Source organism: Triturus cristatus, chromosome 10, assembly GCF_964204655.1.
Source record: "Triturus cristatus chromosome 10, aTriCri1.1, whole genome shotgun sequence".
Classification (NCBI taxonomy): Eukaryota; Metazoa; Chordata; class Amphibia; order Caudata; family Salamandridae; genus Triturus; species Triturus cristatus.
This window is the reverse complement of record NC_140593.1, coordinates 1,183,171,936-1,183,316,114: the sequence shown is the minus strand read 5'-3', so window position 1 is coordinate 1,183,316,114 and position 144,179 is coordinate 1,183,171,936.

Here is a 144,179-nt window from a genome sequence, read left to right as displayed (position 1 = left end):
CCATGAAGGTGTACATTATACAAGACAAGCTTGGGTCTTGACTCATAGGCAGCAGGGCCAAGTCAAAAGTAATAAATAGAACAAAAGGGGATGCCGATGCTGCACTCAATTTGAGGAGAAATTTTGTCAAATGAATAGATTAAATCAAATCCATTTAAACCATTTAATGGCTATTTTTAATCAGAAAATATATTTATGCACATTTTTAATTTTTTGCACGGTAGTATTTAGAACATTTAAACAATATCAATGAAAATTAAGACAAACATTAAGGCACATTTCAAATATTTACATAACATTACATAGACACATCCAAAACATCACACCACTAACATACCTCAAACATTCAGACAATGAAACAACAAAAATTTGAATTTATATATACACAATAAGTCCATAAGTGAAAGTCATTTGCAATCTTTCTAAAGCATATATTTGAGATCTGTTTTGGCAGTTTTTTTACAGGCTGAAGGCGAAGACAAGTCAACGTGGGTCAACGCGTTTCGAATCCCTTCACCGGGGATTCTCATCAGGACCAATATAATCAAAAATGACGAAGAAAAAGCTCTAATTGGATGGTGGAAGGACTTTGCAACCAGGATTATCAGATGTGTGTATATTCTTCTAAACATGTCTTGGGCCCCTTAGATTAATCAGGGTAATGTAGAGACGCTTGAGTGCGAGGTAAAGGGTCGAGGACAAACTCGGCGGCCAAAATCTGGTAATTCGTTTTAGACCCGCGTCCTTGGAGCCGACGTGAACCGTGCACCTGGGTGGGTCACCCAGGTGCACGGTTAAGGGGCCCAAGACGTGTTTAGAAGAATATACACACATCTGATAATCCTGGTTGCAAAGACCCACGTTGACTTGTCTTCGCCTTCAGCCTGTAAAAAAACTGCCAAAACAGATCTAAAATATATGCTTTAGAAAGATTGCAAATGACTTTCACTTATGGACTTATTGTGTATATATAAATTCAAATTTTTGTTGTTTCATTGTCTGAATGTTTGAGGTATGTTAGTGGTGTGATGTTTTGGATGTGTCTATGTAATGTTATGTAAATATTTGAAATGTGCCTTAATGTTTGTCTTAATTTTCATTGATATTGTTTAAATGTTCTAAATACTACCGTGCAAAAAATTAAAAATGTGCATAAATATATTTTCTGATTAAAAATAGCCATTAAATGGTTTAAATGGATTTGATTTAATCTATTCATTTGACAAAATTTCTCCTCAAATTGAGTGCAGCATCGGCATCCCCTTTTGTTCTATTTATGAAGGTGTACATGTCATGACTCACCACACATTCATAGAGAGGATGCAGACATGTCCTTGTTACGCTACTCCGTGTCCCATGCATACATACGCAACTCACATCCGATACCACATGTGGCCTGGTGTGCGTAACAGTGTGCCATGTCCATCTACGCACAGACACATGTTGGTTGCTGCAACAGCTGATGCTTTTGAGGGAGCTCCAACATCAAGCTAATGGGAACCCCCGACACATACATGACATAGTCACATCGTGCACCGTGGGTAGTGACATGTCTGGTGTGGTAACCCCTGTAGCGGGCATCAGGGGACACTTGCGTGTGTTGTTGACCGTGCCATGCCAGTGACGCTCATCCCAAGTGTGCAGTACGACATGCACACATGTCAAAGCAGTCAAGGGCATGCCTGGCACACATTGCACCGTCACACATAACATCTGTACACATCTCATCATACATCTGGTGCCTTCCCGACTCAGGAGTAATGTGCCACATCACAGCCTTTCACACCTGTGCCCCACACATGTAGTACTGCCCAGACAATGCCTTGATGTCCATCCATGGACAAGTATGTCAACCCTATTCCTTCCTGTGTGCTGCCTGTCACCACTGTGATGTGTGAAAGGCACCGTACTTTAGCTAAGTGGGCCTGTGTACGTTCCCTATCACTATGGGAGTGCTGCCGTATGTGTACCCATAGTGATAGTGAGCGTACGCACGCGTGTACGGTCCGTACCACTATGGGAACGCATACGCGAGTACACCCATAGTGATAGTGAGCGTACACGCGTGTGTACGGTCCGTACGACTATGGGAACGCATACGCGAGTACACCCATAGTGATATTGAGCGTACGCGCGTGTGTACGGTCCGTACCACTATGTGAACGCATACGCGAGTACACCCATAGTGATATTGAGCGTACGCACGTGTGTACGGTCCATACCACTATGGGAACGCATACGCGAGTACACCCATAGTGATAGTGAGCGTACACGCGTGTGTACGGTCCGTACCACTATGGGAACGCATACGCGAGTACACCCATAGTGATATTGAGCGTACACGCGTGTGTACGGTCCGTACCACTATGGGTGTTCTCGCGTATGCGTACCCATAGTGATATTGAGCGTACGCGCGTGTGTACGGTCCGTATCACTATGGGTGTTATCGCGTATGCGTACTCATAGTGGTACGGACCGTACACACGCCTGTACGGGCCGTTGATATGCATTTGGGGTGCCCTAGGGCCCCGGGACGCACCGTACCTGTGTGTGAAGCTCCAAATTACATAGGGGACACATGAGGGACAAGTATAAAGGCCTACATGCATGCTGGTTGTCATGGAGACCAAGTTTAAAGTTTGAATTTTTTTAAGCAGGTGCACAGCAGAAGTCAGTTTGAATGAATCTACTTTGTTGCAATGTGGTTCTGGAGTTGACATCATGCTCAAGAAAAAAACACATTAAGAACCCACTGACTGTGCTAGGTTTGAAGGGATTGGAGGAAACATAGGATGCAAATGTGAGTGACCAATCACTCTGTACTCCTGTGCATGAAACAGGCCAGCAAGGCAGCCAGGTCCCATGAGGGAGCACTTGCCTGCACATCTTTCTATTCGACGACCCAGCTGCTGCTACTGATTCCCTGGAACCATGTCAAGGTCTGTGGAGAGGTCACAGCCATTCACCCTGGAGGAGAACCTGGCATTGCTGGATGTGATCCTCCCACAGTACCCCATGCTGTATGGGCGACCAGGGTATCAGGTGAGTGCAGAGGCTACTAGCACAGACTGTGTCCCTTTTTTGTGACTGTGACTTCTGCCATTGTGTCCAGGTGTGACACACATGCTATGTACTGTAGGGGGGGTCCCAGGGGGGGGAATGCCTGATGTCTCCAAGCTAGAGCATGCTGTGGTGCATGTCTGCTCTCCTCACTTGCATTGTGTGCACTGTGACAATCACTGCATGTGGCATTACATATTCTGCCTGTCTAATCCTCCTGGGAATGTTGCTTCTACAGCCCTCCTGTGTTTCTGTGGTCACCCCAGTGTGACAGGTGACTGTACCCACAGATGTGTGTTTGTTCAGTGTACCTGTGCTGAGAGTGTCCACATGATGTGTTCGTACCCTGGACATCGGTGTGTGTGTAAGTCCCCTGTCATGTGGGTGGGTGCATATGTGGAGTGTAGCACCCCAGCTGCATGAGGGATGGATATACCCTGCCCATCTGATGTGAGCAGGGAGCACTGCTGTGTGTCTGACGTGCAGAGCCAGCCCCACACCTGTGAGCCCCCCCAGTCTAGTTGCACATGTGCAGAGAGAGGTTTGTAGCTGCATTTGGCAATGGCAGGTGAATGTCCTGTGCCTGTGTACTCTGCTGAGGTGGCGTCAGTGGCCTGTGGCATGTGACTGCTTTGAGGTGCTGCCCAGACGCAGGAGGGGTGGGTGCAGAGTCCTCCCAGCAGTGCCCAGACATGAGAGGGGTGGGTGCAGAGTCCTCCCAGCAGTGCACAGACGCAGGAGGGGTGGGTGTGATGTCCTCCCAGCAGTGCCCAGACATGAGAGGGGTGTGTGCAGAGTCCTCCCAGCAGTTCCCAGACGCAGGAGGGGTGTGTGCAGAGTCCTCCCAGCAGTGCCCAGACATGAGAGGGGTGGGTGCAGAGTCCTCCCAGCAGTGCCCAGACGCAGGAGGGGTGGGTGCAGAGTCCTCCCAGCAGTGCCCAGACATGAGAGGGGTGGGTGCAGAGTCCTCCCAGCAGTGCCCAGACGCAGGAGGGGTGGGTGTGATGCACAGTGTGAGCCTTGATCATGGATTGTGTTGTTGCCCTCATTCCACCTGTGTACTTTCAATGGCACGTACTGCTTTTTCCCTTCCCCAGAGGATCATGTCCCTATGACAAAGGTGCAATACGTTGGATGCATACTATGCCTTGTTGTGAACAGCAAATGTGTTCTAATATGTCTCTCTGTGACATGTGCCTGGTGTATTGATGTAGTGTCACTTGTTCATCCTCACAGGTTGGCGCCTCTGCCAAGGAGCAGATATGGCTGACCGCCGTCAGTGCCGTGAGGAGTGTGGATGGTCGCAAGCGGCACCTGTCCCAGGTGAGGAAACGCTGGCAGGATATCCGGTGCTGGACGCGGAGGATCGCACGGGTCCTGCTGGGGGACTCACCTGAGAGCCATAAGAACCGCGGGCGCCGCCGTCTGACCCACATCCACAAGCGTGTGCTGGCAGTGGTATTTCCAGACTTGGAGAGGTGCTTACAGGAGAAGCAGCAGCAGGAAGGGGGTAGGTACATGTGTGTTTGTTGTGTGTCACCAGCATTTGTAAGTGCACAGTTGCATGGATACACTGCCAGGGTTTAAAGGTGCTGTGCAGATCCAGTTACCCACAGTATAGCGGTGCTCTCCTGCCTCCCTTCCCCTCCTTGCAATGTGTTCCCTGGTCTGTGTGTAGTCACTCCTTCACAAGGTAATGTAGGCTGGCACTTTCTCCACGTGAACTATGCCTGTAGCATCATGTGTGGGGGTGGTGTGTAACAGGTTTTGGGACCTTGCCTGTGCCCTGTCCAGTTCAGTGCATGTGGGTTCCATGTCAGTTGGCACTGATGCTGAGTCCAGACATGGGAGTTAGTCTCTCAAGTGTCATGCCTTACAGCGCGCATGTCCTATGTAGTGGCCTGTGACATGATGTGCATGAGTGTGCGATACGCATAGTGCAGGGATGGTGGCGTGTGTTGCAGTCATTCCCATTCAGGACCATGGAGTTGTGTGGCCACTACTGTCCCCTGGGGCATATTTTCCTAGGTGTCATGTGTGTCATCTCAAAATGTGGACACTCTCAGTGTGTACAGCATAGGTTGTGCTCTGTGCCATTGTCCCCTGGCACCATGTATATTGACGTGAAATGTAGTACAAGTGTCCACTGTACAGCCTGACCTGATTCTCCTTGTTCATACTCACAGTGGCCAGTACCTGTGTGTCTTGTTACAATCATCTGATGATGGGCATTTGTACATGATTATTTGGACAGGCGCACCTTGGGTGTTTGGCGTCCAATCTTGCATTTATGCAGCCCCTGTGTATTTCACCCAGACTAAGAGATTTAAGTGCCACCTGTGTCAACAAATTGTCTCATGTAGGGGGTGGTTGGTGCGGGCCAAGCCTACATGTCAAAACCAGAATTCTCCTTGCTAGGTCTGGCCAGTGTGTGATGTTTGTCTGGACATACACTCAAGGTGCAGTGAGCCAGTCATGGTGGGCATGTTTTCAGTATTACCTATGCAGCATGTGCCTCAAGTTCATGGATATGGTCCCTGCTCATCCCTCTTTCCGGCACCGCTGTGTGGTGCAGATGCAGTGCTGGATTGTCCCCAGGGCCTGGCTCCTATGTCAAACTCCATTTCATGTCATTTGCTATAGTGTCATGCTCTCCATGGAATTTCAGTGGCATGGTGGGTCAACCAACTGTGTGTTTCATGCCCTACATCTGTACCTTGTTTTGTAGATGTTACTGATCTCTCTTTGCAGGCTATGCACTGTAACGTATGTAGATTGGACTCTTGTGACATATGTATACAGGTGTGTGATTAATTGCTGTCTCTTCACCTTGCCCACAGCATCGTCGGGGGACACGGAGGGAGACATGAGCACAGACGGAGCGGAGGGACCGAGCACCAGTGCCAGCGTTGACATCGTGGCTGGCACATTGAGTGGTACTGAGGCGGAGAAGAGTGAGGCCGAGGACCTGTCGACTGGCACGACAGAATATGAAGCTGACGGGTCCGAGGATGATCTCTCCGAGTGGGCGGAGGCTGCACCAGCAGCTGAGAGCGGCACGACATCTCACCCCACCCCCTCCATTGCCATCAGCCGCCTCCCACTTGCTCGTGTCCCTTCCCAGCGTGCCCGGTCACCACATGTCTCCTTCCTGCCAGGCACCGCACCCCCTGCCCCTGTCTCCACTGCTGCCACCAATGCCGAGTCTGTGGACATCCAGCGGCAGTTGCAGGTTGGTCAGGCTGCGATCCTTAATGTACTCCATGGCCACAGCCAAGTGCTGCACAACATGGAGGCATACTTGGAGGGCATTTTTTCATCGCAGGCTGACCAACGCAACTTGCTGAGGTCCATAGACTCGACACTGACTGCAGCAGTGGGTCTCCTGCAGCGCTACGTCCCACCCCCTACCCCTGCCCCATCCACACTTCCCACTCCCATGCCTGTCCCACGTACACCCAGACGTCAGCATGCACGCACAACACCAGACACAGGCACCACACCAGCAGGGCAGGGCAAGCGCACACCTCCTGGCACGCACACACAGGGTGAGGTAGGCACACCCACTGGGTCGGGGGGCAAACGTAAGTCACGCAGCCAGTGTGGGAGTCCGCATTCCACCAAATCCACTCCCTCCAAATCCCCTCCCCTCAGCTCTCCTGGCCACATATCCGGCAAGGACTCCTTCATGGCCGCTCTGTCCCTGAGCCCCACTGTGTCACCACCCCGCAAGCGGTCAAGGGAGTCCCCGGTCAGGGTGGTTGAGTCCCCCCCCTGTCCACACCCTCCCCCAGTGGCGCTGCAACCCATCCCTCCGCCTTCCCCCCTCCTTGGGGCCTGTGGTTCCTTCGGGTGCAGGGGAGTCTCTGGAGGACCTTGCTAAGGTGTGCAGCGACATCCTGGCCTCCGCCTTTGGCCCTGCCCCACCCCCTGTGGTGGAGTCCTCCATCCCTGCACCCACGACGCCTACCCTTCGCCCTCATGTCCCTGCAGTGCCTGGTCCTTCCCCCCCACATGATGCCCTCCCCGCTGTGGAAGACGAATGAGTCTGACTGTGCAGGCAAGCTAGGGGACACGCGTCCTACTGTGTCCCCCATCCAGCTGTGACTCATGGACTGCCCTATGGGCTTTGTAAATATTGAACTTTATCCACACACACTTCATTTGGATATGCTGAATAAAGCCTTTTTTTTCTCCTTAGAACAATACTGCTTTTGTGGTGTTGCTGTTGGTGGGGCTGCTCCATGATTTTGGGTGGTGATCATGTGTTGGGTGTGTGGGAAATGTAGGAGTGTGCTGGTCATAGGGGGTAGCCTGGTATCTGTGTGCCATCACAAGGTGTTAGCTAGGTTTCTCTGTTCATGTAAGCAGTTACTGCATGGTGAAATTGTCCCAAGGTGTATTCCTTCCTCTGTGTACCCTGACATCTTCCCTGCAGGGTGTTCCCAATATTTAGCGCTGAGCTGTGTCTACATTTGCTGGGTGTGTGACGGACCCCTTCAACTTTGGCCATGCATGCAGAGCGATGTCTCCACCTGCATCATTCGTGGCATCCTTGGTGATCACTGTACTTGTGTATGTAGTCCCTTGACATGACTTCATGTGGACATGTTCCCTTTTCGGCTGTATGCATGTGTGTACTCCCAGCCTCGCACACATGTGTTACATGTACTGCAGGGTATTTGTGCACCTGACTGACAATTGAGGCATTTGGATCTGTGGGTACTCCAGCCTTTTTTAACCGTGGGCACTGCTGGGGGCCTCTGCACCCACCCCTCCTGTCCCTGGGCACTGCTGGGAGTGATAGGCACCCACCCCTCCTGTGTCTGGGCACTGCTGGGAGGACTCTGCACACACCCCTCCTGTCTCTGGGCACTGCTGGGAGTGATAGGCACCCACCCCTCCTGTCTCTGGGCACTGCTGGGAGGACTCTGCACCCACCCCTCCTGCGTCTGGGCACTGCTGGGAGGACTCTGCAACCACCCCTCCTGTGTCTGGGCACTGCTGGGAGGACTCTGCACACACCCCTCTCATGTCTGGGCACTGCTGGGTGTGATAGGCACCCACCCCTCCTGTCTCTGGGCACTGCTGGGAGGACTCTGCACCCACCCCTCCTGTCTCTGGGCACTGCTGGGAGGACTCTGCACACACCCCTCCTGTCTCTGGGCACTGCTGGGAGTGATAGGCACCCACCCCTCCTGTCTCTGGGCACTGCTGGGAGGACTCTGCACACCCCCCCTGTCTCTGGGCACTGCTGGGAGGACTCTACACCCACCCCTCCTGTCTCTGGGCACTGCTGGGAGTGATAGGCACCCACCCCTCCTGTGTCTGGGCACTGCTGGGAGGACTCTGCACCCACCCCTCCTGTCTCTGGGCACTGCTGGGAGGACTCTGCACACACCCCTCTCATGTCTGGGCACTGCTGGGTGTGATAGGCACCCACCCCTCCTGTCTCTGGGCACTGCTGGGAGTGATAGGCACCCACCCCTCCTGTCTCTGGGCACTGCTGGGAGGACTCTGCACCCACCCCTCCTATTTCAGGATATGTACGCTTAGAACATACACGGGTGTGGGTTCGCTCCATGCATACGCGGGTGGGGGTACCTGTCGTACATACACTGTTGGGGTGGGGGTACGCTCCATACGTCCGCGGGTGGGGGTACGTGTCGTACTTACACTGTTGGGGTGGGGGTAGGGTCCGTACATACACGGTTGGGGTGGGGGTACGCTCCATACGTCCGCGGGTGAGGGTAGGGGTCATACTTACACTGTTGGGGTGGGGGTACGCTCCATACGTCCGCGGGTGGGGGTACGTGTCGTACTTACACTGTTGGGGTGGGGGTAGGGTCCGTACATACAGGGTTGGGGTGGGGGTACGCTCCATACGTCCGCGGGTGAGGTTAGGGGTCGTACTTACACTGTTGGGGTGGGGGTACGCTCCATACGTCCGCGGGTGGGGGTACGTGTCGTACTTACACTGTTGGGGTGGGGGTAGGGTCCGTACATACACGGTTGGGGTGGGGGTATGCTCCATACGTCCGCGGGTGAGGGTAGGGGTCGTACTTACACTGTTGGGGTGGGGGTACGCTCCATACGTCCGCGGGTGGGGGTACGTGTCGTACTTACACTGTTGGGGTGGGGGTAGGGTCCGTACATACACGGTTGGGGTGGGGGTACGCTCCATACATCCGCAGGTGAGCGTAGGGGTCATACTTACACTGTTGGGGTGGGGGTACGCTCCATACGTCCGCGGGTGGGGGTACGTGTCGTACTTACACTGTTGGGGTGGGGGTAGGGTCCATACATACACGGTTGGGGTGGGGGTACGCTCCATACGTCCGCGGGAAGAGGGTAGGGGTCGTACTTACACTGTTGGGGTGGGGGTACGCTCCATACGTCCGCGGGTGGGGGTACGTGTCGTACTTACACTGTTGGGGTGGGGGTAGGGTCCGTACATACACGGTTGGGGTGGGGGTACGCTCCATACGTCCGCGGGTGAGGGTAGGGGTCATACTTACACTGTTGGGGGGGGGTACGCTCCATACGTCCGCGGGTGGGGGTAGTGTCGTACTTACACTGTTGGGGTGGGGGTAGGGTCCGTACATACACGGTTGGTGTGGGGGTATGCTCCATACGTCCATGGGTGAGGGTAGGGGTCGTACTTACACTGTTGGGGTGGGGTATGCTCCATACGTCCACGGGTGGGGGTACGTGTCGTACTTACACTGTTGGGGTGGAGGTAGGGTCCGTACATACACGGTTGGGGTGGGGGTACGCTCCATATGTCCGCGGGTGAGGGTAGGGGTCATACTTACACTGTTGGGGTGGGGGTACGCTCCATACGTCCGCAGGTGGGGGTACGTGTCGTACTTACGCTGTTGGGGTGGGGGTACGGTCCGTACATACACGGTTGGGGTTGGGGTACGCTCCATACGTCCGCGGGTGAGGGTAGGGGTCGTACTTACACTGTTGGGGTGGGGGTACACTCCATACGTCCACGGGTGGGGGTACGTGTCGTACTTACACTGTTGGGGTGGGGGTACGTGTCGTACTTACACTGTTGGGGTGGGGGTACGCTCCATACGTCTGCAGGTGAGGGTACGGGTCGTACTGACACTGTTGGGGTGGGGGTATGCTCCATACATACGGGGGTGGGGGTACGTGTCGTACTTACACTGTTGGGGTGGGGTTACGCTCCATACGTCCACGGGTGAGGGTACGGGTCGTACTGACACTGTTGGGGTGGGGGTACGCTCCATACATACGGGGGTGGGGGTACGTGTCGTACTTACACTGATGGGGTGGGGGTACGCTCCATACGTCCGCGGGTGAAGGTACGGGTCGTACTGACACTGTTGAGGCATTTGGATCTGTGGGTACTCCAGCCTTTTTTAACCATGGGCACTGCTGGGGGCCTCTGCACCCACCCCTCCTGTCCCTGGGCACTGCTGGGAGTGATAGGCACCCACCCCTCCTGTGTCTGGGCACTGCTGGGAGGACTCTGCACACACCCCTCCTGTCTCTGGGCACTGCTGGGAGTGATAGGCACCCACCCCTCCTGTCTCTGGGCACTGCTGGGAGGACTCTGTATCCACCCCTCCTGCGTCTGGGCACTGCTGGGAGGACTCTGCACCCACCCCTCCTGTGTCTGGGCACTGCTGGGAGGACTCTGCACCCACCCCTCTCATGTCTGGGCACTGCTGGGTGTGATAGGCACCCACCCCTCCTGTCTCTGGGCAATGCTGGGAGGACTCTGCACCCACCCCTCCTGTCTCTGGGCACTGCTGGGAGTGATAGGCACCCACCCCTCCTGTCTCTGGGCACTGCTGGGAGGACTCTGCACCCACCCCTCTCATGTCTGGGCACTGCTGGGAGGACTCTGCACACACCCCTCCTGTCTCTGGGCACTGCTGGGAGTGATAGGCACCCACCCCTCCTGTCTCTGGGCACTGCTGGGAGGACTCTGCACCCACCCCTCCTGTCTCTGGGCACTGCTGGGAGTGATAGGCACCCACCCCTCCTGTGTCTGGGCACTGCTGGGAGGACTCTGCACCCACCCCTCCTGTCTCTGGGCACTGCTGGGAGGACTCTGCACACACCCCTCTCATGTCTGGGCACTGCTGGGTGTGATAGGCACCCACCCCTCCTGTCTCTGGGCACTGCTGGGAGTGATAGGCACCCACCCCTCCTGTCTCTGGGCACTGCTGGGAGGACTCTGCACCCACCCCTCCTATTTCAGGATATGTACGCTTAGAACATACACGGGTGTGGGTTCGCTCCATGCATACGCGGGTGGGGGTACCTGTCGTACATACACTGTTGGGGTGGGGGTACGCTCCATACGTCCGCGGGTGGGGGTACGTGTCGTACTTACACTGTTGGGGTGGGGGTAGGGTCCGTACATACACGGTTGGGGTGGGGGTACGCTCCATACGTCCGCGGGTGAGGGTAGGGGTCGTACTTACACTGTTGGGGTGGGGGTACGCTCCATACGTCCGCGGGTGGGGGTACGTGTCGTACTTACACTGTTGGGGTGGGGGTAGGGTCCGTACATACAGGGTTGGGGTGGGGGTACGCTCCATACTTCCGCGGGTGAGGTTAGGGGTCGTACTTACACTGTTGGGGTGGGGGTACGCTCCATACATCCGCGGGTGGGGGTACGTGTCGTACTTACACTGTTGGGGTGGGGGTAGGGTCCGTACATACACGGTTGGGGTGGGGGTACGCTCCGTACGTCCGCGGGTGAGGGTAGGGGTCGTACTTACACTGTTGGGGTGGGGGATACGCTCCATACGTCCGCGGGTGGGGGTACGTGTCGTACTTACACTGTTGGGGTGGGGGTAGGGTCCGTACATACACGGTTGGGGTGGGGGTACGCTCCATACATCCGCAGGTGAGCGTAGGGGTCATACTTACACTGTTGGGGTGGGGGTACGCTCCATACGTCCGCGGGTGGGGGTACGTGTCGTACTTACACTGTTGGGGTGGGGGTAGGGTCCATACATACACGGTTGGGGTGGGGGTACGCTCCATACGTCCGCGGGTGAGGGTAGGGGTCGTACTTACACTGTTGGGGTGGGGGTACGCTCCATACGTCCGCGGGTGGGGGTACATGTCGTACTTACACTGTTGGGGTGGGGGTAGGGTCCGTACATATACGGTTGGGGTGGGGGTACGCTCCATATGTCCGCGGGTGAGGGTAGGGGTCATACTTACACTGTTGGGGTGGGGGTACGCTCCATACGTCCGTGGGTGGGGGTACGTGTCGTACTTACACTGTTGGGGTGGGGGTAGGGTCCGTACATACACGGTTGGTGTGGGGGTACGCTCCATACGTCCACGGGTGAGGGTAGGGGTCGTACTTACACTGTTGGGGTGGGGTATGCTCCATACGTCCACGGGTGGGGGTACGTGTCGTACTTACACTGTTGGGGTGGAGGTAGGGTCCGTACATACACGGTTGGGGTGGGGGTACGCTCCATATGTCCGCGGGTGAGGGTAGGGGTCGTACTTAACACTGTTGGGGTGGGGGTACGCTCCATACGTCCGCAGGTGGGGGTACGTGTCGTACTTACGCTGTTGGGGTGGGGGTACGGTCCGTACATACACGGTTGGGGTTGGGGTACGCTCCATACGTCCGCGGGTGAGGGTAGGGGTCGTACTTACACTGTTGGGGTGGGGGTACACTCCATACGTCCACGGGTGGGGGTACGTGTCGTACTTACACTGTTGGGGTGGGAGTACGTTTCGTACTTACACTGTTGGGGTGGGGGTACGCTCCATACGTCTGCAGGTGAGGGTACGGGTCGTACTGACACTGTTGGGGTGGGGGTATGCTCCATACATACGGGGGTGGGGGTACGTGTCGTACTTACACTGTTGGGGTGGGGTTACGCTCCATACGTCCACGGGTGAGGGTACGGGTCGTACTGACACTGTTGGGGTGGGGGTACGCTCCATACATACGGGGGTGGGGGTACGTGTCATACTTACACTGTTGGGGTGGGGGTACGCTCCATACGTCCGCGGGTGAAGGTACGGGTCGTACTGACACTGTTGGGGTGGGGGTACGCTCCATACATACGGGGGTGGGGGTACGGTCCGTACATATGCGTCCCCACGCTATGTGATGCTTGTGCGGCCCGTACCCAGGCCTTTGCCACGTGGGTACAGCCGTCCCGCCATTGTTGGGATGACGTAAGTGTGGGCGGGGTACGACTCGTACCCACGCTCTTAAGGCGTGGGTACAGGACGTACCTGTATGGTTGTGTTGCCGGTTCGCGTCGTCAAGCACTTCCGTTGTGGCGGACGCTGGCATTGCTGGACACGCCCCCACCCCCTCATAGTGACCAGGGCCTGGTGGTCAGGTATGTCCAGGGCATGTGTGCTGTGTGACTTGGGTGGGGGTATTGTGGCCTGCCCCTGCTCCTGCCCCCCCCCATTTCCCCCCTCCCTTTGTTGTTCTGACCTTCTGCGGCGTCTGCGTCGTAACCTGTAGAGGAGGTTGACTGCTATGAGGGCCGGGATGACACGTAGGTTCGGGTCCATGTCTGTCCGTCGCGTACAGGTACTCCTTGTTCGCGTTGTCCTGATTTCCCGGCAGTTTTTGGCAGCCGGAAAATAATCACCGTGCGGGATGACGTCGGTGCGAATCGTGATTCCTGGTTCGTGAATGGCAGGCTGCGTGCGTCCCGACGTCGCGTCGGCGCTTTCCTGGATCACATTTGTATGTTTTTTTTAGTCGGTCAGGCTTTTGTACGATTCGTACGGAACTGTTGTGTCCGTGCGAATCGTACTTCCATGTTTGTATTTTGTTACGACCGGGTACGCGTCGGACGGAGAATATGCTCCGTCCGACGGTTCGTACCCGGTTTTTACAGGATCGTAATTGGCACCACAATGTGTGAAATAGTCAACTGTGCGTTGAATCACCTGTGAATTAGAGACAGTGAACAGACAGCTTGAGGTGTGCACGTCAATGACCATCTCCCCCCTGTCCCACAGGTGACCAAGAACTGACCGCGGAGGACAACAACACCAACCCGCGGAGCCAGTCTCCTCCCCCGTTGGAACATGGACTCTCAGGGGCAGACTCACTGGATTCTGATTTTGAGCAGGAAGCAGGCCCATCTGGCATGCCACGGTGCAACCGGTCCTAGGACACCACAGCCACCCCGCACCCTTAGCAACAACTACACCAACTACTACATTGGGCCCTGCTGGAACGACCCCTGTGGCCTCCTCCACCACCAACAGCACCACCACCACCACCAGTGCTGCCTGTAACACCTGCCCTGCCACAAAGGATGTACACCCCACCCAACAACTGCGGAGGTCACGAGAAGTAGGCGTGTGCAGACAGTGGTGAGCCAACAGGCCAGTAACAGCAGGGCAGGGGCGAGGCCCAGTGTTAGACGGACCGGGAGGGTCGGCCGAGGTCAGGGGGAGAGGTCTCCGGGGAGAGCCGTCTCCAGCGATCGTACAGACAAATAACTCCCCCCCCCCTCAGACAGATACCACACAAGGATAAGATTTAGCGTTCTTTATATGCACTTCTTAAGGTACGATGAAATAGTACAAGGAGGTCTGGACTCAGGGGTCCCCTCAATTTAAGTCTCTCAAGATAGGGAAAGGGGTAGCGGGACAGTCTGGTTACCAGTCTGGTAGTTCGGATGATATGATGATTAGCTCACAATCCTCGAGCTTGGTGGTTTAGCTGGTACGGGCCGCGGCAGCGCCAGCAGGTCCCGGTAGAGATGGTCGGTACACGGTCCGCGGCAGCGCCAGCAGGTCCCGGTGAAGATGGTCGATGTACGGTCCGCGGCAGCGCCAGCAGGTCCCGGTGAGGATAGTCGTTACAACGGGCCGCGGCAGCGCCAGCAGGTCCCAGCGAAGATGGTAGTTCCAATGGGCCACGGCAGCGCCAGCAGGTCCCGACGAGGATGGATGTTGCAGAAGGCCGCGGCAGCGCCAGCAGGCAGGACGATAGTTCGCAAGATAGGGCTACGGCAGCGCCAGTAGTCCGTCAAGGCTGAGTTCTCTCGGTGTCTCTCGACTCCAGGATACAACTCCCTTCCTGCTCCAGAGCTGCTCCAGTTATAGGGCAGGCGCCCTTTCATGTCCGGACCCTCGCACTTGGAGGTCGGAGGGTCCGGGATGAAGGTGTCCAGACACCCAGCAGGGGGTGGAGCCAGCGCCTGGGGGAGCTGGAGGCGATCGGCACCTGGCGGGGGAAGAGCTCTTGACGCTTCGTTCTCCCATTGACCTGCCAAGTGGTCCGCTCACCTCCTGGGTGGATGGTGGTGCCGGGATGTCGGGGCCGGCCAGGCCCAGGGTTAGGGTCGGGTGGAGGCCACGCGGCCTCGTGGTGCAGGGCCCAAGATGGCGGCTTGACCCGGCCGGGGGAGCCGGTGGTGGCTGGGGCCCGTGATACATGGAGGTCCGAGGGTAGGAGTTCCGTCGGGAGACGGGGTGCGGGTGCTTTTCGTGGGTCACGCCCGGCGGGCCGGGGCTTGGGCCTTGTCATGCGGGGAGGGAGCAAGCCCTTCGTGTGGCCTGTCCAACATGCGTCCCCCCCAGCTGAAGGCGGGGAGAGTCACCCATCTTCTTGGGGACTCTCCTCGTCGAGGCGGAAAAAGCGTGACAGGCCATCTGCGTTGGCGTGGTCTTGGCCCGGTCGGTGCTCCACGGTGAAGTCCATTCCCTGCAGGGAAATGGACCAGCGCAATAGTTTTGGGTTCTCCCCCCGCATCTGCATCAGCCACTGCAGGGGTCGATGGTCGGTTTGTACCCGGAAGTGGGTACCGAAGAGATAGGGCCGGAGCTTTTTGAGAGCCCACACCACTGCGAAGGCCTCCCTCTCGATGGTGCTCCAGCGCTGTTCTCGGGCCAGGAGACGTCGACTGATGAAGGCCACCGGCTGGTCATGACCTTCGGGGTTCAATTGGGAAAGAACCGCTCCGATGCCGTGGTCGGAGGCGTCTGTCTGTACCACAAATTCCCGACTGTAATCGGGGGCCTGGAGCACAGGGGCGGTGCACAGGGCGGCCTTCAGCTTCTCGAAGGCCGCTTGACAATCGGGGGTCCAGTTAATCCGCTTTGGTTGGTTTTTGGACGTGAGACCCGTGAGGGGCCCCACGATGCTGCCGTAGTCCTTCACGAACCGCCGGTAGTAGCCGGTGAGCCCCAAGAAGGCTTGGACCTCGGTCTGGGTGGCGGGGGGCTGCCAGGACTGGATGGCAGCAATCTTAAGTTGCAGCGGGGCCACCAGCCCGCTTCCCACTTGGTGCCCAAGGTAGGTCACGGACCCTTGGCCAATTTGGCATTTGCCGGCCTTAATTGTGAGGCCGGCCCGCTGGAGGGCCTGTAGGACCTCTTGGAGGTGGAGGAGGTGGTCGGACCAGTGGCGGCTGTATACCGCGATATCGTCCAGGTAGGCAGCGCTGAACTCTTCGAGCCCCGCCAAGACCTGGTTCACAAGGCGTTGAAACGTGGCGGGGGCGTTCTTCATGCCGAAGGGCATGACCCTGAATTGGTAGTGGCCATCGGGGGTAGAGAAGGCTGACCGTTCCTGAGCCCGGGGTGTGAGACCGATCTGCCAGTAGCCCGCTGTTAGGTCGAAGATACTGAGGTAGCGGGCGGCCCCCAGCCGGTCGATCAATTCGTCCGCTCGGGGGATAGGATGAGCGTCGGTCCGGGTGACAGCGTTCAAGCCCCGGTAGTCGACGCAGAATCTCAGTTCAGGGGTGGTGCCGGGGGCAGCGGCTTTGGGGACTAATACAACCGGGCTGGCCCAGGGACTGTCCGAGGGCTCGATGACCCCGATCGTGAGCATTTTGGCCACTTCCTCTTGTATGCAGGCCCGTACCCGATCTGGTACGCGGTAGGCCCGGTGTCGGATAGGGGGACTGTCCCCGGTGTCCACGTCGTGCAAACACCAAGGGGTGACCCCGGGGGTGAGGGAGAACAGTGTAGCGAACCGCAGCAGGAGGTTCCGGCAGCCCTGGCGTTGCTCCGGGGTGAGGGCATCAGAGAGCCGGACCCCATCTACGGAACCGTCATTCTCCTGAGTCTTCAGGAGATCCGGGAGGGGTTCGGAGTCTTCCTCTGCCCCACTGTCCGTAGCCATCAGGAGGCTGAGTTCTGAGCGCACAAAGTGTGGTTTGAGTCTGTTGGTGTGGAGGACCCGAAGGGGGTTCCGGGAGGTCCCCATGTCGATGAGGTAAGTGACGGGGCTTTTGCGCTCGACCACTTTGAAGGGCCCCGTCCACTTATCTTGCAAGGCACATGGTTCGGTGGGGGACATCACCCACACTTGTTGACCAGGCTCGAACTCGACGGAGGAGGCATTGTGATCATACCACCTCTTCATGTCTTCCTGGCTGTCCTCGAGGTTCGCCTTGGCCATCTCCCTGAAGCGCCGGGTCTGATTGCGTAGGGCCAGGAGGTATTTGAAGACGTCTGGAGGGGTCTTTAGGGGGGCCATCTCCCAACCTTCCCTGACTAGGCTGAGGGGCCCTCGCACAGGGTGCCCGTACAGGAGTTCGAAAGGGCTAAAGCCGAGGGACTTCTGGGGAACTTCTCGGTAGGCGAAGAGGAGGCACGGGAGTAGTACATCCCACTGGCGACGGAGGGGCTCTTCCAATCATCCCCTTGAGAGTGCGGTTGAAACGCTCCACTAGTCCGTTCCCTTGGGGGTGATAGGGGGTCGTGAATCTGTAGGTGACCCCGCATTGTTGCCAGAGGGACTTCATGTATTTGGAGATGAAGTTCGTGCCTCGGTCGCTGACGACTTCTCGGGGGAAGCCCACCCGGGAGAAGATCCCCATTAGGGCCCGGCCAACCACCGGAGCTGTCACGGTTCGTAGGGGCACCGCCTCGGGGTAGCGGGTGGCGTGGTCCACCAGTACCAGAATGAACCTGTGTCCTTGTGCCGTGCGGGGGTCCAGGGGCCCCACAATGTCTATTCCTACCCTCTCGAACGGGGTGGTGACCACAGGGAAGGGTTGCAGAGGGGCTTTCAGCTTACGGCCACTCTTCCCGCTGGCTTGGCACGTGGGGCAGGACCGGCAGTGGTTCAGGACGTCGTTCCTCATTTTCGGCCAGAAAAAGTGGGTCACTAGGCGACTGTAAGTTTTGTCCTGGCCCAGGTGTCCAGCCAGGGGGACATCGTGGGCCAGGTTGAGTAGGAAGTCTCTGAAGCGGAGAGGTACCACCAGCACCCGACCGGCCCCTAGCTCTGCGATTCTCTGTTCGCTGTATAGCAGGTCGTTATCCCAGTAGACCCAGTGAGATCCGGTGGAGTCCCCTGCGCTCTGGGCGCTGGCTTGTTGGCGGAGTCCCTCGAGGGAGGGGCAGGTCTTTTGTTCCTGGCGGAACTGTTCTTGGGTGGGCCCCCCTTCTTGACGCCACTGAGCCAGGCCGGGAAGGTCCTGGGGTTGCGCGACCCCTTCGGTCGTTGGTTCTGGGGGGTTGGCCTCGTCGTTGTCCTCTACTGGGGCGACCGGGGGTGGAGGTGCTGGCCATTCTGGTTCTTCTGATCGGGGGACGGCACGGGCGGCCATGGACCGGGTGGTTATGCAGGCCCAGTCCGGGAGGCCCAGCATCCCCAGGTGCTCTCTTCTCTCGACGGTGGCCCACGGGGAACTCTCGAGGTCATTCCCCAGGAGGCAGTCCACGGGGGCATCATACCGGACCGTCACTTTCAACAGGCCGGAGACCCCTCCCCATTCGAAGGGGACGCAGGCCATTTGACACAGACTTTCCGAATTGTCGGCTGAGCGAACGGGGCAGAGAATGTTCGGCAGGATCTGCTCGGGCTTCACCAGGTGACAGCGGACGGCCGTCACACTTGCGCCTGTGTCACGTAAGGCCTCGGCCCGACGTCCATTAATGGTCGCCCACTGACCGTATTTCCTGGTGTTAGCGGGTAGGGGAGCCCGCGGGACCATGTCTTTTCCCCCTAGGCACGCCAGGACCATGGCGGCTGGTTCCCACTCTTGCTGGGCCGGCTCATACTCTTCCTGTTCCTCCGATAATCGCTCTTCCCCCAGGGCGGCGGCAGCTACCTGGCGGGGCTTGGGTGTTTGGTTCTGCGGGCAGCTCGGGTCATTGGCGTAGTGGCCGACTCGCTGGCATCGGTGGCACGTGACGTTGGCTCGGAACCCAGGACGCATCGGGGGGTTGCCCCGGCCGGCCGGAGGCGGGGTGCTGGCCACGGGGGTTGCCGGTAGGGCGTCTCTCCCTCGCCCCTGGCCTCCTCCTCCTCCCCGAGGACGGTGCTGGCCTTGGTTGCTTCGGTTCTGCTCGTGTGGCCCTCTCCGGCCCACTCGGGTGCTTTCCCATCGGTCAGCTTCGGCGGCGAGCTGCCGGGGGTCAGTCAATTTACTGTCGAGGAGGTGCTGCCTGAGCTCGACGAAACAGTTGTTCGACAGGTGCTCCCATACCATAAGGTTAAAGAGTTGTTCGTAGGTCGTGACATGGCTCCCCTTGATCCAACCCTCGAAGGCTCGGCTGAAATAGTTAACGTACTCCACCCAAGTTGTACCCGGGATCAGGGTGCAATCTCTGAACCTCTGGCGGTACATCTCGGGTGTGAGGCCGTAGCGGGTGAGGAGGGCAGCCTTCATGTGGTCGTAGGACGACATTTGGTGATCTGGGAGCTGCAGCAGGGCATCGCGACCTTCGTTGACGAACCACCCCCATAGTCCGGCTCCCCAATCACTCCGGTCGATCCGGTGGGAGGTCATGGCGATCTCGTAGGCTTTGAACCACTGTTGTATGTCGTCTTCTCGGACATACTCTCGGACAACATCCTTGGGGATGTGGACTTTTTTCTCGGTTGGCCCCGGGGTGTGCGGTCGCTCAGGCACCCCCGGTTCTTTATTCTGTTTCCGAAGTTCTATTTCCGCCAGTTTGCGCTCGTGTTTGAGTGTTATTCTCTTTTCCTCAAGCTCTCTCTGTCTCTGCTTTTCTTCTCGTTCTTCTCGGAGTCGCATATGCTCTAGATTTAGTTTCTGCTCGGCTAACTTGAGTTCACCGTCCATCTTGAGTCGTGCCATTTCCAACTTGTGTAATCTGGTTCTTTCTCTTTCCTGGATCTCCTCCTGCGAGAGGCCCGTTCCCCGCTCCTCGGGAGCCGTGGCGTTCCCCTCTGGTGTGACACTGTTTCGGTCGGAGGGCCCGGCGATCCCAGTTTCTGTCCACGACTCAAGGGCGCGCTTCAAATCATCTTTGGTACTCAGGCCGGTGGTAGCAATGACTAGTTCCATGCAGAATTGTTTTAGTTCGCGGTGGCTGTATTCTTCCAACTTATCCATTTGGAATTTTTCAGTGGAACCGCTATCTTTGGCTGACATCGTGGTTTTGTCGTGGGGTGAGCTACTCTCTGTACGATTACGCGTTGATTCGGATCGCGCCGCTGGCCACCAATGTTAGACGGACCGGGAGGGTCGGCCGAGGTCAGGGGGAGAGGTCTCCGGGGAGAGCCGTCTCCAGCGATCGTACAGACAAATAACTTCCCCCCCCTCAGACAGATACCACACAAGGATAAGATTTAGCGTTCTTTATATGCACTTCTTAAGGTACGATGAAATAGTACAAGGAGGTCTGGACTCAGGGGTCCCCTCGATTTAAGTCTCTCAAGATAGGGAAAGGGGTAGCGGGACAGTCTGGTTACCAGTCTGGTAGTTCGGATGATATGATGATTAGCTCACAATCCTCGAGCTTGGTGGTTTAGCTGGTACGGGCCGCGGCAGCGCCAGCAGGTCCCGGTAGAGATGGTCGGTACACGGTCCGCGGCAGCGCCAGCAGGTCCCGGTGAAGATGGTTGATGTACGGTCCGCGGCAGCGCCAGCAGGTCCCGGTGAGGATAGTCGTTACAACGGGCCGCGGCAGCGCCAGCAGGTCCCAGCGAAGATGGTAGTTCCAATGGGCCGCGGCAGCGCCAGCAGGTCCCGACGAGGATGGATGTTGCAGAAGGCCGCGGCAGCGCCAGCAGGCAGGACGATAGTTCGCAAGATAGGGCTACGGCAGCGCCAGTAGTCCGTCAAGGCTGAGTTCTCTCGGTGTCTCTCGACTCCCGGATACAACTCCCTTCCTGCTCCAGAGCTGCTCCAGTTATAGGGCAGGCGCCCTTTGATGTCCGGACCCTCGCACTTGGAGGTCGGAGGGTCCGGGATGAATGTGTCCAGACACCCAGCAGGGGGTGGAGCCAGCGCCTGGGGGAGCTGGAGGCGATCGGCACCTGGCGGGGGAAGAGCTCTTGACGCTTCGTTCTCCCATTGACCTGCCAAGTGGTCCGCTCACCTCCTGGGTGGATGGTGGTGCCGGGATGTCGGGGCCGGCCAGGCCCAGGGTTAGGGCCGGGTGGAGGCCACGCGGCCTCGTGGTGCAGGGCCCAAGATGGCGGCTTGACCCGGCCGGGGGAGCCGGTGGTGGCTGGGGCCCGTGATACATGGAGGTCCGAGGGTAGGAGTTCCGTCGGGAGACGGGGTGCGGGTGCTTTTCGTGGGTCACGCCCGGCGGGCCGGGGCTTGGGCCTTGTCATGCGGGGAGGGAGCAAGCCCTTCGTGTGGCCTGTCCAACACCCAGGGGCACACGGAGGGAACAGCACCATGGGACCGAAGCCCTGGCTAACATCACCAGGGTCATTGGAGCTTATGAGCAGTTCCAGGGCCAAACGGACCAGGCCCACCAAGGTGCCCAAGGCTCCAACAGGTGCTGAGGTCCATGGACCACTGCATGGGCCAAATTGTGGACTTCGTGGGCCAGCTGGTGGCAGAACTGAGGATAAGTCCTGCACCTCCCTCCGGTGTCCGACAGGGTGCCAGTTCCCCATCCTCCCCTGCGGACATGGAGAGGGGTGAATCCTCGGACACCACTGGCGCTGCAGCTGTGGCCGCCCCTGCCAAAAAAACAAGGGGCCACCCTAAGAAATCGTTGGGACCAAGCCATGGCAAAGCACCTGCAAATTGCCATCCAAGTGGTCAGCCATGATGGCACACCCCTTCCCTCTGCCATTGACCATGTCAACTATCCTTCACCACACTGCCATGTTAATGGCATCCGTCTGTTGGACTTGTCTCATCTACCATCACTCTGAATTCATTGCTTCACCCTTCACATTTCTGTAAATATTCACTCCCCTGTCACATATATCCCTGTTAAATAAACACTTCTTACACACAAATGTTGTTGTGTCTGCTCTATGTTCATCACAGTATGTAAAATGTTAACCATGATTACAGTGTCACAGGAGCACAGATTGTCAGTAGGCAAGGAGGGGCTGAAGGGACCTAGGAAAACACAACAGAACAATAGTCACTAATCAGGCGGTGGCATCACAGCCAACACACAACAGTTGTTATCAAGGTGCACCAATCAGCACACACTACAATGAGCAACAGTACAGACATGAACCTCCTATAGCTGTGCACGACTACCATGTCCCCTAAACATTGCCAGCCAGCACTGAGGCAATATCAGGCTGCAGTCACAAAGATCACATCAACCTTTTCACCAACAACAACATCAGCAGACAATGGCCCCCTTGCACCTTGTCACTCACCTTCAAGTGAAGTAGCGGTTGATGAGCTGTCGACGCAGGTCAACACCCATCTCCTCTCCACTATCCTCATCACTGGACATGGGTTGGTTTGCAGGCGGGGGCCTCGGCTGATCATCAGCATCCTGAAGCAGTGGGATCTGTTTGCGCAAGGCCAGGTTGTGGAGCATGCAGCAGGCAACAAAGATCTGGCACACCTTTTGGGGCCAGTACCTCACGGCAACTCCAGTCTTGTCCAGGCAGCGAAACAGTGACTTTAGGAGCCCAAAAGTACGCTATACCACATGACAGGTCCTCCCATGGGCATTGTTGTTGCAGACTTCAGCCGGTGTCTGGGGATTGTGCAGTGGGCTCAGCAACAAAGTACGGTTGGGATATGCAGAGTCACCTAGGTGTGAGATACACAGACCTATAACTGAACTGAATACAACTGTGGCAGAGGACAGCATGTCACCCACACAGCACACCAGTTGACTCTGCATACTCACCCACAATCCATGCACACTCCAGAAGCAGATTAGCCATCAGCTGGGGCACGATGCTGTTACGTAGGATGTATGAGTCATGGGCCAAGCCAGGAAATTTGGCACACATGTGCGAGATGATCATATCCGCCTAGCACACCACTTGCACGTTGATGGAATAGAAATGTTTCTGATTCCTGTAGACGTCTTCACATCCCTAAGGTGGAACCAGCCCAACATGTGTGCAATCATTGGCACCAACAACATTGGGGATGTGCCCAAGGGCATAAAAATCACCCTAAACAGCCGCCCATTCATGGCTCCTGGCAAAATGGATATATCTGTCTTTGTAGATTATCATCATAGCGGACAGGACATAACGTAGCACCATGCTGAACATGGGTTGCGACATCCCACCTGCGCTGGACACCGTGTGCTGGAATGATCTAGTGGCAAAAAAATGCAGGGCCGCCATCACCTTACACGTTGGGGTGAAAGCAGTTGGATATGTTCTGCGAAGCTATAGGTGGGGCTCCAACATAGCACATAGGTCTTGAAAGGTTGGCTCGATCCAGACAGAATATCCGGGTGATCTCCTCATCCTCCATGTCTGCCAGCACTGTGAAGGGTCAATGTACATTTAGGCTCCTCCTAGTTGAGATGAAAGGGGACACATGTCAATGCAATACAACATGACCCGTGTACAATATCTCATGTCTTGAGTGACACAACACCAACAATGACTAGCCTCACAATTGAGTCATAGACCACCTTACATGTAGGTACAACCTCTGCTACACTACTAGTACACTTATCCCCTTTCACACAGCAAGTGCCTCCCAAAATAACAGGCCATGTAAATACACAAAGGGATATGGGCACATCTAGCACGAGCAGCCCTGAGAGTAATTCATACAGCATATGTTTGAAAATGCAACACTACTGTCACATACATAGCTGCTGTGCCTGCCCCACCTTCATGTGTAGGTTGCACAGGGCACACATCAACAATACAATGAGCACAGACTGTGCCTAAACAACAAGTGTGTGTATGAGCCACGAAAAGTGGACAGTCAAATCTGCACATTGTCCATTGACACATACATCACTGGGATTTTGTCAGCCCTTTCACACATTGCACTGTGTACCCATTGCAGAGTACACCACAACACTGTTTGGTGTACATGCTCATCAATATCATAAGTGACATGTGAGGGAGTACATGGCAATATTCAAGATCACATACACAGCATGTGTAGTCAGCAGTGGGGAAAATGTCCCATTGGCATTGTGTGCACAATGACTTGCCATTTATCATGTGGTCATTGTCTACTGTTGACAACTGACCATTGGACATTGACACAGCATGATGTGTCCATATGTGCTGTGACAGTGCTCCGCCACCCAGATCCCGGTCACTCATAGCAATGTATGGCCACAGAATCGCGGTAGCTACCACCTGGCACCAGCGGTGTGTCACCGCCATGGCCCAAGACACCATTGCGGTAGTGATAGGCATTTACACCTGGCTAATGGCGGTTGGCATGCTCGCCACCCGGATCCCGGTCACTCATTGCAATGTATGGCCCTGGAATCGCGGTAGCTACCGTCTGGCACCAGCGGTGTGTCACCGCCATGGCCCAAGACACCATCGCGGGAGTGATAGGCATTTACACCTGGCTAATGGCAGTTGGCATGCTCCGCCACCCGGATCCCGGTCACTCATTGCAATGTATGACCACGGAATCTCAGTAGCTACCACCTGGCACCAGTGGTGTGTCACCGCCATGGACCATGCCCTTACAGCCACTGGGAACCGCAATCGCGGTAGCCTGATGCAATTTTGAAAATCGCGGTAGGTGTGCTCCACCAATGCGGAGCCGGCCATTGGATGCACTTGAAAGATGCACCACCACGGTAGCGCATGCCTGTCCCCTGCGGTGTGTCACCACCATGGACCATGCCCCTACAGCCAATGGGAACTGCAATCGCGGTAGCCTGATGCAATTTTGAAAATCGCGGTAGGCGTGCTCCACCACCGCGGAGCTGGTCATTGGATGCCCTTGAAAGATGCACCACCGCGGTAGCACACGCCTGTCCCCTGCGGTGTGTCACCACCATGAACCATGCCCTTACAGCCAATGGGAACCCCAATCGTGGATGTATTTGAAAAAGGACGACCTGGAACACCAATTGCTGCAGCTTAGAACCACTGGAACGAGCCCTGGGGGCTATATATGTGTGCGAGACAGCCACACATTTCCACAGCTCACAGAGCCTGCTGCCTGCCATCCCTCACCACCAACTGCTTCTGCTGCTGCTGTCTCCAGGGCCTGCTGCCTGCCACCCCTCACCACCAACTGCTTCTGCTGCTGCTGACTCCTGCCCACAGTGATGGCAAGGACTGAGAAGGTCCGTGCCACTTCCTTCACCACCGAGGAGCTGGAGGTCCTGGTGGACCAGGTTCTCACCCAGTATCTGAAGCTATATAGTGTGCCAAATGTCGTGGTAAGTCTCTCAGAGTGGGAGTGCAGGGGGCACACATGAAGTTGATCTGCTGCAGTATGTGCATGAGAGTGTGGGGTTGTGTCATGCACTGCCTAGCATGCTGTCTTCAGGGGGAAGGGGTGTTTAGCCTATTCCACGTTTTCCTGCCTGCACTTCCAGATTTGAAGGACATATTTTGTCTTGTCAGTCTTATAGTGATGCAGCAAGTTTGGAATGCAGGAGTCAGCAACAGTGATTGCTAGTGTGTATGTCTGTGTGGGTCCCTGATGTCCTTCACATGCCCATCTGTAGCATCATCTAGATTTGTTGTCCAGAGGGTAGTGATGGAATTGTTTATGACTCAATATGTGCCTCATCGCTAGTTTTGCACTATGCTCAGGACCTCAATTCCTGAGGGTGACACTCTTGTTGGTTATTAACCTATGACACTGTATATTTCCACATTATTGTGCACAGACACGTCCATCACCACCAGCATGTGCACATACTGACATGTGTTTGCACTGTTGTGCTTCCAAAATTGTCCCTTCATGTAACAGTTCAGATGCCCCACGTTGAACCTCTGTGTGACCCCACCTGGCCTGCACATTCACCAAACAATCTGACAGGGACACATCACTGAATGTACAGAGTGTCAAATTTGTGCTTTTCCTCTTGACTCGCCATCAATGAGCCATTTCAGTCATGTAGATTAAACACGACAGGCCTAGTGATGGGGGGTTGAGTTTGTGAGATCATGTCCCTCAATGTGACCCACATGACACAGTGAGCCAGTTAACCCCTTAGCTGGTAGGCCGTTTCCCCCCCTGTGCTAAGCCTTTTTTGGGCTATTTGGGGTAGTGCTTGCTTAGGTCCCTGTAACTTTTTGACCACATAAGGTATCCACGCCAAATTTGCATCCTTTTCTTCCAACATTATGGGGATTCTAAAGGTACCCAGGGTTTGTGGATTCCCCTGGAGGGGTCCCAGAAATTAGCCAAAACACAGCAAAAAAGATTTTTTGGGGGAAAAATTGGAAAAACGGGCTGCAAATGAAAGCGTCTGGGTTTTACTCTGCAAATGGTATCAAAAAAGGGTTTGTGGGGCTGAAATCCTCGTTTTCCAAGCTTTCAGGGAATGACAGACTTTTGTCAGAAAACCAACATTTTTTACACAGTTTTGGCATTTTTCTGGGACACAGCCTTTTTTTGCTATTTTTTGTGCTTTCAACCTCCTTTCAGTTAATGGTAGAAATGGGTGTGAAAACAATAATGGATCCTGGAAAGCTATACATTTTAGAAAATAGATAAAAGTCTGAATTCAGCAAGGGGTCATTTGCGTAGATCCATCAAGGTTTCTTTATAGAAACTAACAGTTAAGGTGCCGATTCCGATCCTGGAGAAACCGGGTACGAATCGTCGGACGGAGCGTTTTCTCCGTCCGACTCGTATCCGGTAAAAAAACATTACAAACATGCAAGTACGATTCGTACGGAAACACCATTTCCATACGAATCGCAAAAATCACCGACCTACAAAAATATAGCCACAATTCTGATCCGGGACACCGCGGACGTGACGTCCGGACGCATTCAGGCAGTGTTTCACGAACCAGGAAGTACGATTCGTACCGACGTCACTCCGCACGGATTATATTTTCCGGCAGCCAAAAACTGCCGGGAAATCAGGACGACGTGCAGAAGGAGCACCTGTACGCGACGGACAGCCATGGACCCCAACCTACGTGTCATCCCGGCCCTCATAGCAGTCCACCTGGTGTACAGGAACCGACGCAGACTCCGCAGAAGGTCAGAACAACACCCAGGGGCAAAGGGGGGGGGGCAGGGGCAGGAAACATAACCCCCACCCAAGTAAAAAATCATACATGCCCTGTACATACCTGACCTCCAGGGCCTGGTCACTTTGGGGGGTGGGGGCGTGTCCACAGAGGCCTGCGTCCGCAACTACGGAAGTCGACATGGACGCGATCCGGCAACACAACAATTGTGGTACGTACCGTACCCACGCCTTAAGAGCATGGGCACGGGTCGAACCACGTCCACCCCTACGTCACCCCAAAAATGGCGGTACGGCCCGTACCCATGCCTTTGGGACGTGGGTATGGCCCGTACCGCCATTGTTGGGGTGACGTAAGGGTGGGCGTGGTACGACCCGTACCCACGCTCTTAAGGCGTGGGTACGGGCCGTACCCCCAATGTTGGGGTGCCGTAGGGGTACGGCCTGTACCCACGCCTTCAGAGCGTGGGTACGGGTCGTACCACGCCTACCCCTACGTCACCCCAACAATGGCGGTACGGGCCATACCCATGCTTTTGGGACGTGGGTACGGCCCGTACCACCATTGTTGGGGTGACGTAGGGGTGGGCGTGGTACGACCCATACCCACGCTCTCGAGGCGTGGGTACGGTCCCACCCCTACGGCACCCCAACAATGGCGGTACGGGCCATACCCACATCCCAAAGGCATGGGTATGGCCCGTACCCCCATTGTAGGGGTGCCGTAGGGGTACGACCTGTACCCACGCCTTCAGAGCGTGGGTACGGGTCGTACCACGCCTACCCCTACGTCACCCCGACAATGGTGGTACGGGCCGTACCCATGCCTTTGGGACGTGGGTACGGCCCGTACCGCCATTAATGGGGTGACGTAGGGGTGGGCATGGTGCGACCCGTACCCATCCTCTCGAGGCGTGGATACGGTCCCACCCCTACGGCACACCAACAATGGCGGTACGGCCCGTACCCCCGTCCCAAAGGCATGGGTACGGGTCCTACCCCTACGGCACCCCAACAATGGCGGTACAGGCCGTACCCACGTCCCAAAGGCATGGGTATGGCCCGTACCCCCATTGTTCGGGTGATGTAGGGGTACGGCCCATACCCAGCCCTTTAGGACGTGGGTATGGGTCGTACCACGCCAGTGGACAGACACATAGGGGTGTGTGGCCATCAGTCCCAGCAGTGCCCAGACATAGGAGGGGTGGGTGCCTATCACTCCCAGCAGTGCCCAGACATAGGAGGGGTGGGTGCAGAGTCCTCCCAGCAGTGCCCAGATGTAGGAGGGGTGGGTGCAGAGTCCTCCCAGCAGTGCCCAGACATAGGAGGGGTGGGTGCCTATCACTCCCAGCAGTGCCCAGACATAGGAGGGGTGGGTGCCTATCACTCCCAGCAGTGTCCAGACATAGGAGGGGTGGGTGCCTATCACTCCCAGCAGTGCCCAGACATAGGAGGGGTGGGTGCCTATCACTCCCAGCAGTGCCCAGACATATGAGGGGTGGGTGCAGAGTCCTCCCAGCAGTGCCCAGACATAGGAGTGGTGGGTGCCTATCACTCCCAGCAGTGCCCAGACATAGGAGGGGTGGGTGCAGAGTCCTCCCAGCAGTGCCCAGACATATGAGGGGTGGGTGCAGAGTCCTCCCAGCAGTGCCCAGACATAGGAGGGGTGGGTGCAGAGTCCTCCCAGCAGTGTCCATGGAAAGAAAAGGGTGGAGTACCCACAGATACAATGCCCACAATTGTCAATCAGGTGCCCAAAGACCCTGCAGAACATGTAACACATGTGTGCGAGGCTGGGAGTACACACATGCATAGTGCGTAAAAGGGAACATGTCCACATGAAGTCATGTCAATATACTCCATACACAAGTACAGTGACCACCAAGGATGCCACAAATGATGCAAGTGGAGACATTGCTGAGCACACCCAGGAAATGTAGACACAGCTCAGCACAACAATTGGGAAACACCCTGCAGGGAAGATGTCAGGGTCCACAGAGGAAGGAACACACCTTGGGACAATGTCACCATGCAGTAAGAGCTTACATGACCAAAGATTATTTGCAAATACCTTGTGATGGCAAACAGATAACAGGGTCCACCCCATGAGCAGCACACTACTACATTTCCCAGAGACCTAACACATTATCACCACCCCAAATCATGGAGCAGCACCACCAACAGCAATACCAGAAAAGCATTTGTGTTCAAATGAAAAAAAAATGCTTTATTCAGCATAAAAAAAGATTTGATTTGAAATGTACACTATTTACAAGGCCCATAGGGCAGTCCATATTTGAATTTCTGGTGGGGGACACATTGGGACGCGTGTCCCCTAGCTTGCCTGCACAGTTCAGAGTTCCTTTTCTTCCACAGGGGGGGGCATCATGTGGGGGGGAAGGACCAGGCACCGCAGGGACAAGAGGGGCAAGGGTAGGCGTTGTGGGTGCAGGGACGGAGGACTCCACCACAGGGGGTGGGGCAGCGCCAAAGGTGGTAGTTAGGATGGCGCTGCACACGGTTGCAAGGTCCCCCAGAGTCTCCCCTGCACCCAAAGGAACCACAGGCCCCAAGGAGGGGGATGGGTCGGAGGGATGGGTTGCAGCGCTACTGGGGGAGGGTGTGGACAGGGGGGGACTCAACTACCCTGCCCGTGTCCTGCCTCCACCGCTTGCGGGGTGGTGCCACACTGGGGCTGATGGACAGACTGGGCAGGACTGACTCTTTGTCCAACTCTTGGGCAGGAGAGCTGAGGGGAGTGGTTTTGGAGGAAGTGGGTCGTGAGGACTGCGGACTCCCACTGTGGCTGCGTGTCTGCCGTTTGCCCCCCGACCCAGTGGGTGTGCCTACTTCCCCCTGTGCGTGTGTGACAGGAGGTGTGCGCTTGGCCTTCCCTGGTGGTGTGCTGCCTGTGTCTGGTGGGGTGCATGCATGGGGACGTCTGGGTGTGCTTCGGACAGGCATGGGAGTGGGAAGTGTGGATGGTGCAGGGGTAGGGGGGGGACGCAGCGGTGCAGGAGTCCCACTGCTGCAGTCAGTGTCGAGTTTATGGACCTCAGCAACATGCGTTGGTCAGACATCGCAGCTGACATGCCCTCCATATACGACACCATCTGTGTCAGCAGTCTGGTGTGGCAATGGAGGACATTAAGCTGCGATGTCTGACCAACCTGCAACTGGCGCAGAATGTCCACAGACTCGGCATTCACAACAGCAGTGGAGACAGGGGCAGGAGGTGCGGTGCCTGGCACGAAGGAGACATGTTGTCGCCTAGCACGGACGGAAGGGACCCGAGCAAGTGGGAGGCCGGTGATGGGAATGGAGGGGGCGTCGATAGATGGAGTGCTGCTTTCAGCTGTGGGAGCAGCCTCCGCCCCCTCTGGGAGCTCAGCCTCGGACCCATCAGCGTCATAGTCGGTGGTGGGACTGGACAGGCCCTCCGCCTCACTCCCCTCGGCCTCCGTGCCACTCGCTTGACCAGACTCGACAGCACTGGTGGCACCGAGGCTCGATCCCTCCTCAAGGTCCGTGCCCGTGTCTCCCTCGGTTTCCCCCGACGATGCTATGGGCAAGGTGAAGAGACAGGAAATAATCAGACACTTGTATACATATGACACATGATTCAAAACTACATAGGTCACAGTGCATAGCATGAAAAGCAACATGAGTAACATCTACAATACTACGCACATATGTAGGCCCTGCAACACACAGTTGGTTGACCAACCATGCCACTGAGAAACAATGGAGAGCATGACACAACAGCAAATGACTTGATATCAAATTAGACAGAGGAGCCAGTCTCTGGGGACACTCGAGCAATGCATCTGGACCACACACCATTGCCAGAAAAGGGATGAGCAGGAACCATGCCTATTAACTTTTGCCACATGCTGCTTAACAAGTACATTAAATCATGCCCAACATGACTGGGTAACTGCATGTTGAGTGTATGTCCAGACAAACATCACACACAGGCCAGACCCAGCAAGGAGACATAAGGTTTGGACATGTAGGCCTTGCCCGCACAACCCCCCCCCCTACCTGAGACAATGTGATTGAGACAGAGGAAGTACTTACACCTCTTACTCTGGGATAAAAAACATGCCCTTCAATAATTCCTGATTGTACACAAACTACCCCTCGTGCGCCTGTCCACACATATTATTGACAAACAACCATCATCAGATAGTTGTACCAAGACACACAGGCACTGGCCACTGTGAGTATGCACAAGCAAAATTAGGTCACTCTGTACAGTGGACACATGTAGCACACTTAACGTAAATACAAATTAGGCCAGGGTACAATGCCACAGAGCCCAACATATGGTGCAGACACAGAGAATGTCCACATTGTTGGATGACACACATGATACCTAGGAAAAGGTGCCCCAGAGGACTGTAGTGGCCACACTCCTCCATGGTCCTGTATGGATATGACTGCAACTGGATCAACCGTCCCTGCACTATGCATATCTCCCACTCATGCACATCATGTCTGAGGGCACAACATTGGACATGCATGCTGTAAGGCAGTACACTTTTAAGACACACTCCTATGTCGGGACTCAGCATCAGTGCCAACTAACATGGACCCCACAATGACTGAACTGGACAGGGCACAGGCAAGGTCCCAAAACATGTTACACACTACCCCCACACATGATGCTGCAAGCATTGGGCACTTGGATAAACTGGCAGCCTAGATAACCTTGTGCAAGAGTGACTACACACAGACCAGGGAACACATGTCAAGGAGAGGAAGGGAGGAAGAACAGCACGGGTTGACTTTGGTGAACAGGATCTGCACTGCACATATAAACCCTGGCAGTGTATCCATGCAACTGGGCACTTCCAAAAGCTGGTGACACACAACAAACACACATGTACCTACCCCCTTCCTGCTGCTGTTTCTCCGGTAAGCACTTATCCAAGTCAGGGAAGACCACCACCAGCACACGCTTATGGATGTGGGTCAGGCGCCGGCGCCCACGGTTCTTATGGCTCTCTGGTGAGTCCCCCAGCAGGACCCGTGCGATCCTCCTCGTCCAGCACCGGATATCCTGCCAGCGTTTCCTCACCTGGGCCAGGCGCCGCTTCCGACGATCCACCGACCTCACGGCACTGACGGCTTGCTTCCATATCTCCCCCTTGGTATAGGCGCCTACCTGTGAGGATGAAAAAGTGAGAATACTTAAATACACCTGCTAAATGTCACAGAGACACACATTAGAACAATTTTGCTGGTTTGAACAGGGCATCGTATGCAGCCAACTCATTGCACCTTTGTCATAGGGACATTATCCTCTGGGGAAGGCCAAATGCACTATGTGGCATTGAAAGTACACAGGTGGCATGAGGGGTGCGATACAATCAATGATCCAGGTTCACACTGTGCATCACAAGCTACACCAGGATTATGTACAGCACCTCAAAGCAGTCACATGCCCCAGGCCACTGACGCAACCTCAGCAGAGTACACAGACACAAACAGGCACAGGACAATCACCTGCCATTGCCAACTGCGGGTACAAACCTCACTCTGCACATGTGCCACTAGACTGGGGGGTGTCACAGGTGTGGGGCTGGCTCAGCATGGCAGACACACAGCACTGCTCCCTGCTCACATCAGATGGGTAGGGTATATGCATCCCTCATGCAGCTGGTGTGCAACACTCCACATATACACTCACCCACATGACATGGGACTTACACACACACCAATGTCCAGGGGACGAACACATCATTTGGACACTCTCACAACAGGTACACTCAACTCACACACATCTGTGGGTACAGTCACCTGTCACACTGGGGGGACCGCAGAATCACATCAGGACTGTAAAAACAACATTCCCAAGAGGATTAGCCAGGCTGAATGTGGCATGCACCATGCAGTGATTGTCACAGTAAACACTTTGCAAGTGAGGAGTGCAGACATGCACTACAGCATGCTCTGCATGGGAGACATGAGGCATTCCCCCCACTGGGACCCACTCTACAGAACATTGCATGTCTGTCACACCTGGACACAATGCCAGAATTCACAGTCACTAAAAAGGGCCACAGTCTAAGCTAGTGGAGTCAGCACTCACCTGCTCCCCTGGTCAATCATACAGCATGGGGTACTGTGGGAGGATCACATCCAGCAAGCCCACATTCTCCTCCAGGGTGAATGGCTGGGCCCTCTCCACAGACCTGGACATGGTGCCAGAGGAATCACGAGCAGCAGCAGTGTTGTGGAATGAAAGGATGTGCAGGCAAGTGCTCTCTCATGGGACCTGGCTGCCTTATATCTGCCTTGCTGGCCTGTTTCATTTACAGGAGTACAGAGTGATTGGTCAGTCTCCTTTGCATCCTACGTTTCCTCCAATCCCTTTAAACCTACCCCAGTGAGTGCCTTTGCATGGTTTAAAAAATGAGCATGATGTCAAGTCAACAAGCACTTTGCAACATAGTATATTGTCTCCAACTGACTTTTGCTGGCCACCTGATGCAAAAATTTAAACTTGAAACTCGGTCTCCATGACAACCAGCATGTATTTAGGCCCTTATACTTGTCCCTCATGTGTCCCCTATGTAATTTCACTATTCACACACAGGTACGGTGCGTTCCACGGCCCTAGGGCACCACTACTCCAGTGATACGGTCCGTACACGCGTGTGTAGGGTCCATATCACTATGGGAGTGCTGCCGTAGGCGTACGCCATAGGGATACGGTCCCTACACGCGTGTGTAGGGTCCGTATCACTATGGGAGTGCTACTGTAGGCGTACGCCATAGGGATACGGTCCCTACACGCGTGTGTAGGGTCCGTATCACTATGGGAGTGCTGCCGTAGGTGTACGCCATAGGAATACAGACCGTACACGCTTGTCAGGTGCTCCTCACCCTCCCCGAAGACGCAGTCCTTGCCAGTTCTCATATTGAATAATGCATGTTATCCATTGGCAGATGGCTGAACATCAGCCACCTGATGCAGGACTTGTACAGGACTGAGGTGGTCTTCTGCGGATTGTCCCCTTACAGCTGGGTCAACTGCTTGTGTTCCACCCGCAAGGGCCCTGCACAGGCACACAGTGTCCACGCACACTCTGCATTATGCACAAGATCCACAGTTCCATCCACCTCAGGGCAAGACAGACCATCCACCAGGTCAACTACAACATCCGTGTCTAATCCTACCCTGCACTCTACGGACAAGTACGTTACAACTCCCATGATACTTGTCCACATCCAGGGTGCATCTGCACAGCTCTGCTTCTACATCCGACGACCAAGCAACATCACCGTCCAACAGAGATTGCTGCAATGGATCACTGCCAGCTGCAGGATGACCTTCACAATCCACGCCCACACTCAGGATGCAGCCCACGACCACGACCCCAACACAACCTTGTGGCACTGTCATCCAAGACCCCATTGTGCCATCTCCATGCATCCAACCTTGGCCTGGCCACCATTCTCCACATCCACCTGACTCAAGCATGCAGGACATAGTTCTGCCACCTGTCTACACATACCTGGGAGTCCCACACCAGGACACTCCACATGATCCCTGACCTCTGCGCATGACTGTTGCTCTTCAAAATTGGTCTGTCCGCACAGTTGTGCAGGCACCCCCTCAGCTGGTTGGGCCCATCACGGGTGAGTATGGTGCTCCATGTCTGTATTGGATGATACATTGTGACCCATGTGTGTCCTGTCCCAGACTCAGACCCCAGGGTATGGATGGTTGGAGTTACTTCGACACTCAGGCATGGTTTGACATTACAACACACACATGTTATAGAATAATGCAAAATGACGGCATCATCTCGTGATTGTGATGATTTTGATTAGTGGTGGGGTAGGTGTTTGGGGGGATGAAAAGAGGTGCTCGCCGGGTGTCTAGAATCCAAAGTTCACAGGGGGAGTTGGTCTCCTTGCCACTGGTAGTCATCAGAGTCCATGCCACAGTCTTTGTTAACATTGGTCAGACAGTGACCAGCAAGTCCATGTGGCAGAGAATGTCATTTGATGATGTGCTGCTGTTGGGCCAGAGGGCCAGGTGCCAGGCCAGGTGACCTGGGAGATGGTGATGTTCCGCTGACTCTCACGGTCTTTTGCGTGGACGACCCACCTTCCTCCGGTGACCCTCAGAAGCAGGCCGTGACGATGTCTGTGATGCTCCGTCGGATGAATCCTCCTCCTCCTGATCCCTCCCTGTGGCTGGTGGTGATCTTCGCTTGGTGGCACAAGGAGGGTTGCTCATGTTTTCGGCTATCCGACGGAGTGAACGGCTCATGTCCGTTTGCACCGCCACGAGCTCAGCCATTCTTGCCTCCATCCGTCCTTGGTGTCGCTGTTGACTGGCATATTGCTCGGCCAGCAGGGTCTTCATCTCGTTGAGGGTCTCCACTACCTGGCTGATGCGCCTGTTGTCACGCCGGTATGTGTCCAGGATGTTGCGGACGTGTGACATTACCGGTTCCTCAGCTGTCTGGTCAGGCTCACGCCTCCGCCGTCCTCCACTCCCACCACCCCTGCCCACTTGAGCCTGGCCTGCAGTTGTGGGCACATCGGGTCTCCGGGACCCCTGAGGGATGGCATGTGCGGGGTCGCCTGCCTCCTCCTGGGTGCCCGGAGTACCTTGGCCGCCTCCTGGTCAGACTGGCTGCGTTGTTGTGTGCGAGCAGGGCTCCTGGGTGTATCCTGGGATGTGGCAGGAATGGGGGTGGTGGTTGGCACAGTTGTACCTGACACAGGTGCTGCAGGTGCTTGGGCACCAGAGGGGCCAGGTTGGTCGGGGTCATCCACGGAGTGGTGAGAGTCGTCGCTGCCGGTGGGATCATCTTCACGCCGAGCCTGGTCCTCTGATTCTTCCCCCCCAGTGTTGGGGGGAGATTGACGACGTTGCCCTGTGTGTGAGAGAGAGACAATGTTAATTGTGCTACATGCGACATCCATGTTTCATACATATTCAAGTTGGCACAGTTCCTCTGGGTAGTTGGATATATCTAGCATTCCTCTCACAGTGCACTTGTGCATGGGTATGTCCCTTGCCCACAGCTTTTGACACTTTACCTATGTGTGACACACTCTTTGTTGATGCATCATTTTTGAACGCAGTCAGCAGTGCAGCGAGCGGGCGTAGCGAGCCATGCAGAACCGCCTTACGTGTTGCACTGTACGTGGGCAAATGGTGTTTTTTCATCTGTATTTGAGAATGCAGGTAGGTAACTTATGCATTTGTGGCTGGGTTCTAGCAAACACAGTGAGTGGGTATTCTGGGTGTAAGGTTACGTTTGTGCCTGCAGCAAGGATCTACTCGTGCACAGATTGACACATGGCCCAGTGATTTCCAAACGAAAAAGGGGTGGTTCACGCACTGCCAAACCTTGTCTACATGCACACAGTCCACCTGCTGACGATCGGACATGCCCACACCACCCAAGGGTGATTTGGTCTCCCTCTGTCTCCCTTTCTCCCTCTCTCTGTCACCCTCCTCCCTCTGTCTGTCTCCCTCTGTCGCCCTCTTTCTCCCTCCCTCTCTCTCCCCCTCTCCCTCCCTCTGTCTGTCTCCCTCTGTCGCCCTTTGTCACCCTCTGTCTCCCTCCCTCTCTCTCCCCCTCTCCCTCCCTCTGTCTGTCACCCTCTGTCACCTCAGCCCAGCTTCCTGGGCACACACAGTTAGCAGGTCTTTCAAAGGCAATTGGCTTGTTAATGTGGCTTTGTTTATAATTTCCCGGCCCCATTGGGCGGAGTGTCTGAGTCTGCGCTGCTGCGGCGGTGTGTGCTGACACTCTTTCAATGTGATGCCTCTTCATTAGCTGCTGTTATGTGCAAATTGGGCCTTCATACCCATGTCATCCTGCGACGCGGCCACCATTTGCAGGCGACACCGTACTGTGTGGGGACACACTGTTTGTATAGCTCTGCCCTAGGCCATATGGGCTGAGGGCATTGGTGCCTGCTTCTGAGTTGCACAATGTGTTTTTTTGAAGCCCACCCTCCCGGCATCAGGGACATCCTGTCTTGTGTTGGTGTTTTGTGTGGCCTGTGACATGGCATGGCCTTGCTTGGTGCATGGGGCATGGAGCCGCTAGTGGCATGTGCGTCTCTTTGGAGTGTGATTGTGTCCGGTGATGGCTTTGGGGTAGTTGCGTGCATTATTGGGAGTTGGGTTGTGGATGGCGTTCCCCCCATGTGAGGTGAGTTGTTTGTGTACTCACCAGGCTCGGCGACTCCTTCTACTCCATGTACTCCCACCGGCGGCAGCGTGCGCATCACCTTCTCCTCCCAGGGATGGTAGTGTCTGCGGGGCGGCCCTCCTCCAGTGATGTTGGTCTGGTTATATTCATCAGTCATTTTGCGCCGGACCGTCCTCCGCAGATCGTACCACCTGGCTTGGCATTCATGCATGGTCCTTCTGATGGCCCCAACAGCATTCACCTGATTGACGATCCTCTGCCACATGGCAGATTTATCCGCTATGCTGGTCTGTCTGACCAATGTTCCAAAGAGCCGTGGCTCGACTCTGATGATTTCGTCGACAAGGATGTCCAGCTCCTCCCTTGTGAACTTTGGATTCTTGTTAGTGAGCATGGTGTGGGGTGTGGGCTTGGATGGTTGTGGGTGTGTGGGTGTGGTTGTGAAGGTGTGTGTGTGAATGTGATGAGGGGGTGTTTGTGATGGTGGTTGTGTGTAGGTGTGCAAGTGTAAGGTGTATTGAAGGTTAAAGTATGGTGCAGTGCGTTGTCTCTGGGGTCTGGCAGCAGTGGATCTGTTGCAAAGGCTCATGGTTTGTGTGTGTTGGCCCTTTTTATTGGTCCATTTGTGGGTGTGACTGTGTTTGAACTTTGGGTGGGTGTGTTATAAGGAGTTGTTGTGGTTTGGGCCTCTGTTTACCTGTTTGGCTGTTGCAGGTCAGTGAATTGGATGTATTTGGGCTTGTTGGACATGTTTTGTGGTGTTGTACGATTCAAATTGACTCTCCGTGTGGTGTATTGCAGTGTCCTGGTTCAGTACGAGTGTTTTTGGCGTCTGTACGGTGCGTACATCGGCCATGTTGTTGTACAGTGCTGACATTTGCTACGGCTTGGTACGACTCGTACATGAGCGATGCTGGGTGAGGGTGCTGGTGTAGGGGCCTGGGGTAGGGTGCGTACAGACATGGGCAGGGTGGTGGTCCGCACCGTCCATAGGTGGTGGGGGTACCTCCGTCCATACACGGGGGGCTGGGGGTACGTCGCGTACATACGGGGGGTGGGGATATGTCGCGTACATACGGGGGCTGGGGTTACGCCGCGTACATACGGGGGGCTGGGGGTACGGCGCCTACATACGGGGGTGGTGGGGATATGTCGCGTACATACGGGGGCTGGGGGTACGGCACGTACATGGGGGTGGGGGGGCTGGGGGTATGTCGCTTACATACGGGGGTGCTGGGGGTAGGCCACGTATATACGGGGGCTGGGGTTACGACGCGTACATACGGGGGGCTGGGGGTACGGCGCCTACATACGGGGGTGGTGGGGATATGTCGCGTACATACGGGGGCTGGGGTTACGGCACGTACATACGGGGGGGCTGGGGGTACGGCGCCTACATACGGGGGTGGTGGGGATATGTTGCGTACATAGGGGGGCTGGGGGTACGGCGCGTACATACGAGGGTGGTGGGGATATGTCGCGTATATACGGGGGCTGTGGGTACAGTGCGTACTTGGGGGGGGGGCTGGGGATACGGCGCGTACATCCGGGGGCTGGTGGTGTGGCACGTACATACGGGGGGGATGTTCGGCGCGTATGCGGACACATGTTTGGACGTCTCCATGGTTGCTATAGAAGTTTGCTCCGTACGGTGTTTTTTCCATACGGTTGTACATTCGGACGGACGGGACGGATCAAACTTGTGCGCTCGGACTTCAGTTTTCACAATCGTACGTAAAAAAGTCCGGGGACGTGTGGAACACTTTTTCCGACCCGAGGACGTGTTGGGAAATTTTCCCAATGCGATTCGTATGTATTTTTTCACATACGAATCGTACTTGCCAGTTTGTACGGGACTTGTACGATTCGTACGGGGAAACTTTTTAACGTATCGGAATCAGCACCTAAATATAGGAAAAATTGAAAATTAGTAGTAAAAACAGCCTTTTGTGTCAACGTTTTTACCTGTAACTTCTTCTAATTATGACAGCTCTTTGAAAGCAATATACCGTTACATCCGCAGGACCTTACTGGTTGTATGGATATATAGGACTTGTAGGTTCACCGAGAACCCGACGAACCCAGAGTCAAAAACTGAGCAGCAATTTGCAAAAGGTTTTTTATTATGTTCCGGGTATATAGCAATTATTGTGGGAAAATGTATACATGGAAAAATCGGTATGAAAGACACTCATGTATTTCTGAAATGGGAATAAATTATAGAGTTTAGAAACAGTGCATATTTGCACATTTTCAAAATTGTGAATACTCATACTAGCATGACTATTATCTGTCATTTTTCAAAATGACTTCTTTTTTACACAATGGCTTTCATTTGGAAGGCAGAAATGCATCAAAAATCAATAGGTAATAACAGTTGCTTACAAATCTGAATTACCCTAAGTCTCCCGATGTAAATAGTACCTCACTTGTGTGGGTAGGCATAGTGCCCACGACAGGAAATGGCTCAAAACCCAACGTGAACACAACATATTTTCACAATGAAATTGTACCCTTTTTTTGCAAAGTGTCTAGCTGTAGTTTTTTTAGAACTAGCTCTGCCGGCACCTAGGGAAACATAGCAAACCTATACATTTTTTAAAACTACACACCCAGGGGAATCCAGGATGGGGTGACTTTACTGCCTACCACCAGGTTCTGTTACCCAGAATCCCTTACAAACCTAAAAAATTGTCCAAAAACCACATTTTCCCCACATTTCTGTGGTGGAAAGTTCTGGAATCTGCGTGGATCCACAAATTTCTACCTACCCTACATTCCCCAAAGTCTCCCGAGAACAATGGTACCTCAGTTGTGCGGGTTGGCCTAGTGTCCGTGACAGGAAACGGTGTAAAACGCAACGTGGTCACACCTCAATGTTGCAGTGAAAAATTACCCTTTTTTGGCAAACTGCCTAGCTGTCGTTTTTTAACCGTAGGTCTGCCGGTACATAGGGAAACCAGCAAACCTATACATTTTTAAAAACTAGACACCCAGGGGAATCCAGGATGGGGTGACATAGCTGCCTCCCACCAGGTTCTGTTACCAAGAATCCCTTGCCAACCTAAAAAATTGTCAAAAAAAACTAATTTTCCCTACATTTCTGTGGTGGAAAGTTCTGGAATCTGCGTGGATCCACAATTTCCACCCACTCCGCGTTCTCCAAAGTCTTACGAGAAAAATGGTACCTCACTTGTGTGGGTCAACCTAGTGCCCGCGACAGGAAACGGCGCAAAACGCAACGTGGACACACATCAATTTCGCAGAGAAAAATGACCCTTTTTTGGCAAAGTGCCTAGCTGTTTTTTAGAACCATAGGTCTGCCGGTACCTAGAGAAACCTAGCAAACCTATACATTTTTGAAAGCTAGACACCCAGGGAAATCCAGGATGGGGTGACTTAGCTGCCTCCCACCAGGTTCTGTGACCAAGAATCCCTTGCCAACCTAAAAAATTGTCAAAAAAAACAAATTTTCCCTACATTTCTGTGGTGGAAAGTTCTGGAATCTGCGCGGATCCACAATTTCCACCCATTCCGTGTTCTCCAAAGTCTTACGAGAAAAATGGTACCTCACTTGTGTGGGTCAGCCTAGTGCCCGCGACAGGAAACGGCACAAAACGCAACGTTGTCACACCTCAATTTCGCAGTGAAAAATGACCCTTTTTTGGCAAAGTGCCTAGCTGTAGTTTTTGAACCCTAGCTCTGCGGGCACCTTGGGAAACCTAGCAAACCTATACATTTTTGAAAACAAGACACTCAGGGGAATCCAGGATGGGGTGACTTGACTGCCTCCAACCAGGGTCTGTTACCCAGAATCCCTTGCAAACCTAGAAAATTGTCCAAAAAAACCACATTTTCCCCACATTTCTGTGGTGGAAAGTTCTGGAATCTGCGTGGATCCACAATTTCCACCCACTCCGTGTTCTCCAAAGTCTTACGAGAAAAATGGTACCTCACTTGTGTGGGTCAGCCTAGTGCCCGCGACAGGAAACGGCACAAAACGCAACGTTGTCACACCTCAATTTCCATGTGAAAAATGACCCTTTTTTGGCAAAGTGCCTAGCTGTCGTTTTTGAACCCTAGCTCTGCCGGCACCTAGGGAAACCTAGCAAACCTATACATTTTTGAAAACTAGACACCCAGGGGAATCCAGGATTGGGTGACATGACTGACTCCCACCAGGTTCTGTTTAAGCCTGGGAGTAGTTCGCGTAGTCGCGCTTCGCGAAGCTACGCGAAGATGTTCTTGCACTACGCGAGCTACGCGTAGCTTCGTGAGCTTGCGTAGTTGCTTGGGGTGCCCGTTCGCGATGGCTTTTTCTTGTTCGGGAGCGCGGTGAGCGTGTTCGGGGAGCTGCTTGAATGCTCGGGGGATAATATCACGCGATCTTACTCATGCGGTCGCCAATGGGCGCAGCCATCTTGTTTTTCAATTGTCCCCCCCGCTCGCGAAGCCTTATCTCCTTTTCCGGGTCGTGGATAGCATGTTTGCGATGCGCATGCCGTGTTCGGGAGCGCATTTTACTTGTTCACAACGATTATTGCATGTTCGCGAGAAATATCGCGCGAACTAACCCGCGCTGTCGCAAATGGGCGCGGCCATCTTGTTTTTCACTCTATGCTAAGGTTCTGGGCCTACTTTTCTATCCTCTCTTAATCTTTGAAATCCTTTGTATTTAAAACATTTTTTCTGACTTTTTTTAGTTATCATCTATCTCTCTCTTTCCCTAACTTTATATTTTGCATTTTATTTCTACTTTTACTGTGTTTTTAATACTTTTATTACTTCTTTCTTTCTTCTTCCCCCTACATTTTTTTCCCCTTCTAACTTTTCTTTTCCGCCTCCCTCCCACCCCAGAACCATGGCCAAGGGCACACCTAGTGCTAAGGGCAAGGGACCTGCAGCAGACAAGAGCCACCTGCCTTGCGGCAGAATCCGTCCTGCAGGGGTGCAGGCCCGGCAACTTTTTGGGGAGGCGGAGGTGACCGCCCTTGTTTTTTTCATTCAGCGCCCCCTCCCCTTGACCGTAGCAGCAGGCGGCATGCCCGGCTCCGGGTACGCTACCCAGGAGCGTCACCGTCGGTGGGCGAAGGGGCGCCGGGCAGTGATCCAGTGCTCAGGGGTCTGGCGCACCCATAATCAGCTAGCCCACCGGTGTCCGACATCCTGGACAGGGAGCATGACCTGTTGGACCTGCTAGGTGTCGAGGTCATTGGGCTTGGTGATTAACTTATTGTGTATAAATTAAATTTTTGACGAATAACAAGATTACTGCTGCGTGCTACGCGTTGCTGTTAAATTACGTTCTGAAAAGCAAAATCTTCTGTGATTGTAGGACCCAGGTGCTCGGTGGTACTCTTACTTGTTTGCAACTTAGTTTGCGCTAGCTTGTGCTGATTATGTAAGAGTTTATTTTAGAGAACTGAAGTTAGGTAATGCGATTTGCTAGAGAGACTCTAGTCCTTCCATTGTCCTACTGTGAAATAGTGGTGGATGGATATTGGATACTAGGTTTACTTAGTATTAGTTAATAATTGTTTTACGCGGTCTGCGTGACGCCTCCTCTGTCACTGAGTGCTGCTTACCCCAGTCCTCCGTAGAACCTTTTGTACTTTGTTTAGTGAGTGGTAGGCTTAGCATGGTGAGTCAGTAGCAGAACTAGATCAGAATCATGCAACCAACCCACAATTTCTTGTATGTATGCACAAATGTATGCATGTGTCCTCCATCTCATCTATGCATTTGATGGCTAAAAAAAATGGAAATGCAGACTTAGTGAACAATTGGCCCGTCTGGAATAGGTGGTGTAGGTCAGGTGGTACTTACTAGGCTTCGTTAGTATTTGTAATCAGAATGATTATGGAACACTGGAGTGTTCATAAATAGGTAGAAGATCCGTGAATGCAGGAAGCAGCCAGTAGTCGATCCATCTGATTAGATAGGTACATTTTATTGCAATTGTTGTTTCCTAAAATGTTTTTTGACTTATTTTTCCAAATGATTTATTATTATTTGTTTCACAGCCTTCCTTAATGTTTGTCTCTTTCTTTATTATATTTTACATGATCATCAGCACCACCCAGGGGCAAGAAGACGGGGTCGGAGTCGGCGGGAGAACCACAGGACCGCTCCTCTACCGAGGCTCCTGCTGCTGGCCCCAGTAAGTCCTCCAGTGGTTATATATATTAACAGTTATATTTCCCTAACTTTTACTGCATCTTTTTTTTCCGAACTATAAATTATGGTTCCACTTTCTAATTCTATTTTTTACAAAAGCTTCTTTGACCTTGAATATCTGTTTCCAAATTCTGTTTATCCCTGCCACTAACTAAGTTCCTTCTAACTGCCTCTGCTATGACTCTCTGTACTACTACTACTACTATTATTCTGTCTGTAGCGAAGCTTGCACAGTTGCCCACTCTTTATTGAAGGTTTTCTTTGGAATAATAAAACTCTGATTGACCAAATAGCTCTAGCCACTGTGTCCTGTCCTTTGGGTTGTCCTCTTCTAGTCTTCTCAATGTTGATGCTTTGACAATTCCCAAAAACAAAATGCCCAACCAGATATTTGACTAGTATTTTGGATCGGATAGTACATAATACTACTATTGTTGTAGTGATTCTGCAGAGCCAAATATAGAACTATGCACAACAAAATAGGATGTTGGTGATGGGAGGTTGGACCTTACTGATCACACCTCCGAAGAACCCACGATCCCCTGACCGACTAGCTATAGTGTCTCACATTAGGGTCCCACTCCCGACCCCTCCCACGAAGAAGATACACAATGTTGATGATGACTGAGACAGACAACCCAGAACATAACACCATTTTGCTCACTCACTTGTGTAAGTCCACCCCACCACACCAAATACCACAGAGTCTATGTGTAAGTTCAAAAGGTTTATTTAAAACAAGTAACAAGCTCTGTACGTTGTTATATGACATTTAATTTACTACAGTCATCGTCAATAAGCCAGCAAAAAGCATAAGATTAAAACAGTAAACATTTACAAGTGCATGACAACAAGAACAAGAGACAAGAGACAAGATCTTTTGAATTCTGGAAGACCCCGCACCGTAGAACGTAGAAATACTGGTTACATCATGCATCATAAGCTCTGTAAATCTCTGGTTTGTAGAAGGGAATCTTCCGCCTATTATATGAGAAAAATGCTGCGCGTTAGCCGTTAGATAGTATACTGGTGAATGCAAGCATTTTGCAGTCATGGCAAAAAGTGTAACATGTATGTGATGGCTAAGCAATACGGACTTGTTTTTCGACCTCTTCACTTGTACGCAACAGTCATGTAGCCTCAAAGGCGTCTACTGTACATGTCAATAAGCTGCCAGGTATAATTAAATATGTGTACAGAGAGTAGTAGTCAACATGATGAATCTAAAAGGGTTACACATGGCTCAGGCTAACTTTCAAAAGAGTAGAGTAGGACTAGATGACCCTAGGAACCATATCACTACTAGTGTCTGTCTACTAACTGTACTACTTTAGTGCTGATGTATGTAGTATTAACTTTTTTTTCAATGTTCCAAGTGAACACTAATAAAATAGGGGGAGGTTTCCAGGCATCTAAAAATTTGTTATGTTTTTTCTAGGCACACTACCAACCACCAGTGCCGGCGGGGCAAGCGGTGATGCGGCCATTCCGGAGGGGGCGGGAGAACTGGCGGCACCTGCAGGAGCGACAGGGGGGGAGCCAGCAGCAGTGGCCGGCGGTGGTAAGTTATATTCATTACTTCTTGACATTACTACTAGATGGAAGTGTGTTCGCTACTTCACTGTACTGTGCGACTTATTACGTTGTAGTGAACATTATACAACGGTTGAAGAAGACACCCTTTGCTTAGCATTAGCAGCGTGAGTTGAGTAACCAATGGCCTCTTCTATTTGACTCCAAAATCAGCTGTGAAGGTTTAATGGAGAAGACAAACTCAGATCAGATGACCTTGATGGATGTGTTGAACAAAGAGGGAAAAAAGGGTGGAATGACAGGCGAGTTTAATAATATGACTGACTGGCAGAGAAGGATATGTTGGAAGCATGCATAGGTGGCTGATAGTAATCAGATCAGATGCATGGGTTGTTGAAGGATGGGTGGAAGATGAAAGAGGATGCCTGCCTGGGTGGGCGACACAGTATGGGTGGATAGTACTAGATAGCAAGAATCAGCGGTGTTTGTTTCAAACTCAAAGCCAAGGCAAGCAAGGAAGGAGCGGAAGCATTTGTGGTTGTTGGTGAAACAAACTAAGGTTTGTTAAGAGATTTATAAAAAAGAAGGATAGACGTTTACTTTAATGGATGTATGCCTGGATGTACTATCATCAATAGACAGCATAGGTGGAAACTGTCACTGAAGAGTCTTACTTTGAAGAAAATGTAAAAGAAACTGCACCACAGTAGCAAAGCGGAGGGGAATATCTGTAGTATTTTCAGAATACAGTTGACTCGCAGTAGTTTGCAAGCACGTCATATATATATATATATATATATATATATATATATATATATGAAAACACGATTGCCACAAGCTTGAAGAGACCACTCCCAGTGAGTAAACCCATTTATTCTGATAGGTTGCACAAACCCTCTGCCAAGCACCTGCAGAGCGCAAATATCCAGCCAGACGCGTTTCGGGCATTTCCCGCCCTTGTTCACTGGCCCAGGCACACACGACAGCAAGCGGACCACCTGCACACAATTAAATATCCCGCCCCAGTGGGCGTGTGTGCGAGTGCATCATGGTCCTCGTAGTCCGCTTTGAAATAAAACCCTAGTGGGTGCCGCTGAATGTCCAAAATAAAACACTTCTTCCCATGTGGGCACGCTCACAGTGTACAAGGCGTCAAGTCCGTGCCAATACATGCCCTCAGAACGGACTCACCGCACATGCAGCGTCTCTTTGTTTCTTTCGTCGCTGTCCCGCATAGTGTGCAGTGGGGCTCTTCGCGACCTGGACGGGCCACTCAACATGAAAACACGATTGCCACAAGCTTGAAGAGACCACTCCCGGTGAGTAAACCCATTTATTCTGATAGGTTGCACAAACCCTCTGCCAAGCACCTGCAGAGCGCAAATATCCAGCCAGACGCGTTTCGGGCATTTCCCGCCCTTGTTCACTGGCCCAGGCACACTCGACAGCAAGCGGACCACCTGCACACAATTAAATATCCCGCCCCAGTGGGCGTGTGTGCGAGTGCATCATGGTCCTCGTAGTCCGCTTTGAAATAAAACGCTAGTGGGTGCCGCTGAATGTCCAAAATAAAACACTTCTTCCCATGTGGGCACGCTCACAGTGTACAAGGCGTCAAGTCCGTGCCAATACATGCCCTCAGAATGGACTCACCGCACATGCAGCGTCTCTTTGTTTCTGCCGCTGCTGTCCCGCATAGTCTGCAGTGGGGCTCTTCGCGACCTGGACGGGCCGCTCAACATGAAAACACGATTCCCCGGAGTCCTCCGACTCCGGGGACCACTCCCTACCTATGTTAATGTATTTTCGATTGGGTCAGCCAGCCTGCAAAGGGTGGCCTATCTGTTATGTTATGTTATGTTAAATGAAACTTGTAAAGCGCACTGACACCAATGGTTTCCTGGCGCTAATGAAAGAGGAGTGAGAGCAGTAGCAGAGTGACAGACAGCAATAGATAGGTTAGCAAGGAGGGGGGAAGAGGGAAGTTTTTAACAGTTTCCTGAAGTCGAGGAGGGAGGGGGTAGACTTGATGGGGAGAGGTAATGAGTTCCAGAGAGAAGGGGCCAGGAGGGCGAAGGAGCGGGCACCGAACTTTTTGGTTTTGACTCTGGGAACAGTCAATAAGTGGAGGTAGGCAGAGCGTAGATTACGTGCTGGCTGGTATGCCGTGACTAAGGATTGCAAGAAAGCAGGGCTGGTGCAGTGAAGTGCTTTATAGATGATGCACGCCATCTTAAAAGCTGCCCTTTGACTGATCGGCAGCCAGTGAAGTCGCTGTAGTAGTGGTTTTGCAGACTGCCACCTGGGGATTTTATAGATAAGACAGGCCGCCTGGTTCTGGACAATCTGAAGGCGATGCAGAAGGCACTGGGGAAGACCATGATAGATGGAGTTGGAAAAATCCATGCGGGACAGGACCAGGGAGATGACGACCTGGATTAATGCAGGGGATGAAAGTAGGTGGCTAACCTTGCGGATCTTTCTGAGCTGGTGCATAGAGGAGGAAATGACAGCCCCCACTTGGGCTTTTAGAGAAAGTTCAGCATCGATTATCACGCCGAGACTTTTCACTGTTTTCAGCGGGACCGGAGGAGGGCCAAATTCAGTGGGCCAGAACTGTGGGCCCCAGTGACCAGAACTGGAGCCAGGGAGAAGTAGTTCAGTTTTCCCCGGATTCAGCTTTAGTTGATTAATGTTCATCCAGTCCAAAATGTGGATCATAACAGAATGGAAAGTATTAACAGCATTAGGGGAGTTCAGTGGGAAGATGATTTGCAGGTCGTCGGCGTAGTTATACACCGTGATATCCCAGTCCCTGAGTGACTGAATGAGTGGGCGAAGGTAGAGGTTGAACAGCAACGGCGAGATGGAGGAGCCTTGGGGGACTCCGCAAGTAGTTGCAGTTCTCTCGGCTGTGTAAGGGCCCAGGCGTACAGCCTGAGTTCTGCCGGTTAAGAAAGACGTGATCCAATTAAGGGCGATGCCCTGGATGCCCGCCTCTGCAACACGGCGGAGGAGGATGTTATGGTCCACCGTGTCAAACGCGGCGGACAAATCCAGGAGCACCAAGGCTTGAGGAGTGCCAGCGTCCGCATTACATCTCAGAGTATTCAAGACTGCGAGGATGACCGCCTCGGTCGAGTGGGCGGGTCTAAACCCCGCTTGATTGGGCTCAAGGAAGCCAGAGGACTCAATGAAGTGTGACAGAAATTGAGTAACGTGGGCCTCCAATAACTTTGAGAGGTAGGGGAGAAGGGAGATGGGGCGATAATTAGAGGGTTCTCCTGGGTCAGCCCCAGGTTTTTTTAAGAGGGGCACCAAAATTGCCTCCTTAAAAGATGCAGGGACAGAGCCGCAGTTGAGGGAGCTGTTCAACAAAGGGAGGATGTGATCCGGTAATTTAAGACAAATGTCCCGCATGACTGAGGGTGGACAACAGTCACTAGGGGAGCCAGATTTGACTCTCGTTGCGACTCGTGCCAATGAGTCAGCGTTAAGAGCAGGGAGCGTCGTGATGGCCGATTGGTTATCAGGCATGGCGACCTGGGGGGATAGCTGGGAAGGAGAGTGGATTGAATCTTTGATTTTTTTGATCTTTTCAATAAAAAAAAGGTTGAGGGCGTCGTAAGTTTCTTGAGAAGGGGTCTGAGCAGGAAGGGTTCTGTCATCGGTGGTGAGCTCGTTCATAATTTTAAACACTTCCTTGGATTTGTTGGCTGCAGAGAGGAGCCTGTCCGAGAAGTGGGCTGATTTGGCTAAGGTAATGGCTGCTTTGTATTCCCTACGCGCACTAATATAGAGTAATCTAGCTGCGTCAGAGTAGGTATGCCTCCAGATACGTTCCTGTTGGCGTACTTTTAGTTTATGTAATTTGAGGTCAGGCGTATACCATCTATGAGAGGAGGCATGTTTAGTGGGGGGGAATCGCGTCAGCGGGGCAAATTGATCGCTGGCCGACTTGAGCCAATTAGTGATGTTGCTGTCTAGTGTGTCGATATCCGGGCAGGCTGTGAAATCCCGGGCTGGGCTCGTCTCTGCTAGGGCCGTAAGAAAGGCCTGGGAGTCCAGTGTGTTCCATTTTCTAGAGAGCCCGCCAGCCATGCGAGGGGCCGGGAGACTACCAGGGAGGGTAATAATCGTGTCGACTAAGAGATGGTCTGACCAGACAACGGGAGAGACAATAGGCTGAGACAGCACTAGGTTGTGTGACCAAATTTGGTCGAGGATGTGGCCTTTAAGGTGGGTAGGGCAGAGAATCTGTTGCGTCAAGTTCAGACTATGAAGCGTTTCGAACAGTTCAGAGGCGTGAGAGCCAGCCTTAGGGTCGTTGTACCAATAATTGAGGTCGCCAACAAGTGCGAAGCTAGCATGATGTGTCAGGATGGAGGACAGGCGTTTGCTCAGCATAGTAGCAAAGGTGCTCATGGGGTGCGGTGGCCGGTAAAGGAGGAGCAATGTGAGGGCGCCTGAGTCGGTTCCCATGCTGAGTAGCAGATTATCCACCTCCGGTATGGGGAGGGAGGAGGAGGAAAGAGCGTTGAGGCGTTTAGATATGATGGCGGCTACTCCACCCCCAGAGCGGTCTCCCGGTCGGTCCGCGTGAAGAATATAATAGTCTGGGGGGAGAGCCGCAAGGATATCAGGAAGTGATTCAGCAGTGAGCCAGGTTTCCGTCAGAAGGAGAATGTCCGGTTTTTCGTTGGTGAGCAGGATGTAGATGTCAGACTGATGGCTCACCAAGGACCGAGTATTCAAATATAATACCCTAAGGGAGGTCATGCTATGGTTGGCTTGAGCAGGGGGCTGAGCCTCAGCGCAGTTGGGAAGACCTAGGCGATTGATGCCCACAGTGTCCAGACGGCTAACAATAGTAGGACTTAGGGTGAGAGAGGGTCGCTGTAGTGCTCTAAGAGCGCCCGGAGTATATGTGATGAAATGGGCAGCATAGCCGGCCCCTGGGCCCGGTCTGGCACGGACGGGCGCAGACGGGCTTGCCTTTGGCGCGCCTTCGGCGCGCCGCCGGCGCGCCCGCTGCGCGGTCGCCTAATCATCTGTTTTAAGTGGGGGAGTTGATTGTCAAACTCCTCCCCTTCCTCCCTCCCGGAAATGCGTCAGTCTGCTCGGCCACGCCCTCCACACAATCGGCACAAGCCGTGATGGACCGGGGCGGGTGAAGCAGCTGCGCGGCGCGAGTAGCGTGGGAGAGGTGAGAAGGCACAGATATTGGCGGTAAGAGCCGTGGAGTTTACAATTTATGTTGAGAGTGCTAACCTGCAACAGCTAGTTATCCGCCCTCACAACAAACAAACAGTAAAACACAGTAAAAACGGCACAGGTGGCAAAGTTAAAACGTTAAAGTAAAACGTTTAAAAAAGGTACCTCTGTTACAAATAAGTGCTCAACTCTGGAAACGAGTGTTCCTGCCCTTATACAAATAGCGTAACAGTGGAGTACAAGTTAAAAGAAGTAAAAGCGCTAGCACTCACTCTCACTCAGCTCAACTGTTGGTTGCACAATCAATGAAAGCAAAGTACCCTATGCAGTAGCGGTTGGTGGTGGGAGTGCTGGCGGGCGGTGACATGGGGAGGGGCAGGGTGGGTGGCACGTAAACTATGTATTACGGCCAAATACAGGTAATCAACATAAAAATAAATAAAATGATTTTCATTGTGCGTACTGCACCGCCGAATGCGATGCAGTGCGTGCATCGATTTTGTTTTATTTTTTATATGTATTGTTTAATTACCTGTGATTGTCCGTAATCCATAGTTTCCTACCCCCACCCTGCACCTTCCCACGTCACCGCCTGGCAGCACTCCCACCACCGACCGCTACTGACCTGATGTCGTATTACCATCTATAATATAAGCGAAATGATCATTGGATCAGATAAATAATCAGCCTTTTTGTAGAACCCAGCGCAGGGTGTAAGTGAAATTGATCATTTGCCCTCATGTAACAGACAGGGTATGGCCAGTGCCACCGGCCGTAATACAAAAATATGAGCTTCCCCACCTGCAGACAGTAGTAGTAAATAAAACTAACGTGAATCTGCATCATGTGACTCATATCTGTTTCTCTTGGGTGCAAACTTAGCTGACTGAGCTGGCATGCCGGCTACAACAAGGTTATGTAATTGCGCTAAACTAGAGATAAGAACAACATGACTGGTGTACCGGAGTGTATAGTACGAGTATAATGTCATAAACTCCCACAAATGTTAGAGCCCGAGGAAGTAGGAGTATAGATACTTACCAGCAAATCACAAATGTTATGTACTGTGCTTGCTAGTGATACTGTGACACTATGTGTTGAATGATTTTAGTGTTTCTGTTTTGCTAAGAGTTTTGGTTACAACATGTTCTTTTTCTTTCTTGATATAGATTCTCCTTCCACACCAAAACCATCGAGGAAGAAGTTGGCCGCCAGGGCCCGGCGCCATAAACTGGAGGCCATCTGCGATGAATATTGCCGGCTGGTGGCTCAGGCGGAGGAGGAGGCGGCTGCAGCTGCAGCCTCCTCTAATACCCCGGGCCCCAGTCAGGCCCTGCCTCAAGTTTTACAGCGCCGTGGTCTGGCAGCCGCCCGCCGCCACGCCTCCATCTCTACCAGTGCTGCCCCCCAACCTGCATGTAACTGCAGGGCATTTCGCCGCCAGCTGCTCCGCCGGATGGCCCGCTTGGAGGAGCACCTAGAGGAGGGGGTAAAAATCCTGGTGGATAAACACCTGAAGGCCCGCCGACTATAGAGGACCTCGTCATTTGCCCCTTTTTGAAATTCCTTTTGTTGGTGGGTGGGTTTTTTGTAGGCCTGGGCGGTAAATTCCGTTCCGTTCGCGGAATTTGGGTAATTTCGCGTTCTGCGGAGAACGCGAAATTGCCCAAAATTCCGCTTTCCGCGACTTCGCGAAATTTTTGCTTGTTCGCGTTCTCAAAATGCATGTTCGCGAGATATTTCTCCCCAAGCACGCAAACAGCGATTGTGAACAGGAAAAAAGCATCGCGAACAAGCAATTCCGCGTGTTCGCGGAATTTCTGCGTGTTCGCAGAGATTTTTTACCGTTTCGCGGAGATTTGCGTAACGCGATTCCGCAAATTCCGCCCACCCCTAGTTTTTTGACGTTGGGGTTTCACTTTCGGACATTGGGGTTAGGGAGGGGGGTGGGTTTGGTCAGAGTGGGATAGTTTATTTTTATTAGGGTATAATAAATTTTGTATTATTTACTTAAACATACAATGTTAATGTTTTGTGGTGGGTTACTGTCTTACGAATTCAATGTAAGTTACATGATTTGTTACTTTGTTTCCTTGCTGCTGCATGCCCGCAGCCAGTGTTTGATTTAAAAGATCTGCCGATTTTGTAACACACAAACAGATAGATGCGGTACCCCTCACTGAGTTATTTTTAATTGTCATACTAGTACTGTCAGTCTCTCTTCCTAGTCCATTATACCTCCCACCAAACGTATCTTACCTGTGATTGATGATGATGAAGTTCGGCACACTGATGGCTGCATAGTTAGTTTCCCAAATGAATGGAGAAGATGCCATTATTGTGGTGGTAGTAGTAGACACTGGCACTAGCATTTGAAAAAAGAAAGAGAAAGTCACTTGACTGAGAGACTGTGGGAGGAGTAGTAGAACAAAGTAAACTACAGCATGGGTGGGCAAGCAGAAGAAGATCCTTGCCCTGCCTTAGTTGAAATTCAATTAGTGTTGCTTTCACCATATCTACCCCAGCAAGCGTGTGATCAATTGTTGGTGTACATTTAATGTAGTCACATCACACCTCAATATAAATCACAAAACCCGGGGGAAGAGGGTTAGAGATTGATGAATGGATGGGAAGGGGGGTTTTGGGAAAGGTTTGACAAAGAAAAACAGACAATATGCATGGACACAACAAAAGCAAAACACAATCTTGTAAGACGACCATGATCCATTATCAAAGAACTACTACTACACAATTAGACAGTACAGGGCAGAAATTATTAATATGAAATTTGCCTTGCCTAGTTGCCTGTCTGCTGCCCTCAGACCGAACCAAATTACATGCTGTACCGGTCTTACTTTTATTTTTCAAGCTAGCAAAGGAAATGAAAAAATAGTTGTAGGAATCAATTACCAAACAAACCACAACACACAGTCGTAATGATTGAAGAGAAAAAAGGAATCAAATAAATTTAAAGACGAATGATGAATGATACTAAAGTTACTGTATTATCCTAGTCCAAATGTGGAGTTGCATCATTCTCGTCATTCCTCTTGGTCCTCTCTTCCATGGACACTCCGCACATCAATCTTGGGTACAACTGCCTGCCTGATGCGGATTGGTAAGGTAAATGTGAGTTGTTTCTCACACTATAGCACAGGTTAAAGGCCGGCCTGTAAGTGTAGATGGAAAAACAAAAGGGATATTGAAAAATAACTGAATTAAAAAAAATAAACTCAATTACAGTGGAGTGCAAGAAGAGAAGACAACTCGAGAACACTTTCAGACTGAGGCAGCTTGGATAGGATACATAGTGTCTACTCTACAGCATTAAGCTACAACAACAACGGGACAGGAGCCAGCACAGCCACAGAATAGGCCAACCACGGCACAGGCCAGGCACCCTACCCCCATTTACCCTAAATTTTGACCGAGCCAGACAAAAGGCATATGCACTGCAGCAACCTATCATTTTCCAAATGAAGCCACTAAATCAATGCACCACTTTCCCTCATACTACTACACTCTACTCCAGTCCACACCACTACACGGACATGTAGCCTAGGTCTGCTGTGGTTCTTGTTGAAACTGTTTAGCTTTTAAGGCAGTCCATGAAACGCAGTTATTCCATCAATTATCTCCGATCCAACTGACTGACTGTGTGCAAAGATAGTATGCTCAGCAGCATCATGACCATGTGGTACGTGTTCGCCAACACCAACTCAGTCTGTAGTGACTGATTAAGTTTATAATATATTCCATATTATAAAATTGTAACGGATATTGGGCGGCACCTGCAGTGGTAGGAGTACAATGTGGTTATTAAACAACAAGGAAACATTGACTGTCACCTGGGTCACTTTTACTTTGTAGATAAACTAGTATAGTTGGAATTCATGCACATTCACTCGTAGTCAGCAAGCATCCAATGCAATGCATGCTATCATTCACAATAATCACTCATTACCTGTCTTGCTGTTCTCTTTGGCTTTCAGATCAGATGCCTGCCTAGCCTTCTGACAGTCAGTGATGAGTTTCTTTCGGCTTGGAAGAAAATTGGAATATAGCTGGAGTCATATTTTACTTCTTATGGAGGGACTGTTAGAGGCAACATGTATTGTACTATTCTCCATCTCCATCCAATGTCTGGCTTGCTTGAAATGTATTTAGGGAGAGTAAGGAAGATGGAGCAGGACTCCGAGGAGTGGAGTGGACAGTTATGCACAGACGTGCAACTCCAATAGGGAAAAAAAAAGAGGAGACTGTTGATGGATTTGTTGTGATTAGATTTTGAACCAGAAAAACAGATACACAGTCACTCACAAATAAAGGAAGGAAGAACAATTTGAAAGCCTAGTTGTCAGGGAAGAGGAGCTCGTCCTCAAACTCTGGTGGTTCGGACAGAAGTACGTCATGTAAGAACCCACTACTTATGTCATCAAAGTCGCTCTCCTCTTCCTGCTGTGACTCACATATTTTGTACTCCGGTGGTATAAAATGCTGATTCATTTTGATCATGGTTAACCTCTCCACGCTTTTGGGTGAGAGACTGGTCCTTTTCACAGTAACAATGGCACCAGCAGCACTGAAAACACACTCTGAAGAGACACTTGCAACAGGGCAAGCCACATACTTTATCGCCAGCCTGCTGAGCACTGGACATTGGCTTCTTTTCCCATACCAGTACACCAATGGGCTTTGCTCCATGAAGACCTCTGTTGTGTCATCTAGATAGGCCTGAACCATCCGCTCAATGTTCAGGGGTGCTCCGATTTGCTTGGCCTCTTTTGCCTTTGCATCAGTAATGGACGTACAAAACCCTTTCCGTAGAAACCAATCACCTGCCGTTTTTTTAAATGTGGCTGATGATCCTATTGGTGCTGTTGATGTTATTGCTGGCAGTGTTGTTGACTGCTGGGAGGCAAATGCACTGCTCTCGGCCTCTGAAATAGAACTTGACTCTGGGTGCCCTGTAGTACTTTTTCTGCCCTGGGGTGGCGGGCCTCTAATTAAGATCCGTTCGTTTTCAAAGTCAGTGGCTTCATCAGCTATCAAAGTTTTGTACTTGGCAACATCCACTTCTGAAAAAGGAATTACTTCATTACTGCTCAGCAATAATTTGTAACGCGGATCCAAAATTGAGGCAGTAATGTAATGTTGATGGGCCACAATGTCATTTTGAATCCTTGTATTGTCAGATAAGCGAGCGGCTAAGGTGTCCGCCAAATAATATGCGTCTTCTTTGTCATCCACACCTTTGTACATTTCTGACACCTCCTTCAGCTCTTGCTCTAGCATGTACAACAATGGGATAGCTTGGCCCATAGTACAGTCCTCCCTGCTGACTTCACGTGTGAAGACCTAAAAAAGAAGTAACATCTCTGTCAGGCATTTAACGAGGTCCCATTGGGCCATCTCAACGGTCATGCCTTTCACAGTAGGATCTCCTGACCTTTTCATGACATAAGCATTGAGTGGTATGTACTGCTCAAACAGACGCTCAAGCATGTAATAAGTTGAATTCCAATGTGTTGACACCTCCTGGATGTGTGCTTTGACTGACATTTTATGCTCACGTTGAATGACCCTCAGCTACTTCCAGGCTTTAAAAGAATGGTTGAAATGTGTGCATATTCTTCTGCAGGTGGTCAGTAAGCTGCTGACTTTGCTTTCATTTTTCAGAAAGTCTTGAACAACAATGTTAATGCAGTGTGCCAAACACGGGACCCTGAAATAGCCACCATCTTTCATGGCCCTAACTACATTACTGCCATTGTCCGTGGCAACAAAACTAATGTTAAGCCCTCTTGGTTGCAGCCACTCAAACACCTTGGTGTTAAACTCATCCAAAATGTTTGCAGCAGTATTAGATTTCTCCATAGCAAACATGGCTACAGTTGCATGTTTGCGAGTGTCTTTAAAAATCTCAGCGGTGTCAACAACACCTTCAGATATCTTATCTTTAACACCCGAAAAAGAGACCCAGTGTGCAGTGATGCACATGTAATCAGTGGCTTGGCAACTGGTCCACATGTCTGTTGTCAGGTGGATACTCTGAACAGCACTCTGTTTTAAGGCTTTTCCAAGCAATTCCAGCACATCGTGATGTAGTGCTGGAACAGCAACTCTTGCGAAATAGTAGCGGCTGGGAACCTTCCATTTTGGGCAGATAGTGGTCACAAATTCAAGAAAACCCACCCCTTCAACAAAAGAAAAAGGGAGAAGGTCCAGTGCTAACATTTTAGCCAGCTTCGCATTGTACAAATGTGCTATTGGGTGGTTGAATTCGTACTGCCCCTCCGGCCTAGTAAACATGCTCAGAATGGTAGGCTGCGTGGTATTTCTTCCTGTGCTCAACGTCGCACTTTTTTTAAAAGCAGTGCTCCTTGGTGTCTTAGGCTGACTCTTACTCTTGTGCCACTGAGATGTTGCTGAGGACGTGGGCGTTACAACTGCAGTGCTGGGGACAGGGCTACTTTGTGTAACACTACCACAGAGAATGTCTCCCTCTTCTTCTTCTTCCTGTTCCACCATGAGCGGACTTTCTACTGGTTTATCCCCACCAACAGCAATGGTTCCAGATTTTATGCGACGAAGGTGCTCCTCCACTGGATTACGTGGTGTTTTTTCAGATGGGTCATTTGGCCTCCGGTACCATAGTTTCTACCAAGCTTACCACGACTAACAGAGGTATGACAAACAGAGCATATAGCAATGTCCTCCTACTTTCCGCTAACCGTAAAGAAGTCCCACACTGGGGAGCTTAACTTTTGTCTCCTGCTGGAGGTGCCACTTCCAATGCCGGATGAACTGGAGGGTGTGTGTTGAATTTGACTCTGTGCAGTACCACTACCTACTTCTGCTGAGGTGGTGCTTGTGCTGGATGGAGGACGCTGCCGGCCCTTTGCTAATGTAAATATGGAAGCTGGAGGTCGTGTTGGTGTTACCTGTGTTGGAGGTATGCGTGCTACATCCCTCGCAGCCATTTTGGACATTGTAAAAATGTTGGTCTCCATCTCCTCAGGCGTTGTTCGTGATGACTGGCTCATCATCATCATCATCATCCTGCTCTTCTACATCAACCTCCATAAGTGTAAGGCTTTCTGGAACCTTCCTTTTCCCATGCCTGCTCTTGTGACATGTCTCCCTCTCAGACTCAGTTTGTAGTTTCCAAGTGGCATCTAGATCATCAGAAGGGGGGCTTGGTGAAGAACTTCTGAAGGAGTGGCTTCCTCTTCTTCCTCTGCATGAGGCTCAATTTCCCGAACTGCCCCTACTTCGGGTGGAACTACAGCTACTATTGCGGGCGGTGGTTGCGGCTGTTGTTGTTGACCACTTATCTGCTGTGCTCCCTCCTGCAATGATTGTGTACTACTTTGAGATAGCGATAAGTTTAGTTCAGGCTCAGCATCACTGCTTTCCACCATATGGCTGGCTACCTCTTCCACACTCATCTGCTTGGTCCTGGGTTGGTGGGTTGGGCCCACTGATGCCGAGGTGCCGCCCCCAGCTTGGCCCCCGGACACCGCTGCTGTAGGCGTCATTTTGGTGTCCCAAAAAAGGTTTTGGAAGGCACACCAGACTTAAGTGACACTTCCTTCTTCTGTTCCTTCTTCTCCATGGCAAATTTCTTGGTACCGGAGGACCTGCTACCTGCATTCTTTGGGTCATCTTCTTCAGATGTCAAAACAGCACTCAGTTGCACAAGTTGCAGAGATGCCTGTTCAGGTCACTCACACGTCACGTCGTGTACAGCAGCAGGACGTCGGTCTGGCACCACAACGGTCGATGATGATGACAGACCTCCTCTGTCTTTTGTGCACCTAAAAGCAAAAAAGCCAGAAGAACAAAGATCAATAATATAATATATAACTTCTTAGTGTCTGGTGGGTGGTCACAATTATGAAATTTTATGAAGTCAGTGAACAACAACAGTATAGCCATTTATGAGACTGACAAGGCCAGGGCTTCTGGTGTACTTGTACTGTACTGTGTACACTCAGGAAGAAGAATAGCAAAGAACAGAAACATAAATTGTAGTGTAGCCTGTTTGCCCTAAATAAAAATGTGTGCATCTTATGGTGGGATGGATGCAGCATCAGGGAGCAACAACAACGAACATATACACATAAAAACTAAAGGCATTTATTTACAACACCCAAAAAGTGAAATATACCCCAGAAAAAAAGGAAAGCCCACATTTTACAATTCAATCCAAAGCCATACATGATGTTGAAATGTAACGCACAACACAAAAACGGTTGTTTAACTTTCATGCACCCGTGATGATTGATGAGTAGTACCCCTGGGCCTACTGTCCGACTAGGCCACAAGCTTGGAGGCCTATGGAAAAAGCACAGTGGCTGGTCCCACAAAATGGCCGCCACCACATGGCCAGGCCACTCACAAAAACAAGAAAAGGTCAGGAATACAAGACAGACAATTCAGGCCTATTGCAAAAGCACAATGCCTGCCTCAAACAAAATGGCCACCACCCACATGCTCAGACCACCCACCACAATAACAAAAAAGTGATTACAAAGGACAGGAGCATGAAGTTGTAGTCTCTGTGGAACTTACTTCCTCTCCTAAAAATATTTTTTTTTTAAATAAGTGACTCCGTGCTCCAAAACTACAGCAGAATGACAACCTGAGGAGTTTTTTTAGCAAAATGCACACAATCAGCGTTTTCGAGAAGGATTTATGTTGCTCACGAGATATTGTTTGCCAGATTGCAAATGCTGCGTGTTCGGGATCGTGAACTGTACAAAAAGGCTTACACGCATATTGAGAGCGCGAAAATGACAAAAACTGTAAGTCTACGTTGTCGTGCTGTGCAGAGTTCCCAAAAGTACGCGAGCTGAATCCCAAGGGTTACCTATGGGCTGAAAAGCCCTATTTATTTAACACACCCCCAACAACTGCTATTCCACCCCAAAAAACACTTTTTGCAATTCAATCCAAAGCCATCCCTGGTGTAAAAAAAATTCAACAGACAACACAAACTGTTTTTAATGCACCAAAGATTTGAGGATGACTACCTCTGGGCCTACTGGCAGACTAGGCCACAAGCTTGGAGCAGAATGGCAAAAGCAAGCACACTGCTTGGATGGCTCCACAAAATGGCCACTACACACCCACAACAACAAGAAATGGAAGACAGTTAATGTAAGCCTATGGCAAAAGCACAATGCCTGCCTTCACAAAATGGCCGCCACACACATGGCCAGGACACAACAACAACAAGCATAAGCCAAGGGGAACAAAGAAAAGAAATGCAGGCCTTTATAGAAAAAGAAGCACACACTACTAAACTACCACCACAAAATTGCCACAAGTCACATGGCCACTCACAGTCACAACAGGCCATGGAAAACAATGAACTGAAGCAGGCCTATATATGACCGGACAAAGGAGGCCTGCTAAACAACACACGCTTTAATACAAAAATGAAAATCAACAGGGCTGCGAAAGGATTGGAAAGAAGTTACACATCAAGCAAACACATCCAACAAAGGTATTTCACACACACACACACACACACACAAACAGTAAAATACACCACGGCCACATTTAGCATTTCAATCCTATGCCATCCATGCCCTACACGATGTTTAAATTCAACAGACACCACGAAACATGGACCCGTGGGCACCCTACTGGCTGAAAAACAACTAGGCCCCTATTGAAAGTACAGGCCACCCACAACAATAATTTTTAAAAACAATGAAAATCCCAGAAAAATGTAGGTACAAACAAGCCCCAATGAAACAAACACACCAATTCTCCAACTTACTTGTAGTAAATTAAATCTCAAATCAAAAAGTCCTCAAATAAATCCCATCCAATGGTATGATGCAGCAGACACAAAAAGTGATCCTTCCAGCTCCAAATCCAAATGAAAGTGAACAGCACATGGACAAAGCACTGGGAGGAGCCTGCTGGACAGGAACAGGAAGTTGGAGACTCAGGGGCACTTCCTTCCTCTTGAAAAAAACAGTAAAAATAATTAAAGGACTCCTTACACAAAAAACTACAGCAAAATCACAATTTGAGGAGTTTGTCTGAGCAAAATGATCATTTTAGAGAAGGTTTTATGAAGCTCGAGAGATATTCTTCGCCAGATTGTAGTTTTTGCATGTTTGGGATCGCGATCTTACCAAGACAGCCGCCGGAAATCAGCTTGCGCACCCGAATGACGTGTTCGCAATCGCACACTCTCGCGGGCTCGGGAGGCCATATTACAAATCTCGTGGCGCATGCCAACGGACAGAAAAGCGAGTTGGCGAACGCAGAATCACAGTAAGACGTTACCGCGAGCGCGAGAATGAATATTGAGCACGCGAGGAAGCAAAACTACTACACTATGCAGTAGATTGCGTAGCAATCTGCAACTTTGTGCTCTACGCGAATGGCGAAGTTGCCTAAACTTCGCAAGCTCCGCGAGCGGAGCGTAGTTTAACGCCCAGGCTTAGTTCTGTTACCCAGAATCCCTTGCAAACCTAAAAAATTGTCCAAAAAAACACATTTATCCCACATTTCTGTGGTGGAAAGTTCCGGAATCTGCGTGGATCCACAAATTTCTACCCACCCACGTTCCCCAAAGTCTTGCGAGAAAAATGGTGCCTCACTTGTGTGGGAGGCCCAAGTACCCGCGACACGCAAGGGCCCAAAACTTAGTGAGGCGATATCAAAATTGCCTATCTCAAAACCACCTGGTTTTGCAAGGGGGGTCACCTGGGTTTTTGGCCCCGTGCTCAGCGGCCATCTAAGGAAACCTACCAAACCCACACATTTCTGAAAAGTAGACACCCGGGGGATTCCAGGCAGGTATGGCTTGCATGGATCTCCCAACGTTTCCTTACCCAGAATCCCCTGCAAATCTCAGTTTTAGCTGAAAAAAATCACTTTTTTCACACATTTTTGTGTGGGAAAGTTGTGGCATCACCGGGCTCACACAAATTTCCCATCACCCAGCGTTCCCCCAGGTCTCCCAGTAAAAATGGTGCCTCACTTGTGTGGGCGGCCCAAGTACCCGCGACACACGGGTTCTGATGCTCCGTCCATCACCACCCCCTTTTGTACTGCTTTGTTCGCCATAAATTGGCAGGGTATGCTCAGACGTGAGTCCCTTGCTCACTTTGCCACTGGATTCAAGCAAGCCTGGCTGAAGACGGCTGAAATGCCAGAAACCGGTCCTAGGAAGCTTGTTTCTGGTCCAGGGAAGACATGGCTTGGCAGTTCGGGCTGGACTGTTCCCATGAGGCACAGGGTCAGACTGATTTGCATATGGCCACGTCTGAACTGGGGTGGCAGAGTGGGCTAAAGAACGGTGATGGATCAAACCCAGATCTGTTGACTGGGTGTGAGTGTTTGATTGGTTCTGATGCTCCGTCCATCACCACCCCCTTTTGTACTGCTTTGTTCGCCATAAATTGGCAGGGTATGCTCAGACGTGAGTCCCTTGCTCACTTTGCCACTGGATTCAAGCAAGCCTGGCTGAAGACGGCTGAAATGCCAGAAACCGGTCCTAGGAAGCTTGTTTCTGGTCCAGGGAAGACATGGCTTGGCAGTTCGGGCTGGACTGTTCCCATGAGGCACAGGGTCAGACTGATTTGCATATGGCCACGTCTGAACTGGGGTGGCAGAGTGGGCTAAAGAACGGTGATGGATCAAACCCAGATCTGTTGACTGGGTGTGAGTGTTTGATTGGTTCTGATGCTCCGTCCATCACCACCCCCTTTTGTACTGCTTTGTTCGCCATAAATTGGCAGGGTATGCTCAGACGTGAGTCCCTTGCTCACTTTGCCACTGGATTCAAGCAAGCCTGGCTGAAGACGGCTGAAATGCCAGAAACCGGTCCTAGGAAGCTTGTTTCTGGTCCAGGGAAGACATGGCTTGGCAGTTCGGGCTGGACTGTTCCCATGAGGCACAGGGTCAGACTGATTTCCATATGGCCACGTCTGAACTGGGGTGGCAGAGTGGGCTAAAGAACGGTGATGGATCAAACCCAGATCTGTTGACTGGGTGTGAGTGTTTGATTGGTTCTGATGCTCCGTCCATCACCACCCCCTTTTGTACTGCTTTGTTCGCCATAAATTGGCAGGGTATGCTCAGACGTGAGTCCCTTGCTCACTTTGCCACTGGATTCAAGCAAGCCTGGCTGAAGACGGCTGAAATGCCAGAAACCAGTCCTAGGAAGCTTGTTTCTGGTCCAGGGAAGACATGGCTTGGCAGTTCGGGCTGGACTGTTCCCATGAGGCACAGGGTCAGACTGATTTGCATATGGCCACGTCTGAACTGGGGTGGCAGAGTGGGCTAAAGAACGGTGATGGATCAAACCCAGATCTGTTGACTGGGTGTGAGTGTTTGATTGGTTCTGATGCTCCGGCCATCACCACCCCCTTTTGTACTGCTTTGTTCGCCATAAATTGGCAGGGTATGCTCAGACGTGAGTCCCTTGCTCACTTTGCCACTGGATTCAAGCAAGCCTGGCTGAAGACGGCTGAAATGCCAGAAACCGGTCCTAGGAAGCTTGTTTCTGGTCCAGGGAAGACATGGCTTGGCAGTTCGGGCTGGACTGTTACCATGAGGCACAGGGTCAGACTGATTTGCATATGGCCACGTCTGAACGGGGTGGCAGAGTGGGCTAAAGAACGGTGATGGATCAAACCCAGATCTGTTGACTGGGTGTGAGTGTTTGATTGGTTCTGATGCTCCGTCCATCACCACCCCCTTTTGTACTGCTTTGTTCGCCATAAATTGGCAGGGTATGCTCAGACGTGAGTCCCTTGCTCACTTTGCCACTGGATTCAAGCAAGCCTGGCTGAAGACGGCTGAAATGCCAGAAACCGGTCCTAGGAAGCTTGTTTCTGGTCCAGGGAAGACATGGCTTGGCAGTTCGGGCTGGACTGTTCCCATGAGGCACAGGGTCAGGCTGATTTGCATATGGCCACGTCTGAACTGGGGTGGCAGAGTGGGCTAAAGAACGGTGATGGATCAAACCCAGATCTGTTGACTGGGTGTGAGTGTTTGATTGGTTCTGATGCTCCGTCCATCACCACCCCCTTTTGTACTGCTTTGTTCGCCATAAATTGGCAGGGTATGCTCAGACGTGAGTCCCTTGCTCACTTTGCCACTGGATTCAAGCAAGCCTGGCTGAAGACGGCTGAAATGCCAGAAACCGGTCCTAGGAAGCCTGTTTCTGGTCCAGGGAAGACATGGCTTGGCAGTTCGGGCTGGACTGTTCCCATGAGGCACAGGGTCAGACTGATTTGCATATGGCCACGTCTGAACTGGGGTGGCAGAGTGGGCTAAAGAACGGTGATGGATCAAACCCAGATCTGTTGACTGGGTGTGAGTGTTTGATTGGTTCTGATGCTCCGTCCATCACCACCCCCTTTTGTACTGCTTTGTTCGCCATAAATTGGCAGGGTATGCTCAGACGTGAGTCCCTTGCTCACTTTGCCACTGGATTCAAGCAAGCCTGGCTGAAGACGGCTGAAATGCCAGAAACCGGTCCTAGGAAGCTTGTTTCTGGTCCAGGGAAGACATGGCTTGGCAGTTCGGGCTGGACTGTTCCCATGAGGCACAGGGTCAGACTGATTTGCATATGGCCATGTCTGAACTGGGGTGGCAGAGTGGGCTAAAGAACGGTGATGGATCAAACCCAGATCTGTTGACTGGGTGTGAGTGTTTGATTGGTTCTGATGCTCCGTCCATCACCACCCCCTTTTGTACTGCTTTGTTCGCCATAAATTGGCAGGGTATGCTCAGACGTGAGTCCCTTGCTCACTTTGCCACTGGATTCAAGCAAGCCTGGCTGAAGACGGCTGAAATGCCAGAAACCGGTCCTAGGAAGCTTGTTTCTGGTCCAGGGAAGACATGGCTTGGCAGTTCGGGCTGGACTGTTCCCATGAGGCACAGGGTCAGACTGATTTGCATATGGCCACGTCTGAACTGGGGTGGCAGAGTGGGCTAAAGAACGGTGATGGATCAAACCCAGATCTGTTGACTGGGTGTGAGTGTTTGATTGGTTCTGATGCTCCGTCCATCACCACCCCCTTTTGTACTGCTTTGTTCGCCATAAATTGGCAGGGTATGCTCAGACGTGAGTCCCTTGGTCACTTTGCCACTGGATTCAAGCAAGCCTGGCTGAAGACGGCTGAAATGCCAGAAACCGGTCCTAGGAAGCTTGTTTCTGGTCCAGGGAAGACATGGCTTGGCAGTTCGGGCTGGACTGTTCCCATGAGGCACAGGGTCAGACTGATTTGCATATGGCCACGTCTGAACTGGGGTGGCAGAGTGGGCTAAAGAACGGTGATGGATCAAACCCAGATCTGTTGACTGGGTGTGAGTGTTTGATTGGTTCTGATGCTCCGTCCATCACCACCCCCTTTTGTACTGCTTTGTTCGCCATAAATTGGCAGGGTATGCTCAGACGTGAGTCCCTTGCTCACTTTGCCACTGGATTCAAGCAAGCCTGGCTGAAGACGGCTGAAATGCCAGAAACCGGTCCTAGGAAGCTTGTTTCTGGTCCAGGGAAGACATGGCTTGGCAGTTCGGGCTGGACTGTTCCCATGAGGCACAGGGTCAGACTGATTTGCATATGGCCACGTCTGAACTGGGGTGGCAGAGTGGGCTAAAGAACGGTGATGGATCAAACCCAGATCTGTTGACTGGGTGTGAGTGTTTGATTGGTTCTGATGCTCCGTCCATCACCACCCCCTTTTGTACTGCTTTGTTCGCCATAAATTGGCAGGGTATGCTCAGACGTGAGTCCCTTGCTCACTTTGCCACTGGATTCAAGCAAGCCTGGCTGAAGACGGCTGAAATGCCAGAAACCGGTCCTAGGAAGCTTGTTTCTGGTCCAGGGAAGACATGGCTTGGCAGTTCGGGCTGGACTGTTCCCATGAGGCACAGGGTCAGACTGATTTGCATATGGCCACGTCTGAACTGGGGTGGCAGAGTGGGCTAAAGAACGGTGATGGATCAAACCCAGATCTGTTGACTGGGTGTGAGTGTTTGATTGGTTCTGATGCTCCGTCCATCACCACCCCCTTTTGTACTGCTTTGTTCGCCATAAATTGGCAGGGTATGCTCAGACGTGAGTCCCTTGCTCACTTTGCCACTGGATTCAAGCAAGCCTGGCTGAAGACGGCTGAAATGCCAGAAACCGGTCCTAGGAAGCTTGTTTCTGGTCCAGGGAAGACATGGCTTGGCAGTTCGGGCTGGACTGTTCCCATGAGGCACAGGGTCAGACTGATTTGCATATGGCCACGTCTGAACATGGGTGGCAGAGTGGGCTAAAGAACGGTGATGGATCAAACCCAGATCTGTTGACTGGGTGTGAGTGTTTGATTGGTTCTGATGCTCCGTCCATCACCACCCCCTTTTGTACTGCTTTGTTCGCCATAAATTGGCAGGGTATGCTCAGACGTGAGTCCCTTGCTCACTTTGCCACTGGATTCAAGCAAGCCTGGCTGAAGACGGCTGAAATGCCAGAAACCGGTCCTAGGAAGCTTGTTTCTGGTCCAGGGAAGACATGGCTTGGCAGTTCGGGCTGGACTGTTCCCATGAGGCACAGGGTCAGACTGATTTGCATATGGCCACGTCTGAACTGGGGTGGCAGAGTGGGCTAAAGAACGGTGATGGATCAAACCCAGATCTGTTGACTGGGTGTGAGTGTTTGATTGGTTCTGATGCTCCGTCCATCACCACCCCCTTTTGTACTGCTTTGTTCGCCATAAATTGGCAGGGTATGCTCAGACGTGAGTCCCTTGCTCACTTTGCCACTGGATTCAAGCAAGCCTGGCTGAAGACGGCTGAAATGCCAGAAACCGGTCCTAGGAAGCTTGTTTCTGGTCCAGGGAAGACATGGCTTGGCAGTTCGGGCTGGACTGTTCCCATGAGGCACAGGGTCAGACTGATTTGCATATGGCCACGTCTGAACTGGGGTGGCAGAGTGGGCTAAAGAACGGTGATGGATCAAACCCAGATCTGTTGACTGGGTGTGAGTGTTTGATTGGTTCTGATGCTCCGTCCATCACCACCCCCTTTTGTACTGCTTTGTTCGCCATAAATTGGCAGGGTATGCTCAGACGTGAGTCCCTTGCTCACTTTGCCACTGGATTCAAGCAAGCCTGGCTGAAGACGGCTGAAATGCCAGAAACCGGTCCTAGGAAGCTTGTTTCTGGTCCAGGGAAGACATGGCTTGGCAGTTCGGGCTGGACTGTTCCCATGAGGCACAGGGTCAGACTGATTTGCATATGGCCACGTCTGAACTGGGGTGGCAGAGTGGGCTAAAGAACGGTGATGGATCAAACCCAGATCTGTTGACTGGGTGTGAGTGTTTGATTGGTTCTGATGCTCCGTCCATCACCACCCCCTTTTGTACTGCTTTGTTCGCCATAAATTGGCAGGGTATGCTCAGACGTGAGTCCCTTGCTCACTTTGCCACTGGATTCAAGCAAGCCTGGCTGAAGACGGCTGAAATGCCAGAAACCGGTCCTAGGAAGCTTGTTTCTGGTCCAGGGAAGACATGGCTTGGCAGTTCGGGCTGGACTGTTCCCATGAGGCACAGAGTCAGACTGATTTGCATATGGCCACGTCTGAACTGGGGTGGCAGAGTGGGCTAAAGAACGGTGATGGATCAAACCCAGATCTGTTGACTGGGTGTGAGTGTTTGATTGGTTCTGATGCTCCGTCCATCACCACCCCCTTTTGTACTGCTTTGTTCGCCATAAATTGGCAGGGTATGCTCAGACGTGAGTCCCTTGCTCACTTTGCCACTGGATTCAAGCAAGCCTGGCTGAAGACGGCTGAAATGCCAGAAACCGGTCCTAGGAAGCTTGTTTCTGGTCCAGGGAAGACATGGCTTGGCAGTTCGGGCTGGACTGTTCCCATGAGGCACAGGGTCAGACTGATTTGCATATGGCCACTTCTGAACTGGGGTGGCAGAGTGGGCTAAAGAACGGTGATGGATCAAACCCAGATCTGTTGACTGGGTGTGAGTGTTTGATTGGTTCTGATGCTCCGTCCATCACCACCCCCTTTTGTACTGCTTTGTTCGCCATAAATTGGCAGGGTATGCTCAGACGTGAGTCCCTTGCTCACTTTGCCACTGGATTCAAGCAAGCCTGGCTGAAGACGGCTGAAATGCCAGAAACCGGTCCTAGGAAGCTTGTTTCTGGTCCAGGGAAGACATGGCTTGGCAGTTCGGGCTGGACTGTTCCCATGAGGCACAGGGTCAGACTGATTTGCATATGGCCACGTCTGAACTGGGGTGGCAGAGTGGGCTAAAGAACGGTGATGGATCAAACCCAGATCTGTTGACTGGGTGTGAGTGTTTGATTGGTTCTGATGCTCCGTCCATCACCACCCCCTTTTGTACTGCTTTGTTCGCCATAAATTGGCAGGGTATGCTCAGACGTGAGTCCCTTGCTCACTTTGCCACTGGATTCAAGCAAGCCTGGCTGAAGACGGCTGAAATGCCAGAAACCGGTCCTAGGAAGCTTGTTTCTGGTCCAGGGAAGACATGGCTTGGCAGTTCGGGCTGGACTGTTCCCATGAGGCACAGGGTCAGACTGATTTGCATATGGCCACGTCTGAACTGGGGTGGCAGAGTGGGCTAAAGAACGGTGATGGATCAAACCCAGATCTGTTGACTGGGTGTGAGTGTTTGATTGGTTCTGATGCTCCGTCCATCACCACCCCCTTTTGTACTGCTTTGTTCGCCATAAATTGGCAGGGTATGCTCAGACGTGAGTCCCTTGCTCACTTTGCCACTGGATTCAAGCAAGCCTGGCTGAAGACGGCTGAAATGCCAGAAACCGGTCCTAGGAAGCTTGTTTCTGGTCCAGGGAAGACATGGCTTGGCAGTTCGGGCTGGACTGTTCCCATGAGGCACAGAGTCAGACTGATTTGCATATGGCCACGTCTGAACTGGGGTGGCAGAGTGGGCTAAAGAACGGTGATGGATCAAACCCAGATCTGTTGACTGGGTGTGAGTGTTTGATTGGTTCTGATGCTCCGTCCATCACCACCCCCTTTTGTACTGCTTTGTTCGCCATAAATTGGCAGGGTATGCTCAGACGTGAGTCCCTTGCTCACTTTGCCACTGGATTCAAGCAAGCCTGGCTGAAGACGGCTGAAATGCCAGAAACCGGTCCTAGGAAGCTTGTTTCTGGTCCAGGGAAGACATGGCTTGGCAGTTCGGGCTGGACTGTTCCCATGAGGCACAGGGTCAGACTGATTTGCATATGGCCACTCCTGAACTGGGGTGGCAGAGTGGGCTAAAGAACGGTGATGGATCAAACCCAGATCTGTTGACTGGGTGTGAGTGTTTGATTGGTTCTGATGCTCCGTCCATCACCACCCCCTTTTGTACTGCTTTGTTCGCCATAAATTGGCAGGGTATGCTCAGACGTGAGTCCCTTGCTCACTTTGCCACTGGATTCAAGCAAGCCTGGCTGAAGACGGCTGAAATGCCAGAAACCGGTCCTAGGAAGCTTGTTTCTGGTCCAGGGAAGACATGGCTTGGCAGTTCGGGCTGGACTGTTCCCATGAGGCACAGGGTCAGACTGATTTGCATATGGCCACGTCTGAACTGGGGTGGCAGAGTGGGCTAAAGAACGGTGATGGATCAAACCCAGATCTGTTGACTGGGTGTGAGTGTTTGATTGGTTCTGATGCTCCGTCCATCACCACCCCCTTTTGTACTGCTTTGTTCGCCATAAATTGGCAGGGTATGTTCAGACGTGAGTCCCTTGCTCACTTTGCCACTGGATTCAAGCAAGCCTGGCTGAAGACGGCTGAAATGCCAGAAACCGGTCCTAGGAAGCTTGTTTCTGGTCCAGGGAAGACATGGCTTGGCAGTTCGGGCTGGACTGTTCCCATGAGGCACAGGGTCAGACTGATTTGCATATGGCCACGTCTGAACTGGGGTGGCAGAGTGGGCTAAAGAACGGTGATTATTTATCAAACCCAGATCTGTTGACTGGGTGTGAGTGTTTGATTGGTTCTGATGCTCTGTCCATCACCACCCCCTTTTGTACTGCTTTGTTCGCCATAAATTGGCAGGGTATGCTCAGACGTGAGTCCCTTGCTCACTTTGCCACTGGATTCAAGCAAGCCTGGCTGAAGACGGCTGAAATGCCAGAAACCGGTCCTAGGAAGCTTGTTTCTGGTCCAGGGAAGACATGGCTTGGCAGTTCGGGCTGGACTGTTCCCATGAGGCACAGGGTCAGACTGATTTGCATATGGCCACGTCTGAACGTGGGTGGCAGAGTGGGCTAAAGAACGGTGATGGATCAAACCCAGATCTGTTGACTGGGTGTGAGTGTTTGATTGGTTCTGATGCTCCGTCCATCACCACCCCCTTTTGTACTGCTTTGTTCGCCATAAATTGGCAGGGTATGCTCAGACGTGAGTCCCTTGCTCACTTTGCCATTGGATTCAAGCAAGCCTGGCTGAAGACGGCTGAAATGCCAGAAACCGGTCCTAGGAAGCTTGTTTCTGGTCCAGGGAAGACATGGCTTGGCAGTTCGGGCTGGACTGTTCCCATGAGGCACAGGGTCAGACTGATTTGCATATGGCCACGTCTGAACTGGGGTGGCAGAGTGGGCTAAAGAACGGTGATGGATCAAACCCAGATCTGTTGACTGGGTGTGAGTGTTTGATTGGTTCTGATGCTCCGTCCATCACCACCCCCTTTTGTACTGCTTTGTTCGCCATAAATTGGCAGGGTATGCTCAGACGTGAGCCCCTTGCTCACTTTGCCACTGGATTCAAGCAAGCCTGGCTGAAGACGGCTGAAATGCCAGAAACCGGTCCTAGGAAGCTTGTTTCTGGTCCAGGGAAGACATGGCTTGGCAGTTCGGGCTGGACTGTTCCCATGAGGCACAGGGTCAGACTGATTTGCATATGGCCACGTCTGAACTGGGGTGGCAGAGTGGGCTAAAGAACGGTGATGGATCAAACCCAGATCTGTTGACTGGGTGTGAGTGTTTGATTGGTTCTGATGCTCCGTCCATCACCACCCCCTTTTGTACTGCTTTGTTCGCCATAAATTGGCAGAGTATGCTCAGACGTGAGTCCCTTGCTCACTTTGCCACTGGATTCAAGCAAGCCTGGCTGAAGACGGCTGAAATGCCAGAAACCGGTCCTAGGAAGCTTGTTTCTGGTCCAGGGAAGACATGGCTTGGCAGTTCGGGCTGGACTGTTCCCATGAGGCACAGGGTCAGACTGATTTGCATATGGCCACGTCTGAACTGGGGTGGCAGAGTGGGCTAAAGAACGGTGATGGATCAAACCCAGATCTGTTGACTGGGTATGAGTGTTTGATTGGTTCTGATGCTCCGTCCATCACCACCCCCTTTTGTACTGCTTTGTTCGCCATAAATTGGCAGGGTATGCTCAGACGTGAGTCCCTTGCTCACTTTGCCACTGGATTCAAGCAAGCCTGGCTGAAGACGGCTGAAATGCCAGAAACCGGTCCTAGGAAGCTTGTTTCTGGTCCAGGGAAGACATGGCTTGGCAGTTCGGGCTGGACTGTTCCCATGAGGCACAGGGTCAGACTGATTTGCATATGGCCACGTCTGAACTGGGGTGGCAGAGTGGGCTAAAGAACGGTGATGGATCAAACCCAGATCTGTTGACTGGGTGTGAGTGTTTGATTGGTTCTGATGCTCCGTCCATCACCACCCCCTTTTGTACTGCTTTGTTCGCCATAAATTGGCAGGGCATGCTCAGACGTGAGTCCCTTGCTCACTTTGCCACTGGATTCAAGCAAGCCTGGCTGAAGACGGCTGAAATGCCAGAAACCGGTCCTAGGAAGCTTGTTTCTGGTCCAGGGAAGACATGGCTTGGCAGTTCGGGCTGGACTGTTCCCATGAGGCACAGGGTCAGACTGATTTGCATATGGCCACGTCTGAACTGGGGTGGCAGAGTGGGCTAAAGAACGGTGATGGATCAAACCCAGATCTGTTGACTGGGTGTGAGTGTTTGATTGGTTCTGATGCTCCGTCCATCACCACCCCCTTTTGTACTGCTTTGTTCGCCATAAATTGGCAGGGTATGCTCAGACGTGAGTCCCTTGCTCACTTTGCCACTGGATTCAAGCAAGCCTGGCTGAAGACGGCTGAAATGCCAGAAACCGGTCCTAGGAAGCTTGTTTCTGGTCCAGGGAAGACATGGCTTGGCAGTTCGGGCTGGACTGTTCCCATGAGGCACAGGGTCAGACTGATTTGCATATGGCCACGTCTGAACTGGGGTGGCAGAGTGGGCTAAAGAACGGTGATGGATCAAACCCAGATCTGTTGACTGGGTGTGAGTGTTTGATTGGTTCTGATGCTCCGTCCATCACCACCCCCTTTTGTACTGCTTTGTTCGCCATAAATTGGCAGAGTATGCTCAGACGTGAGTCCCTTGCTCACTTTGCCACTGGATTCAAGCAAGCCTGGCTGAAGACGGCTGAAATGCCAGAAACCGGTCCTAGGAAGCTTGTTTCTGGTCCAGGGAAGACATGGCTTGGCAGTTCGGGCTGGACTGTTCCCATGAGGCACAGGGTCAGACTGATTTGCATATGGCCACGTCTGAACTGGGGTGGCAGAGTGGGCTAAAGAACGGTGATGGATCAAACCCAGATCTGTTGACTGGGTGTGAGTGTTTGATTGGTTCTGATGCTCCGTCCATCACCACCCCCTTTTGTACTGCTTTGTTCGCCATAAATTGGCAGGGTATGCTCAGACGTGAGTCCCTTGCTCACTTTGCCACTGGATTCAAGCAAGCCTGGCTGAAGACGGCTGAAATGCCAGAAACCGGTCCTAGGAAGCTTGTTTCTGGTCCAGGGAATACATGGCTTGGCAGTTCGGGCTGGACTGTTCCCATGAGGCACAGGGTCAGACTGATTTGCATATGGCCACGTCTGAACTGGGGTGGCAGAGTGGGCTAAAGAACGGTGATGGATCAAACCCAGATCTGTTGACTGGGTGTGAGTGTTTGATTGGTTCTGATGCTCCGTCCATCACCACCCCCTTTTGTACTGCTTTGTTCGCCATAAATTGGCAGGGTATGCTCAGACGTGAGTCCCTTGCTCACTTTGCCACTGGATTCAAGCAAGCCTGGCTGAAGACGGCTGAAATGCCAGAAACCGGTCCTAGGAAGCTTGTTTCTGGTCCAGGGAAGACATGGCTTGGCAGTTCGGGCTGGACTGTTCCCATGAGGCACAGGGTCAGACTGATTTGCATATGGCCACGTCTGAACTGGGGTGGCAGAGTGGGCTAAAGAACGGTGATGGATCAAACCCAGATCTGTTGACTGGGTGTGAGTGTTTGATTGGTTCTGATGCTCCGTCCATCACCACCCCCTTTTGTACTGCTTTGTTCGCCATAAATTGGCAGGGTATGCTCAGACGTGAGTCCCTTGCTCACTTTGCCACTGGATTCAAGCAAGCCTGGCTGAAGACGGCTGAAATGCCAGAAACCGGTCCTAGGAAGCTTGTTTCTGGTCCAGGGAAGACATGGCTTGGCAGTTCGGGCTGGACTGTTCCCATGAGGCACAGGGTCAGACTGATTTGCATATGGCCACGTCTGAACATGGGTGGCAGAGTGGGCTAAAGAACGGTGATGGATCAAACCCAGATCTGTTGACTGGGTGTGAGTGTTTGATTGGTTCTGATGCTCCGTCCATCACCACCCCCTTTTGTACTGCTTTGTTCGCCATAAATTGGCAGGGTATGCTCAGACGTGAGTCCCTTGCTCACTTTGCCACTGGATTCAAGCAAGCCTGGCTGAAGACGGCTGAAATGCCAGAAACCGGTCCTAGGAAGCTTGTTTCTGGTCCAGGGAAGACATGGCTTGGCAGTTCGGGCTGGACTGTTCCCATGAGGCACAGGGTCAGACTGATTTGCATATGGCCACGTCTGAACTGGGGTGGCAGAGTGGGCTAAAGAACGGTGATGGATCAAACCCAGATCTGTTGACTGGGTGTGAGTGTTTGATTGGTTCTGATGCTCCGTCCATCACCACCCCCTTTTGTACTGCTTTGTTCGCCATAAATTGGCAGGGTATGCTCAGACGTGAGTCCCTTGCTCACTTTGCCACTGGATTCAAGCAAGCCTGGCTGAAGACGGCTGAAATGCCAGAAACCGGTCCTAGGAAGCTTGTTTCTGGTCCAGGGAAGACATGGCTTGGCAGTTCGGGCTGGACTGTTCCCATGAGGCACAGGGTCAGACTGATTTGCATATGGCCACTTCTGAACTGGGGTGGCAGAGTGGGCTAAAGAACGGTGATGGATCAAACCCAGATCTGTTGACTGGGTGTGAGTGTTTGATTGGTTCTGATGCTCCGTCCATCACCACCCCCTTTTGTACTGCTTTGTTCGCCATAAATTGGCAGGGTATGCTCAGACGTGAGTCCCTTGCTCACTTTGCCACTGGATTCAAGCAAGCCTGGCTGAAGACGGCTGAAATGCCAGAAACCGGTCCTAGGAAGCTTGTTTCTGGTCCAGGGAAGACATGGCTTGGCAGTTCGGGCTGGACTGTTCCCATGAGGCACAGGGTCAGACTGATTTGCATATGGCCACGTCTGAACTGGGGTGGCAGAGTGGGCTAAAGAACGGTGATGGATCAAACCCAGATCTGTTGACTGGGTGTGAGTGTTTGATTGGTTCTGATGCTCCGTCCATCACCACCCCCTTTTGTACTGCTTTGTTCGCCATAAATTGGCAGGGTATGCTCAGACGTGAGTCCCTTGCTCACTTTGCCACTGGATTCAAGCAAGCCTGGCTGAAGACGGCTGAAATGCCAGAAACCGGTCCTAGGAAGCTTGTTTCTGGTCCAGGGAAGACATGGCTTGGCAGTTCGGGCTGGACTGTTCCCATGAGGCACAGGGTCAGACTGATTTGCATATGGCCACGTCTGAACTGGGGTGGCAGAGTGGGCTAAAGAACGGTGATGGATCAAACCCAGATCTGTTGACTGGGTGTGAGTGTTTGATTGGTTCTGATGCTCCGTCCATCACCACCCCCTTTTGTACTGCTTTGTTCGCCATAAATTGGCAGGGTATGCTCAGACGTGAGTCCCTTGCTCACTTTGCCACTGGATTCAAGCAAGCCTGGCTGAAGACGGCTGAAATGCCAGAAACCGGTCCTAGGAAGCTTGTTTCTGGTCCAGGGAAGACATGGCTTGGCAGTTCGGGCTGGACTGTTCCCATGAGGCACAGAGTCAGACTGATTTGCATATGGCCACGTCTGAACTGGGGTGGCAGAGTGGGCTAAAGAACGGTGATGGATCAAACCCAGATCTGTTGACTGGGTGTGAGTGTTTGATTGGTTCTGATGCTCCGTCCATCACCACCCCCTTTTGTACTGCTTTGTTCGCCATAAATTGGCAGGGTATGCTCAGACGTGAGTCCCTTGCTCACTTTGCCACTGGATTCAAGCAAGCCTGGCTGAAGACGGCTGAAATGCCAGAAACCGGTCCTAGGAAGCTTGTTTCTGGTCCAGGGAAGACATGGCTTGGCAGTTCGGGCTGGACTGTTCCCATGAGGCACAGGGTCAGACTGATTTGCATATGGCCACTTCTGAACTGGGGTGGCAGAGTGGGCTAAAGAACGGTGATGGATCAAACCCAGATCTGTTGACTGGGTGTGAGTGTTTGATTGGTTCTGATGCTCCGTCCATCACCACCCCCTTTTGTACTGCTTTGTTCGCCATAAATTGGCAGGGTATGCTCAGACGTGAGTCCCTTGCTCACTTTGCCACTGGATTCAAGCAAGCCTGGCTGAAGACGGCTGAAATGCCAGAAACCGGTCCTAGGAAGCTTGTTTCTGGTCCAGGGAAGACATGGCTTGGCAGTTCGGGCTGGACTGTTCCCATGAGGCACAGGGTCAGACTGATTTGCATATGGCCACGTCTGAACTGGGGTGGCAGAGTGGGCTAAAGAACGGTGATGGATCAAACCCAGATCTGTTGACTGGGTGTGAGTGTTTGATTGGTTCTGATGCTCCGTCCATCACCACCCCCTTTTGTACTGCTTTGTTCGCCATAAATTGGCAGGGTATGTTCAGACGTGAGTCCCTTGCTCACTTTGCCACTGGATTCAAGCAAGCCTGGCTGAAGACGGCTGAAATGCCAGAAACCGGTCCTAGGAAGCTTGTTTCTGGTCCAGGGAAGACATGGCTTGGCAGTTCGGGCTGGACTGTTCCCATGAGGCACAGGGTCAGACTGATTTGCATATGGCCACGTCTGAACTGGGGTGGCAGAGTGGGCTAAAGAACGGTGATGGATCAAACCCAGATCTGTTGACTGGGTGTGAGTGTTTGATTGGTTCTGATGCTCTGTCCATCACCACCCCCTTTTGTACTGCTTTGTTCGCCATAAATTGGCAGGGTATGCTCAGACGTGAGTCCCTTGCTCACTTTGCCACTGGATTCAAGCAAGCCTGGCTGAAGACGGCTGAAATGCCAGAAACCGGTCCTAGGAAGCTTGTTTCTGGTCCAGGGAAGACATGGCTTGGCAGTTCGGGCTGGACTGTTCCCATGAGGCACAGGGTCAGACTGATTTGCATATGGCCACGTCTGAACGTGGGTGGCAGAGTGGGCTAAAGAACGGTGATGGATCAAACCCAGATCTGTTGACTGGGTGTGAGTGTTTGATTGGTTCTGATGCTCCGTCCATCACCACCCCCTTTTGTACTGCTTTGTTCGCCATAAATTGGCAGGGTATGCTCAGGCGTGAGTCCCTTGCTCACTTTGCCATTGGATTCAAGCAAGCCTGGCTGAAGACGGCTGAAATGCCAGAAACCGGTCCTAGGAAGCTTGTTTCTGGTCCAGGGAAGACATGGCTTGGCAGTTCGGGCTGGACTGTTCCCATGAGGCACAGGGTCAGACTGATTTGCATATGGCCACGTCTGAACTGGGGTGGCAGAGTGGGCTAAAGAACGGTGATGGATCAAACCCAGATCTGTTGACTGGGTGTGAGTGTTTGATTGGTTCTGATGCTCCGTCCATCACCACCCCCTTTTGTACTGCTTTGTTCGCCATAAATTGGCAGGGTATGCTCAGACGTGAGTCCCTTGCTCACTTTGCCACTGGATTCAAGCAAGCCTGGCTGAAGACGGCTGAAATGCCAGAAACCGGTCCTAGGAAGCTTGTTTCTGGTCCAGGGAAGACATGGCTTGGCAGTTCGGGCTGGACTGTTCCCATGAGGCACAGGGTCAGACTGATTTGCATATGGCCACGTCTGAACTGGGGTGGCAGAGTGGGCTAAAGAACGGTGATGGATCAAACCCAGATCTGTTGACTGGGTGTGAGTGTTTGATTGGTTCTGATGCTCCGTCCATCACCACCCCCTTTTGTACTGCTTTGTTCGCCATAAATTGGCAGGGTATGCTCAGACGTGAGTCCCTTGCTCACTTTGCCACTGGATTCAAGCAAGCCTGGCTGAAGACGGCTGAAATGCCAGAAACCGGTCCTAGGAAGCTTGTTTCTGGTCCAGGGAAGACATGGCTTGGCAGTTCGGGCTGGACTGTTCCCATGAGGCACAGGGTCAGACTGATTTGCATATGGCCACGTCTGAACTGGGGTGGCAGAGTGGGCTAAAGAACGGTGATGGATCAAACCCAGATCTGTTGACTGGGTGTGAGTGTTTGATTGGTTCTGATGCTCCGTCCATCACCACCCCCTTTTGTACTGCTTTGTTCGCCATAAATTGGCAGGGTATGCTCAGACGTGAGTCCCTTGTTCACTTTGCCACTGGATTCAAGCAAGCCTGGCTGAAGACGGCTGAAATGCCAGAAACCGGTCCTAGGAAGCTTGTTTCTGGTCCAGGGAAGACATGGCTTGGCAGTTCGGGCTGGACTGTTCCCATGAGGCACAGGGTCAGACTGATTTGCATATGGCCACGTCTGAACTGGGGTGGCAGAGTGGGCTAAAGAACGGTGATGGATCAAACCCAGATCTGTTGACTGGGTGTGAGTGTTTGATTGGTTCTGATGCTCCGTCCATCACCACCCCCTTTTGTACTGCTTTGTTCGCCATAAATTGGCAGGGTATGCTCAGACGTGAGTCCCTTGCTCACTTTGCCACTGGATTCAAGCAAGCCTGGCTGAAGACGGCTGAAATGCCAGAAACCGGTCCTAGGAAGCTTGTTTCTGGTCCAGGGAAGACATGGCTTGGCAGTTCGGGCTGGACTGTTCCCATGAGGCACAGGGTCAGACTGATTTGCATATGGCCACGTCTGAACTGGGGTGGCAGAGTGGGCTAAAGAACGGTGATGGATCAAACCCAGATCTGTTGACTGGGTGTGAGTGTTTGATTGGTTCTGATGCTCCGTCCATCACCACCCCCTTTTGTACTGCTTTGTTCGCCATAAATTGGCAGAGTATGCTCAGACGTGAGTCCCTTGCTCACTTTGCCACTGGATTCAAGCAAGCCTGGCTGAAGACGGCTGAAATGCCAGAAACCGGTCCTAGGAAGCTTGTTTCTGGTCCAGGGAAGACATGGCTTGGCAGTTCGGGCTGGACTGTTCCCATGAGGCACAGGGTCAGACTGATTTGCATATGGCCACGTCTGAACTGGGGTGGCAGAGTGGGCTAAAGAACGGTGATGGATCAAACCCAGATCTGTTGACTGGGTGTGAGTGTTTGATTGGTTCTGATGCTCCGTCCATCACCACCCCCTTTTGTACTGCTTTGTTCGCCATAAATTGGCAGGGTATGCTCAGACGTGAGTCCCTTGCTCACTTTGCCACTGGATTCAAGCAAGCCTGGCTGAAGACGGCTGAAATGCCAGAAACCGGTCCTAGGAAGCTTGTTTCTGGTCCAGGGAAGACATGGCTTGGCAGTTCGGGCTGGACTGTTCCCATGAGGCACAGGGTCAGACTGATTTGCATATGGCCACGTCTGAACTGGGGTGGCAGAGTGGGCTAAAGAACGGTGATGGATCAAACCCAGATCTGTTGACTGGGTGTGAGTGTTTGATTGGTTCTGATGCTCCGTCCATCACCACCCCCTTTTGTACTGCTTTGTTCGCCATAAATTGGCAGGGTATGCTCAGACGTGAGTCCCTTGCTCACTTTGCCACTGGATTCAAGCAAGCCTGGCTGAAGACGGCTGAAATGCCAGAAACCGGTCCTAGGAAGCTTGTTTCTGGTCCAGGGAAGACATGGCTTGGCAGTTCGGGCTGGACTGTTCCCATGAGGCACAGGGTCAGACTGATTTGCATATGGCCACGTCTGAACTGGGGTGGCAGAGTGGGCTAAAGAACGGTGATGGATCAAACCCAGATCTGTTGACTGGGTGTGAGTGTTTGATTGGTTCTGATGCTCCGTCCATCACCACCCCCTTTTGTACTGCTTTGTTCGCCATAAATTGGCAGGGTATGCTCAGACGTGAGTCCCTTGCTCACTTTGCCACTGGATTCAAGCAAGCCTGGCTGAAGACGGCTGAAATGCCAGAAACCGGTCCTAGGAAGCTTGTTTCTGGTCCAGGGAAGACATGGCTTGGCAGTTCGGGCTGGACTGTTCCCATGAGGCACAGGGTCAGACTGATTTGCATATGGCCACGTCTGAACTGGGGTGGCAGAGTGGGCTAAAGAACGGTGATGGATCAAACCCAGATCTGTTGACTGGGTGTGAGTGTTTGATTGGTTCTGATGCTCCGTCCATCACCACCCCCTTTTGTACTGCTTTGTTCGCCATAAATTGGCAGGGTATGCTCAGACGTGAGTCCCTTGCTCACTTTGCCACTGGATTCAAGCAAGCCTGGCTGAAGACGGCTGAAATGCCAGAAACCGGTCCTAGGAAGCTTGTTTCTGGTCCAGGGAAGACATGGCTTGGCAGTTCGGGCTGGACTGTTCCCATGAGGCACAGGGTCAGACTGATTTGCATATGGCCACGTCTGAACTGGGGTGGCAGAGTGGGCTAAAGAACGGTGATGGATCAAACCCAGATCTGTTGACTGGGTGTGAGTGTTTGATTGGTTCTGATGCTCCGTCCATCACCACCCCCTTTTGTACTGCCAAGTACCCGCGACAGGCAAGGGCAATGTTGATGTCGCCTCACTACGACCAGGCAGTTTACTTTACCCCTCATGGGTGGTCCCAAAAATTATTTTGCGTGTGGCACGCTCTAAAACAAGCAGGGACACACATCCCAGGGTTGGAAGGACACTGGGGGCAGTACATACGAGTCTCCTTCCGCGTACCTCTTCGCCAACAGACTCTACATCTCCTAGTGGGAAAGTCTTTTGAGGATGTGGGAGGAAGGAAATCAGGAAAGTGACGATCTTTTAATCAAGCCACATCCTCCACCACTCCAACTCTAGGAACACTTGCCTGTTCCACAACAGCAAGGCTGCCTATCACAGATTGTTGAAACTGAACAAAAGTCATCTTTGATGCAGGAGAACACTCCTTGAACACAAACAAAGCATTGAAAGTTGCTAAATTAAAGAGATGGATGGCCAACTTCTTATACCAAACGTAAGCCTTATGAATAGCAGTGTAAGATTCCAACCTCTGATCTAATCTATCAACACCACCCATGTGCTTATTGTAGTCTAAAATGCACACAGGTTTGCGCACTTCAGAAATCTGACCCCAAACAGCCACAGGTGAAGTACTCTCATCATGAATGGTAGTCAGCATGTACACATCCCACCTGTCCACAAATTTCACAGCTAGTAGTTCATCACTACACAATGAACTGCACTGTCCCCTCTGAAGTTTTCTGCAAACAAGCTCTTTTGGATAACCTTTATGGTTAGAGTGGATTGTGCCACAAGCAAAAGTGTCCACTTTGAATAATTCCTTAAACAATTGCACAGTAGTGTAGCAGTTATCAAGGTACACATGGTGCCCTCTGTTAAACAGTCCTCTAGCAAGATCCCACACAATTTTCTCAGAAACTCCAAATGTGGACGGACAACCAGGGGGGTCAATAGTGGAATCCCTACCAGTGTACACACGGAAATTAAAAACATATCCTGTCCTACTCTCAGACAACATATACAGCGTGCCCTCTTGCTAGGGATGTACTGCCTAAAAACCAAATGGCCCTTGAACAACACCAAAGACTCATCAATAGATATTTCTTTCCCTGGAGTATAGATCTCTGAAAATCGATCTACAAAGTGATCAAGAACAGGCCGAATCTTAAAAAGACGGTCACATTCAGGGTGATCTCGTGGCAACTCCAAAGAATTATCAACAAAATGCAGCATCCGTAGCAAAAGTAAATACCGATCACGAGTCATAACTGCAGGAAATATGTCCGTTGCCATCAAGTGACTGGTAGACCAATATGAAGCCATGGACGGCTTCCTTAACAAACCCATCAATAAAGTCAAACCCCAAAACTTCTTCATCTCTTCCAAATTTGTGGGAGTCCACCGGGTAGCTCTAGAGTGGGGCCTAAGTTTGTCACTGTTGTCCCTCAAAAACTGTTCAGCATACAAATTAGTCCGCTCAACCATCTCACCCAAAAATACATCATCCATAAACAACTTAAAAAACTGTATAGGCAAAAAATGTTCACAATCCACTCTACACCCTGCATCACCACTAAAGGCAGGCAACACCGGCTGCACCATGTTTGGATCAACCCAGAGTCCAGCACTTCCAGTAGGAAGCCTAGCAGCTTCAGGCTGCAATCCAGGTGCCTCTTGCACCATCGGCACAGCAATATCCTCCTCTAAAACAGGCACTTCTTCCGCACTGAGAGTAGCTTCATCTGCACTGAGAGTTCCTTCATCATCCGATGATTCCATGTGGAGAGAAAACTCACTGCCTGAATCTTGCCCTCCCTCCTCTCCCTCAGACGCACTGTCAGTCTCATAATCCTGCTCAGAGGAAGATTCAAGAAGCATACCAACCACCTGCTGAGCAGTCATTCTACGGCTAGCCATACTGCTTACTAATAAAAGTAACTTGTCAAACAAGTCAACAACAACAAACACATTGAAAGATAAGTAATAAACAAAATGCACCTTTATCAGAAATACCTATATACTCCAAAACGATACCACTCACTTGCCAGAAGCAGCTAAATTCACCACCACCTTCTCTGCACAGACACAGTATGGATCAACAATATCCCACTAAAAAAGAAAGAGAAAAGAAAATTACACATAAAACAATGCAAAACACATCACAATGAATTCCATGCACAAAACACTAACTAAATAACATGCCATTATGACACCACTTACAAAAAAAATCATCCATACATGACAAAAATACTCATTTGGAGAAAATACAACAAAAATGTTTTTCCTACCAAAAAAATGCAACTGCTCAAAACTGCAGAACACCACTGTTGAAATAGCAAACAGGAATCAAAAGCTTTACACTAGAATGAAAAGGAGAATAAAACATTACAATCACATATGCAAATAATGCACCAGTCCACACACAATCCACCAGCCAAGCTAAGGGGTAGGTGGGTCTAAGAGTCTAAATAAAATATTCACCCCCGTAAAAGAGGAGCAACCCTTGCCCTTGAGGCCACTCCCAAACACAAAAATAAAAATAAAATCAGGTGTCTAGTGGCTTCTGCCCCCCTAGATGGCAGATGGTCCTAAAAACATACTGCTATTCTGCCACCCAAAGAGGGCAGAATTGACCACAATCATCCTCCCATAAAGGAGAGCGACCCTTGTCCAAGGGGCCGCTCCCCAACATAAAAAAAAACCCAGGTGGCCTAGTGGCCCTACAAAAAAACTAATCAGCCGATCTGCCCCTGAGGCTGGCAGAAACGGCCAAATGAATGCTTACCAAATGGGAGCAACCCTTGCCCAAGGGGCCACGCCCCACAGAAAAATACCTGGTGGTCTAGTGGGCCCAATTTAAAAAAAAAACATGGTGATCTAGCCCCCTGCGGGGCAGACACAGCCACAAATAATGACCCCAAGAGTGACCTTTTGCCCAAGGGGTCACTCTCCACAAATAACTCCCTGGTGGCCTAGTGGGCCCTACATTAAACAAGCATTTGCAATGCAAATCAGTCTCGCCTTTGGGACCTTATATTTACTTAGCTATGCAGCACATTAGCCTGCGCCCTGAAACATCTGCGGTTCTTTGACATGGAGGGAAAGCAAGCACCAAACTGCATGACACGCCAAGTATTGGAACACACGGAGAAATATTGCCTTTCAGCGGGAAATAGTATAGTCCAAAGATCTGTTTTTAATATAAAATCTGGGCCTTAGGTGGTCATAGCACTGAAAATACAAGATTTAAAACAAATATTATTGTCTATGGGTGCTCGTGGAAGACAATTTCTATGGACTGAAAACTACAGAATGCTGAAGTGATTCTGGTATTTTACTGACCTCTGCTGCATTTTTTTTTTAAATAAAGAAAATCTGCCCTGAATTACATTGCCCCCAAAAAGGGGAGTGACCCTTGCCTAAGGGGCCGATCCCCCCCCCCAAAAAAACTTTTTAAAAAAATGGTCCCCAAAGTGGATTGACCCTTGCTCAAGGGGCCCCTCCCACTACATCAAAGTTAAATGGCCAAAGGGCCGATTTTAATATTTAAAAAATATCTGCCCCCCGGGGGGCAGACAAAACAAGGAAATATTGCCCCCCAAAAGGGGGAGCGACCCTTGCCTAAGGGGCCGCTCCCCCCAAACAACTCAATCGTGGACCTTTAAAAAAAAAAAAGCCCTGGCGTCTAGTGGGCATTCCTGCTGTACGATCGCACGATCGTGCAGCAGGAATGCACAAAAGAGGCATCGAGGGAAAGGAAAACCCTTTCCTTTCCCTCGATGTCTCTTTTAAGAAAATCCCCCCTCCCCAGCCCCAAAAATAACCTCTTAGTTCACCGACGCGCAGGAAGCAAATGGCTTCATGCGCGTCGGTGATCCAAGGGAACCCTCAATGACGTCAGCGCGCCTCGCGTGCTGACCTCATTGATGATGCAAGGGGGGGGGGCCTGCCTTCCCCAGGAAAAAAACCCCGATCGGCCGCCCATGGGGGGAGCGCCAGCACTTCCCCCGTGGGTGGGTGTCATGACGAGCTGGGCTCGTCATGAGCACACGGCGTCTGTGTGCCATGACGAGCCCAGCTCAAAGGGGTTAAAGGGCAAGTGCATTGAGGGCTGCGCTGTGTTGAACACATTGAGTCTTCACACAAACATATGTAGCAATGTCATGTATGTCTTGGGATTCCCCCCAAAAATGTACAGTACATGTGGTCAGCATACACATTGGTCTCTGTGCTGGCATCCTGCATGGGTATGAGATGGGTATGAGATGGGCATGCACTGTGTCCACCCTCATACCTGCATTCATTAATGTATGTTTTCCACATGCTGATGTACAATGTTCGCTGAATTGTTGTCTTTGCTACACATATGTGTGAAGTTGGGATGAGTCAGTGTCATGCACCTGTCCTGGGAAATAGTGGTACATTACACTGTCACACTGATTATTTCACCCTTTTGTCTCCTATGCCTGCAGTTCAAAGTCAACCAGCGTATGGCCGTGTGGAGGGCCATTGCATGCAAGGAGCGGGCTCTGGGTGTCTCCAACCAACGGCGCACCCACTGTCACAAGAGGTGGGATGACATCTGTCGACTGAGCAAGAACGTGGCCGAGATGACACTGGGGGTTATCCCTCAGGCCTGCAGGTTGGCGCGGCGCATGACACCACTCATGGCACGCATCTTAGCTGTGATGCAGCCTGGACTGGATGCACATCTGAAGGAGCATCAGCAGTAAGCTGGGGGTGAATATTCTGGGAGTGTGACTTTGTGTGGTGAGTGGCTGTATGTATTCCAAGCCTAGGCCGGTGCAGGGCTCTGATGTTGCTAGTGTGATGCAATGGCTTGTAAGTGGCCTCGGTGTTGGGTGTAGCTGTCATGCACTCTCCCTACATGTACTTTCCCATGACATTGGTGTAATGGCCCTTGGATTCGCATTTGTAGTTGTGGCCTTCTGGTATCCTCTTCATTGGGGTAGTCAGGGACATCCCATGGCAGGGAACTGCTGAGTGCTTCCTCTGAGTGTGTCATCATCAATGTGTGAATTTCCTGACGTCAGATTTGTGAAGACTACACATCTGACACCAATGTGCAACTGTAGTTGTGCCCCAAGGTACAACATGGTGGATGGCATGTGCTCATGACCATTGTGGACTGATATGTTGGAGTCTGTCTCTGTGTTGGCCACTTCTGCTGGCTCAAGATGTGACAGTGGCAACATGTTGGGAGGAACATCTTTTCCCCCTTCAGGGCCCTAGGTGGGCACAGAGGGATCTGGGTGTCTGGTTACACGGAGCCACCAACAGGCAAAGAGAGAAGAAAGGAACTTTGTGTACTTTATTCAACTTGTGAAGGATCTCCAAGGGCTTGCGAAAAGACCTTGCCTCCTACTGAAGTCTCAGGGACAACAGACTTCACCCACCAGCTCCCTAAAGAGTTCTTTAAAAGTGCCTGCTGTTTTGCGAGGCTTTCTGAGGGACTGCGGGTCACAAAGAGCTGGAAGCTTGACTCACCAGCAAGAAGCGCGTCACCGATCTGCCGCTGTCACTTCACAATGAGAAAGCGCCTCGCATCGCCGGAGAAGAGGATCGACGTCGCAGCAGATGCCGCCGCATCACCAGGAAGCGTGTCGCAGGGCCTGTTGTGGCTCGCATCATTACCGAAGCATCTCGCATTGCTGGAGAAGAGGATCGACATTGCATCAGACTCTGCCGCATCACCGGGAAGCGTGTTGCAGGGCTTGTCGCGGTCCGCATCATGTCGCATCAAAAAAAGGCGCCATCTTTGTTTCATTGCACCGGATCTTCATCGCATCACGGCGTTGCTTGCCGCATCCCCACGGAAGCGCAGTAAGAAACCGATGCATCACCTCCCCTCGCAGAGAAGAACCGACGCATCCACTATGCAGCAGTAGGGACCCGACGCATCACCGTTCTTGCATGTAAGGAACCGACGTATCACCTTCCCTGCAACACTTTCGTTGTATTGCGTTACGCATCTTAAGGTACATTGAACTCAAAGTGTCGCATTTTAACATCTAAAGAGAACTAAGCTAATTCTACCATTTTAAGTACAGTATTGTGGATTTTTGTTGTTTGTGGTCTTGTGATAAGTCTATATAAAGAATGCTTATTTTTTATATAAACTTTTGTGGTGTCCATCGGTAGTGTTGTCACTTGATTACTGTATGTGTTCACAAATGCTTTACACACTGCCTCTGAGATAAGCCTGTCTGCTCGTGCCAAGCTACCAAGGGGGTGAGCAGTGTGTACCCCCTTACCCTGAGTAGATGCAAGGGTTCCTATTTGTCAAAGGTACCTACCTCTGCCAACTAGAGACCCTCAAATCTAACACATGCAATACCCTTCTACGGCATGATCTGACGATGCATAAATGAGTAAAGTGCAGTTACAGTTTCGTAGTCCTTTTTTTCAAAGTTCAAGATTTATTTGATTTGGTTTAGACTTCAATTGACATCAACACATACATAATTAAATAGGGTAAAACAGTTATATTAATCCGACATTAAAAGAATTAAAAAACACTTTTAAAGAATTGTATGCATATTGTAGTAAGCAAATTAATCAGACAGTGATTTGCAAAACCCAATTAAACTTTGCGCAGAGCAGAGATTGTGTCTAAAACATATAGGCGTTATATACCAGCGCCGGGCCACCACCAAAATCGGATTTGGACTAAGGGTGGGCGTAGTTCGCGAAGTAGCACTCGCGAAGCTACGCAAAGTGAAGTTCGCACTACGCGAGCTACGCGTAGCACTTCGCGAACTGCGTAGTAACATGTTCGCACTGTGCAAGATGTTGTTTTCAATGATTGCACAGTGCGGACAAGCAACCGGCACTGTGCAATCATTGAAAATGGCATCTTGCACAGTGCGAGCTGTAGTTTTCTGCTGCTCGAGTAGATTTTTACTTGAGCGGCAGCTTTCTCAACGCGAACTGGTAGTTTCTCACCGCGAGCGGTCGCGAGCATACGCGACCCCTCGCAATGAGAAACCTGACCTCCTTGCGTTGGGAATCTCGCCGGGAGGTTTATTTTCCATGCTCGCGATCGCGAACAAGGAAAAAGTCTCGCCAGGATGTCATTTTGCTTGCTCGCGGTCGCCAACTTGACGTTGAGGACCGCGAGCAAGCAAAAAATGACCGCAGCACTACGCAACACTACGCTACGCGTGTTCGCACTGTGCTACGTGCAGTTCGCGTAGTGCGAAGTAGCGCGAACTTCGCAAACTACGCGAACGTAGCGTAGTGCTTCGCCCAGGCCTAATTTGGACAGACTAACAGCACATGTATAAAGTCATGCACTCCTCCTTTACATAAATCACAAATTTCTGTGGTGCTTTCCGATTTATCCCATTTAAAAGTATGGGTCTTTAGTGGAAGAATCCCCAAACTCATTAAAATTATGGTGCGCAGGACCCTGTGTTCTAAAGAAAAGCATATATATTGTTGCAGAGTTTGGCATTCTAGACTATCTACGAGGTGTGCAAAGTATTTGAGCTATGAACAATGTTCTACGCCCAGATCATACCTTATTCTTGGAGTCAGGTTCTTTATGAAAAGCTTCAAGTGTGCGGGAGTCCAAGATTTCAAAAGTGCTATTATGCAACAGGACTGGGTTAATGCAATACTACAATTCTTGTTAAAAGTATGATGCGAGGAATCATACACCTTTAAAGACCCTAGGTCTGCAAGTAAAAGATGATGGGTGAAGCGAAGTATATTTGTGATGGCTTTTGCGTAGGCACTAACTAAGGATAACTCTAAGCGTATTGCTTGGACAGGCACAGACTGGTTAACTCTTAACAGTGTACGTAATAAAATCCCTTCTCTTACATTTAATGGATGCCAAGCCTTAATCAAAATATATTCTAAGGTATATGTTAAAATTGGTGGTATTTTTGAATGAAAGACCTCGAGTAAGGCTGAAAAGTGTCTATTCCCAGAGGAAGAGTAAAATTTCTGTAGTGCTCTGACATCAGCCTTAAAACCGATGTACTGAAAATGGGAGGAATTTTTAATGTCTGAGTAAAGATTCGCCCCAAATAAATATATTCTTTAGAGATCGCCAAGGGTTTATCGTCTAATGTCCAATTAAAGTGGAGCTATTGCTTTCGCCCTCTAAAGGGAACGACTTTTGTTTTTGGAAATGTTTGTAATAAGGAAATGTTCTTTAGCAAAATGATTTAAAGCATTTAAGTTTCTTTGTAGGCCTAGGGGAGTGAGATCTAAAATTGCTACATCGTCAGCATACATTAAAATGTGTATGTCACTAGAAGCTGTTTTTGGCTGTAAATTATTAATTATTGGAAAACACTCTGGGAGGTCACTTATCTAAAAGGAAAATAACATTGAGGTAAAAGCACAGCCTTGCTTTAATCCATTCTTCATAGGGATTAATCCCGTTATTCCATTTTCTCCACCCATTTCTACTCTACATCATGTTGCAGAGTGTAATGATATAATTATAGTGAGTAGATTGTTAGGTATTCCAAGCTTCCCTAACTTAGTCCAGAGTGTTGGCCTATCTACGCGATCAAAGGCAGTGGTAAAATCGTCAAAAACACAGTATACAACCTGCTGCTTTGATACTACATAGTTATCTGTTACTATTTGCAGGGCTGCAACATTGTTCGTTACAGAGTGCTTTGGGCGAAAACCCGTCTGGGTCATATGTATCACTTCTGTAGAAAATGCAAAGTCTTTCAGGTGATCCAGAACACACGCTGCAAAGGTCTTCCTGGTACGTCCAATAAGGCTGTCTGTTGATAATTGTTAGGCATCAACCGGGAGCCTTTTTAGGTCTCGCCTATGCAGCGCACATGCGCTGCGTAGGCAAAAAGACCTTTAGCGATCGCTTCGGCTTCAGCCAAAAACGTGCACGCGTTCCATTGCCTTCAATGGCAACGCGTGCACCTCTGGAGATTCACTTGCGGGAGCGAGCGGCTGGCGCCATATGTTATCAATTATCGCAGCACCAGCCGCTCGCTTCCTCAAGTGAATCGTGCAGGCCCCCTCCCCCTGCTGCTGCGCGAGGCGCGTTTTTTTTATGCCTTTCGCAGACAAAGTCACATTTTGGCTAAGGCTTGAAAAAATATATTTTACATTACATGAACTACAATAAATGTAAATGAGTCGTCGGGCAATCCAGTTAAAACATTATCCTAAATTGACAGCGCCAGCCATAGAGCACTTCAAACTGCATTGCACCATCACACACAGAGGCACAGGGCCTCACCGTTACAGCATTGATCACTTCACCAATAGGGTAAGGAGCAATACAAACATCATGGTGGCAAGCCTTTACTCACATGACAGTAAGCTCAATTAAATCAAGGTGAGAGAGATAAAGAATACATACAGCCTTAGCTAGCAGCGCTCAAACGATTAACTTTGAGGCTCCCTGAAAAGGGCTGGCCTTTCTAAAGGACAAGAAGCATTCCAAAACAAAGCGCATTCCAAGAGGTGTTCTCATCTGCACAACACAGACAAATAAATAAAAGAATGGTTTTATCTGTAGAATGTAAGCGTAGACCTAGCCAAAAGTCAGCAGAGGGCTGTACATGGTTGAAGACAAGCATGAATTTAATGAGTAAAAGGAGAGGGTATTGGCGGTTAATGCTTTGTGATTTAGTGTTCTTTAAAGAGGTGTGTCTTCAAATCTTTACTAAACTGGAGCAGCATATGGGTGGTCCTGATGGATATGGGGATGGTGGCTACAGATCTTGGGGAGATGGACAGAAAACGCCTGCTCTCCAACGCGGTCCTGGATGCAGGTATGCTGAGATCCACCAGAGATGGTGTGCTTGCCTGTAAGATAAGCGGGGTGCTGGTTGTGACAGCTTTCTAAATTATTCAGCTGGTTTGAAGACAGTGAGAGTCTGCGGGGGGATCCACTGGAGTTCAATCAAGAAGTGGGTGATATGATCACATTTGAGGCCATGGATGAGACATTCCATGCCGTGCATAGATTGTCTTGAACAACTTTCTGCTGTTGACTTCACGGATGATGTTGTTATAGAGCTTTGCTTTAGCTGATGTGTGAATCTGTGTGCATATTCTGCAGATGGAGGTCAGTATTAAGAGGTCCTTGGGAGTTCTGTTTTTCATCCATTTTCTTTCCTGTCTGCAGAGGGGTTGTTTATTATCTGCAGGGCCTTAAGAGTACCTAGGTACTGAAAGTTTTTGCTTGCATTTGCATGTAGTAATTTAGACAAGGAAGTTCACTTAGCTTACCAAACAAGCATTGGTATAGCCAAAAGGTCTCGCCGTTGGGACCTTATAAGTATTTAATCATGCAGCACAATATCCTTGTCATCAACTGTTGCAGGGCTAAACACTTATAATGTCCCAAAGGCAAGACATATTGGCTATGCTAATGCTTGTTTTAAGATAGAGACCACAATACTCTCCTGCCATGATTTTGGAATTCTACAGGTGGAAAAAAAAGTGGGAGAATAACGGGGCCAAAAAGGTGCTCCAATCTTTGGGATTACTTTGAAGGACTTTAATCTGTGTTTTATCTGGACCTATTTCTGCAGATAATCTTGCATCCTTTATATGATGATGTAGTCCTTATTTTCTGTGCTTTCAAGGGCAAAATGGTAGATGATATTTTTATTCTGGTATAGGAAAACTAATTTGTTGAAATTGGGTTGTAGGTTGACTGGGGTTTGAGCCCTAGTCAAGCTGCAACCACAATCCTAGTCAGAACAAGAAGCAGGCAAATCCTAAATTAACCTGTGCTCACCCCTATGCTAGCTTGGTTCAGAGAAGTCAGGCTAAACTTAGAGGCAAAATATTTGAGCAACACTTATAACAGTAAATCAGCAAAAAAAACAAACAAAGAGATTCCACACCAGGTGAGAAAAACAACTCTTAATGTATTTATTAATTAAATTAAACAAGACCCAAATGAAAAAAATTCAATAAGTAGAACTTGAGATATGGAACGAGCGCTTAAAAGCAATAATCGCTTCATTGGAAAACCTGGTCGATTCGGACCAGGACAAAGTGAAAATTTCAACCTACCACGATGGTAAGTGCCTTGATCTGAGGCACCTGAAGTGATGCATCGTTGTCGATTCACGCAGTGATGGTGATGCACCAGTCCTGATCTGCACATCAGTGACGATGCATCGGCTCGGATGAGAGAAGAGCTGCGATGCAGAGATTCATCATTGTCATCAAGGATGCCGTCGACGGAGATGCAGAGACCTTGTGCAGGGGTGGTTCCAAAGGGAATGCGTTGGAGCCAATCTACACTTCAAGGGTGATGCTTCAGTTCTGGTCACACAACAGGAGCGATGCGCTGGTTCCGATCCACGCAACAAGAGAGATGTGCAGGTTCCAGTCCATGCAACAGGAGTGATACACTTGTTCTGATTCATGCAATGGCGCTGATGTGCAGGTTCAACAGAGGATACGTTGATTTTGCTGAAGCAAGCACCTTAGACCTCACTTCCAAGGGTCCAGGACTAGGTGGCACCACATAGGATGGTAGACTCACACATGGCAGAGTCCAGGTGCAGAAGCAGGTAAGTTGGAAGTCTTTTATATCCCTGAAACTTCACATCAGGAGGCCAGCGAGCTACCCGTTGAAGTTACTCTGGGTTCAAGTGATGCAGGTCCAACCCTTCTCATCCAGGCAAGGGAACATCAGCTAGCAGGGAAGCACAGCAAAGCTTCAAACATGGCCACCCCCTACCAAGGATGGGTTCCAGCAGCTCATCTGTAGAGGTGGTACAATAAAAGAGGGGGGGTGTAATGGAACCAGGCGCATCTACAATTTTACACAATCTTTTAAATTCTGCTAAGTTGTAATGTGGTGCATCAAGCAATGGGAAAAACACCCACTTTCCCAAGAAAGAAGCAGATACACAAGTTATGCTGATGCACACAATCAATATTCAAAACAGTAAAAGTTATTGAATTGAACATAAAATCCCACGGGGTCTCCTGCTGTTTTTAGTCTTCCTTTATTTCTTTGCCTTCCAATCCCAACACGTTTCGTCGCTATGGTAGTCAACCGTGCGACTTCCTCAGGGCTGGAAGCAACAAACAACCACCATTGTAATGTAAATCACGTACAAAGTAATGAAGTCAACGTAAAAACAAATTAAATTAAAAGGGGAGCCCAAAGAGATCCTCATGCCTAAGGACTTAATATCATGCTCATTATTGAAAGAATGTAAAAACAAAAGAAACATTTTCAGTGCTCCAAATAGATAAGTACACCAATTTGTGGTTCCTAATTTGGAAAGATGTCCAAAATGCAAAGAGACAGGGTATCCCTGATATTGTCGTATACATATCACTAGGCCTGGGCCAAAATTCCGTCCCGTTCGCGGAATTTGCGATAATTTGGCATTTTCGCGTTCCGCGGAAAGTGCGAAAATGTCAAAATTTCCGCATTCCGCAGCTTAGCGATAATTTGTTTCTTGCTCGCGCTGTAAAATAATACATTCTCGCGTGCGCGCGATCGCCTTACCTGAATCCCTGCGTTCGTCGACAAGTTTTCTTGACCCGGTCGCGTTCTCCACGAGATGTTGGATTTTGGTAGCCATTTTGCGCTGTCTCGCGACAGTTCGCGGCCGCATTAACGTCATTTGTCACGCGATCACGTCATTTGTCGCGCGATCACGTCTTTCTTCTCGCGATCATGCACCGCGCGAGTATGAGAAGATTGAGATCTCGAACATGTCATTCTACATCGCGAGCCAGAGGATGAGGACGCGGGCACGTCTAATCGAACGCGAACAGGAGAAAGAGACCACGAACACGTCATATCCAACGCGACAGGGACAAAGAAGAGAACGCGATCATGTCGTTTTCGACACGCCGGCGGAAGTAATGTGAAGCTCGAGAACTCAACAACGTAAAATTTTCAATTTGGAGAGGAATATCGGCTCTAGCAGCATGAAACCATCTGCAAATGCTGATTTTGGATGAAAAGAACTCCTTACATTGACATTTGGTTTTCCTTTTTTGTGCAAGGAGTCATTTTTTTAAAAGGTGGAGAGAGGGAGGAAGTGACACAGAATCTCCAACTTCCTGTTCCTGTCCAGCAGGCTCCTCCCGGTGCTTTGTCCATCTCCTGCTCATTCTGCCTTTGGATTTGGAGCTGGAAAGATCACTCTTTTTGTCTGCTGCATCATTGCAATTGGATTTCAGGATTTTTGGAATAGGATATTTTACAAGTAAGTGGTTGTTGTGTTTGTTTGATTTTAACTACAATTTATTTTTGATAATTAATTAATTATCATCATTCCTTTTTTTATTTTTTTATTTTGTGGGTAGTAGTAGTAGGCCCGAGCTAGCCATGGGCATGGCCTCATGGGTGTGTGTGTGCATGATGAAGCAACTGTTCCTTTTTGTTTTTTTAATGTATTTCATTTTCAAGCACATTTAGGGCATGGATGGCATTGGATTGAGTTGGGGAAGTGTGTTTTTTGGGGGTGGCCTTTGTGATGTTGTTGGGCCTGGCCATGTGGCTGGTGGCCATTTTGAGGCCTAGGCCTGCAAGCTTGCCTGGCCTTGTCTGCCAACAGGCCTGCTTTTTCATCCACTAGGATCAGAGCAGGTAGCCACAGCTTTATTAATCAAGTGTTTTCTGTGTGATCTGCTGAATTTAGACATCATTTAGGGCATGGATGGCATTGGATTGAGTTGGGGAAGTGTGTTTTTTGGGGTGGCCTTTGTGATGTTGTTGGGCCTGGCCATGTGACTGGTGGCCATTTTGAGGCCTAGGCCTGCAAGCTTGCCTGGCCTTGTCTGCCAACAGGCCTGCTTTTTCATCCACTAGGATCAGAGCAGGTAGCCACAGCTTTATTAATCAAGTGTTTTCTGTGTGATCTGCTGAATTTAGACATCATTTAGGGCATGGATGGCATTGGATTGAGTTGGGGAAGTGTGTTTTTTGGGGTGGCCTTTGTGATGTTGTTGGGCCTGGCCATGTGTCTGGTGGCCATTTTGAGGCCTAGGCATGCAAGCTTGCCTGGCCTTGTCTGCCAACAGGCCTGCTTTCATCCACTAGGACCAGAGCAGGTAGCCATAGCTTTATTAATCTACTGTTTTCTGTGTGCTCTGTTGAATTTCGACTTCATTTAGGGCATGGATGGCATTGGATTGAGTTGGGGAAGTGTGCTTTTTGGGGGTGGCCTTGCTGATGTTGTTGGGCCTGGCCATGTGGCTGGTGGCCATTTTGAGGCCTAGGCCTGCAAGCTTGCCTGGCCTTGTCTGCCAACAGGCCTGCTTTTTCATCCACTAGGATCAGAGCAGGTAGCCACAGCTTTATTAATCAAGTGTTTTCTATGTGATCTGCTGAATTTAGACATCATTTAGGGCATGGATGGCATTGGATTGAGTTGGGGAAGTGTGTTTTTTGGGGTGGCCTTTGTGATGTTGTTGGGCCTGGCCATGTGGCTGGTGGCCATTTTGAGGCCTAGGCCTGCAAGCTTGCCTGGCCTTGTCTGCCAACAGGCCTGCTTTCATCCACTAGGACCAGAGCAGGTAGCCACAGCTTTATTAATCTACTGTTTTCTGTGTGCTCTGTTGAATTTCGACTTCATTTAGGGCATGGATGGCATTGGATTGAGTTGGGGAAGTGTGATTTTTGGGGGTGGCCTTGCTGATGTTGTTGGACCTGGCCATGTGGCTGGTGGCCATTTTGAGGCCTAGGCCTGCAAGCTTGCCTGGCCTTGTCTGCCAACAGGCCTGCTTTTTCATCCACTAGGATCAGAGCAGGTAGACACAGCTTTATTAATCAAGTGTTTTCCGTGTGATCTGCTAAATTTAGACATCATTTAGGGCATGGATGGCATTGGATTGAGATGGGGAAGTGTGTTTTTGGGGGTGGCCTTGCTGATGTTGTTGGGCCTGGCCATGTGGCTGGTGGCCATTTTGAGGCCTAGGCCTGCAAGCTTGCCTGGCCTTGTCTGCCAACAGGCCTGCTTTCTCATCCACTAGGATCAGAGCAGATAGCCACAGCTTTATTAATCTACTGTTTTCTGTGTGCTCTGTTGAATTTCGACTTCATTTAGGGCATGGATGGCATTGGATTGAGTTGGGGAAGTGTGCTTTTTGGGGGTGGCCTTGCTGATGTTGTTGGGCCTGGCCATGTGGCTGGTGGCCATTTTGAGGCCTAGGCCTGCAAGCTTGCCTGGCCTTGTCTGCCAACAGGCCTGCTTTTTCATCCACTAGGATCAGAGCAGGTAGCCACAGCTTTATTGATCAAGTGTTTTCTGTGTGATCTGCTGAATTTAGACATCATTTAGGGCATGGATGGCATTGAATTGAGTTGGATAAGTGTGTTTTTTGGGGTGGCCTTTGTGATGTTGTTGGGCCTGGCCATGTGGCTGGTGGCCATTTTGAAGCCTAGGCCTGCAAGCTTGCCTGGCCTTGTTCGCCAACAGGCCTGCTTTCATCCACTAGGATCAGAGCAGGTAGCCACAGCTTTATTAATCTACTGTTTTCTGTGTGCTCTGTTGAATTTCGACTTCATTTAGGGCATAGATGGCATTGGATTGAGTTGGGGAAGTGTGCTTTTTGGGGGTGGCCTTGCTGATGTTGGTTGTCTTAAAGACAATCCATTCTTTTTTTATGTGTCTGGTCACTGGTGTGTTGGTGTGCAATGCATGCACCCTGCAGAGCTTTTTGGGGCCTGTGAATGTTCGTATTTACATTTTGTTGCATTAAAAAGTCAGAGCAGTGTACTTTAGCAGGCATCCTTTACCTGGCTTTTATAGGCCTTTTGTCAGCTCCTGGTGTTTCCCAGGCCCCCGGCTTCTTTGTGATTTGTGTGTGTCCATCTGGGTGGTGGCCTTTTTGGGTGTTTGGACTGTGAGTATTAGTGTCCTGCTTTTGCCATAGGCCTGCATGGTTTTTCTATTGGCTCTTTGGCTTACTGCTTCCATCCATCCACCCCCTTTGCCAGCAGCAGCTCCATGGATGCTGAGATGCTCAAATAATGCAATGGTCCACCCCACTTCCATTAGATTTTTATTTTGTTGTTTATTATTAACTTTCCTATCCTTCCTGAGAGTGTAGTGTGTGGCTGTACACAGTACTAGTAGTATAACATAGTCTAGCCATTTATGACTTTTTCTTTTAACTAGAGCTATCTTTTGTTTGCACTGGTACAGTACTAAGTAACTGAACCACAACAACAAATGCAACATTTCACTGATGTTCTTCTCCTGTCTTATTTGCTTTTAGGTGCACAAAAGACAGAGTAGGAGGTGTCATCGGCATCACCTGGCTACCAGTTGTACTGCCAGCCAGACAGAAGTCCTGCTGCGCATCACGTCCACGTGTGACCAGAACTTGTTGTGCATCTGCATCCTGCCTGACATCTGAAGAAGATGGCCCCAAAGAAAGGTACCAGGTCCAGTACCAAGAAAGTTGCCGGTGAGAAGAAGGAACAGAAAAAGGAAGTGCCATTAACCACGACTGGTGGTGTACCGGCCAATGTTTTTTTTGGCACCAAAGCGTTGTCCGGGAACCAAGCTGGGAGCAGCACAGCGGTCCAAACCCACCAACCTAGGCCCAAGGGCTTTAGTGTCGCAGAGGTAGCCAGTCTACTAACGAGCAGCGATGTTGAAGAAATGTCATTACCGCAAAGTAGTACACAATCAAGTTCAACGCAGGCGCAAACTCAGCAGATCAGTGTCAAGCCGCCGCAACAAGAACAGCAGCAGCCGCCGCAACAAGAACAGCAGCAGCCGCCGCAACAAGAACAGCAGCAGCCGCCGCAACAGCCCACCATAGTAATTGTTGCTCCTGATGTAGGGGCATTTCAGGAAATCGAGCTTCCTGCAGACAAAGTGGAGCAAAGTCAAACCACTGTTTCAGAAGATCTATTGTCTTCCAGACCACCAGCAAGGAAAAGGAGGCTTCGTCCATCATCTTCTTCTTCAAGGCCCGCTTCTGATGATCGTGATGACACTTGGGTCCCACCAGCTCAGTCTGAGAGTGATGTACGCCACAAGACAATGCTTCTGAAAAGGAAGGTCCCAGAAAAACTTAGAGTTATGGAGGTAGATGTAGAAGAGGGGGGTGATGATGTTGATGAAGACGAGCCAGTCATCACGCACATTACTCCCGCCCCAAAGGGATTGGAGACCGACATTCTCACCCTATCCAGAAAGGCTGCTACTGAGCGGGATGTAGCACGGATCTCACCAACACAGGTTACACCACCACTACCTCCAGCTGCCATATTTTCCAAGGCCCGGCAGGGACCTACATCCAGCTCAACCATCTCAGTAGGAAGTGGTAGTAAAAGTCACAGTGTAGGTGGACAGGGTCACATTTTTTCAAGCACCCCCTCAAGTTCATCTGGTGTTGACAGTGGCACATCCAGCAGTGCCAGAAAGTTCTCCTCCCCAGTTTGGGACTTCTTTTCTGTTAGCGCCAAGGAGGAGAACGTTGCTATATGCTCAATTTGTCGGCAAGGTGTTCGGCGTGGTAAGCTTGGTACAAACTATGGTACCGGAGGAAAAGCAAGTCATCTAAAAATACACCACACTATCGTGTGGGAGGATCACCTACTTAAGTTAAAAGAAAGTAGAACAACTAAACCCATTGAACTTTTTCATGAATCAGGGAGCAATATTATTGTGGTGGCAGGTGAAGAACAGGGAGGCATTTCTAGCCCTGTCTCCAGCAGTGCAGTCACTGCAGTGGTAACGCCCACATCCTCCTCAGTAACATCAGAGTGGCACCGCAGTAAGAGCCATACTCAGAGTCTGGGTGAGACACCAAGGCGGCCGGCGAGTACCTCAATGAGACAATCTGTGTCGTTGAGCCTTAGTGGGTTAATGAAAACAGCACCACTAAGGAAAGTAAGCCAGCCTACCATTGAGAGCATGTTTAGGTTGGAGGGGCAGTTCCAACGCAACCACCCAACGGCACGATTGTACAATGCGAAGCTGGCTAAAATGTTAGCGCTGGATCTTCTTCCTTTTTCATTTGTGGAAGGGGTGGGTTTCCTTGAATTTGTGTCTGCCATCTGCCCGAAATGGAAAGTTCCCAGCCGGTCCTATTTCGCAAGAATTGCTGTTCCGGCACTACATCATGATGTGCTGGAATTGGTTGGTCATGGTTTGGAGAAGAGTGCAGTAAACAATATCCACCTGACAACAGACATGTGGAGCAGTTGCCAAGCCACAGATTACATGTGCATCACTGCACACTGGATCTCTTTTGTGGGGGTTAGAGATAAACTATCTGCACGAGGTGTTGTTGACACAGCTGCGATTTTTGAAGGTACTTGGAAACATGCAACTGTAGCCATGTTCGCCATGGAGAAATCTCATACGGCTGAAAACATTTTAGAAGAGTTTCGCACCAAGGTTTTGGAATGGCTGCGGCCCAGAGGGCTTCGTATTGGTTTTGTTGCCACAGACAATGGCAGTAATGTACTCAAGGCCATGGAACTTGGTTCCTATTTCAGGGTTCCGTGTTTGGCGCACTGCATACACATTATAGTGGAAGACTTTCTCAAAAAAGAACCCATAGTCAGCAATTTGCTGGCCATCTGCCGAAGAATATGCACTCATTTCAGCCATTCTTTTAAAGCTCGGAAGCAGCTGAGGATCATCCAACGTGAATTTAGGATGCCAGTCAAGGCACTCATCCAGGAGGTGGCAACACGTTGGAACTCAACGTATTACATGCTTGATCGTCCGTACGAACAGCACAGGTCACTCCATGAATATGTCTGGCACAGAAGCAGTGATGCTAGTGTTAAAGGCATGACCCTTCAGAGGGAGCAATGGACCCTAATTAAATGCCTGACTGAGATGCTGTCTCCTTTTGAGGTCTTCACACGTGAAGTCAGCAAGGAGGACTGTACAATGGGCCAAGCTATCCCATTGTTGCAAATGCTAGAGTATGAGCTGAATAATGTGTCTGAATCCTACAAATGTGTAGAGGACAGAAGGCAAGCCCATGACTTGGTGGAGAGCTTATCCAGGCGCTTAACTGAAAATGTAAGGATACAAAATAAAATTTTGTCACAAGAACATTACATTTGTGCCACAATTCTGGATCCACGTGCAAAATTAGGACTAGTGAAGACATTCCTTGCTTTTTCCGACAATGATGTTGCCCGCTACAAAAGTTGTATAGCTGAAGCAGCCATTAAGTTTGAAAACGAAGGGCTGCTAATTAAAAGCCCGCCACATCAACCCACAACAAGTACTGATACTGAAGCAGGCCATGCAGAATCAAGTGCAACTTCGTCGGCTGAGGGCAGTGCGGTTGGCTCACAATCACAACACTCACCATCACTATCGAGTACAGAAACAATAACTGGATCATTAGGCCGAGTACAATCATTATCAGATTGGTATGTAAAGATGGGCTATTGTAAGCACAGTGCTGATGCACAGAAAAAACAGCACAAAAGCTTACCAGCAGCAACCCTGAACATTGAGCGGATGGTCCAGGCCTATCTGGATGACCCAACAGAGGTGTACGTTGATCAAAACCCAGTGCAGTATTGGTATAGGAAAAGGTCTGAATGGCCACAGCTCAGCAGGCTGGCGATAAGCTATCTGGCTTGCCCTGTCGCAAGTGTCTCTTCCGAACGTGTTTTCAGTGCTGCTGGTTCCATTGTAACATTGAGAAGGACCAGTCTATCTCCAAAAAACGTGGAGAGGTTAACAATGATCAAAATGAATCAGCACTTAATACCACCGAATTACACCATACATGAATCAACAGAGGAAGATGAGGACAGCGGCTCAGGTGATGGAAGTATTGTGTCAGATGATTACCTACTACTGGAAGAACCCCCAGAGTTTGAGGACGAGCTATACTTCCCTGACAATTAGGCTCGCACTTACTGTCTTCATCCCTTTTTTCTCCCTTTGTTTATGTGTCTGTCGTTCCTGTTATAAACTTGTGAATCGCAACAAATCCATTATCACCGTCTTCTACTCTTCTAATTTCATATACAAGTTTCAGGTGTCTGCCATTTGACAGTACAGTCCTCCGAATCCAGCTACTCCGCTCGATCATACTGAATCTCCTGCTCAATTCCATTTCCCTCATGAATGATGATTGGATGATGGTAACAACAAATTCAAACTTTCCTCGTCCTTCCAAAACAAGTGGACCATGAATCAGATGACTACTATAGCTATCCTCCTTTCAGAGCCGAGAGAGACTGGCCATTAACTGAAAATAAGATGGAACAGGTAATGATTGATGCCATGCATTGGACGCAGAGTCGCAGACTGAATGATGTAGATTTTGTTGTGTTTGTTGCGCATGAATTTAGGTAATTGTGCACTGCCACTAATCAACTTTCTACAGAACACACTAATTTTCCCCTTCTTGCAAATAAGAAATGTGTACTTCTCCTGCATCTTGGTGATACATTGCTTTTAATTCAATACAGGAAGGGGACTCACTCAATCTGCGCAATGCGTATGACTGTGACACAACAGCACCGTCCATGATGATGATGGCGAAATAGACGGCCCGTTAACAAGATGAGATGGAACAGGTAATGACTGATGCCATGCATTGGACGCAGAGTCGCAGACTGAATGATGTAGATTTTGTTGTGTTTGTTGCGCATGAATTTATGTAATTGTGCACTGCCACTAATCAACTTTCTACAGAACACACTAATTTATTTTCCCCTTCTTGCAAATAAGAAATGTGTACTTCTCCTGCATCTTGGTGATACATTGCTTTTAATTCAATACAGGAAGGGGACTCACTCAATCTGCGCAATGCAAATGACTGTGACACAACAGCACCGTCCATGATGATGATGGCGAAATAGACGGCCCGTTAACAAGATGAGATGGAACAGGTAATGATTGATGCCATGCATTGGACGCAGAGTCGCAGACTGAATGATGTAGATTTTGTTGTGTTTGTTGCGCATGAATTTATGTAATTGTGCACTGCCACTAATCAACTTTCTACAGAACACACTAATTTATTTTCCCCTTCTTGCAAATAAGAAATGTGTACTTCTCCTGCATCTTGGTGATACATTGCTTTTAATTCAATACAGGAAGGGGACTCACTCAATCTGCGCAATGCAAATGACTGTGACACAACAGCACCGTCCATGATGATGATGGCGAAATAGACGGCCCGTTAACAAGATGAGATGGAACAGGTAATGATTGATGCCATGCATTGGACGCAGAGTCGCAGACTGAATGATGTAGATTTTGTTGTGTTTGTTGCGCATGAATTTATGTAATTGTGCACTGCCACTAATCAACTTTCTACAGAACACACTAATTTATTTTCCCCTTCTTGCAAATAAGAAATGTGTACTTCTCCTGCATCTTGGTGATACATTGCTTTTAATTCAATACAGGAAGGGGACTCACTCAATCTGCGCAATGCAAATGACTGTGACACAACAGCACCGTCCATGATGATGATGGCGAAAGAGACGGCCCGTTAACTTAAGATGAGAAGGAACAGGTACTGAATGATGACAAGTAATGGCATGCATTGGACACCTGACTCTGAGCTATTGGTCTTTGTGTTTGCGTTGTTTGTTTGTTGTGCACAAAGTGATGTCAAAGTGTACTAGTAGTAATCTATCTTTCTGTACACAATAAAGAATGACTCAAGTCAGTAATATTTATATTTCTACTCTTGTTGTGTCATAAAAATGTTACTTATACTGCAGGCCGATCTTCAGTCAGTCAGTAAAAGTATCAGAGATGATGATGAAGTCAGGAGGATGTTTCAGGAGGGGCATAAAACAGAAAAGCCTAAAGGTAAACACGTCAACAACAACCACAGCAGACCCAAATGTCTGTGTAGAAGTTGAATAGAGTGTAGCGGTGGGATGACTGCAGTGCATTGATTTTACTAACTTAAACTGTAAAATGCTATGTTTGGAATGGATAATGTGCTTTGCGTTTGTCCAACTCTTTGAGAGAAAAAAAAAGGACTCTAAAGTGTTAACGTAGGATGTGCTAATGCTAAGCACTGTGGGCCTGCTCTTTCCTGTTACTGTTGAAGGTCAATGCTGGAAACAGACTAGAGTAGAGATGATGCATACATGCCACCTCGGAAAGTGTTCTTGTTGCACTACACCATCACTTGTGCATTTGTTTTCACTTTCTTTCTCAATATCCCCTTTGGTTTTCCATCTACAATTACAGGCCGGGCCTTACCCTAAACTTTGTAAAACATTACAATGCATATTAATTACCTTACCAATCCATCACCTTTTTTTTTCCAGCCGGGCAGTGGCGAGGCGACACACCCAAGATTGATGGACGAGAGGAGCAAGAGGAATGCCGAGATGCAAATCCAGTCCACATTTTTGACCGGGATAAGACAGTAACAGTATCCACTTTTATCTTCTATTAAATAATTTGATTAATATCTTGTATACAATCTTTACAACAGTGTGTTTTTGGAGTTGTTATCATCATTAGGTTTGCTCTGTGTTTACGTTTCTTCCCTACCAATATTTAAAATTTCTATTTGCTATGTGTTAAAGTATTAAGGCCGGAACAACAGAACAAGAACTAGAAGTGTATGTAATCCGGGTCTCTCATCATCATGCATGCATTGCCTTTTTCTCCCTTAACATATGGATATGGTAGTCTTCAATGATTGTCGTTTGTTTGTCTATGTATGCATACTGTTTTTCTATGTCAAACCTTTCCCAAAAACCCCCTTCCCATCCATTCAACAAACCCTAACCCTCTTCCCCCGGGCTGTGTGACTTATTGTCGAGGTGTAACTAAATTAAATGTACACCAATACTTAATCACACACTTGCTGGGGCGGATGTGGTGAAAGCAACACTACTTCAATTTCAAGGCAGAGCGATGATCTTCTTCTGCTTGGCCACCCATGAGTAGGATATTTCAGAGGTTACTTTATTTAACAAAGGAACATCTACCTCAGCATTAATTGCCGGCATTGATTGGATTTGTTTGTTGTCATTCCTCATATACAGCACTAACTGTTAGACTGTAGGCATAGTCAAGTGACTCAACACAACTATAGTTTGTAACTCTGACTAGTAGGCTATCCTCCTAACCACCATTCAGTTTTTTTGTCAAATATTTGAGCATATTAATGTTGTTCGGTAAGTTCTGTACTGTACTTCATTCAACTACTCCTCTAACAGTCTCTCAAAGGCGATTGACTGTCTCCTTTTCTTTTTTTGGAAATGCTGCCGCCCTGCCAGTGTCTACTACTACTACTATACTACCACCACCACCACACCAATCATGGCATGTATGAAAAAGGAAACCATCTTCACCATCCAGCCAGTGCTGTGACACAGTTGGACATAAACATCAAGCACCGGTAAGAGACAAGTTTGGGGGAGGCAGAATTAATAATGGACATGTCAATGATTTCGTTTTCACACACCGGTACAAAGAATGCATAGACTAGAGGACAGACTGAAAGTACTAGAAGGACCAGTCAATGAGTGAGGTGTGTCTCTCATCTATCTGTTTGTGTCTTATACAGTCAGCCAATTATTGAAATCAAACACAGGCTATGGGCGGCCATGCACCAGCAAGGAAACAGTGTGATGTTAAACAGTTACCCCACCTACAAAACATTAACAACATTGCATGTAACGTAGAAAAATATATTTAATTTACCCTAACAAAAATAAACTAAACCCACAAAAGCTGACCCACCCCCTCCCTAACCTCAACCACTGTCCATAATAGAAAAAAGTAAGGGTGGGCGTAGTTCGCGAAGTAGCACTTCGCGAAGCTACGCAAAGTGAAGTTCGCACTACGCGAGCTACGCGTAGCACTTCGCGAACTGCGTAGTAACATGTTCGCACTGTGCAAGATGTTGTTTTCAATGATTGCACAGTGCGGACAAGCAACCGGCACTGTGCAATCATTGAAAATGGCATCTTGCACAGTGCGAGCTGTAGTTTTCTGCTGCTCGAGTAGATTTTTACTCGAGCGGCAGCTTTCTCAACGCGAACTGGTAGTTTCTCATCGCGAGTGGTCGCGAGCATACGCGACCCCTCGCAATGAGAAACCTGACCTCCTCGCGTTGGGAATCTCGCCGGGAGGTTTATTTTCCATGCTCGCGATCGCCAACTTGATGTTGCTGATCGCGAACAAGGAAAAAGTCTCACCGGGATGTCATTTTGTTGCTCGCGGTCGCCAACTTGACGTTGAGGACCGCGAGCAAGCAAAAAACAAGCATTTGCAATGCAATAGGTCTCGCATTATAAAAGTGTGAGCAGTTGGCATTGTTAATAATAATGCAACACTAGCTATTGGCATTGTAAATGATAATGCCATTTATTTATGTGTTTGTTTTATAAAATAGATTAAAAAGGCATTGTCATGAACAATGTCAATAGCTGAAACTTTTGCAAATGCGAGACCTATTGCATTGCAAATGCTTGTTTCAGTACAGCAGGCTTTTTTAAAAGTTTTAGTCACTACTCAAAATGAAATCCATTTTATCAGCATTGCCAGTGCTCCTTTATGTTTAATGCCCTAAATGAAACACAATGTTCTAAGCAGATTGCTAAACAGCATCTCCAGCCCCGATCACAATGTTTCACTTCATGTTGGACAGTGGGCATCCTGTTTTTATGCAGTGCCAAGACGGGGTGAACTAATACACAGACTGAGGTATGTCAGCCTCCGAGGCTCAAAGCATTCCTTGCAACAGTCCGCTGTGTCAAGGTATTGCCATGTGTACAGCACACACTCTGCTACAACAAGGGGTTTCAAAGTTGGGGGTGACTTCACAAACTTTCCCAAGGTGTTCATCGTGTTTGGTGACAGCGTATTTATGCTGACAGCCAGAAAATGGTTTGTGGTTGTGTGTGTGGCTGTGTGTGGGTGTGGGTGTTGTTGTGATTGTGTGTGTAGTTGTGTGTGTGTTGTGGTTGCGTGTGTAGTTGTGGTTGTGTGTGTGGATGTGTGTTTCTGTTATTGTGTGTGCTTGTGTGTGGTTGTGTGTGTGGTTCTGTGTTATTGTGGTTGTGTGTTTGTGTTATTGTGTGTGGTTGTGTGTGTGTGTGTGTGTTTGTGTGTGTGGTTGTGTGTGGGTGTGTGTGGTTGTGGTCATGTGTGGTTGTGTGTGGTTGTGGTTGTGTTTGTGGTTTTGTGTTTGTGTGTGTGGTTGTGTGTTTGTGTTATTGTGTGTGTGTGTGGTTGTGTGTGTGTGGTTGTGTGTTTGTGTTATTGTGGTTGTGTGTGTGTGTGGTTGTGTGTGTTTGTGGTTGTGTGTGTGGTTGTGTGGTTGTTGTGGTTGTGTGTGTGTGTGTGTGTGTGTGTGGTTGTGTGGTTGTGTGTGTGTGTGTGTGTGTGGTTGTGTGTGTGTGTGTGGTTGTGTGTGGTTGTGTGTGGTTGTGTGTGTGTGTGGTTGTGGTTGTGTGTGTGTGGTTGTGTGTGTGTGGTTGTGTGTGTGGTTGTGTGGCTGTGTGTGTGTGGTTGAGTGTGGTTGTGGTTGGTTGTGTGTTGTGGTTGTGTGTGTTGTGGTTGGGTGTGTGTTTGTGTGTTTGTTTGTGTGATTATGTGTGTGTTATTGTGTGTGTGGTTTTGTGTGTGTGGCTGTGGGGTTTGTGTGTGTGTGGTGGTGGTGTGTGTGTGTGTGGTTGTGTGTGTTTGTGAGTGGTTGTGTTTGTGGTTTTGTGTGTGGTTCTGTGTGTGTGTGTGGTTGTGTGCTGTTGTGGTTGTGTGTGTAGTTGTGGTTGTGTGTGGTTGTGTGTGGTTGTGTGTTTGTGTTATTGTGGGTGTGTGTGCTTGTGGTTGTGTGTGTGGGTGTGGGTGTGGGTGTGGGGGGGTGGGTTGTGGTTGTGTGTGTTGTGGTTGTGTGTATGTTTGTGTTATTGTGTGTGTGGTTATGTGTTTGTGTTATTGTGTGTGTGGTTGTGTGGTGGGGTTTGTGTGTGTGTATGGTTTTTTGTGTGTGTGTGTGGTTGTGGGTGTGTGGTTGTGGGGTTTGTGTGTGTGGTTGTGGGGTTTATGTGTGGTTGTGTGTGGTTGTGTGGTTGTGTGTGGTTGTGTGTGGTTGTGGGTGGTTGTGGGTGGTTGTGTGTGTGAGTGGTTGTGGTTGTGTGTGTGGTTGTGTGTGTGAGTGGTTGTGTGTGTGTGGTTGTATGTGTGTGTGGTTGTGTGTGTGTGTGGTTGTGTGTGGTTGTGGTTGTGTGTGTGGTTGGTTGTGTGTTGTGGTTGTGTGTGTTGTGGTTGTGTGTGTGTTTGTGTTATTGTGTGTGTGGTTATGTGTTTGTGTTATTGTGTGTGTGGTTGTGTGGTGGGGTTTGTGTGTTTGTATGGTTGTGTGTGTGGTTGTATGTGTGTGATTGTGTGTGTGTGTGGTTGTGTGTGTGTGGTTGTGGTTGTGTTTGTGGTTTTGTGTGTGTTTGTGGTTTTGTGTGTGGTTCTCTGTGTGTGTGGTTATGGTTGTGTGTTGTGGTTGTGTGTGTAGTTGTGTGTGTGGTTGTGTGTGCTTCTGTGTGTGTGGGGTGTTTGTGTGTGGTTGTGTGTGTGTGGTTGTGTGTGCTTGTGTGTGTGTGGTTGTGTGTGCTTGTGGGTGTGTGTGTGGTTGTGTGTGTGTGTGTGCAATCATAATCATAACACAATGGCACAGACTTTAATTTCATTAGACCTGAGGAACCGTACATAAGAGATGAAGAATTGTTATCGGTAACGGACCCACTAGGCCTCCAGTCAAGTAATAGTGGTCATGAACATTATAAATTAAAAACAACGACAGGGAAAAATTAACAATCTCATCACTCACCCACTTGAGGGTCTCAGAAGGAGCCTAGATCCCGCTTGGACTCAGAATCTCTCAGGTGCAACAAAGCCCCTTTGGTACAGAAAGATAGGGTGGATAACCCTGGCTCAGTGGTTAACAACGAAAAGTCCACCTTTGACACACCAGTCATGAACTTACAGATACAGAACTGGTGGTCGGTCATTGACACCACACTAACAACCATGGGCTAGGTGGCAATGGTGCATGCTGACTAAATGGACTCTCAGATTGTAATATTACAGTCCCTGGCAAAGAACGTGAAGAAGATAGAATCGCAACTGGATAATCTAAATTCTTTCATAATGAACGCCCAGTTACAGACTGACAAGGAGCGGTGTTATTGCTCACTTCTCCTCGAAAAAATCTCTGCATTCCCTGAAATAAATGTCGAATCTTCTCAGAGAATATAAAGTAACATACATCATAACAGCAATGAAAGGCCCCTTGTACGAAACACCCAGCTCAGTGATGAAGCATTCCCCGTTCCTCATCAAAAAGTTGACCAAATACGGTTTTTGGTGTCAGTTCCCCCGGGGCACAAGCAGGCATCCACTTCTGTCAGGACAGCTGATCGGAGCAAAAAAAACAGAAGTGGATGCCTGCTTGGGCCCCGGGGGGACTGACCCAAAAAAAAACACACAAAGGGAAACAAGGGATATCCAAGGATAAATATGAAGGAATCCCCAAATGGGTGGTGACGCGGATGTCAAAAACCACGCACAATAATGGAGGTGGACAAAGAGGGTGAGAGCCGTTCTCCGTCTGAAGCAGACAGCTCTGATGCTGGAGAGGACGAAGCGCATGAGCCCCGCAGACACTGCGCAGACTCCGCGTACATTGAGACACATCACTGACTGAAGCAACCATTCCCACACTTGCTGCTGGGTAAAGCGCCAAAAAGAGGCCTAAAAGAACGACGGGCCTCAAAGGGAGAATTGAGTTCACAAGACAGAATGACCACATACAGAGGATCGAGCCCGATAATCTGACTACTGTCAAGAAGAGGCTCAAGGTGGGAAGGACGCTGGTATGTATGCCAGTTAGAATGACACCTAGCAGAAGACCAAAGTCCACCCGAAGACAGACCTCCGACTCCGAGGGATGTGCAGCCTTTACACAACTCACGATCCCAATAATGAGTTACAGCACATTGAGCGATCATGGCATAGAGAACCGGATAGAGCATAAACACAGCATTCATGGTGGGACTTTACAGCGCAGAGGTGAAAGGTGCGGGCGGGGCTTCCAGAGAGAGTCGGACAGCTTGGAAAACAAACGTTTGTTTGCAGCCAAATGAAACCACTGTGTTGCATCCTTGTTATCAGCTGGCTACATGTTTTAGGGCTCAGGGTGTATGCGCATAATGCTTTGTTTCCTGTTCCTGCGGTGTTGGGAAGGGGGGTGCCTTTCACCCCAGAATGTGTGTGTTCGCCACTGCCTTCTTAGACAGCCTCTGGCCCTAAGGTTACAAAAACAAGATAAGCCCGGCGGAGCGTGGCGCGCGCGCGCATTCCAGGCGGGGGAGCGGAGAGCAGGGCTGCATTGTATAACAAGCGCGCACTGAAGTTGACGAGGAGGGAGGGGGAGTGGGCTGCATTGTATAACAAGCGCGCACTGAAGTTGACGAAGAGGGAGGGGGAGTGGGGGCGGGCACAGTGGTGCGGCCGCAGCTGACGGGAAGGGGAACAGAGGAGCCCGCGAAAGTGAAAGTGATCGTGATTACGATCGCTACGGAGGAAAGACACATGGCGCTGCGCGCGTGCACGTTCACGTGCACTGTAGCTTTAGGCCACGGCAGCACTTTGAGAAGCCCACATATAAAATGTCTCTTCGAGCCTTTGGCTCGCGAGACCTAATGACCGCAGCACTACGCAACACTACGCTACGTGTGTTCGCACTGTGCTACGTGTAGTTCGCGTAGTGCGAAGTAGCGCGAACTTCGCAAACTACGCGAGCGTAGCGTAGTGCTTCGCCCAGGCTTAGAAAAAAGTTTGTAACGCCCAAACGAGTTAAGATAAGAACAAGAATTAAAAAAGGGGCAGACCAGGATGACAGGGACTAACTGGTGGGGCGGGACTCAAGGAGGACACGCATCTGGCGCATCTCGCCCTCTAAACGGACGACGCGGCGTCTCAGGGTGCGGCAGTTGCAGCCACAGTGGGGGGGGCACCGGAGATGGCACGGTGGCGGCGGGCAGCCGCCAGAGGGTGGCGCCGTACCGCTGGAGGGTGGTGGCTGGGGCCCGGGCCACGGGAGGAGGCTTCCTCAATTGCAGCCGCAGTCTCCTCCTCCTCCTCCTCGGCTAAGACCACCAGCCGCCGGTATTCTCGCTGGATTGCCTCCAGCTTCCGGCGCCGTGCCTTGGCAGCCAACTCCCTACGATTTAGTTTAGGAGTAGCTGTGTATCGAAAAGAAAAAAACAAGACAATTGTAAAATATACTCTTAGAAAAACAGTGAGACAAGTTAATTATTTATACACATAGTGGCATGGTAGAGTAGCACTATAAAGCACAGTAGTACATAACATTTTAAATCGCGCCCGTCCTTCATCCTTCCACCCGTCTTTCACTTTTTAGTTGAACAGTGCACCAGGTGCTCATCTCCATAAAACTTTCAAAGCGGAGTTGAAATTAGATAGATGAGGCCATTGGTTACTCAATAGTGCCGCTCCTATGCCAATTAAAGGGATTCTAGTCTTATAGTTCACACTTCAAACGTTCACAACAACTCATACTTACTACTTACGACATCGTATGGCGGGCGGACTTTGTCCGCCCGCCATCCTCACGCTAAAAAGGGTGGGGGTCCCGTGGGGACAATTAATTAGGATGATGCGCCCGGCACAGTGGCTGGCGCATCCTGTTTTTTTTACATTCTTGTTGGCGGTGCCGAAAGCAATGCTAAAAATACATGTTGTGCTGCTTTTCCAAGCCTGTCACGTTTTGCTTGGAAAGGCGGGGGGTACCATAGCATAGGTAGGTACCCTCCATGGGGGCACCCAAGCATACTCTGCAATGTCTGCATGCCTTTCCGTGGCAGACGGCAATGCCGCCACGCAAAGGCATTCCAAAATGCAGATTATACGGCTGGCAAACGGGTATGACACTTGTGACCTGTCTTTGTTGACAGTGTTCAGGTTTGGGATACAGCACTATTATTTGGCCTTCCCTCTGGGCTGAAGTTCTAAGGATATTCTCTGTCCTTGTGACAATGAATCAAGCCAATATACTACACACTTTAAATTTTTCTGTGAATTTTATATCGCACCATGAAGAAAGCCTCTTATTGCTATTTTAATAAGAGCAAACTTTGTGCAATGTGGAACGGCATTACTATATCTAAAGATGTTTGACTGCTCTTAGGTATTTATTTCGGTGAGTCGATTTTTATCTCTTGCTATTAGTATTTGTAAAAAAATGTTCTTTCCCTAAATTATAATCTCTGATGTGCACTGAAACATCTCAATTGTAAGTTCTTGTAAGGTTTTTTAAGGGTCCAACAATCAAACATCTATTTATTTATTGAAGTTAATGTTCATTGTAGTAGCATAAATTATATAGGTAGTTTGTAATGAATTTTTTACATGCTATCTTATGTATACACCTTTATGGTTTCATAACCATATAAAGATATTAACGGTGATTTTAGTCACTGCATAAACTATAAAAAAGTTCAAATGTTTGCCATAAGTTTCATAATTCACCAATATTTCTTGAGATGCTAAACGATTAGGTTAGTAAACATCCAGGAAAACAACGCTACACCTAGCACATCAAATGCTATATTGATGTCATTTACGTTTGGGGACCATCACAGATCATGGTATTTGCCTCTGATCTGAAATCAGTACTGTGACAATTTGCAACCTCTTCTTCAAGAAAGAATCAATGCTTTTAATGGTCATTTCTCCATTATCCACTTCTGCAAGTCAGGCAAGAAGAATGTCACGACAATGATGATTGAAAGGCCTAATGGGACAAAGACCCCAACACCTTTGTCATCCAACTCTCTAGATAGGTTGTTAAAGACTGAAGTTACCATCATCTTAGTGCTTTGTTTAGGGCAGGATGCTGTAGTGAAAGAATCCATTTTTGATTTGGTTTTATTTTACTGGACAGAGGACTCAGCCTCCAGGAGCATACAAGTGAGGCCAAACCAGAGCTACTCCATGTGCTGCCAATGAACTATTATCCATCAGTGAATCCTTCAATATTTCAAAATAAAACTGGAAAAGGTGCAAAACTTCTCTTAAACAACTCACTGGCGCCTAAAGAAAATATTATACATTTCAACAAAGTACGCAGCAGTACCCAATAACTAAACGTATTAACGAAAGTGACCCTATACATATAGTCTGTGATTTCTAAAGGTTCCTTCCACCTTGTGTCTCTTGGAAGAAATTGAACATTTTAAATATATCACGTTCACTGGAGAACTAGGGGCTTACATAAGATAACTGCACACCAAGGTAGTATTTATTGATGGTAGTAACACACATCGATAAATTTCACATTAAATAATTTTGCAAATTTGCAGAATGGGCTGTCTAACCAAGGCAATCCCAGCTACCAAAAACATGCAAACACCTCATTCATCCTCACACTGCTGTAGAAGATAGCCAGAATATCAGTTAAAAAGAGTATACACACATCAATAAAAGTGACAGGAAGGTTAAAAAGAAGAGTCTATCAGGTCCTACAAAGAGCCCGCTTGGGGCAAGTGACCATTAATATAAATCATGGCATCAAAGGATGGTTTATCCAGCGAATCGCTGACAACCCACCTTATGAGTAGTCTACATGCTTCCCAATATCCTGGTAAATCTGTTGTTTCTAGACCAATAAACCCATAGGGACATTGCAGGTGCCACAGACCACAAGTAGTTTGTTCTCAAATATAACTCCCTTCCACAAGAAACTGCAAAAAATGGAACACTGCGTGGGAGCAAATTATAGGGTTTAAGCATAACCAGCTGAAAAGATGTACTCATGAAGCAACATCATGAACATGGACATTGCCGCATTACCCTTCGTGATACCTGCAGGTCCAAGCCTTTCAAAACATGCCTCTGTCCATGAGGAATATTGAAAGAAGACCGCTCCAGAGCCCATTGTACCTCTATAAAAATGTTTTTAAATGTTACTTTAATATGTTGTTTGCTGCTCTATGTATCCAGTAGAAATGGATATAGCTGAGAGTGAAGTGTGTCTTGTAAATGGCGGTATCACACATGCTGCAGCCTTTCCTGCTGTTGTCACAGCTAGCTTCCACAAACAGACAATTGTGGCCGGATAAGTGGGTGGTTGATCCTCTAGCAGAAAGTTAAAACAAAATTACAACAAAGTGATAGATGGAATGCTTGAATTAATATCAGTCACTTGCTGCATTCCAGTCCATCATTTTTCACCCACCATGCCACTCTACACAAAGGTCTGCATTATGCAAATCAGTACCAATATTGATCCTCATAGGAACAGTTCATCACAAAATGCCCAAAGAGTCACCCTCCAGAAGGGACCAAAAACACCAGCAGACCAGTTTTGACCTACTTAGGTCTCTTTAGTGAGGTATGGTTTGAGTCCTAAGGCACAGTGAGCATGGATCCATGCCTGGGCATACCTGTTGCACTTAGGAGGGAAATTGCAACAGCAACAAGGTGATGGATGGAATGCTTGAATTAATCTCAACCATTGGCAATTGCTCAGTCCACATTCCAGTGCATCGATTTTTATAAGCCAAAATGTGGGCTCTTGCCAAACTCCTACATCACACGTTTTGAGTTTTATAAAAACAAATCTGGTGGCAGCAGCAATTAGCCATTTAAGAACAGCTGAGAATGTGGGCATGTATATTTCCGTAGGGACTGAATCATTTGAAACAGATGAAAATGCTCCATTCTTTTGGGTCTGCATATTTTATAAAAAATATACCGGGCAGGGCGGTTTTAGTTGTGGTGAAGCAAACATTTCAGTGTGTGATATTTATCATTGTTAAATATATATGTGTACATAACACACATATTCAGCTTACCGGTGTGGAAGTTTGTGGGTATACAGGGTTTGTCACAGCAAACTGGACTAAGATCCTTAAACTCAAGTCACATCACTCAGTAAACAGGTGCCAGATGGTGAGTAGGACAGAAAGGTTTTTAACACAACATCCTGACTGCTCCGCTGTCCAACGAAGTGTGCAGTACAATTCTACCATAGTTTAAGAATAACGAGAACTCTCACTCTGTGAATTTAAAGTTATCAAATGTAGCAAGTATTGTACCAGGTCTGTGCAACTTACCATGAAGTGAAAGGTTTGCCTGGTGGCACAACAAGGCTTTATTACTTTGGAGCAAGAACACTCTTACAGGCTTCTCCCCACGGCTGACAAGGCATTTGTAATATTCACAAGAGACAGGTCTGACAAAAAGAGAAAATATCTCATCCACAGTGATAACAGTGAAGCTTATATAGAAAACCTCTGATGCTGCTCTAGGCTGAGAAATTCCATGGGGGCCTTAGACAAGGCTCACATGGGGTGAGAAGATTTGCTGTTGCCAATTCTAGGTTTTTGCACTCAACTTAATTTTGTTGCCTTTTAACAAGATCCCATGGGCTTGTGGGGCATTTTTCCAGTGGCAAAACAGAGATGGGACACGGAAAATATGAGTCTTAAAGGTTATAATACACAGTCAAAAATTGGCAACAGTTTCGATTGATTTGTACTGAAGACATCTACTTTGAAAGAGGCCAACGTTTGTCTTCACACAATGCACAATAGATCTTTCTCCTATTAGGCCCCACCCCCATGTGCAGACAGAATGAATTACACTCCAAAACTCCAGAGTACAACTGCAAGGTAATTTTGTCCATAAACTCCTATCAGAGTATGTAACAGCGGCTCCTCCACTATGGCGGATCAGTGTTGTCTTCCGCCAGCTGCCTCAAAACGTCAGGAAAGGAAAAATATACTACAATAAACACATTTTATTATTGTTTTATTTTTCCGTTCCTCCAGAGTATTTAGGAATGGGGCCATAGGGAGGACAGGTTGCAGAAGGAGTGGTAAGTGCACTGTGATCAGTGCTCATGGCGGATTGGCGGGCTGTCTCAGGCGTCCTAGAAGTGTCACAGTGAAATCGCATAGATTTCACTGCAACACTTCTTCTAGCTTTTCTGCGGGGGAACACCAACCCGGCATACATTATACCTGATGCAGGTATAATGTAGCGCAGGGCTTCACAAAGTGATGCACCTGCTTACATGCATCACTTTGTAACTATGGCGCAATGTGGTGCATTTTTTACGCTGCTGCAGTGTCACAAAAAGTGATGCAACGGCGACACAAAGGGCTCATATATAAGCCCCTCGGTTGTTTTTTGCATGTACACATTTGCACATTTGATGAAGCCAAATGACATCACTCACAGGGCAGTAGAGCCAATTGCTGGTGAGCTCAAACATTGGCAAATGTTAAATGCCATCACGGATGAAGAAAGGACGAAGAAGGACGTGACAGACACTCAAACATATAAAATGATGAAGACAGCTGACCCAAATCCACACTGTGTATGTATATGTCTGAGTCTGATGTTTATGATTTTTAAATTAAAAGAGCTAATAGTAAAAAGCACTATAATACACATGTAGCTTAATGTTACATATGAAATTACAAATATGTACAACGCAAAAACTATTTTTCTGTAGACGTACACAACCTCTGACCAATCAGATTCTGCAGGAAGCAACAGTAACACATGGGGAGTGCTAAAGCTCCACTTTAGTTGTACATCTTAAAACTCTCTTACTATTGATCACAGAAGGACAAGAAACAGCCACACTGTGAAACCAGACCTAACAAGTCTTAGTTACTTAAAGGCTTTCTTCAAACTAAGGGCCATATGTAGGAAGCCAAATACCGGTCGGTAACGGCCGATTTTCGGTAAATATCCTGTTACCGACTGGTATTCAGGCATTTGCTATGTAGGGGGCATATTTCAGGATTCGGTAATTTACCGAATCGGTAAAATTACCGAATCGGTAATTTTACCGATTCGGTAAATACCGAATCCTGAAATGATATGTAGGTAACACTCAAATGAGTGATGTCTAGGAAAAAGAATTCGGTATTTACCACCAAATATAGGTTGGTGATAAATACCGAATACCTAGCAAAACGTGATATTTTGCTGATGTCAAAGTGCCATGTGGCAGACATACATGCCCTTGGGGCATGTATGTGCGCCACATGTGCACACATGGACGAATCAGGGGTGCAACAGGGTGTCAATGTGACACCCTGCCACCCATGATGCTGCCTCCCCCGTAATGGTAACTGGCTTCCCATTGATTCCTATGGGCCTCCTGGCCCATAGGAATCAATGGGAAGGTATGCATCATTACCGAATCGGTAAATACCGATTCTAAATTACCGACCCTTTCCACATCGGTAAATATTACCGATTGATTACCTACATCACATTTACCGATTCATAAATACCGAATCTGTAAAATTCGGTATTTATGAGTCGGTAAATGTGACCCTACCTACATATGGCCCTAAGTCCCTTATTACGAGTTTGGCGGTCCGACCGCCCGAAAACTGCATCCATGCCCATCAGTAGCCCACAGTGCTGGCGATGTTTAGACCTCCATATTATGAGTTGACCATGGTACCAGCATTGTGATTGCAGAGGTCTAGCGGTGGTGGTGAGTATTTTTCTAAATGTATCGATGCCTGTGTGAACATTTCAACTGCATGTGTCGAATGTACACGTATGCATGGTACATGTTGAAAAATACAATCTACACATTGCCGGGGTCAGGCCCATATGTGGGCAGTCCTGGAAAAGGTATATGGTACAAAAAGACACACCTGTAGATCGCCGCAAACAGGGTTGTAATCCAAGGGGTAAAGATGCTCTAAAGGGGGGACCTGAAGAAAGGGGTCCACATCGAACTCTAACTGGAAGAACAAGAAAGGATTCAGTAAGCACCCCAAATCCTCAGTTTCTGACACATTGAAGAAGGTGGTCATACTGCGGCGGTCTGCTTGTCGGATAGCCAACTCGTAATACGAACGTGGTGGAGATCCTCAGTACCACCCTAAGGGCAGCTACCTTTCCCCAACTGTGAGGACTGCTGATAGTTTCGGTGGTTCAGCAACAGTCTTCGGAAACACAATCTGCCCAACTCGTAATACAGTAGTTAGATCGCTGAGGTTGCCGTGGTTGTACTGTCAACGTCGTTACAGAGGTCCACAGACCACCAAACTCGTAATAACGACCTAAATTATGTCAAGTTTAATCACATAAATAGCCTGAAATACCCTCATTTATTCTTTGATCCTCTCCAGCGTTGGATTTTTACAGAAAAGGTTCCCACTGAAACAGACAGAGCACTTTAAGTGATACTGTTCAATGATGGCTGGCCTCACATGCCATGATATTATGGAGTGCCGGCTACAAAGTGAGGCTTGTTTTTGGAAAACCAAAAAAAAATCTGTGTCCCTGAAGCTCTGCTGTGTCCTACCCATTGTATGAGATTCAATGTTGGCTTCTTACTGCCAGCGTAATCTTCTGATGCCATTTCAACATGTGGACCTTTGGCTGTGCACAGTTTTTCTTCCACTTTAAAATGAGGCGAAGGCACCAAAGGCTGGAGGAATAGGCCATGTGCAGATTTTTACCAGACACACGCACTCACCTGACTCTAAATGATACCGAGCATTTAATGGGTGATATTTACCATTTCGAGCACACACTCTAAAGAGAGAAATAAGCATTTGGGAACAGGGCTGAGAAAATACAGGACTAGTTAGTACAGAATTGCTGATTCTAGTGTAACTGAATATCCCACCTATACCACATAATTTTTCCTAGAAACTATAATACCTTGCGCAGAATGAAATAGAGGCTCTAGGACTCCCTGCTCATAGGCCGGGGCTTTGGGTTGCACGTGTTTCCTGTTACCAATCTTAAGATAACAAACATCTTTCCTCACTCCTCCACTGAGAGGAAAAAAAAACGAGCCACTCCATAGCTGGCAATTGCTTTGAAAACTAATATAACGTATTGTAATACCTCTTGTATCTCAGAGGCAAAGGTATAATGACAAGATTGCTAGAGGGTGAACTTTTGGGAGGAAAAATTTGTGATCTAAGTTACTAAACAAACAAAAAACAACCATCCTGCTTCCTAAAAATTTGTAAATACTTGAAGGCAGAAGGCATGGGGAGTGGAAAGTTACATTTGCATTGCACAATATACACTGTTTGAGAGAACTGTTTGCTAAGGTTTTTTTTATATTAAGATTGCATTACATTTCTAGCCACAGACTTCTCTTTGGTGAGGAAGATGGGACCACTGATGGCTTAAATTTGTGGTGGTCATCGCCTGTATTCTGCTGTGTGTGCAAGTGTGCAAATTCACTGAAGTAATACAACTAATGAAAGATTCTTGAGGCAGGGCTGAGCTTAGCTCAAGATTGGTGGTTGACTCAGGAGCTCTGTCTTGCTCCTTTATACTGCAACATCACTGACAAGGGAGTAGCTTGGTCAACAAGATTGTGGGGGGAGGTGAATATCCCTGCATTCCTAAGCTGAAGAGCAAAATCTCCAGCCCTCAGAAAACATAGAAACACCCATTACTTATCCTGGAATAATTGGGTTATTATTTTTGTATTTGTGAGATGCTGCTGGATTTTATGCAGCCCCTACAATACAAAAAATCAGGGTGGCTTGATCCTTATGAACTATTTTTTAAAAATAGTGGAAGTGAAATATTTTCATATGTCCGATTCTGTGACAGAATTTTGTAAGTGTTGTATTTACCAGAGAAGAGTATCTTGTTGAGATTGTGACCAATTGTAAATCTGGCTCACCTGTTGAATGTTATCCACCTAACAATCTCAAATTAGTCATGCCGCTTGTCAATCCTATTCTGAACAAGCTGATGAATTCCTCTTTTGAATCAGCCATAGTACACAGGAGTTGGAAACAGGCCCTTCTGCTCCCCTTGGAAAAGAACCCTAATGCTGACCCCAGGTGCTCAGTAACTTCAGATCAATCTCTCTCTCTTACTTTCAGTAGCAAAAATGTTGGAGAAATTGTCCAGTGGACAACTTACCCTTTTTCTGGAGTCAAACCATCTCCTTCATGATATGTAATCTTGCTTCAGGGCAGTGTATACCACAAAGTCTACCTTGTTGGAGGTCTCTGAATTCATAAAGGTCAATCTTGATCAGAATGCTGTGGCAATGGTAGTCCATTTGGAAATATCTTCAGTAGTCAATGCGATCTACTACTCTATTCTTTATAATAGGCTGAAGAGTATTGGAGTTCAAAGACAAGCGTTCGCTTGGCTCAAATCATATCTTAAAGGCAGTTCCCAAGTGGTATATCTCTTCCCTGTTACCTCTGCCTTGAAGACACTTGATTGTGGGATACCTCAGTGCTCAGCCTTGAGTTCTCCCTGGAGCCTTAGGCAAACCTTGTGAAATCCTGGGGTCTGCAGGTGACCTTCTGTGCTGGTGATACCCAGCTCTTCTTGTTCTTTTAGGACAAAGAGGTGGAGGCTTTCAACTCTTTTAAGCAGTGTCTGAAATCTGTCTGTGAGAGGATGAATGACAATTGCATTTAATTAAACTCTTACAAAATGGAAATTCTCTTTTTTTGGCACAAGTCATTATCCAGACTTGCATAACTGGTGGCCTCCAGAGTAAGGTGCTCCCCCTGCTCCATCTTCATATGTGAGAAATGTAGGTTTCAAATTTGACGCTAACCTGTCTTTTGAACCTCAGTTTAAAGCGGTACCTGCTAGTTGCTTTGTAACTATGAAATCCCCCAGGAGGATGCAACATCTGGTATAAGAAGTTACCCGGTAGACTATTGTTCATTCTTTGGTTACTTCAAAGGTAGATTATCCAAACAGTATATATCTGGGTCTGCCGTCCTACTTGCTGCATCGTCTGCAGATCATACAAAACTGGGCATCTCATCTTAATATAGAAGTTCCAGGGTGCCTACTTGCGCCATCTGCACTTGTTTCCTATTGTTAACAGTATCAAATTCAAGGCGGTTATTTTTGCCTATAGATCCTCTGAGCAGAAAGGCCCCTTGTACCTAAGAAGGATTAAGGTCTACTGTCACAGTAGGTCCTTGAGGTCTAACGCTCCTGCAAACTTCTAAGGTTCCCAAGTCCAGATGAGGGGGAAGATCCTTTGTGTCTCTAATTGCTAAACTCTGAAACTCACTTCCGATACACATCATTTTGCCTCCTCTGAATCAGTTTTTCAGGAAAGCTTGCAGACATTTCTTTTCAACACTTAGGTCTGTTTGGCTTGTGATCTGGATGCTTTTTTTTTTTCTTCAGTGTCTTGCTACTAGCACCGGGATGCTTTCCCGGAAGCAACATCACGCTTTATAAATCCTATTTCATTGTATTTTATAAGTAGCAGTCCTCAATTTGCATCTCTACAAATGGAAAGTTTCCTATTGGAAAAATAAATCAACCATCTCCGGGCAAAATTACACCATCCAAATGAGAATGGACAGATGAAGCCATTCACCTGAGTCTTGGGCGAGAGAATATAATTGACTGTACAAGTTAATTTTCAATGGAAAATGGAAATTCATAAGCTGCAATGGAACTGTCAGACAATAATTAACATGACTCAAATTAGTTCTGTCACGGGCACCTTGTTGGTGTATTCATGAAGCCCTCACCCACCAACCTAGTTGGTGGCATGCTTCATAATTGGGCCCACCCAGTGACACCTAGTATGTCCCGGGTGTGCTACGACGCCTGATTACAGCGGAGCTGGTATATTGCTGAGAGTGCAGTGAGGTAGGTGAGTTGTGATTTAAAACGGCTTGGTGATGGTCCCAGTACCCGAGGGTAAATTAAATTTTAATAACTGGGCCGTCACCAGCGGTTAAAAGTAAGGCTACAGGACGCGTGAGGGTGGCGAGTTACTGCCCCCTGCGTCCTTCAGGTGGTCGACATGTTTCAGCCAGTGCCTTAGAGTGTTCTGGCTTTCCTCAGGACCGTTTTTTTAAAAAGGTGTGGTGAAATAAAACAGACTTAGTGTTGTGGTACCGGAGGACGACGGCGGGACAACAGGTACAAAGCAGGCACTGACCAGAAAGACTGGTCATCCCCTTACCGCTTCCCTCCAGGAAGCCTTGGCTAATAACCCAAAGCGTATGCATGAGAAGGGAATCCCCCTCTCACATATAGAAAAACGCCTTAGTGAGTGTATCACATAGTCTGTACCACAACACTAAGTCTGTTTTATTTTATATTTGAGTACTGTAACACTTTGGTCAACTTAAGCTAGTCCTCTTTGTTTAATCACATATAAACCCTCGGGGACTCGGACTAGCTAACTAGTCCTCTCCCTCCCTCTTGTTACACGCAATAATTAACATGAGGCATTGGGTGAAGTCTGGATGTAGGCCATGTTCTTTAAAAAAAAATGATTAGGTGCTCATGAAACTGGAAAGGTAAAGATGGACATGAGCATGAAGTGATCTAAGCTACTGAAAGTTATAGAAGTTAAGGGTAACACAATTTTGTTGAAAGGTGGTAGTATTTGGATTTGCTAGGAAGTTGGCATGATGCTACTCCTAGGGAAACAATATCGAATGTAACTAGTGACAACTATTTTTGTTCCTCCATATGTTATTTCATTCATTTTCGGGGATATATATATATAAATGTATATTGTTAAACTTCTTGTTGGCCTGCATTGAACAAAGGGGTGTTGATGATGGGCGCAAATACCTATCAGTATGCATATTATCGGAAGAAGTTATAACTTTCAGATGAGTTGAGTTGGTCGCCGTTTTTTCTGCCAAATAAATTCTAGGGATACATTTTAGAGTAGTTTCTTCTCAGAAATGGAAAATGCCCTGTAATGTTCTTTGATTTTTAAGACATTTTCTAATTTTCGAGCCTGGGACATAATATAGTGAGAGGATTCATTTTTGTTGAAATAAAACTGAGAGTTGTGCACAGTGTTTTTAGCTCTAGCATTCTGTGCATAAGCTTAACACAATATCATAACTGGATTGGGAATTTTGTGTGATTTGGCTTATTGTGGTCTGAATGTGGAGTCAGTTAAACTACGTGCATTGAGGGTGTAGGCTGTTATTCCATAGGTAAGAAATAAGGGCTTTTTGAAACTCACCTGGGAGGCGTGCCTTCATTTGTTTAACACTGCCATTTATCATGTGAGCTTAGAAAGGCACAGAGGATACTGACATCACAATGGTGCCATACACGCTGGGGCTAATCTAGCCACACATGCTAAATAAGCTTTGCCTATAGGTGGCTATCTGGATATTCTGATGCACTTCAGTTCTCAGTAAAGCATTCTTATAGCAGAGCAGGCTCTGTTGTGGAAGTTATATGGTTTAGCATAATACAGAGGTCAAAATATTGTGACTACAAAAAAATTAAGGAAAGGAATAGTGTGGGTGGGGATACATTTTATAGCAATAATATTGAAAACTCAAACGTTGATTGCAAACATTGATGTAGATAATATTGTTTTTTATGGAATTTAGTTTGAATTTACAAATATATTGTATGTAATGTAGAAAGTGTTAACACATTTTTTTGCTTTTTCATTGAAGGTTTTATTGAGATTTTGCAGTGTTTAAAAATATATCTATTTTATGGTATGTTGATGAGATTTAAATAGATTATATTATTCTTTTTAGTACATTTATTTTGTTTAATTACTGTGGTCAATTTAGTTTAATTTTTTGTATTTTTCTGAGGTTTTGGATTTTAATGGGGAAATAGGGTGTGTTGTTTTTTAAGAATAAAAAATGCAATAATGCTCAATTATTGTATTACTTTCTAATTTATTTGTTATTGTGTACTGAAATTGATTGTGGGTTTTATTGGGGGACAGGGAAGGTAGTATTTGAAAAATCATGTAAATAATATTAAATCATATCATATATTAACAAGGATAGTTGTTTTAAATAGATGTGTTTATATTAATTTGAAAAAAACAAAGAACTATTTAAATTAACTTGAAAGGGGCCGATTCCGATTCCGGCCGCAAAACGTACCGACCGACATGGACCCGAAACGGAGACCGACCGACTCGGACCGGCGCCATACAACCCGTGCAGTACGATGCAAAGCGTGTGAATTTCAACCGACACATACGGAATACAAACCGTATGATCGAGCCATAGGGAAAACAGTGATTCGCCCGGAAAACCGACGCGAGTTGCACCGACCGACACGTACCAGGAATGAACCCGACCGACACATACCCGCTATATCCCATCCGTGCAGTACGATGAAATGCATGTAAATCCAGACGACTCGCACGGAGCCCAAGCCGCATGACCGACACACACAGAAAACAGGGACCTCAAGCAATAGAGATCTCCGCCACCGACGCGTATGAAACACAGAAGAAAGTCAGCGTGAATGAGTCGGAAAAGCCCGCACGAGCCAACATCAGCATCCGTCTCTGTCAGAAGAACGTCTCCTTCATGCCTAGAAAACCCAAAGGAAAAAATACAATAAAAGGACCAAACAAGCAATGACAAAGTCAATAAATATAAAAAAAAAAAAAACTGGAACAAAGACACACCTACAACTCCACCTATATAAAGGACATCAATCACTACCATGATCCTTTGCAAATAGGAGACAACAGCCAGCAGAAAACGCCATCACACAGAAACCACAGACACACTCACAGCACACCCACCACACAACTTTCACACCATTAGCACCTCACCAAAAGCACTCACATATACAGCTAGCAAAACAAACACTAACCCACCCTCACTTGCAACCTCACACACACATCACTCACCACCACCACCCATCACCATGCCCCCAAAGAAGAATCCAAAGTTCACAGATGATGAGTTAGAAGTGCTGGTAGACGAGATCATCAGAGTAGAGCCACATGTGTTTGGTACATTGCTCCAAAGGACCCCCATGTCACAGAAAACAAAGATGTGGGCGAGGATTGTGGACAAGGTGAACACACAAGCACCAACGTTGCGCACAAAGGACGCTATCCAGAACAGGTGGTATGACATGCGCAGGAGGGTCAAGAAAATCATCGAGAAAGATCATGCATTGAGTCAGCGCACTGGCGGTGGCCCTCCTGCCAAACCAGTATACTTCAGGACCTGGGAGAAGGTGCGGGACATCCTACCACCAGAGAGCGTCCATGGTCTAGCAGACATACCAGAGCCTGGTGAGTACACAAACAACATACTCAATATTGTGTGGCAAGGGGACAGTGAATCCATGCACTGTTAGCAAAGCCACAGTAACCAATAGATAATCATCCCAAGATGTGTATACACAATACCTGCCATCTCATATTGACTTGGAACTGTGTCATGACATGTACCAACCTACAAACAAATAGAGCAAGGCAGTGGCACAAAGCCAAATAAACACTGCCAGACAGTTTGCCCCCACGAACACACTACTTCACAGTGCAGCTGACTGACAGGAAGGAATATTGGGTATGCAGGTGAAGTGAGTGTATCCAAAAGCATGGTGGGGTTTGTAGTCACAGATAATGCTCCCCCTCCAAACTGGCCCATCAAGACCTCTCTGAACCATGCCCACATCACAGGGAGTGGAAAATGACTAACAAGATGGCTGACACTGGGTCCTGCTGTGGGGATCACAAGACCCTGGTAGGGCTTGTGCGCCAATCAGAAGCAGGACACCACTGCCTGACATCCTGAGAGCCAACTTGCATGCCCTCCAATGGAAGCACGTTTCATGGTGGGATGTCTGGCCGGGTGGGAAGGAGGACTGACTGCTCTGACCATACTTACCAGCATGTGGAGACACACACACCCCTCAACACAAACTACACACAACTCACCGTGTAGAATGCATTGACTCACACCGCAGTGAAATATCAGCCAAAGATATATCATACTGCGCGCTGCTGTGTGAAGCACAGGGGCTCTCTTTGGACTTGTAGTAAATGTACATTATAGCCAAACAAACACAAGGATTTCACAGTCAGCCATCTTGCCATTGCTGTCACACCCCCTCACAGGGAAGCAGAGTCAAAAGGAAGGAAGTATGGGCATGCTAAGAAGGGGGTGTAGCCAAGAGCATGATGGGAGTTGCAGTCACAGACAATCTCCAACCACCCACATGGCCCAGCAAGCTCACACTGAACCATGCTCGCCTCACAGGGAGTGGGAATGGACTGACAAGATGTCTGACGCTGTGCTCTGTTGTTAGGAGCACAAGTCCCTGCTGGGAACTGGGCACCAACAAACACCAGGACTGCACAGTCAGCCATCTTGCCATTGCTGTCACACCCCCTCACAGGTATGCAGAGTCAGAAGAAAGGAAGTATGGGCATGCTGGGAAGGGAGTGTAGCCAAGAGCATGATGGGAGTTGCAGTCACAGACATTTCCCACCCGCCCACATGGCCCATCAAGCTCACACTGAACCATGCTCGCCTCACAGAGAGTGGGAATGGACTGACAAGATGTCTGACACTAGGCTCTGTTGTGGGGAGCACAAGGCCATGCTGGGAACTGGGCACCAACAAACACTAGGACTGCACAGTCAGTCATCTTGCCATTGCTGTCACACCTCCTCACAGGGAAGCAGAGTCAAAAGGAAGGAAGTATGGGCATGCTGGGAAGGGGGTGTAGCCAAGAGCATGATGGGAGTTGCAGTCACAGACAATCCCCACCAACCCACATGGCCCATCAAGCTCACACTGAACCATGCTCGTCTCACAGGGAGTGGGAATGGACTGACAAGATGTCTGACACTGGGCTCTGTTGTTAGGAGCACAAGACCCTGCTGGGAACTGAGCACCAACAAACACCAGGACTGCACAGTCAGCCATCTTGCCATTGCTGTCACACCCCTCACAGGGACGCAGTCAAAAGGAAGGAAGTATGGGCATGCTGGGAAGGGGGTGTAGCCAAGAGGATGATGGGAGTTGCAGTCACAGACATTCCGCACCCACCCACATGGCCCAGCAAGCTCACACTGAACCATGCTCGCCTCACAGGGAGTTGGAATGGACTGACAAGATGTCTGACACTGGGCTCTGTTGTGGGGAGCACAAGACACTGCTGGGAACTGAGCACCCACAAACACCAGGACTGCACAGTCAGCCATCTTGCAATTGCTCTCCCTCCCCCTCACAGGGAAGCAGAGTTAAAAGGAAGGAAGTATAGGCATGCTGGGAAGGGGGTGTAGCCAAGAGCATGATGGGAGTTACAGTCACAGACAATCCCCACCCACCCACATGGCCCAGCAACCTCACACTGAACCATGCTCGCCTCACAGGGAGTGGGAATGGACTGACAAAATGTCTGACACTGGACTCTGTTGTTAGGAGCCTAGGCCCTGCTGGGAACTGAGCACCAACAAACACCAGGACTGCACAGTCAGCCATCTTGCCATTGCTGTCACACCCCCCCATAGGGACGCAGTCAAAAGGAAGAAAGTATGGGCATGCTGGGAAGGGGGTGTAGCCAAGAGGATGATGGGAGTTGCAGTCACAGACATTCCGCACCCACCCACATGGCCCAGCAAGCTCACACTGAACCATGCTCGCCTCACAGGGAGTTGGAATGGACTGACAAGATGTCTGACATTGGGCTCTCTTGTGGGGAGCACAAGACACTGCTGGGAACTGAGCATCCATAAAACACCAGGACTGCACATTCAGCCATCTTGCAATTGCTCTCCCACCCCCTCACAGGGAAGCAAAGTTAAAAGGAAGGAAGTATAGGCATGCTGGGAAGGGGGGTGTAGCCAAGAGCATGATGGGAGTTACAGTCACAGACAATCCCCACCCACCCACATGGCCCAGCAAGCTCACACTGAACCGTGCTCGTCTCACAGGGAGTGGGAATGGACTGACAAAATGTCTGACACTGGACTCTGTTGTTAGAAGCACAAGGCCCTGCTGGGAACTGGGCACCAACAAACACCAGGACTGCACAGTCAGCCATCTTGCCATTGCTGTCACACCCCCCCACAGGGAAGCAGAGTCAAAAGGAAGGAAGTATGGGCATGCTGGGAAGGGGGGGTGTATCCAAGAGTATGATGGGAGTTGCATTCACAGACATTCCCCACCCACCCACATGGTCCATCAAGCTCACACTGAACCATGCTCGCCTCGCAGGGAGTGGGAATGGACTGACAAGATATCTGACACTGGGCCTGAGAAATGATGTGGCTGACAATCACACATATGCACTGGCCAAACAAAACATGGTGGCACACACAGCCATTGCAACCATATGTTGAAACTCATTGGGCCCGATTCACAGAACAAACTTAAGACAAAATCCTAAACTTAGTACCATTTTGGTATTCACAGAATGCACTTACTACTTCTGGTATTCACAGAATGAACTTACTACTTTTGTGATTCACAGAATAAACTTACTACTTTTGCTATTCACAGAATGGATTTACGACTACTAACTTTACATCCGCACTCGGGCCGGAAATTCTGGCCCGGAGGCGGAGCTTCCGCCCTGGAGGCGGGGCTTCCGGGCCGGTGGCGGAGCTTCCGGCCCAGAGGTGGAGATTTTGGCCATGGCTAAATCTCCGCCACTGGCCGGAATCCCCACCTCCGGGCCGGAAGCTCCGCCTCCGGGCCGGAAGCTCCGCCTCCGGGCCGGAAGCTCCACCTCCGGGCCGGAAGCTCCGCCTCTGGGCCGGAAGCCCCGCCTCCGGGCCGGAAGCTCCGCCTCCGGGCCGGAATTTCCGGCCCGAGTGCGGACGTAAAGTTAGTAGTCCTAAATCCATTCTGTGAATACCAAAAGTAGTAAGTGCATTCTGTGAATACCAAAAGTAGTAAGTGCATTCTGTGAATACCAAAAGTAGCAAGTTTAGGAATTTGTCTTAAGTTAATTGTCTGGTGATGCAGTGTCCAGGGGTGCCCCTTGGCCGGGCTGGGGAGGTGTGTTTTGCAGATGACAAGTGTGGAGAGCCATACATGGTACATTGCACAAAACACACAGAAACTCACATATACATCATTGACAGGGGACATCTGACAGCGAATGGAATGGACACACCAATATAGCTGACACCATAGCATGGTCTCATTCACACTCGGTGCTGTTGTGAGCTGCATTCCACTCCTACATCGTGCTGAAACATATACACCCTTCACACAACACACCACTCACTGACATAGACACTGTAGACACAAGGTCTAACCTGGACTGCATTGGAGGAGACATGCTACTCACAGCAGCCACACTGCAACACAAACACCACCGGCCCTCACTGTCATGAGCATTGAAAAGCCAGAGTGCTACCTTGCCCAATCCATGTCACCATGGAGAACATTGACACGGCAAATCACATATGCATGTACAAAACTCAGCACCAGACTCATTAACGATGGTGACATCATCACTTGTATGAAATGAGATGGGAACTAGGAACACTGCAAAAAAACACTTCCTCCAAAGAGATCACAGGCATACCGGACTGTGACCATGTCGCACCAATACACCAATGTGGCACACAAAGACTAGCAATATCTGCTACCACACATGCCTCAATCTTACAACATATCCTCAGTGAAATAGCATGTATGTCCTTGTTAAAGCTCACATGTGTACAGGGATGACACACCTAGTAGTAGTGGTCATGTACAGACAAATCTATACATGAGCTGGGCATGCACACACTTCGACATGCACATTGAAATGTTTCATTTTGGCTGGGCAATGTGCAACAACAGTATCATTCTTTGTCCGTAACAACCCTGGACAAAGCAGTGTACAGGCAGGCATACAGACGTACAGTAGAAAATGTCATGTATGTGAACCATTGATGCCTGTAGAAACCTAACTTACATTGTGTGTCTCTTCCAAACACAGGTGGTGCTGGGGACACAGCACCAAATGAAGAGGAGTCCCTGTCCCAGACTCTGGTGGACCCTCAGCTCTCTGGTGTGGATCCGTCTCTGTCCTCTTCGGACGACGATGAACAACCTGGCTCCTCTGGTGTGAGTCATCGTGCAGCACCAGCAGCACCAACATCTGCACCCCCTGTACCCACGCCTCCAGCATCTGGAAACAGACAGGGCACCCCCACCAACACAGACAGACCAAGGCCACAGAACACCAACAGCACAGGGACACAGGACCCCCAGGAAGCTACAGACAACACCACCAGCAACAACACCCAAGGAGTCCCAGTGTCACCTGTGCGTGCCGCCGCAGGTCCTGCCCGTGTGGACAGAGGTGCTGGGAGGGGTGGGAGGCAGAGGGCACGCCTTGCAGAGGGGTCTGGACTGCATGATGACCTCCAACTGGCACGCATCATAGATACGTACCAGGATAGCACCGGCGGATTTGGACAGGTAGTGGGGATCCTCAAGGTCATTCAACAGGAGCAGGCTGCCCACCATGCCCGCATGGAGGCAAAGTGGGATGCACTTACTGCGGTGCATCAGGTAATACTCCTATGCCTCTGCCAGATCAGCACAAACATGTCCACACCTACCTGTGTGGCCACAACATCAGTTGCCACAACATCTGCCAGTGCCACAGAGAGGGAGGATGACTCTGGCGGGGAGTCCCCTGCACCTCAGACACCTGCAGCTGAGGATCCCCCCCCAAGAAGAAGAGGGGTCGTCCAAAGAAGGACAAGTGAGACACAGATGTCCCTGCACATCCCCCAGGGCCTCTAAACATGTTCTGGACAATGTTCTTTGTGCGCAACCCATTCACCTTGTCGTATCTGACACAACTCGCCTACATGACATGGAGGGTTCATGTTGGTCCAATGTAGCAGATGACTGTGGACTTTACTCTAGGCATTCCAGCTACCAACACTTCCAACTCTACTGTAAACTTTGGATTCAAAACCCAATGTACAGCACCCACTATCCTGTGCACTATCCTCTCACATGTTTGTAAATAAACTCACCAGTACACCATACTTGACTCTGTTGTGATTCCAACTTGTCATGTGTCATGGAGATGTTGATCTGCTAAACAACACAGTGCATGCCAAATACTACAACAATGTGACCACCCTTATGTGAGTCATGGTGATGTGACACATGTGAGGGAGACACACCACTATGGCACATACTCACCATGTCCATGTAACTCATCCCACACAATGATGTTGACCTGAAATACATTGGTATGCACAGACACAACACCTATCCACAGTCAGTAGTAACAAGTCCACAGGTGAGGTAAGCATATGTCAGTCAGATGTGGGAAGACAGACAACGCACCTAACAAAGCATAGCACAGGTTCATTACACATCAGTACCATGTTTATTCCACAATAGGTGCAAGGTAATTATACTTTACAGTGGACACACGGTCACAAAGTGTCAGAGAATTGAAGTCCAGTGGTGTGTGGCACATCACTTGATGGGAATTGACAACTCCCACACTGGTGTTGGATTCTGGGTGATGGGGGTCAGAGTTGACCAAACAACAGGCAAAGTACCCTGGGAAGGACAGACACAAGACACAGTCAAAAGCACAGCAGAACAGGAGAGAAATGTAATACACATGCACAAAACATGTCACAAGAAACCTACACAGAAACAAGTTAGCAGTTCTACACTATTGTGGAGTACAGACCACCTGAATGGACACATCACTGCACGCATCCAGTCAAGTGGCACACAGACACACTCAAACAGCAACACAGCACCCACAACACATTTCAGGCTAACTCCATACATTGACATAACAACCCAGTAAACTCACATTCAGGTGAAGAAGTTGTTGATGAGCTGTGAGCGGACATCACCCTCATCATCATCATCACTGGCATCGTGTCCCAGGCCTGGATCCTCCACAGGTGGCGGAGGTAGGTCATCGTCATCCTGGATGAGAGGCAACTTCTTCCGCACTGCCATGTTGTGTAGCATGCAGCATATAAGGATAATTTTGCACACCTTTGCAGGCTCATATGGGAGGGCCCCTCCGGTCTTGTCCAAGCAGCGGAAGCGGCTTTTCAGGAGACCAAATATCAGCTCAATCACCCTCCTGCTCCGACCATGTGCCTCATTGTAGCGCATCTTGGCTGGTGTCACATTTCAGGACCGAGCCGTGCGTACGCTTAGCCATTGACTGTAATGAGGTCCGACACAGGTGACTATGCGTAAACATTGCACAGTTCAGGACCGAGCCGTGCTTACGCTTTTCCATTGACTGCAATGAGGTCTGATGCGAGTGACTATCATGCATACGCGTCGGGCAGGCATGGCCCGAGACCGGCGTACGCCTTGGCCATTGAATCGTATGGAGACGGGTGCATGTGTATTTTCAAACTACACGTTGGACAGTCAGTTGACCGAGCCGGGCGCACCCATTGGCTCTGGACTGTCATGGAGACGGATGCAGATTCATAACTTGTACGAGTCGTGCGCTGAAAATTTAATTGGATTCCTACAACAATGTTGCAATTACTAGGGTTTTATGAAGGTGAAGATTTGAACGATGCGGAAGACGTGTACAAGTTGTACATTTCCATGGATTGGCCAGATTCATAAAATGCAACCGTGTTGGACCTATCACTTGGGACACATGGCACAGAGTCTACCTCTGCAGCACAGATATAAGGCTGGCTGGCCCCCAGGGAGCTCACTTGCGTGCCCTACATGCTACTGGACCACATCCCTGCTATCACTGCTGCTGTCTCTGCATCCTCTGGCTACTGCTATGGCACGTACTCTGGAGAGGGCCCCAGCCTTCACTGAGGAGGAGAACCAGGCCCTGCTGGACGGGCTCCTTCCACAGTACAGCAATCTGTATGGGAAACCAGGGGAGCAGGTTAGGTTGCAGTCCACAGCCTTCCTAATTGTGCATCTTGTCTGACTAGCAGTACTAGCAGTGTGTACACCAGTGGCAAGCATACTCACTGAGTACTTTCATCCCCCAAAGTGTGTAGGTACATGTAATGAACAGGTGTTCTGCAGCTAAAGTGCATACGTGCAAGCTTCAACTTCCCAGGCATTGCTAACATGTCAGACATGCAGGGCATTTGTCCTTTTCCATGGGTGCACTACCTGTGTAACTCATTTTCCTTTGTGATGACAACATGTATATCCAACTGTGTGCAGCACAAATATGGGGCATGTGTGTTAATGGACTTTTAACTTTGTCATCCTCACAGGTTGATGCCCACCAGAAGCAGGAGATATGGCTGACCATCGCCCGGGCAGTTCGATCTTTGGGGGTCTACAAGCGCCTGTTGGAAATGGCCCTTTTAGCAGGGTCATCCCTAAGCTTTTTGTCTTCCTCCTGAATTTGTTCTAACCTGTTTGTGTTGGCTTTATGACTCTGGGCACTTTACCACTGCTGATCAGTGCTAAAGTGAATATGCTCTCCCTTTGTAAATATGACAGTGAATTGGTATATCCCTAATTGGCTTATTTGGCTTACCTGTTAGTCCCTAGTAGCGTGGCCTGTGTGTGCCCATTGCTGGTAACCCAAATGCTGCTGGTGGGTCTGCAGCGCTGGTTTGTGCCACCCACTGCAGTGTCTATGTGCAGTCCAGAACTGCCATCTTGGCTGTGAAGTGCACCCACTTCCCAGCCCCTGAACCTTCCCTTGGCATCATGTGAGTCACTCCTATGGTAGGGTGTATTGTATGCGTAAGGTAGGACACACCTTGATGTGTGTAGCATGTCCTGCTAGTGAATTACACCCAATTTCGTTTTTCACTACTGTAATGCTACCTGTTCTCCATAGCCCAGAATGGGCAGTTTGACTATTACATTCTATGGTCCTAACTGACCCAGAGAACATGGTAGAAAAATGAATTTAGTAAGCCTGAGCTCAGAATATTAAAATACATCTTTTAGTGAAGTTTATTTTTATATTCTGTGTTTGAAAATACCACTTTTAGAAAGTAGGTATTTTCTTGCCTAAGCCTTCCAGTGTGCTCTGCTGTTATGTGTATTGGCTGTCTGGTTCTGGAGTGACAGGGCTGGGGAATTCCAGGAGACAGGGTGAGGTGTCCCAGTGGTGAATAGAGAGATCTGCATCTAGATGGGTGGGAGGAGTTGCACCTGGGACCTGAATAGGGCTGGGCCTTCCCTCCACAATGCAAGCTCCACCTCCTACTGTGCGTCTGATGGCAGACCCCCTCTTTCTGAAAGGAAGGATGCAGCCTGGACTTGGAAGAAGAGGACTTTGAAGGAACTTTTATTTTTGCTGCAGCAATCACCCAAGGGCTAGAAGAGAGCTAGCTTCCTGCTGGAGTCTCAGGCACATCAGACTCCACCACCAGCCTCCTGTTTCCTCCCAGCGAGGATTTCTATCTGCAGGTGAGGCTCCTGCGAGTTCCAGGGCCTCTAGTTCTACTGTGGAGAAGAGAATGCTGAAAATCGTCGTCAACGCCCGTTGGCGAGCCGCCGCAGCTGAAGAGCGCGCTACCGGAGATCATAGCATCACACGTTTGCGGGCTGCCAAATGCTCGCTAACCCGAAGATTATCGCATCGCATGTTTGCGGGCCTCCAAGTGCTCGCTAACCAAAGATCATCACATCGAGTTCATCACTTCACGACATTGCAGCTCGGACACCGAGCGTTCGCCATTTTCATTGCATCGCATCGCATCAGGATCGTCGCTCCGTCGCGGGGCGCCATTTCTTTTCATCGCAACAAGATCACACACGCAACAGGCTCGGCGCATCATCCTCCCTTCGCGGCAAGGATTTCAACGCATCGCCGGCTTAGCGTGGTGAAGTTTGTCGCTTTGTTCTGCACAAAGATCAGTGCATCAGCCTCCCTTGCGGCAAGGATTCAACGCATCGCTGGTCACGCGTGAGGAAAATCATCGCTACAACTCCTTAGCGACATTTTGGTTGCTTTGCTACAGATTCCAGGTAGTTGGTGAGTAAAAGGGTCGCTGAGACCACTGCCTTGAACTGAACTCCTCTTTGCACACTTTGAACTATTTTTGCAGCATTTTAAGAGTAACCCTATTTTCCTAGTATTGTGGATTTTTACTGTTATTGGTCTTGTGTTAAGTCTATATATAAAGATACTCATTTTTAATAACTACTTGTGTGGTGTCCCTTTGTAGTTTTTCTCACTGTGTTACTGTGTATGGTCATAAATGCTTCACACACTGCCTCTGAGATAAGCCTAGCTGCTCGTGCTACGTTACCACAGGGTTGAGCAGAGGTTATCAAAGGGTGTAGCCCGCTTACTCTGACTTAAGAAGAAGGGTCCCTACTTGGACAGTGGCCAGCCATTGCCAACTAGAGACCCCCATTTCTAACATTGGTGGTCAGCGGTGAGGATCTGGACTTGCATTTATGATCGCATACAGCAATTATAGTGTACACTACTAGTGAGTGCAGACCATAACATAATCACGTACGTTTTTGAGGTTTTGGTTCTATTTTTGATTCATCATTGCCAGTTATTGCTACAATGGGTCTTGCTGAAATGAGACCTACTTTTTATATAGAGGACCTGTTGGCCTACAGTCTAGAGGAGCTAGGGAGGTTCTGTGAGGAGAGAGGTTTAGCAGTGAGTAGGAAGGAGACTCAGCTATCCTGGCAGACATCCCTGAGGCTTTGGCAACAAGACAGATGGAGATTCTTGGAGTCCCAGTACAACTACCAAGAGGGTAGTTGGTCTGAGGGTGGCTCTGGAGAATTTGAAGAGGATGGAGAAAGTGTTATGGAATATCTCAGAGGTGGGGAGTCCCTTGCTGAGTTTAGTGCCTATGGTAGTGACCGATTCCCTTTATGGTCCCCAGAGGAGTTGGTGGGCAGGTGGGAGGGTCCCATAGGTAGGCAGTCCCTTGCGGGTTCAGAGTCAGGGTGGCATGCCTGACCTGACAGAAGGGAGAGTGGACAAAAGGTGCTGGGCACCTGGGGCTACTGCCCCCTGCTCTTTAATGCCACAGAGGTTTGAGAGCCCTGAGAGGTATAGGGCCTGGGTCTCATCACTGACTACTGACCGTGGAAACTGTGGCTTGCTGTCTCTCTGTTGGGACACACCTGTGAGCAAGCTAGGGTTAGGTGCTGCACAGGTGGTGTCCACAGGTGAGGGGAAGAGATCCCCATTGGTTGTCTTAGTGGGCCCTGAGAGTGTAGACAGAGGGATCCACCAGGGTTCAGATTGGCGTAGAACTGGAATATGCCCCTGCAGTCAGGGGCCAGTTTTGTGTTCTATCACCCAAAGCAGGGAATCCCATCAAGGTGGTGATTGGTTTCCCCAGCGTTTTCGCTGGAAGGGAGTCATGTTGGAAATGGCCCTTTTTGCAGGGTCATCCCTAAGCTTTTTGACTTCCTCCTGGATTTGTTGTAACCTGTTTTTGTTGGCTTTATGACTCTGGGCACTTTACCACTGCTGATCAGTGCCAAAGTGCATATGCTCTCCCTTTGTAAATATGACAGTGAATTGGTATATTCCTGATTGGTTTATTTGGTTTACCTGTTAGTCCCTAGTAGCGTGGCCTGTGTGTGCCCAGGGCTGGTAACCCAAATGCTGCTGGGGGGCCTGCAGCACTGGTTTGCGCCATCTACAGAAGCAGCTTGTAAAGTGTGTCTCAGACCTGCCACTGCAGTGTCTGTGTGCAGTCCAGAACTGCCATCTTGGCTGTGAAGTGCACACACTTCCCAGCCCCTAAACCTACCCTTGGCATCATGTGAGTCACCCCTATGGTAGGGTGTATTGTATTTGTAAGGTAGGGCATGCCCTGATGTGTGTAGCATGTCCTGGTAGTGAATTACACCCAATTTCATTTTTAACTACTGTACGTAAGGCTAACTGTTCTCCATAGGCCAGAATAAGCAGTTTGACTATTACATTCTATAGTCCTAACTGACCCAAAGAACATGGTAGAAAAACAAATTTAGGATGCCCGAGCTCAGAATATTAAAATACATCTTTTAGTGAAGTTTATTTTTATATTCTGTGTTTGAAAATACCACTTTTAGAAAGTACGTCTTTTCTTGCCTAAGCATTCCTGTGTGTCTGCTGTTATGTGTATTGGCTGTCTGGTTCTGGAGTGACAGGGCTGGGGAATTCCAGGAGACAGGGTGAGGTGTCCCAGTGGTGAATAGAGAGATCTGCATCTAGATGAGTGGGAGGAGTTGCACCTGGGACCTGCATAGGGCTGGGCCTTCCCTCCACAATGCTGGCTCCAACTCCTACTGTGCGTCTGATGGCAGACCCCCTCTTTCTAAAAGGAAGGATGTTGCCTGGTAAACAAAGTGCTCCAGGACTTGTCAGAACTGGTTCTGGCTGGGTTCAGTGACTTGTAGCTTTTGAGAACAAAGACCTTTGGGGTATAAATATCTGTGCTGAAACTCCTACAATTCGTATTGCTCCTGGACAACAAGAAGAACCTCTGTCCGTGTAACTGAAGGAATCTCCAGGAGAGGACTATCCTTGTGCTTGTGTGCTGTTTCTTGGACTGGCCTGCAGGGGTTACTACTGGATTTGGAAGAAGAGGAAAGGGACTTTGAAGGAACTTTTATTTTTGCTACAGCAATCACCCAAGGGCTAGAAGAGAGCTAGCCTCCTGCTGGAGTCTCAGGCACATCAGACTCCACCACCAGCCTCCTGTTTCCTCCCAGCGAGGATTTCTATCTGCAGGTGAGGCTCCTTTGAGTTCCAGGGCCTCTAGTTCTACTGTGGAGAAGAGAGTGCTGAAAATCGTCGCAAACGCCCGTTAGCGAGCCGCCGCAGCTGAAGAGCGTAAGGAAAATCATCGCGCTGCTGCCGCTGAGTGCAAGCTAGCGGACATCATCGTATCACACGTTTGCGGGCTACCAAATGCTCGCTAACCCGAAGATTATCGCATCGCATGTTTGCGGGCCTCCAAGTGCTTGCTAACCAAAGATCATCACATCGAGTTCATCGCTTCATGACATCGCAGCGTGGACGCCGAGCATTCGCCATTTTCATCGCATCTCATCAGGATCGTCGTTCCCTCGCGGGGCGCCATTTCTTTTCATCGAAAAAGATCGCACACGCAACAGGCTCAGAGCATCATTCTCCCTTCGCGGCAAGGTTTTCAACACATCGCCGACTTAGAGTGGAGAAGTTTGTCACTTTGTCCTGCACACAGATCAGCGCATCATCCTCCCTTGCGGCAAGGATTCTACGCATCGCTGGTCACGCGTGAGGAAAATCATCGCTACAGCTCCTTAGCGACATTTTGGTTTTTTTTCTACAGAATCCAGTTAGTTTGTGAGTAAAAGGGTCGTAGAGACCACTGCCTTGAACTGAACTCCTTTTTGCACACTTTGAAACATTTTTGCAGCATTTTAAGAGTAACCCTATTTTCCTAGTATTAAGGATTTTTACTGGTATTGGTCCTGTGTTAAGTCTATATATAAAAATACTTATTTTTTATAACTGCTTGTGTGGTGTCCCTTTGTAGTGTTCCTCACTGTGTTACTGTGTATGGTCATAAATGCTTCACACACTGCCTCTGAGATAAGCCTAGCTGCTCGTGCTACGTTACCACAGGGTTGAGCAGGGGTTATCAAAGGGTGTAGCCCGCTTACTCTGACTTAGGAAGAAGGGTCCCTACTTGGACAGTGGCCAGCCATTGCCAACTAGAGTCCCCCATTTCTAACAGCACGGATCCGCAACTGCCAGAAGAGTTGGTAGGACCTTTGGGGCTGGACCCGGAGGATCGCAAGGGTCCAGCTGAAGCTGTTGCCTCCTCACAGGAGGGGCGGACACCGGACCCTGACCCCCACATCCTCTGGATCCTGGTGGTGGTCTTCCCGGACCTGGATGGGTAGCTGAAGGCCAGACAGCAGCAAGGAGGGGGTAAGTCCATGCCTAATCTGTGTACTATGTCTGAAATGCTAATTGCAGTCTTTTGGCCTGGTCACATTTCCACATTACGTAGGTCTTGTAGTCCAATACTCATGTCCTTCAATTGTGTGATGCACCCTCCTCATCTGATCCACAGCTGTGGACCTTACAGTCTGTTGCTTGTGTCACTAGGGCACTGTGTCCCTGCAGTCAGCTATGCTTCAGGTTCCGGACAGCATCTGTTACCGTGACTCTGTTGTGTGTTTCATGGGTGGGTCAATTGTTTACACAATGCCTGAGATCTGACATGTGATCTGTGTGCGCCCTTGATATGTGTTAGAATTGCTGGTCTGACTCGCAACATGTGGCTGGGGTATTTCAAACAAACACATGCAGCAGGGAACTTCAATTTGTGTGCCTCAGGACTCAGGAGTATGTATATCAAGTGTGTCCCACTTGCTTAGCCACCTGATTACTGTCCAGGGCTAAACACTGTTTCAAGTACACCTGAGCAGTCATGCCTACTCAAGGGCATTTAGAAACACTCTGTAATCCCACTCCTGTGTATCAACTTACAGGGTTGTGCTTAGTGACATGTGCCTTCAGGTGTCTGCCTCTGTGTCATTGTGGTGTGGCTTCCTTTTCCATACACCTTTGGTGTTCATGTGTTTGAGGGTCAGCAGGACATCTGAGATGTGACTATGAGAGACAAGACCTGTGTGACATATAGGTGTGTGGTCATTTGACAGTGGACAATGGTGTATGCAACTGTGCACTTCAGGCAGCTGTGTTTCATGCACAGCAGACTGTGATGTGCTCATGTACAGGGAGTATGATGTGGGGTCTTCTGGATCCGGGATATATTGTTTGCAGGGGATGGGTAAGTGCACTTGTCAGCTGCAGAGTTTGCTTTACCCATGAGCTATGATTGTAACACAGTGCATACTGTTGTTGTCTGGATGCCCTGCCCCTGTGACAGGAGACAGTGTTGACTGACTTTCCAGGCATGCCAGTGCCATGGCATTTAACTTGCTATCAGTGATCCTGCATTGTGTTCAAATGTGCTCCATGCACCCCATTGTGGCATTGACTATCAGGACATGAGAACATCATAGTGTGTGTTGCTGGCATGTATCACAAGCATGTGAAATGAGACTCTGCCCATCCCTTCATCCTGACACCTGTACTGAGTCAGTGGCAAGATATGTGATGTGTTTATAGTGACATAATCCTACATGTTCACTTTCATGTCCAACAAATGTGTAGGTGGTGCATGTCGGCACATTGGGGTATTAGCATCCAACATGCAACAGACATATGGGTGCAAGTCCAGGAGGGATATGAGTGCCATGGTTGATGGTGAGATTGACAATTGGCTTATTCTAAACAGTGTGAGCACTTTGAGCAGTGTTCACATGATGATGCCAGTGCTTGCCCTGTGATGTGCTGTACTCACTGTGGTGTGTGCAGTCAGTTTAGGTGACTGATATTGTTCTCTTTTTTCCTAATTCTATCCAGATGCATCCACAGCCACAGGAGGGGACAGCTCCACGGACCAGGAGGAGCCACAGAGCCTGACTGGGACAGAAGGCGAGGAGTCGGAGGGATCCAGTGGCACGGAGGGCGAGTGGAGCCACACCAAGGAGTCCTCAGCACCATCTACCCCAGCTGAGGGCCACAGCAGCTCGGAGGATGACTCCCTTGTTGAGGCGGGTGTCAGCAGCCACCAAACCCCAGGTAGTGAGGCTGTCCCCACCACCGCCCCCACCACCACCATCTCCACCCTCCCATCGGCTCCCATCCCAGAGGTCCGTGAAGGCTCCCGTGTTCAGGAGCATGTCTCCTTTGTGCCAGGCACCGCACCCCCTGCCCCTGTTTCCCCTGCTGCCCTTAGTGAGGAGTCTGTGGACTTGCTTTGACATATCCATGTAGGGCAGACATCAATGCTGAGTATCCTCCGTGCACACACCAGTCTGTTGACACAACTGGTGTCGTTCATGGAGGGCATTTTATCGGGCATGTCTGACCTACAGAGGACCAATCAGTCCGTGGCCTCCTCCCTGATGGCAGCAGTGTCCCTCCTCCAGCACCCCTCCTACCCCTGCACCAACCACAATTCCTAGCACCCTCCCCAGGTGCAGTCAGACTGAGGCCCCCACCCGCAATTCCCCCGGAGCCGGAAGAGCAAGACCCCACCCCCACTCGCAACTCCATGACAAAGTCTCAGTCCTCCATCCCCAGGCCACAACTCCACAGGTTCCCCGGCCACACCCTGCTCCAGTTTCACTCACCCAGAGATACACCATCCCCATAATGCTGAGGCCCTCCCCCATACCACTTGCTCTTCCACCCCCGGTCAGACAGTTTGTACCACTGATGTGGGGACCGTGTCCCCCCTCTGTCCTGCCTGATGGCAGCAGTGTCCCTCCTTCAACAGTCCCGCACCCCTCCTACCCCTGCACCAACCACGATTCCTAGCACCCTACCTGTCCCAAGCACACACACACCTGCACATTCTCACAAACCCAAAGACACGGGCAGCACTCAAACACCCAAACCAAGGTCTAGGCGTGCACACAAGCAAGCGCAGGGGACTGATACCACACTCACAGAGGATGGTTTGCAGACACACACACAGTCATCCACAACCACTCCACAGTCCTCCGATACCTCTCCCTCCCAGCCCCCTTCCCTTGCCTCACCTGCAACCCCATCCCCACAGAAGCTCTTCCTCTGTGACCAAGTCCCCCCTCTGTCCTGCCGACCTCACCTGAACCTCATTCCGCTCCCATTGAGTTAGACACTGCAGTGGAGTCCACGACCACCCCGTCTGACTTGGGCACTGCAGTGGGGACCCAGTCCACACCATCTGACCTGCCCACTGCAGTTGTGCCGGCACACACCCCATCTGACTTGTGGCCCACAGTTGTGACCGCACACACTACTTCAGTCAGCTCCACTGCAGTTGCCAGTGACTCTCCTGCATCCACCACCCCTTCCCTGCCTTCTTCTGCTGCGTCCCGATCCTGTCCCTGCTGTGCCTGGCCTGCCCCCATGTATGACCCACCAAGGGGTTGTCCCCTGTCCTTACCAGTGCAGGCAAGCAACGTTTGACAGTTGTCACTCAAGTTAACTTCTTGTCATTTGGATATGGACTGCCCATTGGCCGTTGTTTTGAAAGGACTTTGAATTTTTCATCTGCTGAATAAAGCTTTTTTCTTTATCCTTGTGATTTTGATTTAGCTGTACATTATGTTGTTGATGTTTAGCATGACCTTGCAGTTGTAATGTTTGATTTCCAATGTTGAATACTGAGGTGTTGATGTGAGGGACTCCATGTGGTCCATGAGATATGTATCCTATTCTGGTTGTTATCCATATCATCCTTTGCAGCTAAATGGGTGTGTCATGATAAAAAATTTGTGGACATCTCTGTAAACATTTCATTTGCATGGTCACATCTCTGGCTTGCACACATGCACATATGATGTGCTTCCCATTGTCCAATTTCCCTGACTGTGGGCGCATCTCCACTGGACATGTAAGTGTGGGCATCATTGGTGTAGGAGCAACTGGGTCCTCTGTGCAACATGCTGGACATATGTATTGAGTATGTGAAGATGACTTAAGGGAGACTCCCATACCCAGGCTGTTGTGACCAGAGCCTTCATTATATGGTAACTGATGGCTGACTGACCATGTGTTCTGCTGACAGAACTGAGACCTGCAGGGACTATGTTTGGCACAGCTGAGCTTCCACAGGAGTTGAGTCCCCTCAAGTAAGTGCGTTGTTCCATGACATTGCTTGGGTCCATGTTGTGTGTAAGCCTGGGCGAAGCACTACGCTACGCTCGCGTAGTTTGCGAAGTTCGCGCTACTTCGCACTACGCGAACTGCACGTAGCACAGTGCGAACACGCGTAGCATAGTGTTGCGTAGTGCTGCGGTCATTTTTTGCTTGCTCGCGGTCCTCAACGTCAAGTTGGCGACCGCGAGCAAGCAAAACGACATCCCGGCGAGACTTTTTCCTTGTTCGCGATCAGCAACATCAAGTTGGCGATCGCGAGCATGGAAAATAAACCTCCCGGCGAGATTCCCAACGCGAGGAGGTCAGGTTTCTCATTGCGAGTGGTCGCGTATGCTCGCGACCGCTCGCGATGAGAAACTACCAGTTCGCGTTGAGAAAGCTGCCGCTCGAGTAAAAATCTACTCGAGCAGCAGAAAACTACAGCTCGCACTGTGCAAGATGCCATTTTCAATGATTGCACAGTGCCGGTTGCTTGTCTGCACTGTGCAATCATTGAAAACAACATCTTGCACAGTGCAAACGTGTTACTACGCAGTTCGCGAAGTGCTACGCGTAGCTCGCGTAGTGCGAACTTCACTTTGCGTAGCTTCGCGAAGTGCTACTTCGCGAACTACGCCCACCCTTAGTTGTGTGTTGTGTGAGTGTGTGTGTGTGTCCTCATCCCTTTTCATACACATGCAGTGTTCCCTTGACATGTTCCTGTTGTTGATGCTTGCTGAGTGTTACTGTGTTCATCCCACAACTTTGCCATGGGCTACCAGATGTGTGGGTAAATGACACACTTCTGTTAATTGGTGTTTCTTCATTGGGATTTGTCTGTTCTGAGTGGTGATGATGTGGTCAGACGCAGATGGGACACAGTCAGGGGTCCCCAAGGCACTTGTTTGTTCGCAATATCATGTAGTTGTCCCTAGGGGGTACCTTTCAGTGATTGAGACATGTGTATGTGTGTGTGACTGATCCCACTTGTCCGGTTCAGGGCTGAAATTTTTGCAGTTGTCAGCATGTGTGCCTTGTGGTTCTCCTTGGCTTCTGCATTGTCCTGGGACTGTGGCAGGTATTCGGGAGGTTACGTGAGCCTTGACGTCATGGCCATGTACCGCATACTGTGCAGTATGTTTGTAATTCACCAGGGTTGTAAACTGTCCTTGTGTGATGAGGCTGTGCACCTTAGTTCCTCCCAATATTTCTGTGTTTGTCATGGGCACATGTGCAATGTCACCTGTCCATGTGGGCTTCACAGATGCACATTGGTGCAGTTCAGGGTGTGTGGTGTTGAGGGTGGACTGATGTAAATGTTTGCATGGATGGGCCCCTAACTCCCATTTGTCCATGGATGACGGACCATTCTGAGTGATAAGTGTGATGTACGTTTGTGGCACAGGACACATGTCTGGGTTTCACAGTTTGTACGACATCTACCTTTGTCAGCACTGTGGAGGTGTCATGCATGCATGCTTGTGTCACCCCAATGTCTGGTCCCTGGGGGTAGTGCTGTTGTGCGTCAGTCTCTTGCCGTGTTAGTTGCTGTTCATTCCAGTTTGTGTCACATGTGTCTGTTGTGCTCCCTCTCATCTCACAATGCCTGATTGCCCACTAAGGGGGGGACCATTGATGGTTTCATTTTGTATGGCACTGTGTCCACATCTGTGTCACTATGGTTCATCTCCCCTCATGTGTTGTGTAGTTGCCTGGGGACACTGAGACACACACACACACACACACACATGTTGTGTCAGATGTGCAGTGTGCGGTTGCCTGTTTGTGTTTGTGCATCTGCACCAGTGCATTGGTATTGCTGTTGTGGGCCATTGTCTGGATGTTGTTTTTGTGATTTACCCTGCTGTCCCCGTGAGTAATATCACATCATTCTGCACATTCATCCTCGTTGTTAGGTCCCATTGCTGGCATGGAATGGGAGTTTGTGACCTGACACCTACAGTATATACAGGTTGTTTTGATTTGTGTGTCTATTTTCCAGATGTGTGTATGCTTTGTGATGGTCACTTCTGCTTTTGTGTCATTGTACACTGTATGCATTGTCAGCCCCCATGGGTGGTGCTTGTCTGCACATGGGCGAGAGTATGTTTGTGTTTTACAGCACTGTTAGCCTCACCACATCTCTGTGGGTATGGGACACAACCACTACTTTGCCCCAAAAGTGTTTCATGTGTTGGGACCAGACATCATACATGCTGTTTGGCATTTGCAGCTTTGACCATGATGACACTTACCTTTTGCTCACTGTGATGAGGGGGGTTTTCGACCCCATCACCACAATGCTCAACATTTGCTGCAGTTTGGAACTACACACTTAACGTTTGTTCTACACAGTGAGGGGGTGTTATTTTTACATTAACACAGTGCTAGTAATGCTAGCCTTGTATAGGGCACACTCTGTTTTTGGTCACACTTGTGATGGTAGTTACATTGTATGTTCGAAGTCATATTCACTGTTGTGGGCATTTGTCACAGACTACACACTGTTGTCATGATGTTAGGGGGATGTATTTTGCTGACATACCTAATGTTGGTGTATGATGGATGTGTGGCGCTTCACCCATCCTATGAGTGGGGGTGGCAACAGGTCCCCTATGGGTGGGGGTGGCAGTAGTGATGTGCAACAGGTCCCCTGTGAGTGGGTGTGGCAGTAGTGATGGGCAACATAAGCCCTATGGGTGGGTGTGGCAGTAGTGATGGGCAACATAAGCCCTATGGGTTGGGGCGGCAAGAGTGATGGGCAACATAAGCCCTATGGGTGGGGGTGACAGGAGTGATGGGCAACAGGTCCCCTATGGGTGGGAGTGGCAGGAGTGCTGAGAAACATAAGCCCTATGGGTGGGGGTGTCAGTAGTGATGGGCAACATAAGCCCTATGGGTGGGGTTGGCAGTAGTGATGGGCAACAGGTCCCCTATGGGTGGGGGTGGCAGGAGTGATGGGCAACAGGTCCCCTATGAGTGGGGGTGGCAGTAGTGATGGGCAACATAGGCTCTATCGGTGGGGGTGGCAGGAGTGCTGGGCAACAGGTCCCCTATGGGTGGGGGTGGCAGGAGTGAAGGGCAACATAAGCCACATGAGTGGGGGTGGCAGTAGTGATGGGCAACATAAGCCCTATGGTTGGGGGTGGCAGTAGTGATGGGCAACAGGTCCCCTATGGGTGGGGGTGGCAGAAGTGATGGGCAACATACGCCCTATGGGTGGGGGTGGCAGTAGTGATGGGCAACAGGTCCCCTATGGGTGGGGGTGGCAGTAGTGATGGGCAACATAAGCCCTATGAGTGGGGGTGGCAGTAGTAATGGGTAACATAAGCCATATGGGTGGGGGTGGCAGGAGTGCTGGGCAACAGGTCTCCTATGGGTGGGGGTGGCAGGAGTGATGGGCAACAGGTCCCCTATGAGTGGGGTGGCAGTAGCGATGGGCAACATAGTCCCTATGGATGGGGGTGGAATGAGTGCTGGGCAACAGGTCCCCTATGGGTGGGGGTGGCAGGAGTACTGGGCAACATAAGCCTATGGGTGGGGGTGGCAGTAGTGATGGGCAGCAGGTCCCCTATGGGTGTGGGCGGCAGTAGTGATGGGCAACATAAGCCCTATGAGTGGGGGTGGGAGTAGTGATCGGCAACAGGTCCCCTATGGGTGGGGGTGGCAGGAGTGATGGGCAACAGGTCCCCTATGTGTGGGGGTGGCAGGAGTGATGGGCAACAGGTCCCCTATGGGTGGGGATGGCAGTAGTGAGGGGCAACATAGGGCCTATGAGTGGGGGTGGTAGTGGTGCTGGCCATGCAACCCCTATGGTGGCCTGCTGCTTGTGGCCAGGATATGGATCCCTGTGTGTGTGTGACATTTTGCGGGTACGTGTCATTTGTTTGTGTGGTGGGTGTCTGACTTATCGTCTGCGCCGTCCGCGTCGGTTCCTGATCCGGTCATAGATGTACAGTACTTGTATGACCTGCGCGATGGGTTTCATGATGTGTTCATCTTGTACACGCTGCTTGTTGCTCCGTCTCGTACCCGTTGCAAGCTGGTCTGTCTCGTAGCCGCGGATTGAGTTCTGACGCAAATCATATCTGATATGCTTCTTTTCTGGATGCTGTGACGTGCCGTACGTGGCGACCCATCTGGCGCATATGATGTGCGCATCGTACTTGCCGGCCGGACACTGCTATGGATACTGCTTCCAGGCTACTCGGTTCAGCATTCGGAGGTACGGCTCGTACGGAGAATGAAGCTTGAATCACAGCCTACGTCTCGGTCGGATTTTTGTCAGTTATGTGCATCACACTTCATCGGCTCTGGGTACGAGTCAGTCGCACGGTATGGCTACGAACAGCTCTTG